This window comes from Indicator indicator, chromosome 10 (assembly GCF_027791375.1).
Source record: "Indicator indicator isolate 239-I01 chromosome 10, UM_Iind_1.1, whole genome shotgun sequence".
Lineage (NCBI taxonomy): Eukaryota > Metazoa > Chordata > Aves > Piciformes > Indicatoridae > Indicator > Indicator indicator.
The window spans coordinates 7099747-7243925 of record NC_072019.1 but is presented as its reverse complement, the minus strand read 5'-3'; the positions used below and the strand labels follow the sequence as shown (position 1 = coordinate 7243925).

General features: G+C 39.7%; 2 protein-coding genes across 2 annotated transcripts in view; one reads left to right on the top strand and one right to left on the bottom strand.

Annotated features, from left to right (window-relative positions):
* PIGK (phosphatidylinositol glycan anchor biosynthesis class K) overlaps positions 1–45804 on the top strand; it is a 66386-nt gene extending 20582 nt beyond the window's left edge. The window contains exons 10-11 of the mRNA XM_054384447.1: positions 21923–21998; positions 45688–45804. Of these exons, the coding sequence (XP_054240422.1) occupies positions 21923–21998; positions 45688–45804 (193 nt within the window). The remainder of the gene's footprint in view (positions 1–21922; positions 21999–45687) is intronic.
* Positions 45805–57754: 11950 nt separating this feature from the next.
* On the bottom strand, positions 57755–136059 carry ST6GALNAC5 (ST6 N-acetylgalactosaminide alpha-2,6-sialyltransferase 5). The gene is made up of 5 exons (XM_054384407.1): positions 135994–136059; positions 135126–135353; positions 71029–71438; positions 65328–65435; positions 57755–57986 (listed from the first exon to the last, which is right to left on the bottom strand). The coding sequence occupies exons 1-5, from the start codon at positions 136057–136059 to the stop codon at positions 57755–57757; spliced, it is 1044 nt and encodes a 347-aa protein (XP_054240382.1).
* Positions 136060–144179: the final 8120 nt, after the last annotated feature.

Sequence of the window (144179 nt, the reverse complement as noted above, 5' to 3'; positions counted from 1 at the left end):
GGTGAGACCCTTGAATGGGTTGTCCAGGGAGGTGGTTGAGGCCCCATCCCTGGAGGTGTTTAAGACCAGGCTGATTGAGGTTCTAGCCAGCCTGATCTAGTGTGAGGTGTCCCTGCCCATGGCAGGGGGGTTGGACCTAGATAATCCTTGTGGTCCCTTCCAACCCTGACTGATTCTCTGATTCTCTGATTAGCTATTTAGGGGTTGGATGTGTAGTGTCTTTTGAATCCCAGTAAACTTAATGCAGTTGGCTGCAGTTACTACTTAGAGGTTCCTGAAGCTGCAAGAGAATATAGTAACAACTCTGGATGGTCACTTTTCATAAAATGGTGACACCCCATCTCTGTTGTGCCAGCTGCTGTTAAAAAGTAAGAATACATTGGCTACAACTTCACATAATATTGAAGAAGAACTAAAAATCATAGAAACCTCTCAGTCATTTGCCTAGAGGTCAGATCTAACTTGGAACATAAAGTCAGGCAGTATCTCTTTCACAAAATAAACTGGAAGTTTCTACTGTGTGAGTATGTAGAGGCATATTGATGTTTTGTAATGGGGCACCAGAATTTACTACCACTGAAAGCAGTGTATTCTCATATCATAAATGGAATAAATGTATTTTCATAAATGGAATGAAAATATTTTCATTGCAGATTGAAGTTACTAAGATTTATGTTTCCTATGGATGTAGAAATGGTTCAAATCATTTGACTTCCAAAAAAATACCAATTCAAATCACCAGCATTGTTTACATAATTCCACTTTCATTTTGTACATATTGTACAGAATTAGTGAGAGCATAGCATTACCTAAATAGCATTTGGTGACTGACGGAAACGAAGATTTAGAAGTGAATTTGGAGAGGGAATTTGTCTCCCCTCAACCCTGCTGAGTGTTCAGGCATGAATAGTGCAATCCATTATTGCCCATGAGAAGGCAAGACCACAATGGATGCTAGGGTTTCCTTTCCTGTGAGGAAAGGAAGAAAAAATGTTGGGTATTGGTATTCACAGTTGCTTTAGCATATGCTCCTTTAATTGTATAATAGCTATTTTAAGTTTCTGTTCCTACTGGTTAAAAAAATTGTTGCTGAGATCTGGCTGATGTACAAATTTGGTCCAACACTAAGGGAATAGTTGATCAGAAATGGAAACAATTAACAACTTTGTGCCTTCTTCCTGTTGCTGGATTTTACAGTATTTTTTCCTGTGTAATTCTCTGTGTAATTGCTGTGTAAAAAATAGAAAAAAAGTCAATTCTGCAGGGACCAGATGCAGAGGAAAAAAAAGACTGAATAATATTCCCTATGTATTGGTACGTTTTTAGACGTTCTGATTGAAGGATAAGGAAAATCTGCAACTATTTCAGAATAATCTTCAACGGATTAGAATCTTTAAATTTTCACTCTCTGTTTCTTATCTAAATGCTTTAAAAAATGTTATTAGAGTATCGGTTTTGCAGTGATAAATGATAAATGACAGCCGTTGAATTCATACAGCATCAGATGGTGTGTGGAGGGCACTTTGTAGAAGTGGGCTCTCTCTTGTACTTACTCTGCAAAAAAGTTTAAATTCACATTGAACACCAGAAATCTGAGTGTCCCTAGTGAGTTAAGTATTACTGAAAGTAGTTTTGCTGCCCTGAGATGCATGTTCTTGAACCAAAGCTGGGCTCCTTTATTCTCCTTAGAAAAGCCCCACTGGCTATCAGAGGCAGCCACTAAAATGCATATCCTACATTACTTATCCTTACCATAGCTGGTCCTAGGTAGTTGTTAGCCTGTTTAACTTGTGCTCTGCAGGAACAGCAGAGCCTGCCTTGCTGGAAGGGAGATTAACTGCAAGGAGAGAACAGATGGGTCTTTCTGCTCCTCTCTGAAGGCACTGTATCATGAAAGGGGCAGAGTTAATCTATGGCTGGGAAGGGCTAGCCAGAGTGGCTGAAGGCATCCTGCTGGCCAGCAGGATTTACTTTTCAGTTTGCACAGACCCCATATGGGCTCTTAAAAGGACAGGAGGACTGGGGCTGCTTGATGCCAATATGTTTTCCCCATGGCTGCCTCCCTGGAACTGCAGTCCAGGGCAACGATTCTGCTGGCAGAAGCTTTCCTAAACTAGGGACAAATCTGGCTTGTACATTATACATCTGAATTTCCTCCTGAGCAGCACAGTGCTCTAAATCAGGGTAGGAATGGCTATATTTTCTATGCAATCTAAAGGATTACCTAAGTGTAAATTGTGTGAAAGAAGCAGATAAGAGTATTTTTTTTTTGGCCACAGTTTCACAGTATTCACAGGTGGGATAGTGCATATAATATTGTATGCAATAATTCAAATAAGATAAAAAATCAGAAAGGGTTACTTGTATTCCTGTATGATTTCTGCTCCTGTTACCTGCAAGTGAGACACATTGCCATAGGTGTGTTTTGGCTGCTCAGATACAGATTTCAGTAATATTTTTCTGTTTGAAATGGTAAGACAAATGTTACATCTCTATGTATTTAGCCATTTATGACTCCTTTTAGTTTGTGAGAATATAATGAGGGCTGTAGATACTGTAAGGTTTGTCTCAATTCAACTGTAACATAATATTTAAGCTTCATAGTTCCCTACTGACTATTTTTTTTTCTATTGGTTACTTAAGAGTCTGAACCATGACTTCCTGCTAGAATAAAATAGGAATGAAGACTTCTTGCTGTAGGTCTAAATTTTATCTGGGGAATTGGAGCAGAACAGCCACTAAGTGAAACTGCTCTAAATCTCAGCCATAAAGGACGTAACCTCAGTTTCTTCTGTAGCTGTCAAATAGAGTGCCCTAGTTCCTTTTTCTTTGTGTGTGGTTTCCCTCTGATGAAGTCCCTGTTAGTAAAAACTGTATTACAAAATATTCTGTGCTGACTTCTATCTTATTAGTTACTTAGTAGCTTTAAAAATGTCCCTATAAAAATATGTGGTGTATCTGTTAAAATGGATAAATCTGCACTCATCTGTAATGTTTTGAAACTGGAAACTGTGTATGCACACACAAAATGTAGTTAGATGGAAAATTGTCATTATAACAGAATATTTCTATGTGGCTTGGGAATCTGATGTCACTATTGAAAAAAATTAGACTCCATGTTAATCTGGGGGTTTATAAACTAGTTTAGGAAGGACAGGAGAAGGTATTATGCCAGCTGTGGCAGGGAGACTTTTCAAGCCACAGATTCAGAAGTGGCTTACACCAGTGTTTGCTTCATATATATTTTTTTTTAGTAATAATTTTTGTATTTTAAGGGTTTAAGGGTTACTAATGAGCAAACATGTAATAAGTACCTTGAAAACAGCTTCCTCAGTTGCCATTATTAGGGGTGCTTCTGGCAGCACTGGTGGCTGTTGAAAGGTTATGGAGGTGGGGGGGACAGGTTGAGGGAGGTTCTCCTCCCCCTCTACTCTGCCCTGGTGAGGCCACACCTGGAATATTACATCCAGTTTTGGGCTCCCCAGTTTAAGAGGGACAGGGATCTACTTGAGAGAGTCCAGTGGAGAGCTACCAGGATGATTGAGGGACTGGAGCACTGCCCTATGAGGAGAGGCTGAGAGACTTGGGGCTTTTTAGTCTGGAGAAGAGAAGACTGAGAGGGGATTTAATAAATGTTTATGAATATCTGAGGGCTGAGTGTCAATAGGGAGGGGAGAGGCTCTGCTCAGGTGCACCCCATGATAGGACAAGGGCTAAGGGATATAAACTACAGCACATGAGGAGGAACTTCTTCACTGTGAGGGTCACAGAGCACTGGAACAGGCTCCCCAGAGAGGCTGTGGAGTCTCCTTCTCTGGAGACTTTCAAGACCCATCTGTATGCATTCCTGTGCAACCTGTGCTGAATTCTATGGTCCTGCTCTGGCAGGGAGTTTGGACTTGGTCTTTGGAGGTCCCTTCCAATCCCTAACATCCTGTGATCCTGTGACATGCTTCCCATTTGGTGATGGAGTGTGGAGAAAACAACTGTACTGATGGTGTACAAGTTCTCCAAACAGAGGGCTTCCCTTGATGGTCACAATTCTAATTATATTGTATTATCAGGGCTATATGAAAATATAATTATTTGTTTAACGCCATGACAGAGTCAAGAGTAATTTGGTAATTATGTGCTGAATTATGGCTGTTCCTAAGTTCAGCTAATACTAAATATAAAACATTTAAAATTGCAGTGCAGTTCTTAGAAGATTATCATTATCACTGTATTGAATTTTGTGTGTGTATATATGTATATGTGAGTTTTATAAATGGTAATAATAGGTGCAAGAGATGCCTTAGAATAATAGTGATTAGTAGTGTGATTGTGGTAGTACATCAACCAAGAGGTACTTAGTTGAGTTTTTAGATAACCTAGAAAATTGTTTCTTACTGGTTCCTAACTGTTTCTTTCCCATTTCATATTACATCCAATGGATGTAATATGAAGGCCTTTACATGGCACATTGAAGGCAGGGGGGGAAGAGGAGGGAAGGGGGAAGCATGTTTTCCATGTCAGTGATTATATAAAATGCAGCTGTGGGACAGACCTAATCATTATGCAACTGTTGCATATATCTGGCTGTGAGCGTAAGAGAAAGCTATAGGAAGCTATGACTAATAGGGCTACCATTAGAAAAAATACCCCACCTATTGAGGAAGTCCCAGCATCTTTTAATGTGCCAAATGAGTATGCATCCTGCACATGGCAACAAACTGAAGTCTCAGTAAAGCTAGTCTAATGTAAAACAAAACAGGGATTAATTAATAATGCGTTTTGTGCCTACTCTGCTCATCTAGTAATCAGATTATTTTGCTAAATGTAATCAGAATTGTAAAAAAATTGCAGCTGTATAATCAAGCTAACATCACCAGATATGTGAAAAGAAACAAAATTGCTAAAGTGAAGTGAGGCAAACTGTAGATTTTTTTTTTCGTTCTCACTGTTAATTGTCCTTGTCAAATAAAATAGTAATTTTTAGATATGCTTTCTTTCAAACTAAATGGAGAGAGAGAAAAAAAATAGCAAAGGAGGGAATCAGGAAATCAATATAATCAGAAATACCAGTAATAGTCATCTATCCAACTTAATAATGTGTTTCTGGTTGTACAACCTGAAATTAAGGAAAATTTCCATACCCATAACATATGGCAAAAAGGTGAGTTACTGTTGGTAAGGCAAATGGATATTGAATGCAGCCCATACCCAAACTAATGCAAAATCATTCTCAGGGTTGAATTCTATGAAATAGTAATTTTCTTATTTGTAAAGCCTTTCTATTTTTTGGCTTGTATTAGTGATGCTGCTTAGGAGGATGACAGCATCAAAGGTGAATTAATTTTACCAGAGGTTGTTTCAGTAGCCTACTCTACTGCACTGGACCAAACTGTTTTTCACATGGCCCTGCTTGTATACATTAGAAGTTAAACTTAGGGGCTGTATTTGAGTAAAACTAGTCCAGGAATACTACTTTTGGACCTTATCTAGTGACTGGCTTGAGAGCAGCCCTGAAGAAAAGGACTTGGGGGTGCTGGTGGATGAGAAGCTCAACATGAGCCACCAGTGTGCACTTGCAGCCCAGAAAGCAAATCACATCCTGGGCTGCATCAAGAGAAGCATAGCCAGCAGGTCAAGGGAGGTGATTCTCCCCCTCTACTCTGCTCTGGTGAGACCCCACCTGGAGTACTGCATCCAGTTCTGGAGCCCCTATTAGAAGAAAGATCTGGATGTGCTGGAATGTGTCCAGAGAAGGGCCATGAGGATGATCAGAGGGCTGGAGCACCTCTCCTGTGAGGACAGACTGAAAGAGTTGGGGCTGTTCAGTCTGGAGAAGAGAAGGCTCTGAGGAGACCTTCATGTGGCCTTCCAGAATCTTAAGGGGACCTACAAGAAAGCTGGGGAGGGACTTTTTAGGATATCAGGTAGTGACAGGACTAGGGGGAATGGAACAAAATTAGAAATGGGTAGATTCAGATTGGATGTTGGGAAGAAATTCTTTACCATGAGGGTGGTGAGACACTGGAGCAGATTTCCCAGGGAGGGGGTGGAAGCCTCATCCCTGGAGGTTTTTAAGGCCAGGCTGGATGTGGCTCTGGACAACCTGATCTAGTGTGAGGTGTCCCTGCCCATGGCAGCGGGTTTGGAACTAGATAATCTTTGAGGTCCCTTCCAACGTTAACAATTCTGTGATTCTATGAAGTAGTTAATCTGTTTGTTTCTCCCTATGGATTTATGTTTTTAATGCTCATTCTGTGTATTGGAGGATTTTTTGTGTAATTGTTTGATCGTCTCAGTCTGACTGAATCCCTGCATTTGAGGAGTAGATTCCCTGCCTTTTATTTCTAAAAGTGATGAAGTGCTCATGAGAGTTACTTCCTATATGGAGCAGAAAAAGATTACATTGTCCCATAGAAAATATCAAGAGAGTATCTCCTTTTGTATTAATTCAAGGAAAATGAAAACTTGAAGAACTACATTGAAGAATTTAGCCCTAAACTTAAATGTTATTGGAAAAATAAATTTACAATAAAATCTTAGTGAAGAGTGATTGGAAATGGCTTGAGTGTTTGCACATACTTATCTGATTCTTGTCATATGCAGTTTGTTTCCTCTAAGTTATAGACCAATTTGATAACAGACTATGTGCAAATCTTAAGAAATGCTTTACTGGAGTGACCTGAAATATTTATTTTTGTGACAGAGAGATTTGAACCCACGCTAATCTGCAGTGGTACTGCAGAAAATAACTCAGTTCTTATTTTGTGTAGTTATGTCCTGCTTACTAGTCTGTGTAAAACAACAGTCATTAATTTTCTTGCAGGAAAAGTTGCCACACAAGGTCTTTTGTTCCTTAAGCATTTCTGGTTTTAAAAATTGCTTTGTCTTGCATTTACTGGTGTGTCAATTAGTACATTTCACCTGAATAAAACTCAGATTAGAAGAAAGAAATGTACTCAGAGATCTAAAAACCAAGCAGAACCCCCTCTAAACCCTCACTTCAATTGTTAGTTTTGAGAATTTAGCAAAACTTAACATTTTTCAAGTTACTACTGTGACACACTGCTATTCTCATCTGGTACAATATGCAGCACCTTAGTAAGGAACTATTGTTACAGAGCAGATAAGATTAAAAAAAAAAATCATTGGGTTTGATGAAAACCTGCATGAACAGTGGGGAAAAAAGCCAAAGTTACCATAGCAACCACCAGTGCTTTAGACAGAAGCTAAGTAAAAAAGAGGAGAAATGTAACAGAAAATATGAGGGCAATTTCATAAAGCTTAAAAAATAAAAATGGAATGTTAAAGCAAATATGATTAATACTTATCTTTTATCACTTGGAAATCCCTGATAAGCAGCAGATTGTCTTTAAAATAAAAATATGAGAATCACTGTTAATAAAAGTGTTTCTGTGTCTGTTAGACCCTATTATGGAGGTACTTTAATAGATTTGTGAAAAATGGGTGAAAGTTTTACAAGTTTTGGGGTGGTTTGGTTTTGGGTTTTTTTTTTGTCTTCAGATTTTTTTTTTTTAACTCCAGTCTTAACCCATGTGATGGAATGGCCTCTGAAAATGTCTTTCATGGTATAAATGTGACCAAAAATCTTCCTAATAAATATGGTCCCACAGTGGGAATACTGAGTTCTTTGTGGCATGGTACATTGTGTCAGCTGACTGTGTAGCAGTAAAGGAGTGGCAAAGGCAGCCAAATACCCAAATGCTTGGACATCAGGATTTCAAGAAAAAAAGCAGCTTTGGTAAGACTAGGGGTGTGAGTTGCCCATACATAACAGGTTTACATAAAACAACACATACAGGCAGTTGTCTTTGCCTTTGTGTCTGAATGTATGCTATCAGTGATTAATTTAAAGGCTGAGCTTTGATACTTTTTTTTTCCTTCCCTTTTTTGTCTTTTAAGTCTTAAATTTTAATCTTAGCCATCACAGAGTGAAAGGGCCCATGTTGGAACCTTAAGCAAATAAATAAACTATGATAAATGCACTTTAATGTTCTATCCTGAAAGAGTGCTAATCTAAAAGTTTGAGTACAAAAAGGGAAACAAAAAATACTTTATCCTTTCTTTAAAATATAGACTGGCTCATTTCTTGCCTTTTCTTTGAAAGACTGTGTTGGTGTCTGCTTGGCTGCAGCACAGTTATCTTCTGATATTGTTTGAGTGTGATTCTACTATGTAGTAGTAAATAGAACTTAACTGTCTTAGAGTACTGTAGCCCTGGGGCTTTGCATACATGTCAGTGCAGTTGTTGGTAGTGTCTGTTTCTTCTGGAAGAAAAGGCATTGTTTGTGAATAAACAGACTTTGGTTATTTTATAAACCAATATGAAAGGAAAATGTTTTCCTTTTGTCATGCAGAAGTTTATAAAAAGGGTAGAAAGTTTTGCATTATTCCCCAAGGTCTTCCTGTGAATCTAAATAAAACATTTGTGATGAGTTCTTTATTGTAAAGTGAAAACTATTTTTTTTTCTTCTCTGATACAGAGAATCAACCAGGTTGGAAAAGACCTGAGGGATCATGAAGTCCAACCTATTACCTAATACCTAACACCTCTTGACAACTAAACCATGGCTCCAAATGCCACATCCATTCTTTTTTTTGAACACCTCCAGGGACTCCACCACCTCCCTGTCCTATTCTATGAGTTATAAATGTAGGTCTGTTTTGAAGTGAGAACTGAAACTGATTAAGGTGAAATCATGGTAAATGTAAAAATGAAGGACAATGTGAATTCCTGTAAATGCTCAAGGTCTGTAATCTAGAAACTTAAGATTGGAGATCTAGAAGCATTTTGGCACTGATGTCTTCTTTATTTAGTTGTCCCATCTATGAAACAATCTATGGTACCTCTATTGCATGATTTTTGCTCTGGAGTAGATGCAGTAGACTTCATACTATAGTATATGAATTTTTCTGGAGGAATAACTATGAGGAAAAAAAAAATGTGTTCCGGGTCAGTTCAGTGTTTAAATACAGGCACTAAATGGCATATTTAATGATTTCTTGTCTGTTATCAGATTGGGGTTTGACCTGAGAAAAGAGCTTTTCCAGTGTGGCTGGACTTGACGTGGTTAAGTTCTATGCTGGGGCAATGCATTGTAAAGCAGCTATCTTAGATGCACAGACTGAATCAGAATCTGCTAGGAGAAAGGCAGCATAGGTTCTTATTCCTGCTGCAGCTGCACTTTATCACAGGTGGTTGCTACTCCCTGATGAGCCCTCTTTCCTGCAGACAGAGCCCTTTGTGCTGTGTTCCTACCTCTGCTCGGGGCTGATCCAAAAGCCTGGCAGGTATCTTCCAAGTCTCAGTATGTGGCCTAGTTATCACATAACACAATCTGTTAAGACACTTGAAAATATGTATTGTGTGCTCTAACAAGGTACTGTTGATATGTACTTGACCTTTAAAGGTCCTTTCCAACCCAAACTGTTCCATGATTTATGATTCTAAATTGGAAATTCATTACGTTGTGAAACACTTCTATGACATCTCAGTTAAGTTCCTGCAGAACGTAATACAAGCAAGGCAGGGATTTTTTTTTTGTGCTATGTTTTTATAGATGCAGCAAGTTTAGAAGTGTAGTGCTGTTAGTGGGTCGTGCAGGCTTGAAATGTTAAACATGTTGTGAGAAAATGTGGTCAGTCACTGATGTCCCAGGAAGGAAAAATCACTGAACTCTGGCTATTTTGGTAAATTAAAGCAAAGCCCACTAGGTGGTGCAAGCAAATAAATCAGCTTGCAAATATGTCTCTAGATAAGTACGTTTGGGGAAAGGGGGTCTTTCACTAAATTAAAATACAGTCTTTGTGGGTTTGTTTCTGATCATATGCAATAGTTATTAAAACTTAACTCTGTCGTAGAGTATTTTTCCACGTACAATAAAAAAGCGCATTCTAATTTTGACTTACACTTGTGTGTCTGCATTTCTTACAGTGCAGGCTGGTGTCGTGGTGCTGTATTTGTAGCTGGGGTGGTGGCTCTCAGAGGAAGTAGCAGAGGACTTCCATTATGTTTTGCTGTGCTATCAGAAGTGCCTGCTGTGAAATAATATTCTTCCTGGAGGCTTACTGAGGCATTTTCAGACTTACCTGCTTGGAAAATTCTGTCTCGCTTGTGCTTTATCCTCTGCCAGTTTCACTTTGGAGTTTACCTTTACAGCAGTGCTGTGCATATGCAATTAAAACTCTGTGTTTCTGAGAAAAACAGATTTCACACAGTAAGTTGCAACATCATACTGTCAATTTGCTGTCCGGATAGACGTAAGTATAGTTCCAGTAGAAAATAATTCTTGAAATATAATGCATGTAGTTGGTCTGGAAGAGCTAATGTAGCATGGCTAATAAATTGGTGATTCTATTATTTTTTGTTAAAAACACAACCAAAAAAAAGGAAAAAAAAAAACACCACCAAATGAGAAAACCACAAAATAAAATCTCATACCTGAAAACGCTCTTTCATTGTACTGCTGGAATTGATTATAGTATAACATTGTCAGTTTGTCCTGAATTCAGATTATATAATCTCTCAGTAGCCCATTTTATACCTGTCTTTCTCTTCTCCCCACTGAAAATACCTCTTGTACAGTGACTTAGTAAAGATGCACTGGGCAATAGTGTCTTTTTATAGACATAGCAAAAGTATTTGAATAACAAAACCCCTGTGTTCTTGAGATAAACAGAAATTCCTGGGGTTTTTCACTTACAGAGAGCCACCAGCACTGTCATTTTCGTGGTATAAATTACATTTTACCAGAGTTTGCACGGCTTCCTGGCGGGTCCCAGGCTGCCAGCTCTTCGGAGAGAGGTGATGGCACCGTGGCTGTGCCATGATACTAAGGAAATCCCTGCCTGTGCTAAAGGCCAACTGCTGCAGTGCAAATGTTGTTGGCTGCTTAGTAGTCAGCTTGAGATAGCAGGTGGTGTTCTTATTGCTGTCTTCCCCACTATATCTGTCTTCCAGGATTTTGTCTCAATGAATATAGTGCATCATAACTATGACATTACCACGTTTCTGTCCAGGACTCAGTAATAAGACAATAACTGCAGTCACTAAGCAACTCTCCAGTGGAGAGTTCAGTACTTTACAGTGCAGTATATTTACTGAAATGGCAATTTTTCATTTCAAAGTGACTTATCTATTCATTGATGGAGATGAGTGTGTTTGCCGCATTCATCCTTGTCTTGATAAATAATGTAGAAGCAGGTTTTCAGGTTTGTGTTTTGGGTTGTTGTGGTGGATGGGGGGTTTGTTTGTTTGTTTTGATTTTTTTGTGTTGTGGTGTTTTTTTTTAAGGAAATAAGGCAGGGAGACATTAAAGTATAAAAGGCCCATATGCACTAAATACCAGTTTACCAGCAGCCAGAAAAAATACATATGCTAGCCAAATAGTCACATACTCTGAGTTTTACCATAAGATTTTTTTAGAATGTGTAGCCTCTGTAGGGTAGACATGGAAAAATTCCTGCAGAGGTAATAGACTCAAACCACAGAAATAAAACTTGACTTTTGTTGCAGCAGTGCATAGGAGTCCGACTCATGAGGTGCAGGACAGAATGTAAACTCTTGACTAGACTTCTTATATTTGAGAGTGTGTAGCATGCAAAATTCTGTAGAAAGAAACCTTCTTTTAGCTATTGCTTGTCTTTGTGCTTCCCTCACTGGATTTTTTTTCATGAGCATTTTACTGTGGAATTGGAGTTGTTCCATTGCTTCTATAACTGATAGTTATTCTATAGGCAGGTGGTGAAAGAGAAATCTGACTTCATTATCTGTACTAAATGAACCAAGAAAATTTTAACTCCTGCCTTAGTTTCATAGTTGCCTTTTATGTGTATATAGATACACAGACATATTTATATATAGGATTGTGAAGGGCCTAAGCAGCACTGGGGATTTTGTCCTTTCATGCAAGGTATTGAGAGCCTGAAGTTCTAAAAGCTGGTGCCGGACTGGTGGTGTGATGTATTGTACTTTACACAGTCTTTTGCTGGTAGTGTGTACTGAAAATGTATACTTAACATTCAGAATTACTGATACAGCTTTCTGAAGATTGTGAGCATTTGCAGGTAATGACTTTTAAATAATGGAAGAATTTACCACTCAAATGAGGTAAAGACAGATTAGGCCAATAATGCTAGGGCTTTAGTCTTAGTCAAAAATTGCAAATTACTTTTATGTCATAGAATCAACCAGATTGGAAGAGACCTCCAAGATCATCTGGTCCAACCTATCACCCAGCCCTATCCAATCAACTAGACTATGGCACCAAGTGCCTCATACAGTCTTCTGTAGAACATCTCCAGGGATGGTGACTCCACCACCTCCCTGGGCAGCCCATTCCAATGGGCAATCACTCTCTCTGTGAAGAACTTCCTCCTAACATCCAGCCAATACCTTCCCTGGCACAACTTGAGACTGTGTCCTCTTGTTCTGCTGCTGGTTGCTGGGAGAAGAGACCAACCCCCTCCTGGCTACAACCTCCCTTCAGGTAGTTGTAGACAGCAATGAGGTCACCCCTGAGCCTCCTTTTCTCCAGGCTAAACAACCCCAGCTCCCTCAGCCTCTCCTCATAGGGCTTGTGTTCCAGGCCCCTCACCAGCTTCATCACCCTAAATGTCAACCCTTACATTAAAAAAAATAAGGCATGAACTATTCTCTGACAGTGGATATTTGGTTTTGTTTTGGAAAGTAAAATCGCATCAACTCATTGAATGCATTATGCACACTACTGCCTTAAGATGGTCTTGGAAGGTCGTGGTCACCTTAAATTTGGGTGTGTTGCGACTGAATGCTGAAAGTTTCATTTTAAAAGTTAAAGTCCTGTTTTCAAAAATAGCTACTTAATATTAGTCTTTGTTAGAATTTTTGTTAGGATTATAGTTCTGCTGACCCATGAACTATTCTTACTGTGGGCAAGCTCCAACACATGCAGGTTTTCTTGAAAAATGTACTTCTTAATATTATAGGAACTTGACATTTTATAGGAGTAGCTTTAGCTTTTATTATATTATAAAGATCGTTGTTTGCTTAAGCATTTACTATGTTGATGATTAAAACGTTGCAGAATTCATATCAACATAGGTATAGAAATAAACTGAACAGTCTGTAAAAAAACCAACTTCCTTTTATTAAGTAATTTTATCTTTACACTTCCAGTAAGATAAAGAAAACTCTATAGAGAATTTAAGATAACTGAGAAGGAATTTAAGATAACTGTGGAGGGACTTACCTGTAGCCCTGAGAGAGACTTCTGTTCCTGCTTTAGCCTTGTGCCTTGGAGATTATAGAGAGAAAAGGAGCTGATAGCTTGTGGCATGCTCTGAGCTACTGCATCTGTTCTTTCCCAGCAAGAGGAGGGTGAAATAATCAGAAATCTGGATTTGGCATGTGTCTGAGATGCTGGATTTTGTGTCAAGTATTTGGATTAGAAATCATCTTGGAACATAGCAAAAATTGGTCTTGTCCAGGATAATATTTGGCTTTGCAACCAGGAGTAACTTGCAAATCCAAATATGTCTTGCACAGGTATCCCTGACAGATGCTGGTACTACTACAGCATTGAATTTGAATGGAAAGAGACAGTGTGTGTCTGTCTCACAGGTCTCAGACCTAGTGGCTTGCCTGAAGGGGCAAGGAAATTCCCGAGTTTGTATTCCTGTTGGGAACTTGGCAAGTGGTGTGCTGTGCACTCGACCCAGGTAAAGTACGACTTGCTGCTGCTTTTCTTTCCTGGGAGCAGACCACTAAAACAATTCATGCTTGAAGGCTGTGAGGTTTGTCAAGTTACTGAACCTTAATACCAGGCACTATGGTTAATATGCAGTGGTCTGTGGTGAACGGGAGATGGTCCTAATACTGTGAAATTACTGATACCAGAAAAGCAAGCCATAAAATAGCAGTATGAAGAAAAAGGATGGCTGCCTTACAGGATCAAACATAACAGATTCATTGTTCAACATCAGCAGACTCAATAACCTGCAGTACCTTGGCCTTAGAGAACATAAGTTGACTAAGCGTTTGAAGTTGAGGTTTCATCTGCTATTAACAAGAACAAACAACAACAGAATCTCAACAAAGTGCACAAGTCATCCATAAATAATGAAAATCATGCTTCAGAAGATAAAACTGGTAAAAAGCTTAAGAGCTGCATACATTCTGTGCAGCTTTCTGTAAAGAGCCCTCTTTAATGTGCTCAGCAATATAATGTTACCTAGATACATGCATTGGCAGAAAATGCAAAGTATTCAGTGCTAGCTGATTGGAGTGCTTCTCAGTTCTGTCTGCCATGGCCACTCAGAGTTGTCTACAGAGAGGAATGAGAAAGCAGTTGGCTACCATTTGTGGTATAGCATTTTGCAGTTCTCAGTGTATCTTGGTTGTCATCTTTATGGAGATATCTTACTGGTCATGTTGCATCCAAAAAGATCAAATACAATGTCTTGTCTTCAGGGGAAACTTGATTGCAGAGTAAACAATCTCTCAATAGCCCAGAAGAGTAATTTTTATGATGAATTTTCTGTTCCCCCAGTGCATAGCACATTTCTTTCAAGAAAACCTGGGTCTATTATTGCTACTAATATATGGCCTTTCATACACTTGTGGAAAGAAATTTAGTTGGTGACATGTTCTACAAGTAAGGACTGGAAGCTGACAGGCTGATTAGCAGCCTTGGAGATTAGGAGATCTGGAGGTGTTGGGGGACACCCAAGTTAAATAGGAGTGAGCAGTGTCATCATCACTGGTAAGGCAAGCTGCCTACTTAGCTACATGAGGAGAAATGAGATTAGCAGATTGAGCAATAGTGTTATCAGTATTATTATTATTTCTGTTTGATGCTGGTGAAGCCTCACCTGAAATACTGTGTCTGGTTTTTGGCCGCCTGCTTCAAGAAAGATGCTGATAAAGTGGAGAAGGGTTGCCAGTATGGCCCAGAGCATGCAACCTGTGAGAGGTGGTTGAGAGATGTGAGCTTACTTCACTTGGAAAAGATGGGAGATGTAGTAGCAGGGTGCACCTGTTTGAAATGCAGTTAGGGTTAAGGTAAAATCTTTTTTATAACAAGGAACATTGCCTGTAGGTTGTGGCTTCAAAGGTTCAGATTGTAAATTAGGAGAAATTTCTGAAAAAAGGGTCAAGTAGCACTAAAGTTTTACATAGAGTGGTTGTGGAGGTTTTGAAGACTCAGTTAGACAAAGCCATGGCTGACCTGATCTGATGTTCTGAGGGTGAACTGGATGACATCCAAAAGACCCTTAGAAACAACATTTCTGTAATTCTGTGTGATTAATTGCAGTAAAGGAGCAAAAAGATAAAGGAGAAAGCTCGAAATAGGAGGAGGTAAAGTAGAAGGTCTGAGGATGGTGTTGGGCAGAGAACAGGCTTTGCTGCTGCTGCTGCTTTGACAGATTCTTGTAGTGAACTAAGCAGTCTCATGAGAAATTATTAGCTGGATGGTACATTACGTGACTCATGAACTGAAAAAACAGAAATATGTACCACAGGTGTAGAAATACTGGGAGTTAAAATGTGTGTTTTAGGGAGATTTTGAAAGTCTTTTCCTGAAAAGTGTAACAATGTAAACAGGCAGATAGGTTGTTTAATTTGAACATATGCAAGAAGGAATAGTGGTGTTAAAGAAATGTGAACTTTGCTGTAAAGACTAATTATGGCTACTACACAATGGAATTGCTAACCTGGCACGTTTCCATGTTTTATTTGTTTTAACAACATCTCGCTGATTTTTGACTTTCTGTGCACTGGCAGGTGGTGTTCAATTGGTCTATGTAAAGATTAGGCACTGCTGAATTAGCTTTCAGTTATGAAAAGAAAGAAGGAGCTTGCTTTATTCAGCTGAATGTATAATTCTGACATGTACTGGTAGTAGTATTTAAAGTGCTTCTGTGATGTTGTGGTGGGGAGGGATTTGCTTTTTTTCTTTGAGATTTCTGTGAAATTCAGTGATGGGTTTCCAAACTGCTAGTTATAGAGTGATAATAGCCTGGGTTGGTTTCTTTAACCGCTCTTTTAAACATTTCCCCACACAATTAGGAAGGACTAGATCCAAGCAGGAAATCTGAAGCCTCGGTTACTAGATACAGCATATACACACTTCAAATGAGATTGAACGTTTGCTCAGCTAGGTGAGTGGTGTTCTTTTTAGACTGGCTTGAACAAGAGGTAGAAGCTCCTCTGATACTGCTGGACTTGCTATATGGGTCAAGTTTGGGAAACTTGATGGAGACACTTGTGACCTTTTTTTCTTTTTTCCCCCTGCAAAATTCTGTCTGCTGTGAGAATGAATTAACATTAAGCAATGAGTACCTACTTTTAGCTGTGGACTGAAGTGGTGAATTGGTGATTTTTTCAATGATAGAGGAGAGACTTAGCTGGTCTTTTTATCTCCAATTTTTTATTAGCATTTTGTGCATGAGCAGCATCTTCTTGTTGAAGTTTAAATTAATTCAAAAGAGATTTGCCAATTTACCTAAAATGTGTAATATTTGAGATAACAAAACGAAGCCCTACAGGTCATGTGTTTTCCAGAAGCAGCAAAGTCAGTTCTGCTTACTTAAGCTAATATTCTAATTCCTTTCCTGTGTCTTGCTTAAGTATAAAAATAGGAGCAGGAAGAACAGAGAATCCCTTCAGCGACAAACATACTTTGACAAAAGTCACTGACTAGAAAAGAGCAGAGGGACAATATTGGTCAACTTCTGTATTTCTGTTAAAATACTCTACAGACTTCTGTTACCTCTTTTTGGGATCCTGAGATGGTTAAGAATATGTGACTTGACAGAGGTTAGTCACCTGAAATTCTTTTATCTAAGAAATTGTGTGTGAATTAGAGAAAGGCAGAGGAAAGAATTGTTACAGTCTAGTTTACCCAGTTTATGAAGCAACAGATTATAACCTGATGTGTCTGGCAGACTCTGGGATCATCAGGAGACTTGTTCATGATCAGATCCAACAGAAATCACTGTGCATTTGGAGACTTAAGGTGTTTCCTAAACTTCAGGAATAAATACTTACATCTAGGTTGGGTCAAAATATTTCACATTTATTTCAAAATAAATTAACCAATTACAGGAAGTATTTTGCATTTCTAAGCTATAGAGCAATATTCCTGTAGAGAGAGATTCCTGCAGAGAGGTATTTTTAATTCAGTGTGTGAAGCACACTGAAGTAAAATATTTTTTCTTTTCATTGCAAGTCAGTAGCTTCCTTCTTTAGATCATTATAAATCTGATTGTGTCTACCACTTTTTTTTTCATTGGATCAAAAATAATTTTTTTCCTTCAGTTGATTATTTCCCCCCCCCCCCCATCTCCATATTGTATTTCTGAATTTTGTGCAATCTTCTTTCTAATCCATCTTTGATAGTATGCCACCTGCTGTGTTAGGTTCTGCCAAGCATCACAAGGTAGAGGTCGCAGCATTCATGGACCAAAAAGTCTTGATGTGCTTGGCTGTACTTGTGAAATGCTTGCATATTTCTGCTGCAGGCATAGCTTTCTCCCCTCCTCATCTTTGAATACGCACTGATAGTTCACCCATTCAAAGACTTTCAGACTGCACAGCAATGAACTGCAAAAGATGCACATTAGCATTCTGCTAGACAGTCCTGCAAGGTCTCCCAAGGTAAGTTGCCAGCTGTCCAGCTTACCAAAGCTTAGTACTTTGGTAGTGAGTGTAGTTGTTTGCATTATTAAATATATCAAATTTTTGAAGGAGGACATCCACAATCACCTAAGCAAAGGTTGCAGCAACAAAACGTGCGCTGAATGCTTCCTTAAGTTGCCAAAAGGCTTGCTTTGACCCTTTAACTGCAGAAACTAAACTGATGCTGTGAGAATGTTGTGAGGAAGTTCCCTGGAACACTCTCTGGTGTTTGCTTCTCTTCTTCATGACTGTCCACGTGGTAGGCATGCTTATATGCCAATCTTACCTTCTGTTAAAAGGAAAAAGATTGATTAGCACACTTTTTGGGGAAGAACAGAGCTAATGGTCTCTTCACAAGCACTGGCATATTCCATGCACATAGCTGTTCTGATGTTTAAACATACTGTATTCTTACATGTGAAGTTAGGATTTAGCAGATAGATCAAGTAGTTGGCATTAATCCAAGGTCTAATTCTTAATCTTCTGTAGTATGGATATGGTAGATAAATTTCTCAATGGCCAATTTTTAAAACTACTCACTCAAACCCGACATAGCCCATTTCAGCCTCTCTATAATAGGAAGCCTAATAACTTTTCTGATGTGGTGCATAAAGCTCTGCTATTTTGTTTTCTTTTTATTGCCAGATGCAAGCATGTTCATGTATTTACAGTCAATAAAGCTATCAGTGCTGTACACAGGTTTAGATTAAGAATGTCAACCTTTCAGCTTGGAGTGTCTGATTTAGGCCACTGCTGTGTCATTTGCATCCTTTAGTCACATACTGTCTGCCTGATCAGTTGCAATATTTCTGCTTTTGAGCCACTTCTACAAGTTCTCCAGTCTGTTCCAGTAGGTTCAGTCGTAGTGTTCAGAAGTTGTGTGTCAAATAAACCACACTGCATTTAAGGACCAGTGTGTTTTGCACCTCTACAGCAAGTAAAAAAAGTCATCTCCAGCCCCCTTTTTCCATAATGCATTTTTGTCTCTGATTACCTCTTCATTTTCCAGTTCACACTCTGACTTTGCTTTTGTGTAGTTTCCAGGAGAGGTGGTTATATGTTAGGACTTATCATCAAGGAACAGTAGTTTCTGAGGTGCAATATTCCCTATGCATGGGTCATACGCATAAAGAATTTGCGAGTTGTGGAAACCATTAAATCTAGAGGAAGGAAGGAAGGAATAGGAAGGAAGGATTACCAGCATTAGTCCTATTTGCGTCTGTAATTAGGAAATGTTTATATTTGTCCAGAGATCCATGTTGTACAGCCTGTCCTGTTATCTAGACTCCTCACTCTCTTTCAGGGTCTTAACAGCCCCTTTCTGCCGTGGACAAACCAATTACTGATCAATGTAGCTCGGTTTTTCCCCTTATTTTTGTAATACTTGCATTAGATAAAATACATCTCTGCCCTAAAGCCACTGCAGCTATTCTGTGCATCAGATTGTGGGTTGGATTAGCACTTGGGGCAGAATGTGCCACCTCTTGATGCTAAGGATTTATTTTTCTGTAGCATACGTTGAGTCTCTCAGGATTTTTCCTGTAAGAGCGAGCATGCAAATGTAAATAACAAATAAGATTTTTCACTAAATATCTTGACACATTTTACTGGATTTAGATTCACTTTCCACAGTTTCTGTTTCATGCTTACTTTCCTTCATCTAAGAGCAGTCACAGTGGCAGTATAAAAATAACTTTTAAATTGAATTTTTCAAGATCCTCTTCTGCTATCTCGTAGTGCTTCCCACTTCTCTTCTGATTTAATGTTTCTTTCTAGTCTTCTCCCTGAAAATCAAGATCTCCTTATGCTTTGCATTACCAGCTGTCAGGCGTGATACTGTATATGCTGATATGCCACTGTGTTAGCTTGCTTTGGCACTGTTGGCAGCAGTCTGCTGTCATGCTCAACCAAGAGAGAAAGGACCATTTCTTACTGGGAAATTAATTCATGAGAAATTACTTTCGGTTTTGTATTGTAATTGTTTTCAAAATAAATTAAACATACAAAGAAATTTGTATGCCTTTAATTTTATGAAGGTTTAAGTGTCAAGATATAAATGAAATAGTGAGATCAACTAATTTTCTGAAATTACAGATTAGTTTTATTTTTAATTATTTGTTTTTTTCCCTGGCATAGAAGGTTTTGAGCAAAAGCGAATGCCATCCTAGGAAGTTATTTCTGGAAGAAGAGTAGTAACCAATTTACTTTTGTCCCTCTGTGAAAGTGAGAGGCAAGGTCATGATGACTGTAATGGAGGTGATCTTTGTCCTGACCTATTCACTTCCTAACCCCTGCAGAAGAGGAGGAAGTAGAACCTCCCTTTCTGTGTTGAGCTTTTTCTCCTCTCTAGTCATGACCTTCCTATACTTTAGACTTTCTAGAAGAGGATTGCCTTTTACAGGTAATTATGTTTAGAAGGCTCAGCATCAGTGAGCTACTAGTTTTAGGGCTAATGTAAAAAGAAATAGCAGTTATGCAGCAAATCTCTTTCTTTTTGGTACTAACTGCCCTGATTGTGCCTTTTCTTTGGTCCGCTTGCAAAGCTGACCAAGTCAACCAATGTAATTTTGTTAAGGACAGAATATGATGCTGCTTCCGTGCTTGTAAACTACACGGACTGATGTATTGTCTAGCAGTCATAAAATGTTTAATTTTATCATGGTCCATGATACTGTTATGGATCATGGCAGCTAGTGCTCTCCTGGACAGCGTTTGTGCGTGGTTCAGGGCATAACATGTGCCTAGGAGCAGTCAGATTTGGATGAAGACCCTGCTTTGGGGGAGAGAATTCAGCCATGTTATTGTGAGCTATGTCATGTTGCTTAATTTTACTGGCAGCAAGCTGTTTCTGTACTTACTAATAAAACTGTTTAAAGTATAGTTCTGTGCCCACTCTCAGGGGACTTTAAGCTCCAATAGCCGTTTCTAGCCCTTTCTCAGAACATACAAGTCTGGACTTCACTCCTGTTCTCAGAGCTTTAAGGATGGATGCTGTTTGATGGAAGCCTTTTGCATGCAGTGTTTTATCCTCTGCGCTGCTTACAGGATAGCAATTTCTTACTGCATCATCCAGTTCTCACATTCGTTAGAAGGAACCAGGCTTTGTGGTTAAGATAAAAGAAACAAAAAGAAATTGCCTTACACCTGTTATACAAGCGTTTAGGCCAGTAAACTCGTGCTTGGTCTGAAAAATGACAATGAGTATATGGAGCTTTCATAGTAATATAATCATCTTGAAAGGGATTTGTAGTGCTTAAAACTGTTAAGTAGTGAAAGTGGCTAACTGTCATACTGCTAGAATTCACGCTGAACATTTTGAAGCATACTTTTTGTCTGCATTAACTGCAGTGAAAGGCCTTGGTTTTGTGGGGATCTTCCTTCCTTCACTACTTGTCATTTTACTCAAATTCCTGTATTCTGAACTTCTCAGAGAGAAATGGCTGATGAAAACCTTGAATGGTACTTTGAAAGTGTAGCGCACACTGTGCAGTTCCAGTACATGAAAGAAGTATGGTTGAAGGGTTTAAAACATCCTTTCATATTCATATGCTATCATTCAAATATTATTTCAAGAGACTGCTCGTGGATTCTGAATTTTCAGTTGCAACTACAGTTTATTCAAAGTTTAAAGGGTTATGATGCATTTTCCTTGTGAAGTATTCTACTGGTTTTGTCCCCACTAGTTCGTGGCTTTTCTGAAATCAGTAGTACACATAACTGTGTTGGCAAATGCCCAAATGCTTGTGGTCTTGAACTTCTACCACATCCGATCACTTATGTGCACTTGCAGCAAAAATGGGAAATGATGAATAATCCTTCCTGCCTTTTGAGATGGTCATATTTGAATTATGTTGGCAGGACTGAGTGAAGAAGCTTCTATCACTAGCAGCCTTGAATCTGCTCTGTAAACACATAAGACTTTGTGTGGGAATTTTAATCCAGCTTTCACCAACACTTTATTCACCTAAAACAGAATTTAAAGGTTTCTGGTGCTAAATTTGTTTCATGTGCTTTGGTCAGGGAAAAAAGCCACAATATTACACACATTTCTGTTACTCTATGTGTATTCTTTCACTCAACTTCATAAGAAATACTCAATTTAAGTTTTAAAATACACTTGTTCATAATAGGGAAAAATCTCCCAGATACCACATTTTTTTTTAAGTGATGTGCCTGAAACTCTTAAATTTCAGTATTTTAACTTGGAAAACATTGTAAACTTTGATAAATGTGAACTTCATTTTTTCCCAGGCTTCCAAAAGATGAGTTGGCAACAGAACCACTAAAATATGCAGAACAACTTCCTGTGGCTCAAATAATACACCAGGTATGTCTATCTATTTGAAATACTTCTTTTGAGAATAAACAACATCTGTAATACTTAAACTGCTTTTCTGGGACACACATTATCAATGCACTCATGCTGGAAGTATGTGAAACCAACATACTCTTGTTCAGATGACAACTATTAAATTAGAAAAGTCTTATCATGATCATGGCAATGAAAAGATTCTTGCTGTATGACACAGTTAATGCTTCAGAGGTTGCTGTTAAAATTTTCGCGTCTACTGATTAAAAAAAAAAGGGAAAAAATCCATTAATTTCTTTGAATTTGCATCTTAACCTCAATAGCGTTCCCCTTCCTAAGAAAAAGCCAAAATAACATACATAAAACTTGTGGTATACTGTAAAACATGAGTTTTGAGACTAGGTGTCTCCCTTCTTCATGATGCTTGAAAGTCTAATATTTCCATGTCCTCCTTGTGCTGGGGGCTCCAGAGCTGAATGTAATACTCCAAGTGAGGTCTCCAAAGAGCAGGATAAAGGGGCAGAATCACCTCCCTTGAGCTGCTGGTCACACTTCTTTTTATGCAGCCCAGGATTCAGTTGGCTTTCTGGGCTGCCAGCGCACATTCGGGCTTTTCATCAGCCAGGACCCTCAAGTCCTCCTCACGACTGCTCTCTGTCCACTCTCTGCCCAGCCTGTATGTGTGCTTGGGATTGCCCTGACCCAGGTGTAGGACTTTGCACTTGGCTTTATTGAACTTCATGTCAAGGTCCCTCTGGATAGCATCCCTTCCCATCAGTGTGTCATCTGCACCACACACTTGGTGTCACCCACAAACTTGCTGAGGGTGCACTCAAGCCCACTGTCCATGTTGTTGACAAAGATGTTAAACAGTACCAACTCCTGAGGAGCATCACTTCTTACTTGTCTCCACTTAGACATCAAGTCACTGACCATCACTCTGTGAGCAGTCATCAAAACAGTTCCTTGATGGAATTCATTTGATGAGCAATCCACCTGTAAATTCTGTGTGTATCAATTTAGAGACCAGGATATCATGGGGCACAGTGTCAAACACTTTGCACAAGTCCAGGTAGACAACATCAGTTTTTCATCCCATGTCCATCAGTGCTGTGACCCTCTCATAGAAGTCCACTAAATTTATCAGGCACGACTTGCCCATGGTAAAGTTGTGTTGGCTGCCACCAATCACTTCGTTTTTCATATGTCTTAGCAGAGTTTCCAGGATGATCTGCTCCATGATCTTGCTGGGCAGAGAGGTGAGACTTGATTGGCCTGTAAAGGGCTTCCTTTTTTCCCCTGTTTGAAAATAGGGGTTATGTTTCCCCATTTCCAGTCAGTGGGAAGTTCACCAGATTTTCATGACTTTTGAGATGTGATGAGAAATGGCTTGACACAGAGAAATGGTGGAGTCCATTCACTGCCTTCAGATGAGATAATGGAAACTTGCAACCTCACGTTTGGGACTTGGGGTGGGTCAAGGTAGCCATAAGCCAGATGGACAATGTAAGACTGATTTCAGTCTGAGCTGGTTTTGAATGCTTAAAGATCAACAGGAGCAAATAAAAGTCCACTAAATGTCAAGGTTGCTTACAAAGTCCTAATATTATTATTATTATTGTAGGTCTTTTCAAATACCTTTGTCTATCAGTGTTGTTAAGCAGTTGAGTTGCACGCTGCAGGCAGTGCTGGTTTTACCTTCAAGGAAACATAAGCTTTATTTTAAAACTTTAAAGTGTACAGGTCTGTTCCGTGAGGTGTAAACACAAGGGATTTAAAAACTTTTGGCTGAAATCTGCACCTCCAGGAAGAATCTCTGATGTGTTCAGAACATGGAAGATTGGAAGTCAGGACCAGTTTGTATGTCAGGAACTCCCCAGTGTTGTCAGAGCTTCAAATGACCCAACAGCCTGCAAATGTCACATTTAAAATTCTATCTTCATGCCTGACTCTCAGCATAAATGAATTAAACAGCAGAGCAGGCAGCCAGTCAATATGTTCTTAACAGTGAGAGTGAGCAATGAAACAGTTTGGGGGTTGTTTGGAATCAGTAAATAGAAAGTGCACAGAATGGCTCACCTAGAGGAAAATCTCAAATAGGAAACAGAATTAACCTTTAAGATGGTTGACCAGACAAAATGTCATAGTAATATTTTTACAACATTAGGTGGGTAATAACCACAGGGGTTCATTTGGCTGTGGTGTTATACTGCAATAGAATATTGCACTGCAGAAAAGCAAAAATCTGGGGTTTTTTTTTGTACTCTTTATCTGTTTGCTGTAACAAATTTACCAGTAGTATAGAGCTGTGGTCCACAGAAGGCAGGAAGCAGACCCCACAGAACCACAGATATATTTGATGTAGAGAAACAGAATAAAAGGACCATTGTTCAGCTATTGTGTCAGGCAGTCTGGGCATTGTGCCCTGGTTTTGTATGATGGTGCTGCCCTTTTTGAGCCTCTGGGAGCTGTAATCAGCTGAGCACACTCTGCACCAGTGTCCTGGTGCATTAGCACTGCAAAGACTATGATGTATTGTTTCTGAGGGGCCTGGGACAATTGGGAAACATAGTGGAAATGCCGTGTTAAATTGATATGAACAAATATTTTTCTTACTTCTAGAAGAAAGAAATAAATTATAAGAAATAAAAAAAATGAGTAAAAATTTTGAATAGTATTTGTGGTGTCATGATTCTTTATCAAAATGGGTAATGACTGTTTTGGTATAGCCTTTGTAATTGGTTTTGCATCAAACATAGGATTTCTCTTGTGTTAACCAACGCTTTGTTTATCTCCAGGAAGAAATAAAGGCATCAGTGATTTCACATCAAATAAAAGGCATCAGTTTCACAATGGTAGACAGGTGTCCTAAAGCAGTATAACTCTACAAAGTACCTTTTAATTATAGTTAGTAGCCAACGTGGCTGCTAATTCTATCCAAATTTAACTGCAGATTTATTCTCCTGAACACTGCCAAAAGTCCACATGTTTTCCTTGTGCATTTACATGTGATTTCTAACATTCTCTCTAGTAGTTCAGCTCTGGTATTTAAAAAAAAAAAATTGCACTAATGAACAGAAATTACCTTTTGATTTCTATTCCGATTATTCCACCAGAAAATTCTTGGTGGTGCATTGTGGTACATCCTAAGCTATTTAGCAAAAGTAGACCCAGAATTTGATTTTGGGACTGATCTTAAACTTTATAGCACTTGTAATTTTTTATTATTATAGCAGTATAAAAAAGAAAAAATAACAGCCATATAAAGTTCACAATTCCAGTTCCCAGCAATGTGTTATTTTTATTTCATTAGACCATGGTTAATTAAAAAGACAAATATGAAGAAATGCAAATAAATAGAAGAATGAAAGCAAATGCCTGCATTTACGCCTTTAGCTTTTAGACACAAACCAAAATCAGACTTTTGTAAATGAAGTAGCTCTCTCCATTCTCAAAAACAAAAAGGAAAAAAACAGTATGCTTTTAACTGAAATAGAAAACCAGTAGTTTTTGCTAAATGAATGTACTCTTAAAATGGCAGAAGTTAAGCTTTCAGAGGTGCCCACATAAGGCAACCTGTTAATGAGATTCTTTGTGTACAGCTGTGCGTGCGGTGCTGCTACTTAGAGTAAATTTATAAATACTAAGCTTAAAAAAAAAAGAGGTGGAGGGAGAAAAAAGAGAGACCGCTTTGATTCTGCACTTGTCTTTAGTTGAAAGAGCTCTGGTGAAAGAACAGGGGATGCGGCATTTGAGAAGATTGTTTTTGTTTATCATAAAAGGTGCACATGGCTGACCTTCCAGCTCAGCAAGGCATTTTAATAAAGGTACCTAACTTCAGTGCCAGTGCTCATGCTCTGAATGTCACTATGTGTTAACATATTTTGCCTAACTGGGATTTAGGATATTGAAGAAACTTAAATTGTTACAGGTGTCTTGCTGATGGAAGAATGTTTTATTGATGAAAAGACCTGTTTCAGTGAATAAACACCTGATCTCCTGATGTTGGTATAATTGAGAACAAAATGAAACGGAAAATTCACACCACAGTCAACTTGTGCACTTATTTTTCAGGGAATTAGCTTCTAGCCCATAGCTACATTTGCAGTTTACTTAACATTTGACATGGCTTGCAGTTGCACATTTACTTAACAAGAAAGAGTTTCTAGGTGTTTTCTCATGTAGGGAATGCATGGGCGAATGTTAACATGTAATTTCTAATTAAGTTAGATTGATTGTTGGTTTTGGAGGTATGTGTTAAGGTTTTGGTTTTTTTGTAGAGCTTTTAACCAGTAGATTTCTGCCTCTCTGTAGCAGCCTCAGTGCAAAATGCCTTCTGTAATGTCAGGAAATGACTAAGAGGTCATGGTAACCCTGTTGAGTAAATACGTCTCTCTATTCCAGATTCTGCTTGAGCAACTTGTGCGAACCCTGTTAGCATTGATGACTTTAGACTCAGAGGACATGAGGGAGTTGCCACATTCAGTCTAGTTTGGTGGTATTGACTGCAGTCCACAATAAGGGAGCTTAAGTAAGAAATTTAAGAAAGAAGATGGGAAACTGTTCTCCAGACTTATAAATGCATGGGCTGATGACCATCAGAGATGACTGTAGAGTTGCAGTTCTGTATTAAGTTTTGCAAGAAGCTCTTTGTTTCTATAATTTCTATGCTTCTGTAATGAGTTTTCCCCCCAGTTTTGATTTGAAAATTAGTTTTTATTCCTTCTTGGGACCTCATTCTCACAGAGTAGAGAGGTGTTAGTTTGTTGCATTTGTTGATGTTACTTGTTTCACACTGATTTAATTGAGAGAGGTTTTCTTTAGTAGCATTTGGCAGAAATTGTTGAAACAGTATTAAGAAAATAGCACACAGTATGCTGTATAGACTTTTTTGAAGTAGTTTTGGATTATCTATAGCACAATTATTTTAGCTCTCAGACTTAAATTTGTTCACAAACATTAAATTCAAGTGTTTTTGTGTGGTTTACAATCTTCGTGAAATGCTTGATAGGAAAATCAACCCATCACATGCTGATACAGTCTTGAAGGCATAACTTTGAAATTCAGGGAGCTCACTGATGCCTTGCCCATTGCTTGTGGCTGCCCTCTGGCAGCTGATATATTTGAAGAGATCCTCTTGCACTCTGTCTACAGCTGTCCCGGTGGTGGAGTCTTGGTTCCTGTGTTTTACGAAAACCATTGGTGGTGTTTAGAAACTTGGTCAAGTATGTAAGGTGTTTAATATTACAGTAGTAGCCCAGATTTTTTTTTTAAATGCAGACAGTAGTTTTGGTTTATGGGTAATAATTTATTAAGTTTTAAAATACTTGAAGTGATACTTGCATTTTACTGTGTCTTTACAGGTTAAGAAGGTTGAAAGCAACTTGTGATACTTAGGATGTGTCAGGTTGGATGTGTAAAGTCTTAGACAAAGCTATTTATACATTCTCTGAAAATCCATTCCTGTAGCTGCATTTGAAAATAGCTTCAAAGCATGGCTTGCTGTTTAAAACTCTGGTCATGGTATTCAGTTAGATGTCAGAGATAAAATATGACCTTTCAACAAAGCACCCAAATTTTACTGCATCTGTTAGCACAGACACAGGTCTTTTCAGGAATGTGTTTTTTGGTCAGAACTGGATTTTTTCAGGATGATGCAAAAATTGGATTTTTCATATTACTCTCACTTCAGAATTCAGTTTTATTCCAGCAAAATACATTACATGGCTACCCAACAAAAATCCTTTTGTCATGTCACCATGCATTAGGACACTTGCCAGGTCAGGCTTTATTTTTGCAGTTCTGAGCAACTTACTGAAGACAATGTTTTCCTCTTATCACTGCCACTTATTGTGGCTGCTTTGGAGTACATGGAGAACAGCAGTCTGTTCTGGCACGGTTCATTTCTGTCTGTTCCAGACTAGAGATGAGAAAAGCTGTTCCTGATGCATGCCATGGAAATCTGTCAACATTCTTTTCCTCACCAGCTGACATAAAGTCCTTTCTTGGGCCGAGGCATTCTGACTATATTCATTTGCAGAGCTAAACCCAGGTGTGGTGCACACCTTTTGCTGAACCAGCCTTTCATCATCTAGGGCACCTGGGATGTTTGGGAGTTAGAAGAAGTTAAGCTGTTTTACTAAGTTTGTTTGTTTGTTTTCCCCAATTCCTTTTATGCATTAAACATATTTGCCTGCTTTTAATAACTCTTAATGGAATTGGTCTCAAGTGGACTGATTGTTATCCAGTAAATAAGAGTTTGCTTCTTCCCCTAAATTAAGTACTGTATGTGGATTGAGTTTCTCTTACTGTTGCATAGCCTAGAAATTATTTCAAATTTTTTTTTAAACTTCCTTTGAATTGAATGCTACCTAATAGAAAGCTGAAAAGGAGCAAAACAGGTTCTTTGTGAAAAGCTATTACTCCAGTTTTACCAACCACCAAACCAAATATGTCACAGAGTAGTAAAGATACTCCTGCCAACACTGCCTGCTGCTTGGTGCATATAGGTGTTTTGAGGTTCACTCCCTAGTATGTCTAATAATAAAACTGATTAAGTAAGAATGAGAGTAGCAGAGTCTTGCTGTGTGTATGAGTTGGGTAATGTATGCAATGTGTACATTTAAATCTAGAGAATGGGTTCTTAATGATTGTACTGGTTTTAGGGCTATGCCTTTAAAATTTTTCATAGATCTTGAGCAGAAGGCAGTAAGAATGTAAATAAATCACAATTGGGTGTAAAAAAGGAGACTAATGATTATTGTAAATGATTCTTGAGATATAGTTCTCAAAGCAAAGTTCAGTTCTGTTCTCTTCAGATGGGTGTTTTCTTCTTGCCTTCTACGCTGGGAGATAACAACCTTGCTGACCTTGGGCTGAGTACTAACACAAATCTTTGCTTCTTTTCTCTCTTCCTTTGTGCAAGGCAGGGGGAAGGAGGAGGGGAACCAGTTTTTCCTAGTCTCTTTTTGGGGCCAGGAGGTTTTTGTGCTGTTTCTGTTAATTGTAAATACCTGTAAATATTGTAAATACTGTATATTTTGTATATACTTATTGCATTCCATTGTAGATCGTAGTTTCACTTGTAAATACAGCCTCATTTGCTTCCAAACTGAGCTAGTCTGGTCAAGTTAATGTGGGAGGGAGATTTCAACCCACCACAATGATTTTGATAGTTTTTCATGATAAATTAAGAATAGAATAGTCCCCTGTTTCTGTGGCTCACCTCAAGAAATCAACACACATTTTTTTACTTGGTTTTACAGATCTTTTACTGGCAAAACATTAAACCAGAAACATTTTCAGGCATTTTTTTTCATCAAGTGAACTACTGCAGAGTCAATGATGGCATTCAGAACCTTCATATGCAAGCTGGTAGTCCACACAAACAATAAATTTTCTTACTCAAAATTAAGTAGCACATTAGCCTATGAATCTCAAAAGCAAAGCCATAGCATTTCTGAAATAGAGCATGTTTCTGAGTGTAGCATGAAGTATTTTTGTAACAGATTTGAACTGTATTTTTACAAATTTGTTGTTTGTGTTGTCAGTTCTTTCCACTCACAGAATACAGTGGTGTGCAGTTGGTGTAAATTACTGATGATCTGTTTTTACAGACAAGGCACAGCTGCTTTTTTGTTATGTTTTTCATCTGAGCATGGTGGAAACTCCATGGAAGCAGAGACCTAGTAAAGCAATCTCTTTTCTTCTTTCTGTTAAAGGACTGTTGTGGGTGATCACTCTCTGCTTATTCAGGTTCATTATTTTACTGTTTCTCAACCACAGGGAAGGTTCTATTTCTTTATTTTTTTAAGCTGAAATATTAGATGGAAGATCATCTCTTAGTCTTCAAGATACAATAAAAATAAGTATCTTTGAATTATTTTTCTTTCAAATGCTGTCTCTTGAATCTTAAAAGTTGGCAATAATTATGTGGAACTTAATTTCTGTAAGGACAGACTGAAATGTTCATGAATGGCAAGCTCTTCTATTGTCTGCACACAACACTGCTTAGCAGAGCTAGAAGAGAAGCATGAGGGCTTTTTGCTGCTGAGCAAACATCACAGGGGAACTGAATGCAGTATGAAATTCTTCCAATTTTAATTGAATACAATGGATTGAATAGCTAAAGGAATAAGTATGTTGCATGAGGAACCTAAACAGTCAGTTGTGGGTTCTGTTTTTTTAACCATTTCCTACTAGAAATACCACACTGAACATTTTCTGTAAGTCAAGAAGGGAAAAATTTGCCATGTCCTCTTCCACCTGCCCAGAGACATGGGATGCAGGATGGTTGCACACATGGTCTATGCATTCTTTCCTGTTTATGCTTTAAAATATGTAATTTTTGCCTCCTTTCTTGCCTTTTTTTTTTTTTAGGTGAAACAAAAATGTATGTCAAAAACAATAAAAGAATTTTTTTTTTTTTTTTTTTTACTAGTACACAGTTCTGTTCAGAACAGTTAGTTGAGCAGTTATCAAAACGTTCCATTTGATCTGCAGGTACATTATTAGTTTCTGGGAAACTGCAGGGTCCAGTCTTTGCTGTCATGTCTCGGAATGTGAATTTATCAGTTCTTCCCAGAAGTGGCACACAGCAAGTTGACAGTAGCCCCTGGACCATGCTCTGCCTCCAAAACAGTCACCTCTTTGGGGAGATGCAGTAGCAGAAATGAATGCAACTGAGGCAGTGTTTTTAAAATGACCATTTTAGGCTGCACAGATCCTGCAGTTTGGACGAAGAAGTATAGCACCATACTGTTCAGTTTTCTGAAATCGTGTCTCTTGTCTTTCTCTGACCTATGAAAACCCTTACATTTAAGGACAGGCATTGTATCTCCATCCTTCTTTGGCACAGGATGGGAGATCAGTTTGACAGGCAGCTTGGAGTAATTTAAGTAGGGGCTGCCCGCACACCACTCTCCCCCATTCCTGAATGCCCTATGCTCATCCAGCACAGCAGTGATCTGAAAAATGTGACTTAAGGAGAGGAAAAAAAAAAAAAAAGAAGGAAAGACAGCACTTCTCAGCCTGAATGGTTATGTGACTGTAGAATTTTTAAATCCAGCTAGAATAGGTAGTATCAGCCAAAACTAGTCAGAAAATCACAGAATCAACCAGGTTGGAAGAGACCTCCGCGATCATCAAGTCCAACCAATCACCCAACCCGAACTAATCAGCTAGACCATGGCACTAAATGCCTCATCCAGTCTTTTCTTAAACACCTCCAGGGATATTGACCCCACCACCTCCCTGGGCAGCCCATTCCAATGGGCAATCACTGTTTCTGTGAGAACAACTTTCTAAGATCAAGCCTAAAAATGTATGTACAATGTATGTACATTCCCTGAAAGTGTTTACACTTCTCAAGAGTAGGTGAGAGTGAGTGAAAATAATTGTTACTCTAGACAGTTGAAATAAATTTGGGGGCTTTGTGCATATGAGAGTGCTCAGTTTGCACTTGAGACTACTGGTAAAATAAGGCATTATATATGTATGTAGTGTCATCCATTTCATGGATTAAAAAAACATCAGTTTCATATTCACCAGCATATAGAATTGTCAGACGTACTATTAAAAAAAATACATTAAAAGATTCCCTGGCTCAGTATTAGCTGTAATTTTTGGAGGTGCTATGTTGGATTTGCAGCTTCCTCAAGAGGTCATTCCTGTAATAGTTTCTTTTTAATAAGCACTATCTAAGATGTAAAGTAAAGGAAGAGGGCAAGGAAGTGACTGTAAGATGTCAGGCTTTCTAGCGAGTGCTGTAGATCTTTGTGGTTTGCTCATCTGAACTTCAAATAGCTGCATTTGAAGGGTTGGTAGTAGCTATATGACCATGAACTCTAAAAATTGCTATATTTCTTATGTTCAAAAAAGAGATTTGTGCTTTTTTTCAGCTGCCTCAGCCATGTGTTTGAGGATCCTGTTAGCAAAAACCTTTCAATATGCACGATTCATCTTTCCATGTCTTTATTTTGCCTTTGGACCGATTGTGCCATGAGCTCCTTTTGGTGTGCTTTACAACCAGCTCATAACTGCGGTTTGTAAGACTGTGTTTACTGTTTCTGCTGTGCTGCAGCTATGCTCCGAGGTTTACAAAAAGAGACAGGTTCAAAAACACTTACAGCTTTAAAGTAAACTTCACATAGCATGTTGGCTAAAAGCAAAGATTAATGGGGAGAGATTCTGATTGTAGACAAAGGTCATAAAGGAGCGTTATTTTAATCTCTTCTGACTTTCTGCACGAAGTACATAGATACTTTGTATTCTCCCTTCTTGGTGTCTGTATTGAAATCAGGCAGGGTGAGTAGAAAAGAAGGAATGAGTAGTGGCTGGTAGATTTTTAATCAAAAGATTGTAATTATGGAGGGCATTATGGAGTATAAATGAGGACAATTTTGACATATTAGTACATATATATCATTACAGAAAGTATGCAGGACATTACAGCTGTTATTGATGAGGCAATATGTATGTGTCCCATGGGTCTCAATTGCTGACATCCTGTGAATTGTTGCAGAGTGCTATAGATAAAGTATCAATAGCTGTCTCACTTTGTTATGGGCAACTATTAGAGCTGCTGCTGTTGTCAGACACGTAAGGAGGTTATTTTAAAGTGAGTTCTGTGATTTGAGATTCTTTGCTGTCCTTTGTGGTCATAATAAGCTTGGCTAATGTCAGAGCTTTTTTTGCTAAAATTATCTCCAGCCATTTTTACTCCCAACACTGTAGTCTTCTATTAAGCATATAATTCACTTTTCCACCATTCTTTTCTTCCATGAGACTTTGTGTGATACAGTGGTCTGTGTTCATTTGCATTTGTCAGTTACAAGCCTGGATTCTGAGATGCTCTGAGTCTTTTTGGATTTGTCTGCACTGGGTCCCATTTATTTGCTGTTCCTTCAAATACTAAAAAAGCAAAAACTATTTAGGTCACTGTGGTGAGTGGTCTTCCAGTGGGGATAACTGAATAGGTTTTCAGTGTATAATAGTATGCAAATAATATACCTCTGCCTCACATGGGAATAGACTAAATATATGCAGAAGCTTTCTGTGACCTTAATAGGTTTGTAGGCATCATAATACACCATGTGCTGCTGTAGCATAGTATCTGATGTACAGATACTTCAACTGTGGTTCAGGGCAAAGAAATAAATGAAATAACTCTCTGAATTTAGTATGTGAGCAACACACCTTACAGTGTATGGAAGTGCATGCCAGCAATATAGCTGATTTACTTTTGTAACATAAGCAGTAGGTTTTCGTAATAGTCACCATTAATAAAACAGAAGATGCTTAATGTCTTTTACATAGAACAGGCTAATTCATTACACTGGTGGACTGTCTTCATGCAAGACGAAACTGAAAAACATACAGCAAAATGATAAATAAGTTACTCCATTATGACTATTTTTATGTTTATGATGTTTTGCATGTAAAAGTGCCTTTTAAAAAGTTTGCTTCTTTTTAGTTTGTTTATTACAGGTTCTAGAGCAGTTCAGGAAACAGATGCTACATTTTAAATAGCTTTGCTTTTGTGAAGCTTTCTGTGCAAGAGAATGTATTCTTCCTAAAACTTAATTTTACTTAAATTAACTTGTATTTCCACTGAGGGTGGCTTATATTAAGCACAAAGGGAGGCTTAGCAGTTTAGACTTCCATCAAATAAACTGCATAACTAAAAAGGGAAGATGCCAAGGCTCACACTCTCCTACTTGAAAGTATTGTGTTCTCTCTCATGGGAACTTGAGATTAGAGAAATTATAAAGGCTTTGCATAAAAACAGGGAGTTAGAATTAATTTTTGCTTAAGCGGGGAAGTATCAAAAGCCTATTATGGTAATTTTTCAATTTTGTCTTGACTGTTCACACATTTTAAAATAGTTACACAATTGAGTGGAGGCATAATTGATGTGTTGTGGTTTCTTTTTTTTTTTTTTTAAACTTGGGCCATCATAAAACATAAGGTGCACTTAGGCTTGGAAGAGGTAGGTGTGCTAATTAAGTAGATGAAAATTTTCATAGCATAGTGAGGAAAAATTGCCTAATGGATTGGAATAGTATTCTAAGAATGGTTCCCCTATTCTTAATTACATCTAAGTACCAAATATCAATATTACAGTAAGACAATTATGCCACAAAAACCTTAGGGAGCAAGCATAATTCATAGCAGTAGAATTTTGAGGTATCATGTTCATTATTATTATTGCAGTAAATAGTAGCAGCAAAAGTCTACATCACTAAAAAAATGTTACTTAATAACTTTATTCATTGTATTTTAATGTAAATTAAAAGCTGAAAATATGGAAAGAAGAGCTACTGCTACATTTATTTTGTTAATCTTTATTGAATTAAAAAATTATAAATCTTTTCTATATCATAACAGCCTATAAAGTACCAGGGTAGTAATTTAAAATTTATGCTTGACCTAAAGTATATTTTAGGACTTCCCTAATTAAGGGAAAACCGATTTAGCAAAACCTCTTAATGGGATATTAAAGCACTTTTTCTTTTAGTAGATCGAGTATTTAACAGAAGAAATACTGTTGCAAAGTTGATTTCATTTTGCTGTTCGGTAGGAGGAGCCTTTGGTGGCACAAGCTTTGCATGTGGAATGAGACATACTGGCAAATGTAAGCAATACTCCTAAGTGGTCATTGATTAGTAAGGCTTTTGTATTGGTATGCAGAGAATGGGCCTCTTTCCTAGCATTTCAGCTAATTGTTCTGCAGAAGCCTCTTCAGGCTATGGAAGAGCTGCCTTTGGCATCCCCAAATTATGCCCTACTGTTCAGAATGTTTCTGGCTTTGTCTGGAGCAGTAGAAACTGGTGAAAAGGCAGATCTGCTATATTACAGGGATGAGCCCTATTCTGCTTTATCACCTTTCCTGGTTTTGCTAAATGGCTTCTGTCATTTCTGTCACACTTTCTCTTAACATGTAGCTGGGAGTGATGTGATTCTTTCCCCCAAAGCTGTGAATGGGAGCTACCCCACTAAAAGTACAATAACATTGTGCAGTTTTTGTAAGCTTAAGTGTGGCTAGGAGGGTCAGCACCCATTCTGGCTCTTAAGTTAGTTCTTCAATTTACAGATTTGTGTGTGTGTTTTTGTGTCCCTGGAATAATAATTCCAAAGAGACAAGTGTATGTATGGATGTATGTGTGGAGTGGAAGGAAAGGAGGGGATGCATGTTAGATCCTTAGGCAAAGGGCAAAGTATTTCATAGTCTTTATTCCGTATTTTATTGCTTAATACTGATTGCACTGGGCTTAGAAACAACAACATTTGTGTGTGTCAGCATGTGTAGTTTGAGTGTAAGACGAAATTATCACAGTATCACAGTATGTTAGAGGTTGGAAGGGGCCTCAAGAGATCATCAGGTCCAATCCCCCTGCCAGAGCAGCATCACTTAGGGTAGTCTGCACAGGAATGCATCCAGGTGGGTTTTGAAAGTCTCCAGAGAAGGAAACTCCACAACCCCCCTGGGCAGCTTGTTCCAGTGCTCTGTCACCCTCACTGTAGAGAAGTTTCTCCTCATGTTGAGGTGAAATCTTCTATGTTCAAGTTTGAACCCATTGTTCCTTGTCTTATCACTGTGAACCACCGAAAAGAGCCTGGCCCCCTCCACTTGACACCCACCCCTCAGATATTTATAGACATTGATCAGATCCCCTCTCAATCTTTTCTTCTCAAGACAAAATTCTGGACTTTCTGTTACTGCCACTAAATTCATGCAGGACCTTTCTTTATAAAACAGATTACTGAAGTATGTTATAGCAGGTTCTCCAAGATGTAAGATTTAATTCTGTTTTTTGGTGTCAGTTCAGTGTTCTGGAACGTTTTCATTTCTCACATAAGTTTTCATTAATATTTTTGTTATTGTTTACACATGAAAGCTTCTCTGATAGACTGTTTATTTAAGTGGTATTTCAGAGAGTGGTAAAACAGCAGTAACAATTTAGCTAGTTTTTTCTTCTATTTTTCTTCCAAGCTTATGCAGTGTAAAAAGTAGCTGTTACTAACAAGCTCACATTGGTAAGGAAAAAATACCAATGCTATCAATTTTACCTTGATATATTTTCAGGGCTGTGATGGCAGGTACCTTTCTGAGCGTTTTTCCTCGGGTGAAAGCACAGTTAGCTCCAAATATATTCACGTATTTGTCCCACTTAACCATGTAATTGTAGTGTTATTGGTGTTATTGATATTCTTTTTGAAGGTTGTTAATTATACTTTGTTTATCCTTCAATAGCACACTGTGAGGAGTACGACAGTGTAACTCACAAGCTCTTGACAGGACTGATGAATGGCCAGAGACAGGGATATTGGCAGACTGTTCTCTAGTGCACTGTCTGGAATTGTTTTCCTAAATAATTCAGAGGGTTGAAATTTGATGAAATCATTTCCATTTGAAGAACGAATGGAAGAGGTCAATGAATGAAGACTCCAGTAATGGAGCAGTTGGTGCTGTTGGACAGACAAGACAGCATCCTGTATACTCATTCCTGTGCAGTTCTTTGCATGAGGTTGTGATTCAGCTTTGTGCAAGTGATTACCTCTGTAGTGATTGGTTTGGTGTGTAGCACCCTGCCGTAGCCAGCTGTCTCCTCCCCTCCTCTTCCTCTCCCCCACAGTGAGAGGCCCTGTACATTGACAGCTGTCTCCTCTGACTCAGTGTTCCTGGAGAAGCCTGGCTGCAGTGGTGGGAAATTACCGAGTGTCAGGGATTTTTCAGGGGGGGGAGTACTTAGCACAAAAGACCATCTACCAATACATGGCTGGCAAACAGATGAGTAGTACTTACAGGGGACTGATTCACAGCATGACATCATTATGGCAGTAACCTGTGTTTGTTTTAGATGGTAGGCAGGAAAGGTGCAACTGATTGGCCACTAGATAAGACCATCTGTGGTTTAATCTGTTGTAAAGACTTAACCCATTTGTAAAGATAGTGTACATTCCACCTGTGGTCATTGGGGTGGGTGTTGACTCACCTACACTCCTTCATTCTTCCAGAAAGATGGTCTTTTTTGAGCCTCATGTGGTGTTCAACAAATGACCCTAGCATCATGCAAGCGTCATGTGGGAACAGTGAATATTTATGATACCATAAATCTGCCATTCTTTCTTAATGGCACCTGCCCACAAAAACCTCTTGCAGGAATGGAACTGCTGGCTGGGACTCTTTGTTCTTCAATGTACCAAGCGTGACTTTCTGGTGTAGTTGCAGTTATGTGCAACCACTAAATAAGTGTCTGTATTACTGCTGTGTCTGTGTTTTATGATTTGGTTTTGCACATATATAGCAGGTAGAGTAGGCAGAAGCATTAACCTGATACTTCAGAATAATTCCTTTTTCCTTTTCCTTTATTTGCTGCTCACAGAGACAGTAGATGCAACATAAACTTGGGTAAGAATACTTGCATGGCATGAGTGTGAAATTACTGAATACAACAATGGACTTGGGTGGTGGTGGTGAGCAAGTGATCTGTCAGCAGCTGTAGTACACTGATTCTCACTGAAAATAAAGATTCTTTGCAGTAAAAACACAGACATGTTTTGATCTTGCTCATATAAATGTGCAGGCACCTTTTGCCTCAGCTCTGTTTCTTCCTCCATCCATTTTTCCATACCTGCCTCTTAATGTAGTGTTCTTTTTGAGTTCTGCAAGCTGGAGCTAGAAAATGTGGAGCTCTGCTGCACGCATGTATAATGTAACATACTGCTCAGGGCAAAGGAGAACTTCTAAGATTGTAGCTGTAGAGATTTGTAGAAGTGAGCAGTAAAAACTAAGTGAATAAGGACTATTTATTTGGATCCAGTTTCTTATAATGTAGCTGTTGAGGGATTTCATTAGATCTTGTACTCAATATGGCATATTGAGTATAAGATCTAATGTTGTCTAACATCTGTTGTTAATACAGCCTGTCACCTGGAAATAAATGAATAGATACTCATGGGATATGCAGGAAAAAAATGTCTGGTTAGAAGCATCACTGCTACTTTGAAAGGTATAGCATAATAATTTATGAATTTAATGTTTTCTCCATATAAAAGGAAACAACTTCATTTGAATTTGAATCATCAAAATTATGGAAGTTCTAAGGCATACAATTAATTTTAGGAGATTAAGAAAAAAAAAAAAACTTACCTCAGAGCACATTGATTTTCGAAGTATTTGAATGGATTCACATTGAGGTCCAGAGATATGCTGTGGGAAATCCAAGGTAGATTTCCAAGGAGGAAGTATTGTACTCCAAAGAAAGATTAGGCTGAGTGAGGTTGGTACTTGGAGTAATCATCACGGACCAAAACAGTCAGGAGCCCATAGGTGCACATACTGCCTTGTCTCCACAGAGCTGAGAGACTGGTTTTGGTTCTGCCCCCACTAGCAATGTGACGTATTGGAATGAGCAAGATCTGCACTGTGGAAGACTTTGAGATAATCTTTTCCCAGGGGAAAGTGAGCAGTACATGCTGTATGGAAAAATAGTGCTCTGATAATAGCTTGACTCTATTTACAGGATTTTATTGTGAATACAGAATACCTTTGTCTCTCTAGCAGCCTCCACACACCCTTTTCACCTCCTTTGTTCTTTGCAGCTGCTATATCTGTGTTTTACGTAGAGTTTCAGTAGCAGCAAGTTTAGAGGTCCTCTCCACTGAGGGCTGCCTTGTTAGTCTGCATTTTTCTTGTTTTCTGACCCCCTGCAGTGTTAGGACCTCAATAAATTTATTTTTCTGTTTGTGGTGTGGCACCTTTGATTTTGGTTTTGTTAATAATCTTCTGCTTGTTTAATTGATTATAAATGCATTAAAAAAAAAAAAAGATTCTTCTCAGAGTAGTGGTGGCCATGTTTTCAATACTGAGCCTACTTAAGCTGCTGGTCCTTCTGGTTTTGCACGCTTCAGTTGGCATGAAGCTTTGTGTTTGCAAATGTAATTCATTATCTTTTGTTGTGGAGTTACATGCCCTTTTGTGGAAAATCGTGACCATGGCTTAATATAAAAGTATGAATTTGATTAAAATATTAAAAAAATGTTTCCTTAATATACCTTAAATAGATGTAGTGGGTTGTTGTTCGCTGTTTTCTGAATACAACCCTAAAGCATGCAGGAGTTCCATAATGTAACTTGCTGGTGGCTGAGCATGTAAGAGCTCAGAAGAGGTAAGATCCCTGCTGTGCCAGTCTATGGAAGAAGGGTATGACTGGTTACAGCTGCCAGTACAGAGATGTGTTTGTTAGCTTTGAATGTAGCAAATCACACACGTTGGTTTGGAGGCCCCCTGGTACAATCCCTGTTGTGTTTGCCAGGTGGGCATCATTCATCTGGGTGCTGGCTTGTCTGGGAATTAAATTGCACTTGGTGCCAGGTTCTGGGAAAACCCCCTTTGATTAGTGGAAGAATATTTGTATTGTGTCACAGGTTGGAAGATTAATAGACCACAGAATCACAGAATCATTCAGGTTGGAAAAGACTGCTGGGATTATCAAGTCCATCTGTCAACCCTACTCTGCAAAGTTCACCCCTAAACCATATCCCCAAGCATCGCATCTAAACGACCTTTAAACACATCCAGGGTTGGTGACTCAACCACCTCCCTGGGCAGCCCATTCCAAACGATTGTTAATGCATTAAAAGCGCTTTAAAGTGCTATGTAATGCTGAGAGAAAATGCTGAAAGTAGAGAATAAGTCAAAGTTCATTTCTAAGCAGCCCTTACAAAGTACATATTTGAGAAGGAAATGAAAAGCTAAATCTCTCATAACAGTATTGCAGTTTATATTATGATGCTTATTCAGTTTTCAAGGCAAATATTTAAAACGTAATTGTTGGCATTGATATGTTGATTTAGTTTAACTGATGCTCTTTGTGGGTATCTTTTGTGAGGTTTTGTTGATGATGAGTGAACTTTCTTCATTGTTTTATTAATACTAGACATATCGTTAATTGTGGCACTGTGGTTAATAAATACAATCCGGGAGATTAGACACAAGTGCTTTAAATTGTTGTGCAGGTTAACAGGCAGCATCAGTGTTGGAGTTCTCCTATGACTTTAATCTTGCTGTAGACACAAAAGAGGATTAAACTGTTACAAGATGGCTGGAGTTACTTGATTTCCTCCCCCCCACCACAAGGACCCCAAATCCAAACTGTAACTGACAAATTAGAAGCACGTAGTGGCCACTAAAAGCTTTGAGGATGTACGTCAGGCTGTGATTTGCTTTTGTGTGCCTTCTCGTAAGAATTTAGAAGAATACCCAGTTTGAACAGTCAAACTGCAAGCAAACCTGAGTTGCTGTGGAGTGCCTCGAGGGAGCAGATAATGTTGGCACAGTGCACTGCACAGGATTTGGCTTTTCCAAAGAGTTCTCTTTCCCTTCAGTTAGAGACCAGTAGTTTTTCCTGAGATGAGAAGCAGGTGGGTTGTTTCAGGTTTGGATCTGGGGTTGGACTTGGATTTCAAAGACCTGTTTTGAAATTTAGATCTTTCTTTTTTTCAGATATCAATACTGGTCTGTAACGCAGACCCTAACATAACGTTAAGTATCATGAGAAACAAGAAAGGAAACCTTTACTATTGCAATGGAGAAATAGAACAGTTCATTTAAATGGAGACCTGACCAAGAAAAAAACATGGAAGTTTGCACCCCACAACAGACAAAATTCACCCAAATGATCTACTAATGATGGTGAGCACTGCACAGACAAAGCAGCAAGAATGCTTCACTTCCCTTCAAGTGCTTGTTGAGAGTAGTAGAGGTGGAGAACTCCACAGAAGCCTGTGGTCAGGGTTTTCCCCCTGCCACCATACGGTAGTTGCTGCTGTCTGCCAGGTAGCTCCAGAATCCTGGGTGATATTTTGTACCACGTGTGCTGCCATAAATAAGCTAAAACTGAGTCTAGGGCACTCTGCACTCGAGAGACAATTTGAGGGATTAATTGAAATACGATAGCTGCCACTTTAATAGACTTGTTGGAACACAGCACTTCTAATGTTTTGGGTTTGTGCAGTTACAAGTGGATATCTTGCACTCATGGTACAAACACACACCATCTGCCTCAGGTTGGGGACAACATCTCTCATAATAAGGATGATGTGCACATTATTTTTTAAGATTTTACCCACTTTCTTAAAGCTCTGTTTGGAATAAGATGTTGGAGGAGACTGAAGAATTTGCATATTCCTTTTCCATGAGGGAACTTCTATCCCTGACTGTATGCACTGTTACCATCCAAGTGTGGATTCTGAACTTAACTCAAAGCTTTCTGTGCCATTATTTTTATCCTTATTGATTACACTAATGCAAAGGGAGTTCTGTTGGGAAAGGACTTAGAAGGTTGGTTAGATTATATTTGTCATGTGAAGTGTCAATACATGGTGATTTAAATCTTACTTATTTTCTGATGCAACATTTTAAATGAAACCGTTCTTAATCTAAGTACCATTGCATCTTTAATACCTTTTTCTTTTTTTTTCTCCCCCCCATAAAATTCATTTAGATTAGAGTAACAAGTATTGTATGTTTTATGAAACACCTTCTCTGAAAGTCTTGGATACTTTCCATTCAGGTCCCTACAGACCCATCCAGTTTGAAAATACACTGTTTTATCCTCTCCTTAATTACAGTACTTGGAGCAACTCTCTGTTAACTGCTTTTAAGTTCCACAGGATAATGAATCTACCAGAACTAGAGAGCTACAACAGAAGACTGTTCACAGGAGGAAGCTTGCTGTTGCTTAGCTACCTATCTTTCTAATTCAGAATCTCCAGCAATTCAATAATGACTAGCCCTTAAGCTGCTGAATGTATTTGTTCATGACACATTATACAGTTTTATATGCTGCTGTTGTAGGGGAGAAAAGAGGGCATTTATAGTGGGGTCCTATTGTGGCACAAATGACAAAACCTAAACACGCCAGTGCCAGAGGCAGTGCTGGGTGTGTGCTTAGGTGGGGACCACAATAGTGAAAGGCAGAATAACTTGAGCCAAAAGAGCCCTCACCTCTGCTCCTCAGTTCAGTCTCAAATATGAGAAAGTTATGCATACTTTGTAAGTAAGACAACCAATCTGAAGTCTTTTAATAGTACATATTATAACTTTTAATAGTACATTACGTATCTCATACCAGTTTCGGCATAATAAGGATACATAATTAATTGCAAGTTAAAATACTGCAACACTTAAGGTTTGGGGTTTTGGGGTGTTTTTTTGGTCTATTTAGCATTTTTTTCACAAATTAGAAAATGCCTGACTTTCAAAAACTGCCCTTTATAGAAATTTTCTGGAATAATATCCTGAACTAGGCAAGGTTCATAGGATGAATACTGAAATACTGGGTTTGGGAATATGAGAAAAAGTTTATATTCCCTAATGCTTTCTGATCAATCCTAAAACTGATATAAAGGGACAGTTTATCTTGAGATTTTTTTTTTTTTATGGCCACAGAATTGGTATCAGCATAGAAAGAGTTTCTGCCTTTTCTAAACCTTATTCCAGTATGTGGATCTAGAGAAACTTTCATTTGCTATGAAAGAAATTCTTTCTTACTCTAATAGTTTATTCAGTCAGAGATTTCTATGACTTTTCCCTACCAGCCTGCACAGAACAGTAAAAGCAGCTTCTGCAGCAGTGCAGTCGAGGCTCATGTCTGTTGATGGAAGGGCTTCCTTCCTTGGCCCCTGACTTCATCAGGCAGCACTGCTGGGGTAGCTGTGACAGCTCAGAGTGATGTCACGCTTCCTTGCTGACATAGGTACGCTGCCAGTGCTTTTGATATTGACAGAACTGGGCCAAGGGGGCAGAATCATTGGGTCTGCTGCTACAATGGTGCTGGCTGAAAGCTCTCTGCCAGCCTGTGCAACAAGTACAATTTGCTGACATAATTTCTGGAAGCAGCAACTCCACCTTCCATGTAGATGGGTGTGATTCACAGGCACAAAATGCAGCTTTTCGTCAAGGAACTTCACTGTGCTGTGTGCTGATTAGCTGATGTGTCCATCTGGACAAAGAGGTGTTACTGAAGTATTCTACGTCGTATTTGGGTTTGTTATGATTTTAGGAGGATGAACTTGTCGCTTTGACAGCTAATTATATTTTTTAATTCAGTAACAAACTTTCCTGGGAGTCTATGATCAAGTTAATTTAGAGAAAATTGTCTATTTCAGCTCTTGCAGTTATACTGCGTGGGTTTAAACACGACTCTGTGTAATCCCATTTAGGTATTCATAAGGTTTTGATGGCTGTATGCCCCTAGTGGAAAATACTGGCATATTTCAATATAATTTTGTGCTCAATTAACCTCACTATTGACTTACAGATGTACAGCAGAGTTGCATCTCTTTGCCCTTCTATTGTGGTTTAATATTTATGTGTAAATTTCATTTTCTGGTTCTGTAAATCTTTCTTGTTAAGATAGTTTATTTATTACTAATTATGTAACTCTTGCACAGATAGCCTCCTATCTGTTGTTTGTCTTCATGTTTTAAAATCCTTTATGTTTTAACATGTGTCTTTAAACCAACTACGTGTATGCCCTCAATTTCCTGGTGTGGAGCCACTGCTGCACTGGCCTCCCATTTCCTTGTGGAATTCCATGGAGGCTTCAGTAGATGGCATGACAAAATGTAAAACCATACTCATAGATCACCTTATAAATATTTATTCATATAAATTCTTTAAAGAAATTAAATTGCATGTTCTATACAAAATAGGAGAGAGAGAGAGAGAGGCTTTTAGTGTCACCGACTGCAAATTGAAGTCATTTGTCTAGAAGGGGTCAGGTGCCACTTTGTGGTAAGGAATTTGTCTGAGATCCAAGGAGAGAAAGATTGATAGTACAAAGAGACTGATGAAAGAGGCGCTGCAATATGCATTTGAAGTTCCAGGTTAATTAGGAGGATTTAAACAAGAAAGTTCCTTTGTGTGGAGAAGTGCCGCGTGCTGGTACCTCCAGAAGCGAGGTGGCTTGGCAGCTTTTCTGAACGCGTGGAGTTGATTTTCCTGCGATATTTTGATGAAGATGTGTGGTTGTGAATAGCAGCGAGGTGGCAGATTACCAGCAGCAGTACACTGCAGCTGATGAGTGCTTCTCAGGGACCTGAGTGATTTGCATATATAGACACCATCTTCCCGCTCGTGTCTGTGGTTTCGTTGTCGGTGCAAATTCTGATGCTGGCTCTGATTCCTGTATCAGAGTCAAATCATTAATATTTCATAGCGCAGAGTTCTTCGGGTGTCTCAGGTGACGTGGCTGTTTGTTACGTGTTTTAATTGCAAGCACAGCATCTAAAGAAAATTCTTAAAGCTAAAATTCTGTAGCTGAGAAAATGGGAGCTGAGCAATCAACAAACGCTTTCTTGTTGATAGGAAAGCTGTTTGGAAAGAACAGACGCTGCAAACTGCTTTCTTACTGCATTAAAGTTCACCAGCCACCTGGTACTTTTAGTGGAGAATGACAAGTTTCTGTATGCAGATTTCCACAGAAATTGAAACAATGCCACCTTTTGTAATAGTTATTCACCTGGCAGGGAAAAAAAAATAAAATTTGACTTAAATGCAAGAAAACTGAAATGCTTTCTTTGCCTTTTGTGTCTCGTTCTGTACAAGAAACAAATAGTGCGAATCTTTCAGCAAGGCATAAATGAAGCTCAGCTAACACTTCAGTATTTATTATTGTAATAGTAAATCATCTCTGTCTGCCTAGATCTACAAAACATACCTGCTGAAGGCAAGAACCTTAGGCACAGGCATGAAGGACTGAGTTATAATACTAAATACTGCAATTATGAGACCTTTGCCATAACAAAAAAAAAAAAAAGCACACAGAGAGGTTCACCTTCTTAACCCCAGAGAAACATCTTGGAGCACATAGCAGCACTTAGATTCTACAATCCATTTCTCACTGAGTATGGAGTATCTGCATTTTTCTTTTTATGTAAGAGGAGGAAGAGGACAGACAAGTTTTATCTCGTCTTAACTGCTAAGTATGAGATAGAAAAGGCCTTAACAAATTGCAGTGTGTTGCTTTTTACTGAAGATAAAACATTGTTGAAGGGACTGGTATTTGAATTGCAGAATGTATTTCTACATTAAGGAAAGGCAGTTAGACTCAATGAGGCCCCTGGGAAATGTGATTGACATTAAAAACAATCCTATTTTGGTTTATGATATTCCTGTAATAATCTTAGCTTCTTCCGTGGTTAGATACCTGTTTATTCACATAAGTCTAAGTACAAAAGAGCTGTAGAAAACATTGTAGGTAGTGGAAAAACAATTTTGTCTTTTTTTTCTCTTTCACATTATCACTTGTAGGAACGTTTGGGTTTTTTGCTCATACTCACAACATTTTTCTCTTGTATTAACATGAGACCAGGGGTGAGAAATTCTGTCCAAATAAATGAGTTTGTGTCCCACACTGTTGATACATGCTCTCAAAGTGGTGTCTTGGGCACAGTTCTAGTGGCCTTTTTGTGGTACTTGACCTCCCTGCTTGAGCTGCAGCTCACCTCCCATCAGCTTTTCCACATCAAGATGCTTTTACTTTATGAAGAAATACAGCTTAGTGGTATTTTCTCTCCTGCAAGGATGTTTCTGTTGGTTTTGCTTTGTTTTGTTTGGCACTTGGTAAACACAGTGTCTGTTTATTGTGAAAACTGAGTAGGAATTTTTTGTTTTTCTTTCTTTTTTTTTTTTTTTCAGAAACCAAAACAAAAGGACTGGCATCCTCCTGGAGGATTTATTTTAGGACTCTGGGCATTGATCATCATGGTTTTCTTCAAAACATATGGAATCAAGCACATGAAACACATCTTCTGAATTTGAGTAAGCAAGGTGATGGCATTGGGTGCTACTTTGGATTCATTGGTGGCATATGAGTTCTCCAAACGTGTATTGTGGTTGTAGTGAGAACCAGTGTTGAGATCTTGCTTTTAAAGGTTCTTTGTAAGTCATCTCTTCTGCCCCCCTTTCTGAAAAGAATCCAACTTGGTTTTAATAATAGACTTGGGTTTCTTTGGTTTATTACTTTGTCTTGGTTTAAACATTGTAATTTTTTTTTCTGATCAGTTATTCTTTCGGTTTAAACTTTTAAAAAGGAGGGACAAACACAGTAAGAAAAGTCCTGAGATTGATTATGAATTGTAAATGGGCAAATTCTTTTCCCCATACTTCAAAGCAAATCTTAGAAGTAGCCAGACTATCACTGAAGAAGTAGATGTTGTGCAGAACGTTATTTAAGATGTCATTTTGTCAATAAAAACTTAAGCCACTTTGCAGACTTTGGCATGATATATTGAAAGCTTTCTTCAAAAAAATAAAAACACTCTAGAATATATTGATTTTTGTTTTTTTAATATATTTTTTCTTCCCTGTTAAACACAACCCTTAGATCAGTCCCTTCACCTTAAGCAGTTTTAAATCTAGGATTCTATGAGCTGGTGAAAGTGAAACAAAAATACATGATGACCTCACTGAATCTACTTCAACAAATAACCCTAAAAAAGTGAAATTACAGCTTCACCAGTGTCCATGGGGAACCCTTCTTAGGTGTTCTGCTTTGAGTCCATACAATATGGAGTTGGATACTTTGAAGATATTCAGTGCACTGGATTTTTGCACAGGAGAAAACAGACTCTGGTATGAGGATGAAAAATGTTATATATTGTAGTGTTGTATTCTGTAGTTTCTGAGCCCTTGGGAAATGACCTTTATCACCTAGGTTTTGTAAATTCTGTTTTGGCCTATTGTTTTCTTGGACATCTACTAATGAATATGTGCTGAAAGTTTTTGTTTGTATGGTATATTGATATTAGTGAAGAGAAGAGCAAATTTATGCATGTATAGAAACAATTCTTTTGGAACCTGTTCTCTAGCTTAATTATAATAAAGCTTCTGTGGTGCTTGCTTGGTGTAAATGCTATATATGTGTCTGTAAAAGTTATGAAGTTCTCTGTAATCCAAATGATAAAGCCAGTGTACCTTTCATAGAAGGTACATTGAGCATTTTCATATTGTACAGAACTTACTAATCTAAGTACATAAACATTTTTGTTGTCCTTGTTTCTTCTCTTTCAAATTGATTGTGGCATCATAGTCTTGGGTTGGGGTAGTGAACTTGTCAAAGACTGGGAGGGCTACAGAGGAGGCAGGCTTTGAGGAAGCTTCCAACTGTTTCTAGTGTCTGATGCCAGAGAAAAATAAAACAGCAGTGTATTATATCTCTTAAATATGAAAACATTTTTTTCCCTCCATATACATTCTAGGCTTGGAGAGGATAAAGGTAGGTAAACACTTGCCTGCTACACCTCTTTGTTGTGTTTTTTTTGGTGAACAGCAGGACTTGGAATTAATCTGTATTAATCTGTACAACACTGTCCTTATAGTTCTGTGATAGATACACCCCTTGCTATTTCTAATGCAACAATCAGCTAATCAGCTAGTGTACAGAAATACAGAGAGACACTATAGAAGATATGTACAGACATGGTATAGAAATGAATCCTTCAGAATTTCTTGGAGTATTTACTTAGCTTTCATTTTTTAATCAGGTATTACTCTTTTTCAATTGTAATGAATATTTTTAATCACATATTTATTGGCAAATTTTGTCACACTTTACGAACTGGCTAAAGAGAAGGTGATAAAGCTTAGTACCTTGCTTCAGCTGCAGTCACACAGAGTCCTCAGGCCATATTAAATTTTTCTTTTTCCCCCACTTTCAGTCACATTTTGCAGGAGGTGGTAGATAGAAACATCTTCACAACTCAGCTGTACCAAGTAGCAGATGATAGCAAAGATGCTGTCTTACCTGCTTGGGCAAAAGGAAGCAATTAGGTGGGTTATTAAAATGCAGTTTATGAATACAAGCATTCAGTAAGCATGCCTGTGAAGGTGATTAAATCAAAGTGAGAACAATTTGATTGGAATGCATCAAAATGCTTCAGGCATTTCTATATTTTTGAGTGATCAAAATGTGAAGTTGAGATAGATCATTCTGAGTTGTCATGAAGTTGCCTCTGCTATCCTTACAAGACAGTATTTTCTATACCATGATAACTTTTATTCCATGAATAGTTGTGGTCTGAAAGCAAGTATGGAAGTGTCAGTGTGTTCTGTGTATCATGGTACCACAGTATATCGAGGTTGGAAGGGACCTCAAGAGATCATTGGGTCCAACACCCCTGCCAGAGCATGTATGTACCTATTTATATGTATGTACCTATATGTACCTATTTATAGTTAGTAATCTTCTCATTTTCCCTGAGAGCCCTTCAAACTCACTTTGGGATCTGGGCCCTGGGAACCAGCCAGGTTGTTCTCACTCACACACCATTTCTGTTTTGCAGGCCAAACAATGTGCTAAAGCAGTGTAGATGCTTTCTCTGTTGTGCACAGATGATCTTTTTAATGGAATCCAGAAAACAAGCCAGACGACGGTTTCTTGATGTTTCTTTGCATAGAAACTTCTAGAGCGGAATTAAATGTCAGCATTTTGTAAGTCTGCATGGACAGGTTTGTGACCCAAGCATCCCTGTGCTTGTGAAATGTTGTATGTTCCTGTCTGTACCCTCTAAGATATAATTGACAGGTCTTGCAGTGGGTTTCATGGTTTAGAATACTCCTCGATGATCAAAATGTAAATCGTTTTATTTCTGTTTTTCAGCTCTTTCAAGCTCACATATTGCAATGCATTTTACTATTACTGAACTGAAGAAATGGTAAGTGAGCAGTAGGGTTATATTGGTACACACATTCTCTCATGTCTCAGCGCTTCATTTGATTTCTGCACTGTCTGTGGACCGTTGTGTACGTTTGAGAACACTGTTTTGTGTGACCATGCACAAACATTTACACAACTATGACTCTAAGCTACACTTCCATAACAGAGACAACATTTCCTACAAAAATTAATGGAGAAGGAAGCCTCAGCAGCGATGAAACAATTAGTGTTTCACTGGTCTATGCCAACTGAATCTTTTTTTTTTGTATTTGTGTGATTACCACCCTGAAATGCTGCTTCTTGGCATAAGCAAAGATCACAGACTGTTCAAAATATTCAAAAGTATCTATGCAAATACCATTAGTGATAGTGTGGCTCTTGTAGAGAGTGGGCTTGTTGGTGTTGGCTGGTTGTTTACCCCTTAAAAGCTGGTCTTCATTACTGGTTACAGAAAAGCAAATTTAATCTGGGTCTAAATCTATTGCTGAGTGTCTGCAAATTGAGGCTGTTTCCATCTCTTGTTTCAGCAGTTGGGGATTTCCATTCTCTGGTACTCTATCCACAAAGTGTACTGGAAGTAAATGGATCTTGTGGTCTAATGTGCCATCAGAGGGGCATCAAAGCAGGGCTGAGTTGCACAGAGTACTAAATCAGTGATTTGTGAAGGACAAAGACCAGACTCAGCTGTGAATTTATCACGGGTGGAGAGGATTTGCAAAGTGATAAGGACAGAGAGGTGTTGTACAATATTTCTGTAAGAGAGATTTGAAAGACTAACTGTTCCACTGAGGCAGACAAGCAACGTCTGCAGCCCTTTCATTCCTGACAGCATGCCATTCAGTGGTTTGGTTTTTTTTTTGGAAGCTTGAGAGCTTCTGATTTCTCTTTTCTGATGAATGCTTACAGAGAAGAAATAAAAAAGAAGATTCCATCCTGAAAACCTCCAAAAACAGAGCTAATTACCCCTTCAGTATAAATGGGGAAAAGATGTTGCCTGTTGCGAGTAAATAGTAATTTGTTGTGTTGTGAACGTGTTCTTCTGTGAACAAGAGCTTCTACAAGTTCAGGATTATTTGGCCTTGAAAAAATAGATGAGGTGGAAGGCAGTTCACAAAGGGGGGATGATGCATTTCATGGAGCCTGGCATTCAGAAAGAAACAACCTTTGTATATGGTACAATCTGGTGACAAAGATGGGCATGGGGGCACAGAAAACTCTGTCGTGTGTGTACAGACCTTCCAGCTCTGTCTGTGATGCAGAGTTCTGTGGGACCTGGTAGAATTTTACTGTGCTTCCAGACTAATTCACCTTTGGACTGAGGACATGAGTAAAGAATTTCACCCAAGAGACTAATCTATGCATAAAGTTATGAACTACAAAATAATAGCAGCACAGATAATGGCAGTGTCTTCTCAACCATTTAGCTCTATTCCCCAGGAATATGAAGATCAAAGTCAGGCTGGGGCCGACAGTGAAAACTTGTGGCTCAATAGCAATGGCTGTCCTGCAGAAGTTTCTTTTTGGTATTCTCCAAATCGTTCACTTGTGCCACAAAAACTCTTCTCAGTCGTCACTTCAACACTTCTGTACAACAATGAGCATAATAACTTTTGCACTTCTTAAGTGGTGAAAGGCAAATTGTGGCAAAAACCCCAACCAATGATGAAATGTGGTTCTTGTGGAAGCTCATATCCTCTGCTGTGTGCTATTTCTGCTTTCTGTGAACTTAAAAAAAAAAATAACATGCTGTAGGGAAATGCATTTCTTGTATAGACTGCATAATATACTCTGAAATCAGCATTTCATAGCACTAATTTCGCTTGCAAGTTCTTTAAAATTAGTTACTTTTTTCTCCCTTAATGAGGATTTCTGCCTGATTTAGTGTTTAAATTGATGGTGTTTAAGGTTCCAGTTCAAAGTTTATGAAGATGTGCATCAATTAACATTTCATTGTGCCACATTTTCTCCCCCATGCAAATTTTGATTTTTTTTTTTCTTTTAATATATATATGCACAAATATCTGAGCCAGTTTTGCTGCTCTGGCCAACAGGCTTAGTAGGGATACCAGTTGTCAGCAGAAGTTATTTTGGCAGCAGCACTTCCAGCAGTCCGTTGAATAAGCATGCGAAGCCAGCAACAGACTGCATCCATGGGGTAAGGACAGTGCTGGCAAAGCTCCAGCAAAGGCGCTGTTTCTCATGAAGTGTTTTCCTACTGCTGACCACTGCATAGCTTTGGTAACACATCTCTGTGGAGACCAGGCCACTGAGCTGTGGTTTGGTTAGGATATTCATGTCACACTGTACTAGTCCCTGTATCAGCGTTGACTAAATGTCTGTCTTTTCTTGCTTGCAAAGGAACTTCCTGCAATAATGCTATCATATAGTGTTTGGCAAGGTCCACTGGTTTTTGTGTGTGGTGGGCATTTTAAACTTAGGCTTTGTCCTTTCTTTATATCCAGTTCCAGTGTAACAGTACTTACTTGCTTTGTCAAATGCTTTGATGTTTACCAATGAAGAGCATCACTAAGTATTAGATACTAATGTCTGCTTTTTAATTTAGGTACTTATTCTGTTCAGGTTAAATTTGTAGCTCAAAATATTATGGCTCCAATTGTGATGATTTTTAGGGTTTCTTTACGTCCTTTGGTCTTTATAATGCAAGTGGAGTGGCAAATAGGGCCATCAGTGTACCACTGCAGTCTAGGTTTGTATTTTGTACTGCTCTGAAATGTACCCTTCTCTGCAAGAGTCCCTTTCTTTGCATTTTTTATTATTTTTTTTTCGGTGTGTGTATAGAAGGCTTTCTGCACTTTGTTGCTCATTTCTGTATCTGATCCTCTGCAGTATCATTTGCAATGGAGTAATGAGGAACAGCTTCTTAGTGCTTCATGTAATACTTGTCTACAGATGTATAGCCATATTAGAAAAAAAAAACTGTAGTGGGAAATGTTCCCATTTTGTCCAACACGAATGAACAGTCCCACTGAATACCAGTAACCTCTTTCAATTTTGTCTTTGTGTGCAGCTTGGTTACAGCAGGGATGCATCGAGGAGAAACATAGCCTCAAAGGTTGTAAATCTGTTCACTTCTTTTGCCTTTTTTCTTAAAACATAAATGCAGTCTAAGCTCTTGCCTTAAACTCAGCCACACCAAATGGTTTCCTTCAGAATTTCCTTCATTTTGCTATTAACAGACCCACATCGTGCTGTGTGTGGATGCTAATTAATAGGTTCTGATAGCCAAAGTCCTAAAGCCTTATACCTTGCTAAATATGCATTATTCCTTTTATCTTTCCTGTAGTTCACCAAGTATCTAGTGTCCAACTGATGTTATCTTGAATAGCTGTATGGATTGTGTAAGGAAGCTGGCAGATGTAAACATCACTAGGCATCTCCTAAAGGAGATAAATCTGTTCTGAGAAACCAAATTGGTAAGATGAGTTTCCTTGGCTATTAAAAAGGGTCCATCTAAGCTAAATCCTTTGGAACTGCTTTCAGTAAAATGAGGATGCAGTTGCTGTAGGCATATCTTGTTGCTGCCCAGCATGCTGTGAGTATGACAAGATGTAACTGGGATTTAGGGCACAAGTTGATGTTCACTGGATATGAATTTTTATTTTTTTTTTAAATGTCTGTATTTATTTAGATAGTTTAGCTCTTGTATCCTGTGTCTAGGAGTGGCCTATGGTATAGATGCCAAGGGAAGAGTACAAGAAAAGTAGAGAAAACACACTGTGACATTCTCCTGTGGAATTCTGTTTCTAATCTTAAGTTGTTGATTCTGTTTCTAATCTTAAATTGATTTTAGCCTTATTTCCTTTGCTCAGATGAGTTCTGTAGGTGTCTTATCCTATGGTACCATAGCTTCTTTGGGAGTCTTATTTTAAGAGACACCTTCCCCAACTAGTTGTGGAATCCCAAGTGGATTCATCACCTGTATCTTCTTGTCCATCCACTTGAAGAACTCTAGATTTGCAAGGAATGACTTCTCTTAGAAAAGCTGCATTACATTTTAGCCAGTGTTTCTTCTTTATGACTGCTAATTCTGTTGTCAGTTTTCCATCCATTTGTCTGAGCTGCAGAAGTTACTTGTCTTGTACTTTTCTGTCTTCTTTACAACTCCTGGCCAAAGTAATCCATGGAGAACAAGGACACTATTTGTTATCATCTGCTGAGTAGTTGATCATCTGGCTTGGTCTGGTGTTCAAGGACAGATAATACAAAGAAATGTCTCTCTCTTCTGCTGACAGTGCAGGTGTGTCCCTGTGACAGCTCTGTGCTCCCTTGCTGTCAGGGTGCAAGGCTGATTCTTGCTGGAAGCCCCCAAAGGGTGTCACAGAAGGCAAGGAGATGCTGATCACAACCTGTGCAGTTGTCATGTTCTAGAGTTAGCTGTGATAAAACTCACCACTTTTATTTCCACTGTGAAACTGAAACTCCATCCCCATGGTGGCCAAAGGGTATCATCTGACATTTCAGACTGTTGTAATTTTCAGTGTAGAAAGCATTTAACAATTCAGCAGTTTTAATGGTATTTACCATCAGCAGAGCCATTTTACAGCCGTGTTATAAAACACCTTTTGAGTTTTATACTTTTCTGCTTCAGTATGGGGAAATTTCTCACCACCTTAGACTCCTGCCCTTTCACATTCCCTAGGTGTTTTTTAAAGAAGATAGCCCTTATATTTTTCCCCTCTCCTTTTTTCTCCTTATAAAATCTTATCCTTGTGATATGCAAGATGTGCTTCTGCAGTAGGCAGCTGGAAACTCAAAGTGATGAGTGTTATCTGATGGCTCAGGACAGCTGAAGTACTGATACCTGTAAGGTTTCTGTACTTTCCTCTCTTTTACATTGCGCCTGTCTTATCACTACTCTTTCATTGTTTAACCATTTCTTTCCTTTTTTTTTTTAATTCCTTAACCATGTTTTTAATTGAACTAGAAATGGCCTCTCCTTGCATCAAATACAATAATTAACTTTCATTAGTCAGAGTTGATTGCTAGCATTTTTCAAAGTGTTTTTTTTTGTGGTATGTGACCAGTCTGTAGAATATTGAAGAGACTTGTGCAGGACAACTGTAGCTATGTAGCCACAACTTTCCACTCAGCCACAACTGTCAGCTCCAGCCTGACTTTGATCTTCATATTCCAGGGGAATATATCTAGACAGCACAAGCCATCCTTTAGTCCTTATTCTTCAGATTCCCTTCACCCCATTTCACAATGGTTTCTCTATGTATTTTTAGATTACTGTGTCCTTGCCTCCTTAAGAGTTGAGTAAAAATCAATTATTTTCCTATGAAGTCTGTCTGGCAAATACTGCAGGACATGACCCAGGTAAGCACCTCCTGCAGAATGTTACCACTTTATGCTATTGTTTATCTCTATGTATATATAAAATTGCCAGTGAATGTTCTCCTGGCTAGAGCATGGGGTAGCTGTCAGCACACCTGAGTCTCTAAAAATCTCATTGTAAAGCTGTACCTTGATCTGGGGAAGTTTCTTAGCCTCTGCTTGTCTTCAGTTTCCCTACCCAGAAACAAACAGTATTAATTTGTCATTCTGAGGTGCCTTGGATGGAATGTTTTCTCAAAGTACATCATGTTTGTGCTTTGTATTGTGATGCTATTAGCTGGGCACCTGGCAGCCATTGTGCCAAAATAACAGGAAGCTATGGCTGCATTTTTCTCGTCTTAGTTGCAGAGGTATTCTCTTTATCGTTCTCAATTCCAGTGGCACATACCACAGCCTAAGAGCTATGATTCTCCGGGGTGAAAAATAGCTACTCTGATGAAGCCAAGCATAAAAGCATAAGGTATGCAAGAAGTTTAGAACTAAAGGAACATAGATCTTAAAAATGCTGATGTCTGTAAACACTGTTTTGCAACAGTTTTTAAATATGTGAAATGATGCGTGCTGAAGATCATGAATTGATCAAATTACAGTGAAGAGTGCATGATGACAGCACAAACCAGAGAATGGCAGCAGTGCCTACTTACCTCTGGTCTGACAGCATTTTCTGTCATAAATCTGTTTGGGTTATAACTAAGCCATAAAACTTGAGTCAGGCTGAAATGCAGCGGCAGTTCGAAACCGGTGCTTTTACAGAGAAAAACACATCAGTAATTTGTAAATTAAAATTGCAGCACTTAAAAAATTATTTACATTTCTTTTGCACTCTTATAACTTGTGCTTTTTGGACTGGATTTATGTTCCATATAAATCTGTGTGATCAGTCTTATTTAAAAGCTTGCTGTCTCCATGGCATTATCAAGCTTCCTCTTGCAGTGAGTTTTATGCACACAGGTGTGACCTACTCTTAGGAAGCACTCCCTCATGCAGTTTGTAATTAGAAGGGGAGACTTGCTGAAACTTCACAGGAGGCTGGTGAGAATCAAGTGAGTTTTTGGGGATTGTTTTTAGGGACCAGATGTGTATAAGGGTAACGAGCATATAGATGTTATTAACAGAAACTGAAGAAGGAATATTTGCAGTCCTTAGCTTCACTATTGGAAGTTAAAGAGATTTAGGGTCAGCTTATCTCATGTCTCCTCTTCCCATTCTAAATGCTGCTTCTCATCTGCTTGGTGTGGGCCAGTCTTGCAGGCACGAAACAAGCACAATGGAGCCTGACAAGTTCTCATGTGTCTGATGAATACTAAAAGCAGGTCAATGTCATCTCTCTTAAGATGCTCTCCTTTTAACAATAACATAACGAAACATTTAGCATACACATCCTACAGCTCTCAATTCATGGAAAAACTAAGAGCTCTGTTTTAGAATGACAGTATCTTTTTATTATTATACCACTAACACTAATAAAATAACAAAAAGATGGTGGCATCAGAGGAGCTCCTGTGATCTGTACCATTTCTTGCAGTCACATTAGCAATGATCTATAAATAAATTTGGTAGAGCCCATCAATTTCAGCAATATATGCTCAAAGTAACACACCCCAGTACACATACTGAAAGGGATGTTCAAATCACCATTAGTTCAAAAGCCATTCTATTTTTTTCTCAAACGTGAAATCAAGTGGAAGGAATAAAACACAATCGGTGAAAGAGGGGAGTTAAAACACCAGCTGACAAGAGACAGGTTACAAGCAATTGGCAATAGTAGAGCTTTGCATTCACTTTGTATGCTGAGTGGTGTGTACCAGGAAGAACATGAAAAAAACCCTTTTAAGGCAAAATAGGTTCAAGTTCCTTGGTCTCTGATTGTGGGGAAGGCTGCAGCAAGGAGAGCAGATCTTGGAGGCCTGCTCTTGGATCACAGCAGTGTTAGAGGTGTAACACTGTTTTGCCCCTGACAGGACAGTTCACTTTGTCCCCCCAGAGAATCAAGGTAATGTTCAGGGCAGCTGCAGCTATTGCTATTGCAGCTCTTCATTTTTGGAAAGAGGAAGACCACAGGTTTTAAGTGGGTTTAAATGATAGTGAGTTTGGCCCCAGTTCTACGTATTGCCTCTGAAGTTCAGCTTCTTGGATTTAGATGTTTTACAGCAGTATGTTTGTTCTAGCTTTAGCATTTGTGTTACAGAGTCATAGAATGGTCTGGGATGGAAGGGACCTCTGAAGGTCATCTAGTCCAACCCCCTCTGCAATAAGCAAGGGCAACCTCGACTAGATCAGGTTGCCCAGAGCCCTGTTGAGCCTCAAATGAGGGACACCTTTTGTCAGCTGAGGTATAATGTTTCATGCAATTGTTACTCCTACTGATTACTCTGAAGAAATCAGAGATATAATATTTGTGAAGCAAAAGGAAAAATAATGTAACTGAAATCTTCTTTATTCACAAGCCAAATGTAACCCAGTAAGTCATACTGTGAGGTTCCATGTACAGCATTAGCATTGTCCATCCCCTCGGTTCACAGGAACTTGCCATGCACTTCATGAAGAAACTGCCAACTTTGCTCTTTTCAAGGGGACCCTTTTGTACTCACAGAGCTCTTTTAACATCCCAGCTTCCATGTGATCCAGGATCTCTGAGATGAATGATGATTTTGGAACAGTGGAAGGCAGAGATTTTTGTAATCTTTTTAGCTAGTATGGCTGACAGGGTAGTACCTGGTAGTCTGACTTCTTGATTTCAGAAATCTGGTCATGTTTGGAGCAGTTGTTGCCTGCTTTGTGGTCTGTTGGCTCAGGAGGGTTGCTGCTTCAGCCTCTCATAGGACTATGAGAAGCAAAACAGAACACAAGCCCTCCAGCCTTAGCCTGAACTCTTCACTGAAAAGCACGCTGCTATAAGCAGTGAATTTTTTGGATAAACTTTGCTGTTCTTCCTCCCACCCCTAATTAAAAAACAGCAGCTTGATAGCAGAGCAGCCAATGCACATTAATATCAAACAGAATTTTCACTACTGTTTTCATATTAGCATGAGATGTCAAAATGTAAAGTTAGCTAGTTCTGCACATGGGACCACTCTTGCTGTTAAAGGCTTTAGGCTGGAACAGAGCCCAAGATTTTTAAAAGAAATGCAACATTTCCAGATCAAATATTAATTACATGCTATACAGAATCGTATTTTTTCAAACAAATTTTATAAATAAAAAGCTAGGCCTTTCAAACCATCAGCAATATTAATTTTGAACCAGAAAGATTATGAAAGTTGACTGTGAGTTAGAAAAATACTGGCCTAGGTTGCATAAGAACCTCCATTAAATAAATACCGTTAAGTTTTCACTATGAAAATTCAGTGGCATTGTACTTTAAAAAACTGCAATGAATTAACCATCCATTAATGATACTCAAGTTGTTTGGTTTCTTTTTTTTTTTTTCCCCACAAACACATACACGCACAGGAAGTAGTCAGAATGCCAAAAAAAGGCTTATATACTAGATTTAATACACAGTCTGACAGAAAGTACTCTTGATATGCTCTGCTCCTTCATTGTAACTCCCTGACCGTTGTCGCAGTCATCAGCTGCAAATCCTGTTCCCCTTCTCTTCTTAGGCTGCCTGCCTGTCCCAGAAGGTCCAATATATCCAGAAGGCAGATACAGTGGGTGACTGTGAGCACAGTCTTGTGCATTCCTCCCTCAGACCACGGGTTTTCCCTCGGGGTGATTTGCAGTGAGTGGCTCTGGTTTCCAGTCTGGTTGGAAGAAGTGAATGTTGAATGTCCGTGCCCAGTTCTCGAACACTCGTTTCTCTGTGATGAAACGATGGTGGCTGCCCTTTCGGCCCCGCTCGTGGGAAATGTACATTGTGCATTCATCAGGTCCCAGAGGTTCATAATAATGGTAAGGTACTGAAAGATGATTAGGATCCCTGTGGAAGAAAGAAAACAGATGGAAGCCTGAGATGTTCTGTTTTTTAACTGATTGAAAAGATGCTATCTTTAAGCTGATGGGCTCAAATCCACTTTTTCTTCTACTTAAACTAAGTTTCTAGGTAGCTGTATTTTTCTTGCATATTTAATAAATCAGAACAGGGCAAAGGTGTTGCTCGGCTCTTTCTATTGCTCTCCTTTAATCCTCTCCTCCTGGTCCTGAGCAGTAGCTCAAAAACAAGGGGGAGTGCTGAAGGGTTGTGTTAGTGCTCTAAAATGTGAGGCCAACTGCTTAAAAGAGATTTACATCTAGACTGTGATTTGTAAAGAGCCTTGTAGAGGTATTTACTGAACTGGGGGAAGAAAGAGAAGGGGAAGATGGAGGGAAGGTGGTTATCTGTGTCACATCAGCCCAGCTGAATGTTCCCAGCATGGTGCATGAGGTTCTGAGTGCACGACTTCAATGAGTGTACTTGCATGCCGGGTCAGTGATACAGTCTACTGTTGCTGGGTTTATAATCAAACATCTGATGCACAAATTAGTTCTTTTTGATTTTTACAATGGCATTTTTTTGTGTTATCTAAGCTAAAAATTAAAACCGTTCGCCCACAGTATCCCTCTGACCTTGTGAGCCCATCAGCATTAACCAGCGGGAGAGGAGTACTCATGTGGTGACACACAGAATATGCCGAAGACCAAGTGGATGCTTAGGATAAAGTTCATTTGAGCAGTTCTAACCTCAATGTTTTGATGTTACATTCTGCAAAAGGCACATTTGCATTACAATGAGACAGAGCAATTAATTCTCCTTCTGTTTTATTCTCTCCATTGAACTGTACCCATTATGTTTTCACTTTGGGCACAGGCATTTTGGGCTGATGACCTTATGCAAGCCCCTGTCCTAGATTGGAAGAGAGACAGCTTCCCCAGACAGAATAACCAATTGTTAACCCAAACCTCCACAGTTACTGCCAGCAAACTGTTTCATAGTGGCAGGAAAGTTAATCCCAATGTCGCCATTAGTGAAGACTTGGAACTGCTCTGTGTTAAAGCCTGAGCTGAACAGGACGTTAGCACAGAGCAAGAAATCTCACAGAGATTCAGGGCTGTCAGCTCTAATGTAGAGTTGATTATTTTCATTTTGAAGAGCTAATATTTAAGCTCACTTTCAATTGAATGCATCCACAATCTGTCAGTGTTCTGTCCTGGTCATTATTTTTACTGTGGAATTCTGTCACCTACACAGTTCTCTAATTTTTCATATTTTACCATTATCCATATTGTATATGCAGTGGTAATGTATAATGCTGCTGCTGCTTTCCATTTATACCTTAGATTAATGTTTTAAGTCAATCAATCTGGCTTCCTGCTAACACAACATGATGATCAATCTTACAAGACCAGAATAACAATAAAATTACATTTCTAGAATAAGACAGATTCTAAATTTACTGTATGTATTCTCATCAGAATCCATAGGAGTGAAATCTTTCAATACCTCACGTACAGAAAGTGTATTTGTAACATTAAACACCCTTCATATAGAAATGTAATACCTTTTTTTTTAGTACAACTAGTAGATCTCAGTCTTCAATTAATTTTTCACATACATTTTTGATACATTGGACCTCTTATTATAATCTCTTAAATGAATCATTTATATGGTTACTGTAAATCTAACAGGACACATTTGCATGTGATTTATTTTTCCTTAGGAACAACTAGACAAATAGGCCTCTGCCTCTCATTTAGACTGCTCCTCCTTTCTTCACTGAAGCTGATTTTACTCTCATGTTCTCAAGGGTAAACCTATATTGCTCGCTGTAAATTTACTGCTCTTAAGTTAGGATTAGCAAAGTTAAAATTCTGTCTCCAACCAACTTGGAACAATTGCGGTCACAGTGGAAATAGGTTAACTGCTGAGGTGCCTAGTACTGCAAAATGAGCCTGCAAGGCTGCTCAGCCCAACATCTATGGGTAGATTTAGTTAAGTCCACTCTACTGCCCCACCTCACCCCCCTCCTTTTCTCAATAAGTTTGCAGAACATGCATGGGAAGTGCAGAAGATAGGAAGTTAATCACTCTATGTCACTGCCCTCTTCTTTGCTGTGTGCTGAAATTTGCCATGGTTGCCATGGTGCTAACTGGAATAGGGTTTCTCATGGAGGTGAAAATGAATGCTGGACACTTTGTTTTGTTTTCTGCATACTAACCACAGAGTATAGAGGTACAGAGGGTAGGGGGATCAGACAGAATGGGGAAGGAGAGGAGGCTTGATGGTGATGGTGCTTCTCCCTATGATATCTTAGTATTTAGTTGTGTTACACTCTGCTGTTGCCTCTTTGTAGCAACATTTTGAAGTCCATGCCTATTTTGTGCAACATTCCATCAGAAACAGTCCAGAAACACCTGCTGCATGGGGCAGAAGAATGCAGTTGAGACAACATGTTGAGTACAGGCATCCCCTGATGGGTGCTGTCAAGGTTTGTATGCAGGTCTGCTGGAAAAACTGGTGGTGAAGTCAATGCAATAATGAAAATGCTGGTGACTTAAGACCTCTCTCCAAGACTACTCTTGCAGCCAGTTAAGGCTTTGAGGATAAATTTCAAATGCATTTTGGATTAGGAACTAATCTAAAAGGCAGTTAAATACCTAGGACATTTTGTCTGAAGTCTTTCTGCTTTTGTGGGAGTTCTGGATCCCCCTAGACTGCATGCCAGTAAGGTATGGATTTGAACTCTGGCTTGAGTAACTACACCATAACCCAAATTAACTGTACTGTGTTATCTTCTAACTCTGCAATTAGCTTGTGTCACCAGCAAATGAAATGCATGAGTAATTTCTATAAGGAAATTGCTTGCCACCTCATTTATTAACATTAAAACAGATGCTGTTTTATCACTGACTGATACTGGACATTAATCAGTATTTTGTCAGACTTTGCATGCATATTAATATCACAGCTGGGAGGAATCTACCAAAGTTCCTCTGTCAAATAGACTGTTCTTCCTGCCTAACAGCCTGCCAGCACAGCAACTGTGTGTAAGTGCTTGTACCCAATGTCAGTCATCTACTGTTTGCCACTTCAGAGCACATTTTCCCACAGATGGTATCCGCCCACAGTGAAAGCTGAAAATACAGCAGTGTCTGAAAAGAAACAAGGCAGAAGAACAAGGTCATCCCCTATCACATGATGGTCAACCTCTGCCTTTAAAAATGAAGAGCCATTATAAATCAACCCACTAAAGCTGTATGTACTCACATGCTTTGTGAAAAAATTCATTATTTTGAAGGGTGACTAAAGTGTCATTAGTATCTTGAGTGATGGGCAAGGTGTTGTGCCAGCACTATGAGGATTTCTGATAATTTTTTTGCCCAGGATGCCATTTAATTGAGCTCTGCACTGGCCTTGCTTTCCAAACCACTTACACATTTTGTTATTAAGTTATTAAGATAACGAGGTGAGATTCAGGCATACGGACCACAGGACATGACTGTCTCCGATACAGTTTACAATGCTGTGAGCTCCCCTTCTAGCAAGCCTCTCATGAGCCCCAGAAATATAACTAGCACCAACTCCTCCTTTGCATTTAAAGAAATAGGAAATGAGAGAGGAAGGCAAGCAAACACTAGATTTAAAAGCTGTACCCAATGGAATACATTAAAGGATTTCAAATGCCAATTTTCAAGCAAATTATCACAGATGGGAAATGGCCTAGCAGTTAAACGAGGATTCTTACAGGAAAATGATCTGGCTCCCTGGCTGGAGCAAAAATTATTAGTTAAAGTAAGGCTCAGAATTAAGCTTTCAGTTTCTGCAAGTTCTAGAAGGCCTATGAAGAGGTAGGAGGTTGCAGTGGGCTCCCTTCACTGAGTTTTCCTTGTTTATGCACACGTTTGGGGTGGTATCCCTGGGTACTCATATTCAGAGATATCAGCAGGGAACCAACCTCTCACTGCTGCAGATACTTCAAGGACTTGGATTTACTACAAACTGCATTAAGGCTTGTCTGTGCCCTTCCCACCAAAGCTGCTGAGCAGCCACAAAGTAGAGCAGCAGCACTGCAGGGCCTTTAGGAATTGTGGTGCTATGTGTGCCACAATCTAGCTGCAGATGTAGAGAGATGAGGAAAATGCTTGATGTCCCAGTTCAGGAGTGAGTCCTGTGCATACAGCAGGCTGCAAAGGGAGCTCATAGAGGAAAATGCTTCCCATCTGGGGCACTTGTTTGCTTCACCCAGGGCTAGGCACTGGGGAAAAAAAAATACAGCGAGACAGTTTGTGGTTCTTGTGATGAAAGAGCGAGGTGCACATGTTCTCCAAAATCTTTGCACTGTGCATGGAAGCACAAGCTTTCATCTTACTCTAGAATGTGCAAGTCAGATGTCTTTAACAGCATGAGAGAAGTATCAAAGCTGTTAACCCTTACTACAGTACAAATCTGTAGCCAAGGGATTCAACATTACATATAGCTTTGCTTTTAAGTACTAGAAATTTATTAATAATCAGGTTACCAATTCCAATTCACCTATAAAAAAAAAAAAATCAATGTCCAGTGAAAGTAAATAGAAATTAATCTAAACCACATTGCTGCAATTAATGACAGATCTTTTAGCCTGTACTCCAGAGTCCTTCACTGGACTATATTTCCTGCATGGGTGTGAAGCAATTTTGTTAATGATCTTAAGCTAATAATTTGTAGCAGAATCAACAGTGTGATATTTGTAATACCTTTGAGAAGTCCTTCATGTTACAGATGTGATACTAATTCAGTTCCACAGCAGTGATCACCCATAGTCATTACTTACTTCACTAATTAATACTTAAAAAAATAATGGATATCTGCTGAAGTTGTAAATTTGGTGTTATTAACTGTGAACACAAGTAAGAGTGTTATTTTATCTTTTTTAAATCTTAATGATACTTTAGTTGCATACCTGGAACCACCTTGCACACACATGAGCCAGGTATTTTAAATGGTAGATTGTATTTTTTTCTGTCTGAAAACTAGGAAACATGGCTTAAAATTACAGAATATTTCTTTCTTCCTGCTATTTTATTTTGTTGTCTTAGTTCTTTGAAAGGAAGCACTGTTTAACTTCTTAATGAGTGGCTGAAGAACAAACTAAGAAGGTTAATTGTATTTATGGCAAGAGGTTCCTTTCATAGATCTTCATGGATCGCTTCTTCCAAGCATGGCAAGTACAGTTTTCCCCTCCATCATCTAGGGAATAAATGTGAAGTAAAGACACTTCATAATCTTTTGATTAGGACATGACCTTTTCCCTTTTTATGACTAGGTGAGCATACCTTTATGTCAAGATTTTTTTATGCAGGCTGTAAGCATTATTACATCTATCAATGGCAGGATTGATTGCAGCTTTTCCTGCATTATAATTTAGTATCTTATCCACTTGATTTCAGTGTATCCATTCTATGAAAGCCTTTTATATGATCTCAGTGACAATTTTATCCTCTCTTAAAAACAGTGGGTTTTAAAAAACAAATTATGTATCTAAACTAATCTGCCTGAAAAGTTAGGACTGAGCACTGCTGTGCAGTGAACTGCTGCCTTTGCATTTTTAGATCATCTGTTTAAGAATTATCTCCATGTGCCACTGCACATCTGGGCAACCTGATCTGGTTGAGGATGCCCCTGCTTACTGCAGAGGCAGCTGGACTAGATGACCTTTGGAGGTCCCTTCCAACCCAGACCATTCTATGATTCTATGAATACAGGCACTTCTGGAGTAAAGGCAGATCAGCCACTTACAGAAGCTGAGGAAGTATGTCTTGGCCAACTGAAATGACAGAAAAGCTGAAATGCTGTGCTCTGGAAGGTATTTATGTTTCTAGAATATCTGTTCGAGTTTGTTATTTTCTTTGGATAATTCATGAAGAAGTCTGGCAGTACATCACAGCATTTATCATCAGTGGTTTGATAATTTGTAGACATTCTCACAAAGTAGAGTTTAATGTTGACAATTTGTATTGTAATTCCTTCAGGGACTCCGACTGCATGGCCAGGACAAAAGCAGATTCCTGAATGCTTTTTTTCAGTACTCAAAAGAAAGTCAAAGCCAGTCCTGTTCTTTGATAGATGAGCTAAACTGTCACTGCAGCCTTGCTCCCCTTGCCTCTGAAAAGCATCTTGAATTAGTCAATCAACCCTATTGCAGTGAGATTACTGAATTTGCAACAGAAAATTAAAGCAAATACTTTTTATGAAAGGGATCCGTGAACAGATGATGCAACGTTGCCCTGAGGCCATTGTTCCAATCTGCAAGTAGCAGTTCTGGGCACTGCTGGGTGCCCAGTGGGATCAGGACTGGGTGTGGGCACATCACCACATCCTTCTGAAAGGCCAGAATGCAAGGCCTAGTAATGGATCAACTGGTGATACTTGTGTTAGCATAGAGATTGCTGATGTAAAATTTATATTAATTTATACTGAGTCAGTACTTCCCATCATGTGGCTAATATGATTTTGGTCCAGTACCAGAAGTCCTGGAAACTCCTTCCCTGTTATCACTGATCCATAGTGGGAAACCTTAACCAGCACCTTGGTTCCAGAGTCTTGAGTATGGCTGGAGGCACAACAGAGTAATAAAATGTACCTGAGCTGTTACATCACAAAACAGTGTTAAGGGGTCACATAGCTAGCTTCCACTGATGGAATTCCTGTGTTGCTTCTGCCACCACCAGCCCCACAGAGTGGGGGGGCCTGCATAACCAAAATAGGTCATTACAGGAGCAATCACCTACTCTGTGGGTCCAAAGTCTGGGGGTTTTTTTGTGGTTTTTTTTTGGGGTGTTTTGTTGGTTTGTTGGTTTTTTTTTTTGTTTTGTTTTGGTTTTTTTTTGGTGGAAGTTAGTTTACTGCGAGACCGAGATTCATGTGACAGAGGTACAACAATATTAAGTTGCTTAAAAAGTTCAACTGAGAAACCAGTGACTGTGAGTTCTCCATTCCTCTATTAACTAGATGAAAATGTCAAAAACAAATAAAAAAAAGTTTTCCAGTAATCTCTTTTTTCCAGATTAATTTCATGCCAATTATTGCATTACTTTTAGCTGATAAATATTCAGAGACTAAAAGAAACCAACAAAGATGGATTAATTCTCCCACACTACAAACAAAATTTTTAAATATTTTATAGAACATAATTAAATGCTGTTTGTTGTGTTCAGAATCAGATCTCGGGTCATGTTAATTAATTGCTTTAAGAGGACTGAAGACATGTTGCAGAGAAAAAAAAAGAAAAAAATTAGAAGATTCAGGTATTTATCTGTAACATTCAACCTTGTTGGCTAATAATGGTTCCAAAGTAAATCCTACCTGCAGAAATCCGGTGGCACCATGCCATAAACATTTATCCTGTCACAGAGCTCTAATGCGATAGTCATTGTGAACCAGCCCGTGCTAAGCCAAGTGTTGGATATCTTCCTGAAAGCAAAAAACATAATTAAGTTTCTAGGCTGAAAAAAATAATTCTTGAGATATCTGAAGCAATTTCTGTTTTTTTTTTTTTTTTTTTTCATTCTCGTGAAAGGTTATGAAAATTGGGACAACCAAGACTACTTTGCTCATTCATCTTTTAATAATTTTGCTAGTGTCTTCTGTCAGTGGATTAATCTAAGTAGAAACTGTGCTTGCTGTAATTAATTTTGGGCACTGCAATGTTAATATTTACCTGACCTTTTGGTAAGTTTACTTTAAGTGACTGGAACTTCATGCCTTGATATTTATATTCTTCTGCTAGAAATCTATACACATCTGTAATCACTTAATGGAGCTTACACACAAAGTGCTCAGGAAGATGCATCATGGGGGATGAAGCGCCTCCCTCCCCCAGCATACAGAAGAGCCTCAAGTGCTTGGTTTCTGGAAGCTCCCAGTCACTGTGACTACTGGCAGGAAACTCTTATTTAGCTGCAGTTAGACCTGTTTCTTAGCCATCCTGGAAAACCTTCATCCTAGATGCTCCCCCTCTGCTTACCCCAAGTCCCATCCCTGCCTGGTGGGATCTTTGAATATGAACAATAGTGCTGCAAGGGATTTCTCTAGGGCAGCTCCTTCTCTGCAGGCTGGGATGCATCTCTGAAAGGAACACAACTGGTTCCAGCATTATTTATGCAAAATAGGAGTTATCTCCACGTAAATGCTCACAGGTGTAAGAGATTACCTGAAGGGGGCCTACAGGAAGGATGGGGAGAGACTGTTTATAAAGGCCTGCAGTGACAGGACAAGGGGCAACAGCTTCAAACTAGAGAAGGGCAGATTTAGATTGGATATCAGGAAGAAGTTCTTCACTGTGAGGGTGGTAGAACAACTGGAACAGGTTGCCCAGGTTGAGGCTCCTTCCCTGCAGATATTGAAGGTGAGGCTTGACGAGGCCCTGGGCAGACTGGTCTAGTTGGGGATGTCCCTGCTGACTGTGGGGAGGTCAGACTAGATGACTTTTGGAGGTCCCTTCTAGCCTGGACCATTCTATGATTCTATGGTTTACAAGCTGTACTTAAATTTTGCTGCAAAATGGCAACAAGTAACATTTCCTCTTCCTCCCATTTGCTTGCCATTGCTGTAATGGTTACTGGGTTAATGGGTGCTGTAATGGTTACTGGTTGACTGGCACATACACAGGAAATCCCAGTCCTGTGCCAAGTTCCTGCACTGTCCATGTGCGGGAGGAGAGCTGGCAGTCTTGGAACAGGAGGGTCAGTGAAATGCCAGTGAGGAGCATGTCTTATAGTATCATAAAGGCATGTTTAGGGGCAGTTCTAAACAACCACATCAGGCACCTCTCTTAGAAACGGAGGCACATAATGGTGGGTGTTTGTTCCACAGCAAACAAGTTCATTCAAAGGCCTCCTTTCAAATGCTGTTAAAGAAGGAGATGGCAGTTCTCCCTAATGGCTCCTCACTCAGCTAGGAAAGTCCTGCAGGAACAAGTCCAAGTTTGTGTCATCTGTGACCCGAAAAGACCTCAGATTCCTGATGACAGCCTGTCACAGTGGTTGGCTGGCTTTTCAACTCTTACTCGCTTGGATGGCTGTGCCAAGTTGTACAAATATGGAACCTACATTAACCCCATTCCACTACACACACCTACATCTGCCTGATACCTGTGAAATTTGGTGACACACTCCCCCACCCTCTAACCCGCTCCCAAAAAAAAAAAAAAAAAAAAAAGAGGGGAAAAAAAAAAACCCCACACAGATAGGTTCTCAGCGGTCGCCTGGGAATCCCAGGTCCTGATCTGGGATTTCCAAGGCCATCTTTTACAGTTTACCCAGTGACAGCAGAATGAGGATAGTCCTGGAAGCCATAGCAGATACTGCAAGCAAGTGGCAGCAATCACTAATAGGTAATTCAGCAGGCAAGAGCCCACCATGCAGCTTCCCAAGCTAATGGTGACCAAGAGATGGTTCCAAGTAGGTCATCTATAGTGCAGTAGGAGGGAGATGTTTTGAGTACTGTCAGACTGAGGGATGCCTTTTAGCAAAGTTTCCTTTTTCCTCAGTGAATTAAACTACTGCAAACAAAAAAGAAAGTGGTTGTATCAGTGCTGGCTGTTTAAAAGGCATTTCTAAACATAAAGGAATTATTTAACCAAAAATGCCTGAAGGATGTTGGGAAGCCTGGGTAATTTGTTCTGTCCTTTGTAGGTCAGCTGGTAACATGAACTCCTGAAACATTTGTTTTCACTGCTCCTGACATACAGACTTGCAGGCTAATCTAGCATTTGAAGAATAACATGATTCAAGCATCTCATTAGTTTCAATTACAGGGCCTTATTTATTCTCTGAATTTACACTTAAGCTTTGTGGGGGGTGAGTGCAATTTGTCACAATGTAATAGCTGGGTCATAAGCTCAGCAGACACCTTCAGGCACTGCAACAATAATACAAAATGGTAAATAATATTTTTTTAAATTCAAAATTATTAGGAAAGGGAAAAGCCTGAAAAATCTACTTCCCTGCCAATTGAGAGTTTCTGACCCTAGGAATTGCTTGGTAATTCAGGAACATGGTCAGGCTAAGAGTAATTTGGAGCTTGCATAAAGCTACTGTTTTAGGTGCCTAACATTTTACTTTCCAAAACTGAGGGAGTAATTATACCTAGACTGAAGGGGTCGAGCTTTACATAGGTCAGGCAACCAAGCTAGGCTGGCTGCTGGATTGGTCTTCTTTTTGCTTGCACACACTTATGCTGTAATTTGGTGTTTTCAATAATAGGAGAAAACTGAATTTAAATAAACTAGTTTAAAAGCTACACAACGAACTAAATATTAAAAAACTTACTTCAAGTACCACTTTGGTGTCTTCAAATAGCATGTCTGTAGGACAGCAATACAGAAACAGGGCTACAGTGTCTTGCCTTTTCATAAAAGATCTGAGCAAAAGTCTCACAAAAAAATACTGGGTTTATACCTAATCAGCTGTAATGAAAGACTATGAAGAACTGTCATGTGCTTATTAGGGAAAATTATCAGATATTCTTTTATATGATGAACTAACACTCTGTGCTGATAATTCTGTAGTGCACACTAAATTACAATTAAAGGCCTTTTTGCTCCACCAAAATCTCATTTATAATCTCTATGGAAATACTCTTCCTGCAGTTATTTCATTTATGTTTCTTTTATCTAATTACTATAATATTGGTTCTGAATCATATTTTCTTAATGTACCCTTATTCAATTATAAAGTTATTCTCAAGTACAGTTACTTTATAATACCAAGTATATGGCTGCGCACCCTTTGTCATTCACTGGAATATTTAACTGGCAGTGTTTTCTGAAGGTTTCCCTTCATTTCAAAATCAGGTGGGGTTTTTTTTGAACAGCACAGCACAGTACATCCAATTACCTTTTTTTTTTTTTTCTCCCTTTTCATTATTTTTAAGTCAAAAATGAATGGTTTGATTATCGCAGCCTTCTGTCTATCTCTCCTTTGTTTTTTTTTTGCAGGCACTAATGTCAAGAGCTCAGCAGACACCTCCCAGGAAACAGCAACATTCTGGGCTGTACAATGTTCTGCACCTGCCCCCACAGCTACATAAATTTTTTCCCCTTACAAATTCCTTCCTACTCGTGTTTCTTTTCATCTTCTCTCTCTTTTTCTGTGCTGCCTATTCATTTATTTTCATCTCCCATTTTAATCTTCTTAGTCCTTCAACTATGCCGTATGTGCCCTCTAAAGGAGCAGTTCATAACACAGCAGAGCCTGCAATTTCCTAAAAGCAACAGGATCTGTTCATGAGGCTGAATTTGCCAGCATCCAAGTGCCCTTGATTCACCCTGGGAGTTCAGGGTGCCCATGACTGAGTCCACTCTAAACTTGTTATAATGTCATTAATGTCTCAAATGTCTTGAGAATATTTCAGGAGCCAGGACTGAGCCTGATGTCTGTGCAGAAAAGAAAAAAAGCTTTCATCACATGCACAGCTATGGGCCTCTTACTCCTGATGGGTGATGCAGAACCAGAAAGAGCAGCTTGCCTGAAACTGCACAGGCAAGTGTCAGGAAAGGGATGGGACTTGGCTCCTCACAGCAGAACTGGCCAGACTGAAGCAGAGGAGGTAAACTGTTCCTCACACCTGGGCACTGTGTGGGGTCTCACACTGACAGAACAATCCCAGAGAGGAGGTGGACAGGGTGTGTTCCTGGTGTACCAGGTCTGACCCTTAGGGTGATGGTGGCCCATGCTACAGTGCAACTACAGCTTTGCTGACTTTCATGCCTTTGTAAGTACTGGGCATACAGATAATCATTTGCACTTTTCTTGAAGGCTCTGAATGCTTAATTCACCTTCTTCTCACTTTGCTCTACTCTGGGTAGACAAACCTGGAAAAGACCAAAACACAGTGGAACTGACAGGGTATCTCCCTTTGTTATCCTTTCTCTGGCAGAGGGTCACTAGCACCAACTTGAAAATGAATAGAAAAGGACCTTTAATGGTAAGACACTGACCACATCAGGCTGTGTTCTAGTATTAGTGTGAGTCAGTCAGGAACTCAGATGAGTAATTTGATCCGCTGTAATTGAACGGAGCTCTGCAAGCAAATGCTGTAGAGTAAAACAAGGCAGCAAAGATGCAGTTGTCACCAGCTAAGAGGATAACAGCAGTTTCCTCTAACACTGGTTCTGCTTTTGTTGTGCAGCCCAGAAAACCAAGCCCGTGCTCCTGAGTCCTCCCTATCCACAACAGGAGTGAGCCTAGCTCCAAGCTTTGGTATGTGTGTATAGTTATTTGTGAAGCTAGGAAATCTCACCATGAGTTACTGCACAATAAACCTACCTCTTCATTTGTACCTAAGTGGAGACTGTTCCATTTTTACAGCAGCATATTTAGCAAGTAAAAAATAGAGGAGTTCGTTAAAAATAAATGTATTTCTTGCTAGGAAGTCTTGGGTTTAAATGCCCAATCTGAAACATTATATGTGAAAATTCTCAAGTCTTGGCAGTGGGTCACTTACTAAAAATTTGATTTGAAGATCAGCCTATGAGTCATAAACAGTCTCATAAAGATGTAACTATCATAATAACTTTCCTTTTCCCAGTTGGAAATACGAGATTAACTGTTCTGAAGCACCTAATGTATGACTAATGTTTATTTGTTTTACAAGGAGCTTTACAGCTGCAATGTTCCTAGAATGTTTAAATTCAATAAAGAGCTATTATAATTCACTGAATGGTGGCATTTCCTCTATAAGAAAGCATAACTTATCCATTCTGATTTTTCAAAACCAGTAAAAATACTTCCAGGTGTATCACCCCAAAGTGAAATTTAAACAGTTTGTGCCTCCTTGGCTGTACAAACAGTATATCCAGATTCTGGTATTGATGAGGCAATATTCCATACAAATTATTTTGATGCTTATTTTTCACCTGTTATTTGGCATGTCATACCATATTACAGCTCATGAGGCAGAGGACTTAATGGGTGTGATGGTCCCTCTGAGCAGATCTGAAATTGCTATATATTAACTACATTATTCTACTACTGTATGATATCCCCCAAACGTAGGTTCTCACCTGTCTTTCCCAGTTTCCCGTTTAAAAAGGTCATCAAACTGAAGCATCTTGTGGCGGGAAATCATATACGCTTTTAATTGAGGCAGTATCTGGTTCATCAGCTGCAGATTATTATACACCAAGCCTTTACCATCTCTCCTCATGTAGCTGCTGGGACCCCAGAAGATGAACACAGCCCCATGGCTCGTATTTAAGAGTTCGTTGCGGTTCCGCAAAATCCTCTGAATGCTGGAGTGTGCGATGACTCGAAGGCTTGTTCTGTTTCCAACATCCTTCCCATAACCTCGAGTAGGGGCATCGTTCATTCGTATTACACACTCTGTCTCGTCAATTCTGTCACCTTGTTTACTTCCCAGCAGGTGTCCGGAGCTGGTTACCAAGGCGCAACTCTTGCAGTGCATTTTTAATGGCTGCAAAGACACAGACGCTTCAAAATTAGCTGCAGACAGCTTCCCATTTGCTACATGGTAACTATAATTTTTACATGGACATCCTATGTTTTACAGCAAAAGTTTCAGAGGATTTTATGTAAATCTCTCCCAGCAGTCTTCTCAAATATCTAGGGACACATTAGCAGTACATTTTGTAGATGGAGAAAATGTGGTATAGGTGTGCAAGCCCTTAAAGTTCCTCTGTGAAGTTAAGTCCACTGTTTACCCTCTCTTTTCCACTGCTGCTTCACATACAGTAATCACAGCAGTTTCTGTGCTTAGGAGTGCACGTCTACTATCTACCTGGAGATATTCAAGGTGAGGCTCGACAAGGCCCTGGGCAGCCTGGTCTACTTGGGCATGTCCCTGCTGACTGCGGGGAGGTCAGACTGGATGACCTTTGGAGGTCCCTTCTGGCCTGGACCATTCACAGAATCACAGAATCAACCAGGTCAGAAAAGACCTCAGAGATCATCAAGTCCAACCGATTACCTAATACCTAACACCTCCTGACAACTAAACCATGGCTCCAAGTGCTACATCCAATCTTTTTGTGAACACCTCCAGGGACAGTGACTCCACCACCTCCCTGGGCAGCACATTCCACTGGCCAATTACTCCTTCTGTGAAGAACTTTCTCCTCACCTCCAGTCTAAACTTCCCCTGGTGCAGCTTTGAGACTGTGTCCTCTTGTTCTGCCACTGGCTGCCTGGGAGATTCTATGATTCTACTTGCTATAAATTCCTTTTTCACACCCCCCCTGGAAATAATCAATCATAGATCCTCATAAACAAGGTTGTGAATTGCTTTTCAACATTGTGGTCAGGACATTTTGCTAAGGGAAAAGTTCTACCTTTGTCCAATCTTTCCTCACTACTTCCAAGTTGGTGTCATAACCACTGCAGTGCTCTCATACCTCCTTTGTGGTTCACTAGTCAGAGGTGTTCATTAATGTCTATGTGTACTTTACATGACAGTGAGTTAGTGCACTGAACTTTTTCTAGCTTGTCAGGTCATGTTTAAAAGTTACACTGTGAAATCGAACAGGAGGTGCCTGTTCAGCAAGTGGCTGGCCTAATGGAATCAGGAGAATAAAATAAGCTTTCATGAAAATGAAAGTGCATGATAAATCATATTACATTGCTGAAGTCTGCCACCAGCACACAGATCAGTAAGGGGAATATGTATCTGCTGTTCAGCATGGGAAATAAAGAGGAGCCAAGGGTTAACAGTATTCCTGAAGTCCTACTTTCTAACAAGCATGCAGTAAACTGAGAGGTAAAGGCTGTCTGAAGACATGCCTTGGTGACCCTCCATGAAACAGTATCTTGAAGCATTTAAAACCTGTCACATCAGATTACAGAATATGTATCTTATTGTTTCTTTTCAGACAAAAAGGCAAACAGACTGAACACTGGCTGCTCAGGGGGTCTGAGGTTCCTTGGGAAGGTCATTTTGGTTCATGATCATTTTAATCTACATCTTTAGTCCATCAGAATTTTCATCATTCATTTTCATTCACTTATTTCATAGTTAATTTCATCTTTTATTTCTTTCGTTTCATAAAGAATGGCATTCTGATACCTTCCTGGGGAGTAACTCGTTTAATTTCAGAGGCTCCAAATCAGACACACCACACAGAGAGCAATTGTCTCCTGCACTGTGGCATTGGCCTGATCTGTAGCATACTGAGGAGGTGACAGTATCTGTTGGCTCTGATGGCACCTTGAGATCAAACTCTGTGGCTCTCCTTGGCAGTTTGTTGTTCATGCCATTACAAACACAGCTACCATGCCTCCAGGTATAAACCTGGTGGGGTTACTGGCATTGAGAAGTTATACTTAGTATCAGCCACAACAATACAGGAATCAAATGACTACATTAGTCTGCAGTGAGGCACAGTTTAAAATACTAAAGCTGAAAAGAAAACAATCTGGCTTTGAGTAATCACAATCCCCTGCTTTAAAATACTTTGGCCCCTAGTATTTGAGGGGAGTGTTTTACTTAAGTAACTTGTATTTAATTCTGATGGTAATATGGCTGCAGTTTGAGCTTTTTTTCTTTTTCTATGAGAAAAGCTAATGAATGATGAGGTCCTTTTTGATTAAAGACAAAAACCCTGAACTACACAATTTGTGTAATGATACAACCACCAGTAAGCTTTGTATCTCCATCTTCCCCAAACAACAAAGTCTCTTTTCTTTCACATAGATGGATTGTAATGCAGAGCTAACAATATGGATAGAAATGTTCATGCCTTCATGAGCCAAGGTTCCTAATGCAGTATTTACATTCATTTTCCTTTAAGCTTTCATCTGCCACTTTGATGAATTACCTAGCAAAAGGCTCTAAGGTGAACTAGCTGCTCCCCCATCATGCTTGGGAAAGCAAGATGAAGTGCTAATGAGGTTAAAGGAAATGTAGTCAGCACCAATGTTAACTCACATGGGTTTGAATATCCACATAGCAAGACATTTTCACCTAAACAATCTCTGCTGGTTTCTGGCCTACTGAGCTACAGCTTGTTTCTTTTAAAAGTCTGCCAGAGGATCCATCAATTATTAGGAAACAAGAGTGGCCATCAGTGGAGCTGTGGAAACTTGGGGATGTGGGGTTAAGGGAGGGGATGATGTCAACATTTGATCATAGACATTGACACCCCCAAAGCATCTGTCCCAGATCTTGTTTGAAAACTGTTCCTTCTAGGAAAAATGTCTTTAGACTATAACATTCAGGTGTTGCCTAGCTGCTCCTTGAATGATGCATGGGGGCTCAGCCACGCAGCTGCTCCGGGCAAGTAATTTTCACTCACCTCACTCAGATCCTTTCAGCTGAAGTCTACAAAACTCGAACCTAAAAAATCATTAGAGGAATTCACAGCCAACAGCCACAACATTCTCATACCAGCTGTTTATAATGCTTTGACAATGTTGAAAGCAAGGGTGAAAAAAGCTATTGGCTGTAATGTCATTTCACTGGGAGGCAGTGGTTGCACCAGAAATGTCATCTACTTAAGCAATAATAATGGAAGCAAAAGGCAGTTCTTTGGGATTGATGACCAGCTGGGAAAAGTTGATGGCCTGAGAATAATCAGGGGCCATTAACCCAGAAGAACATTAAGTCCACAGAAAGCATTTTGTTACAGTAATTATTACAGTGGTATTTGGGGGGAAAGAAAAAAAAAACGCAAACCAAAGAAACCTAAACCCATGACATAGGAGTTACATTTTAGGTAGGTGATGCAACCTTTACTTCATAAGCCTTGTTTCAAAATGCCCAGAGAGGGTCAGAAGGAGGTTGAGGTTTATGGCAGCTGTATTAATTACTTTGAAATGCAAGGTATCATGGATATAAAAGCTGCTGACATTTAATTGTACCCACTGTCAACAAGCAGCCACAGTTTCAGGTGTACCTGAGCAACATGCACAGCACCTTGCGCAATGTGGCAGAGCATGTGGCTACTTACACAACACAAGTCAGTCATATCAGTACTAAGGGCACTTAGGGAACATGCCAAGTATAGCCAAATAAGTTGTCCTAATTAACTCTCAGTTCCAGTCACCTAAACACCCATATGGGGAGGGGGAGAATAGAGGTTACATGGCAGCAAGCTCACAGTGCTAGAACCCCAGAAGATGGCAAAAACATAAGGTGCTTTTCTGGGATAGACAAACTATCCTATGGGAATGAAGAAGCAGGTGAATCTTGCTAGGTTCTGATAAACCAGGTTCTGGCACTGGCCAGCCTGATCTAGTGTGAGGTGTCCCTGCCCATGGGAGGGGGGTTGGAACTAGATGATCCTTGTGGTCCCTTCCAACCCTGACTGATTCTATGATTCTAACCTCTCCCTACAGTGACAGCACCTCGGTAGCCATAACTGGAGTGTAGCCTTCCACTGCTAAAAGTGTGGCTGGAAAGCTGGCAGAAAGGGACCTGGGGATTCTAATTGACAAGCAACTGAGTATGAGCAAGCAGTGTGCCCAGGTGGCCAAGAAAGCCAATGGCATCCTGGCCTGTTTAGAAATGCTGTCTCCAGCAGGAGCAGGGAGGTGATTGTCCCCTTGTACTCGGCTCTGGTGAGGCCACACCTTGAGTATTGTGTTCAGTTTTGGGCACCTCAACACAAGAGACATGCAGGTGCTGGAGCCAGTGCAGAGGAGGGCAAGGAAGCTGGTGAAGGGCCTGGAGAATAAATCTGATGAAGAGTGACTGAAGGAGCTGCGGCTGTTTAGTTTGAAAAAGAGGAGCCTGAGGGGAGGACCTCACTGCTCTCTACAACTACCTGAAAGAATGTAGAGAGGCTGATGCTGGTCTCTTCTCACAGGTAATCAGTGATAGAACAAGAGCAAATGGCCTCAAGCTCCGACTGGGTAGGTTTAGGCTGGACATTAGGAAAATCTTTTCACAGAAAAAGTGATCAGGCATTGGAATGTGCTGCCTAGGGAGGTGGTTGAGTCACCAACCCTGCATGTGTTTAAAAGTGGTTTGGAGGTGGTGCTTAGGGATGTTAGGGTGTTGAGGGGTGAACTTTGTAGAGTAGGGTTATCCAGTTGGACTTGATGATCCTGAGGGGTGAACTTTGTAGAGTAGGGTTATCAGTTGGACTTGGTGATCCTGAGGGTCTTTTCCAACCTGAATGTTTCTGTGATTTCTGTATCATGGACCAAAGTGACTCCTGGCAACTTTCACTTCCATCATAGTGAATTACAGCCCAGTAAGTGCTGTGGATTTGCTTAACACTAACTAACAAACAAAACCAAAAAGCAATGCTGCAGTTGCTTCTGTACTTTCTAATTTGAGGCAATCTGCTCTGTTATTGACTTTAAAATCTATTTTGTCCAAAGACAGAAAAATGTTATTTTCAAACACTTCATTGCTTGAATTAAAAAAAAAAAAAATCAATTGAAAAATGTTATTCCTGATTTAAAATATGTTGCTTTTAGATATAATAATTTTCTTTGTGATGAAATTAAATGATTTTTTTTTTAATTGGCTTATGGAAGTCTTTGGATTTTAAAGCCAAGATTTAAAAAAACAAGACAATTCCCTCAAGGAACACTGGAAAATGTATAATGAGTACTTAATGACCTATTTTCAAGACTCCTGGGTTCAGCTCACACCATTATCAGTAGCATAAAAATTTCCCTTCTATAAATGATGACCCAGACAACAAAATAAACCCCAAACAAAACAAAACCAGAAAACAAACCAACCAACCAAAACCCAATAAAACTAACCCCCCCCCAAAAAACCCAGTTCAGCAGAAGATAAGCACCTGTCAGCTCACGAACAGCAGCATTCCTTGTAGGTATTTCTGGAAATATTACAGATTACTTCTATGTGTGTTGTGAGGGACCAAGAACTGTTAAATGATATCCAAATTCCTCTTGGATGAATGACCTTTAACAGAGCAAAGCATTTGAGACTGAAAGTGAAAATACCAATAAAGTTCTTGACAGCTATGACTTCCTCTTGCATTGCAACACCTCTACAGCATTTTGTTAGCCAGCACTAGCATGCTTGTCTTCTGTCTGAACTGGAATGCAAAACTGTAAGGCTTCCTCACTCTATATTAACTACCTGAACCTTATTACTGAACTAACAACCTCCTCTGCAAGAACTCCCAAACTGACTTATAAAATAAAAGCAGTGGCAAAAATAAGAAGACTGATGTACAGGAAAGCAAAACTGTTTCTGTTTTCAACTGAATTAATTCAGTACAGGGCTATATTAATGGTTGAAAAAACACACATAAACACTACAAGAGACATTCCTACTGGTTCAGGAGAATGTGAGCTTATTGCAGGGCACTCTAGCCTTCTTTTTTTGTTACGAAGCAAATAAAGCAAATAATTCTACTGGTAGGAGGTTCATGTCTCCCCTATCCTACTGCCCGTTGCACTTAGCCTCAGCACAACAGCTAGCTTGAGGCACCATAGCTACCTCTTATTTGCTTTTTATGTTTCTTGCCTTGTGCACAGAACTTAATCAGTATTTCATACATGCTGTTAATGAACCCTGTGTTCACCCCATGTTCAATGTAATTTATTACTTATGGCTTGTTCCTGTTTGCTGGGTCATCAGCCACTGCCAACAACACTGAGTAATTAATGCATTTTTCAGTAATACAGTATTTTGTCCGGGCAGCTTTAGTTCCAACCTTTTCTTGTAGGTTTGAGCAGTTTTGTGGTTTCTCACAAGCTGCTGGCTCAGGACCACTGCTCCAACTAGATTAGCTGCTCCTTCCCAGTTCTCCTCTCCCAGAGGCTTAGAGGATGATTACCCTGTCACAATGGGTGACCCCAACCTCTGCAGGATCTCCAGGCGTTCCCAGCCCACTGATGGCACATCACAAATGGCTGCTCCAGCTCTCATAATCCCCTGCCACTCATCACTGCTCCACTTCTCTTCCCATCGTGTCCCTCCCTCATGAACAAGCTATACGTATTGTTTCTATCGCTGTGCTTCCTTCCTTCATACAATTTTAAGGCCAAATATACTTTAGAATCACTTTAAAGTAGAACAGAAACCCTGAAACTTCACATTTGTGAAGTGGCTTCTGTAAGTCAATGCAACAAGCTGTGGGACTCAAGCTGTCTTATTAGTGAAGTACAGCTGTGCCTTTCAGAAGTGATTTCCACAATGCAAGAACTCTGGGAGGCATGATCCTGAGATAATAATGCAAGTTTGCTGATAATTTTTGCTTTGTAATATATTGATGTCAGAACAGTACTTTCATAGTAATATGAAAAGAACCAAAAATGAAAAAAAAAAAAAAACCACAAAAACCACCAAGCCCCACACACAAAAACCCCCAGACAAGCACAAAGAGTTTGCTTGATATTTTTCCAAGTCCTATCTACCTGAAACACTATGAAATGATGGCCTCTGAACAATAAAAATCACTCAGATGCCTATTGGGATATTTTAGGTAACGTTTCTGTGTATAAAAAGCTGGACCTCCCCACCTCACACTGAAACACTTAAGTGTGTGGAGAGTTTTGAACTCAGTTTGCTGTGGTACGTGCTCCTTTTCAAGTGTCTGGGAGTTTTGATTTTGTGGTGCCAAGTTCTGATCTAAGAGATGGTTTTGCTTTGACCATGACATTTTCACACACATGTTCAGATAAGGAGTGTAGTTTAATTTCTATACTCAGCTCAGACCTTCCCTTCAAGTTTCACGAATTTGCATTCCTTACCCCTTATGCTGGCAAGAGGAAATACATTTAAAACTTTTGTTGAACTGGACTTTTGGAATGCTGGGGAATCTGCCCTGAAAACAAACCACATAATCGACTGAACTAAAAGCGCCAACTGCCTTCAAAACTGTATCCCAGTGACCGCACAAGTAAACAGAAAAGGTCAAGAGGTACCACTTGGCCAACATTGTCAATCCTTATGCAGATCCAAATAACAAGGGATTTGCAGCAAAACTTTGCAATTCAAAAAAGGTCTGGCAAGTCTGTTCATAAAGATAAACACATGCCTGTTTAAAAAGATAAAAGATAAAACAAATGAATTTCTTATTACTTCTCTTTGTTTCTTGGGCTGTGGAGCTTGAATATGCAAATGTTATGTATTAGCATCTTCATTTCCCATTGATTCTTTGGAGTTAATTATATAGCTGGACTCTGCCTTCAGATATTTGATAAACAGAAACAGTAAACAGCCTAACTTCAGCAAATTCATTCATCACACTAGCAAACAAACTGCTGTAGGTTTTATTCCTGCAAGGAATATTTTTGCTTTCCACGGTTCAATACTGATAGCATCTGCGAAACCTGTAGTAAAAATATAATTATTTTGTTTTCCAAAGGTCCTCAGACATACCTAATTCAATTTTAAAATGTGAGGCTATATTATGAAAAGAAAAACAGAAAAACAAATGCACTCCATAAAGCTTTCACTGGGATAATTTTCTTAGAGAAAGTACAGTTAAGCGCATTAGTCAATGAAGAGTCCTCTGCTTGTGTGAAGTGTTTTCCAGCACATTAACTCTTTTTCAGGGACTGCCTGCTAGTCAAAGCTTCCATTAGATTAATTAAAATATGGCTCCTCTCACTGGAAAGAGCAGACATGGGTTCGGTTACAGGATATTGACTCACCTATAGAAACTGAGCCCTTTCTAGTTACATAAAATACAAGCAGAAGCAGCACAGGAGACTGAACAAGAAGATAAAACTTCTCGTATAGGGAGCGTGTTTCTTATTCGGAAGCATGATTACTAGGTGCTGATGTTTCCCCCTAAGCCACCTGAAGTGAATATAAGGTGCAACCTCGCAAACTGTCAGCACATATAAAGCTAAGATTTAGCATAGCTTCCATCCTGCATCCTGTAAATGTGTCCCATGAGGAAGATTAGTATCAATCATAGGCTTATTGGAGAGGGAGATAGGATACAGTGATAACCTGAAGCTATCAACTAGAGTAATGGTCTAAGAAGAAAAAGCAATCAGAGAAAGAAAAGAGTATCTTCAATGAAAGACAGAACTGGAAAATTGGGCAGGAATGTATCATGTTGATGAACATGAGCTGCTATACAAGAGAGAGAATCATATGAACAATATACAGGCTCTAAAGAAATGGTTATTGCCTAATGTTTATCTTAAAAGGAGTGCAAATAGACATCCATATTACATCAAACTGCTTTACTTCTGTTCTGCAGCTTAAGTACTTGCACTAAAATGCAATAAAGCCAGAAGTGTGGTGTCTTAACTATGCAAATTGTTATCACCCTGTCAGAAAAAAATGAGAATTATCTCAATGGTTTATAGAAAAGGTATTGGACAGTTTGGATTTTTTGCTTCAGAAAGTTTTCACATCAGGTTCTCTCATGTGCTTTAGTATGTTTTGGCAACTCTTTCCACTTTAAATGATTCGTAGAAATATGCTCTCAGTGCATCTCTCACGGCTGTGCAGGATTTTTTTTTTTTTAATTCAAGTTTTATAGGGTCACTTTTTAGATCTAATCCAGGTTTAAAGCTAAGCATCAGTGATCCTTGAAGTCTGTCCCTCAATTTTCAAATTCAAGGATTCTCTTCTTTCTGTGACACTAGCTGACACATCCAAATGCATCTAAACTCTCACTATGACTGTTATTGCTACAAGGCAAAAATGTGATAGCAATTACAAGGACACAGGCAAGCCATTCCAATGGCATCCAGTTTTAACACAACTTCAACACAGCACAGAGTCCCTAGAACAGGACAAACGAAATTTAAGACCAAATATCTAATTAGAAAGTTACTCTCCCCACAGAGAATTTTCTCTGAAACGTATTTTGCCTTCTATTTCTCTTACCTTTTTGAAGAAGACTGAAATAAGAAATAAGACTCCTCATTCCCTTGAAAAATCTTTGTTCAGAAAACAAAGGTCTTTATTTCAAAGAAATGACAAAAATGTTCAGCCTCATGGTGTCTTCTAAGGCCTTTTGAGCTTTATGTGGCTAGCTCTAAGTAATCTTCATTAGCTTATTCTATAGTAACCCACACTGCTCTCTGTGCTGTCCATCTGAGTTAACAGCACATGAGACATTAGAGAATTAAAGCAGATTATTAACTTTTCCCCCCCCCAGGAGATACAGGATCTGAGGTCAAAAGGTTTTTCTGCATCTGAGTGCAAAACGTTTTTATGAGGATGTATCAGGTTCAACAACACAGAAAGCTGTACCACCTCTGCAGCAGGAGATGGATGCAGGTAGCCTCCATAGTCACCAGTACATCAACAGTGAGGGAAGATGCTGGAAACAGGCACTCGCAACAAAAATGGATAATAGCTACAGGATGCAAAAAGTTACAGGGAATTTCTCCCATGCACCCACATAGAGAAGAAAAAACCTGTTTTGGACTAAAACCAGATGAAAACATCTCAAAGACAGACGTTTAAAACTCTGTATCTACATCTGCAACTATGTATTGCTATAATGTTAATTGGTTTTGGACTGCAACTCTGAAAAATAATCCTCTGAATTCAGGGGTCAGCTCCTTGAGTTTTGAGGTTCTAACCATGTCCCTCCCATTGTTTACTATTACCACCTTCCCAATCAGGAAACAGAAATAAACAAATAAACATGTTTATTCAATCATGATGTTCATATTAAGTCTATTTGTCAGTGTGCAGATTAAGATGAAATGAAACACTTGGTGGAGGCAAACATTTAGCACCTACCGCTGTGGGCAGACAATCAAGTCCAACTCTGTTGGCCAACATGGCTCTGTTTCTCTAAAGAGATGCTCTTTGATTCATATGAGAGCATCAAAACTATCTTCTGAATAAGTTAGGGGTAAACAAGTTCTGGTGGAAAGGATGAGGTGAACTGGAATCTCTGGGGGAGCCTGAGGCAAAGGCTGTCTGGAGAGAAAGGAAGCTCTCTCTTTGAGGAATGTACCCTGAGCTGCAGGGCAAAATGAGAAGAGGGAGTCCTTGAAAAACTGAGCTAGGAAAGAGCTGATAAGAAGTCAGTTAATTACAGGGAGAGAGGGTGGCTGACCTTGCAAGAAGTAGAGTGAAGTCTGTCTATGTATTTCACAGGCATTTATAACTGTGCCATCTCTTGTGGCTGTGGCACATAAATGCTTTCATTTCTGTTCCACCACCAACTGATTGGAGTGAAGTATGATTCCCAGGCACTCGGCTACACTCTTCAGTAATATTCCTTGCTTAAGGACGGAGCTTATCTATAACTGGGGAAATGATGTAACTTAAATCCACAGCTACCCAATGTATTTTGTCAAAGAACTTGAAGTGTAGAGGGGCATGCCACAGGGAGGAGGCAAGAGGTAGATTCGAAAACAGGTATCACAGAAATCATGAAAAAATGGAATCATGTCTTAGTGAGGAACAGCACAGATGGAACCTTCCTGTGAAGAGGTGAAATGCAAAGTCCCTGGGGACTTGTGGGTGTATTATACACTTTATCTGCTTTTTATTTTACATTACTAGTCCTGAATTACACTCCTTGGATGTGATGTGTGTGTCATTTGAAGTGCATTTTACCTGGTAGTGACATTAAACAATTCCTGCTTGCTCACTTCTTCCTGGGTTGAGGGGGGAGGAGGGGGAAGTATATGTCACTGGATCACTCCTGGGGTCCATTTTACAGTGGGAACAGGAGCTAGAGAGAAGTAAAAACAAGGTGGCAGGGGTTGGGGAAAGATAGATGGATGGCATTGCTTTCTTTAGTGGCATTGAATGTGCAAAAAATCCAGCCCAAAATGCTACTGTATGATGTGTAATGGTGTTGGTGGTCATGGAAGAATAAAGAGGGGAAGATGGCAGCATGACCAAGTGCTAGGCTTCAGAGGTTTTTCAAAATATCTCCTAATCTTCCATTGTTTTGAATCACCATTACCAAACACCTGGACACCCAACTGCTACCTGTCAGCAGGAAATTCTGCATTCTGCATTGATTTTCAGGTCTCTACCATTTTGCAGCTCAGGATTTTTGTTTCATGTGAGTGAACATCTTTTCTTCAGAGTAATAGGAATACTCTAAAGCATTTTTTCTGCACTGGACATACAGGTCATGTTTCCAGCTTTACTGCCCCAAATAGTGCCCACTCCCTAAATAGCGTTTTTGACAAATCTAGACCTCTCTAGAGCCAGAATTTCAACTCTCAGGTGAGATGGCAGGGTATTTTCTTATAGGGGAGAAACATTGAACCACCAATGGTTTTTGGTATGGAAATTTTTTGGCAAAGAATATTCTAAGAGGAAGGCCAGCTATTCATCAGGTGTAACTGCTTCACTCCACTGAACAAAAAAGTGACCAGGTGGTTCATCTAGTCTCTACTGCATGGCCTCTGGGTTGCCCTCAGGGGCTGCTTCATCCTGCAGCAGAACAGGCCAAGAGACTGCCTGCAGCTGGCCAAACCCTACTGTCTCACTGGCAGGGCAAGGTGATAGCAGCAGCCTTATTGCTGCCCACACGTATCAGGTGGTTCTCGGGAGCTGCCTGATGTTTCGCACTCTTAACACAGCCTCAGAGCCCAGCAGCTGCGTCCACCTTACTGCATGTGCTCCATGCAGGTTTAACATCTGACCCCTGCAGCATCCCCAGCAGGCTCTGTGCAGTGTCCCTGCACCTGTGCTGTCCTCTCTGATTCCCCACCATGACCCCACAAGGCCACCTGCAGCTACAGTGGCTTCCATGCTGATCTCACAGGGCTGGCATCCTGTGACAAATACCTGCGTCAGACAGGGCAGGGCAGAAGGGACACAATATGGGAGAGGCAAACACGGTGACAATCTGCCAGGAGAGCATAATCCTGAGTCAATGTGTCTGGTTGCAGGCACAGTGAGACCAGAAGTGTCCAAACGTCTGGCAAGGGAGAGCCCTTGGGGACAGCTGCCACACTGACATCCAAACCCCAATGTGACTGAAGTGAGAATGTCACCCTGAGCACGCCAGCATCTGCACCAGGTCAGGCCTGCTTATTTCCCAGATTTGCACATCTGAGGAGAAAACAACACATCCTCCCAGGAGAACACATTGCTCCTGGTAGCACATTTCAGCTGGCAGGAGCCTCCATTCTGGAAATCCACATTTGAAGAAACAAGCAGCCCAACTCCACTCCATGTGTCAGCGTTAATTACAGTGGGTGTGTGGTTCAACTCTTGCCCTTTGTATCATGTGCTCTGCTTCCCACAGTACAAAAAGAAACAGCAACAGGGCAGGATTTCTACCTCTCAAAAATAATCACAGTACAGCCCTGCTATTAAAATTAAACAGAAATTAATTACATTTTATATAAGGGGTGAGGTTCTGAAGGCTTAGTTGGTTTCCTTTTTAATTACTGTGTAACACTGAACACAGCAAAAATCTTTTTAACATGCTAAATGTGCTGGGGGTTTTGTTTGCTTTAACAGACTGCAAAGGATGCTACATTTGCATTTAATTTAAAAAAAGTTATTAAAATAGGGGACTTTGGTTCAATATGTATTTGTTTAGCACGTGGATGGTTTCACATCAGAAATTTTTTTTTCAATCAATACTGAGCAACAGACATCTGGAAAAGCAAAATAAAAAGAACAGATCAATGCATTTTCAAAAGAAAGCTTGTTAATGTGAAAACATTTGATCCTGTCAGACCTAACCTATTTTTAAATATTCACCATTTCCAAAGGAATCAATCCTTATCCTAAAAGCTAAGTAGCATATTATCTTTTTGACAGAAAGAAAATAGCACAACCCCAAAACCTGGAATGCATAAAACCCCCTCATGCCAATTATGAGCTACCCTCTAGCCAACAGTGTGATGTGTAGAAACAACTCCTGTGGGCAGTGGCATCATTCCTTCCAGCTATGTTTGTAGAGGCATGGCTGGCTGTGTGAATGTGGGGTGCGTTTGCTGAACCAGACAGACCATTTAGGAAAAAGGAATTCTAATTTCCAGTGCCTGAGCAGCCTTTATAGAGAAATCAGGCAAAGACTTTGGCAGATGCAGAAAAAAGAAGTGCAGCATCCACTTCACTTGAAATTCAAACAAGGAAACAATGAGCAAGCTGGGTTTTGTGCTTTCAGAGTTAGGCAGCAGCTAAGCAAAAATCTTTTTAAATTGCAATGTTACATTTGGGTTTAAGAGCAGAGTTAGTTAAGTCCTGCAAAGCAGTTCATGGGATCTTGCTCTGTGTTCCTCTATTATACAGAACTCCTAGAGAACATCTTCTTCATAGCCACATGCCTGATTCATCACTCTATGGAAGGCTACAATAAATCTGTCATGGACGCCTACTAATTGCTAGTAAATCACCAAAGTTGGAAGTGTCACAAGCATATCCAAAAAGAGTAAAAGTGAAGAGCTGAACATTCAGAGAGCTCTGGGATGAAATTCTGTCACTTTACAGATGAACCTGTAATCTATGTGAAAATAAATGATGTATAATGATTACTAAATTTGAAATCAAATCTTCACATGGGGACAATTCAATAAGGTTAAGTGATTATAGGACTATGCAGCAGCATCGATTATGGAGCCAGAAATAGTCTCATGTCCCTCAGAGGCTACAAAAACTCTGCATCGTTTTATTCACCAACATCAGAGGACATTCACTTTCATCAAATAGTCTGGGGGTCCTCATATGGAAGAAGAAAAGAAAGAAAAAATGGAAGGCATGAGCCCAAAAATGACTGGCAATGATCCTAACTTATCATCTGAACCACCATTTGCTCTGCCAATTGATGGGAAATGAAGTGTGATCAATTCTAGTCCATTGTACATCATTCCCATTGACTGACCTGCCAAATCCTTGATTGACTAATTAGTTACAATATCAGTATCTGCCATTTTGCACAATGCTCACAAGAAAAAGCCCTAAAGTTTCCATAAAATGGGTAATTGCCACTTAATCTGTAACTTTACATTTTCTTGCACATGTATGGCCAAGCCTTGATACTGCCAAAATATGGAATAGGAACATAATGGTACAGAAGAAGTAGTAAAATCCAGAAGCATGAAATCTAGAGGTCAGTGCAACCCTTGAAGTAATACAATTTACAATTTAATCTTACAGATTGATAATAATCCATATCAGAAAGGATTAAATCTGTGTGGCTCATTTACAATAGTTCACTTTAAGTTGCAACCTGTCTATTTTCCATTCTCAGTATCAGAGGAAACAGTGCTAGGTGGTGACTGACAGCAACGTGAACATTTTAAAAGCAGCTACTGTTTAAGGGCATGATCACCATCCTGCGATTCTTAGATGAAGATTTAATCTACTTTTGATGCAGCAGAGCTCTGCAGACTAAGCAATCTGCTGTTAGGGCACATGAAAAGGTGGGGGGTTTCTTTACTCCTGTCACCCAGTCCCACACTGGGTACACAACAAGCTGGTTCACAGCCATAAATCAGACGAGGCGAGGCACTGCCCGGCATTATGCTTTACATTACAGCCTCAAGTCTCAGCTGCTAGCAAACAGGGTCACTACATTTACTTTTCTACCTCAGACACAAATGGTGTTAACTGCAAATACAAATCAGTTATTCAGTGCAAAAATGACACAAGACTTGTAAATTGGGCCCTGTCTAAGTACCTTGGCATTTCACCATTTAGTTGTTCCGAAGCATCCAGATGCCATGGCAATACCTAAAAGACACCACTTCACTGCAGACCATTCTGCTGCGGTGTTGGGTACACTCACCACCTTTCCCCTAATTCTTGTACCTATTCTTCTCTTATCTGCCAATTCAGATCAAAACCAGGAAGGGAAATGTACAAACTGAAAATGCAAATGCATCATCTACCATGCAGGAAAGCGCCAGCAGCTTACAAAGCAGAAGAAACAGAGAAACCATGTGAAAAAAAATATCCAACTCCACATCATGAATGACAAATTTCTTCCCACACTACGTTGCAATAAATCCTAGCCTTTGTGAGCACAGGAATAGGAAAGCTGTTTCCCAGAGCTAATACAGACACTTCTTACTTAGTGCTCACTTTAGTACACATAAATGGAAGACATTTTGGCTTTGCCAGGTAGTGACACCTCACCTGCCCTGGTGAGACCACACCTGGAATACTGTGTCCAGTTTTGGGCTCCCCAGTTCAAGTGAGACAGAGAACTGCTGGAGAGCATCCAACAGAGAGCCACGAGGATGATTAGGGGACTTGAGCATCTCCCCTATGAAGAGAGACTGAGATCCCTGGGGCTGTTTAGTCTGGAGAAGAGAAGACTGAGAGGGGATCTGATCAATGTCTATAAATATCTGAGGGGTGGGTGTCAAGTGGAGGGGGCGAGGCTCTTTTCAGTTGTCCACAGTGATAAGACAAGGAACAATGGGTTCAAACTTGAACATAGAAGATTTCACCTCAACATGAGGAGAAACTTCTTTACGTGAGGGTTACAGAGCTCCCCAGGGGGTTGTGGAGTCTCCTTTTCTGGAGACTTTCAAAACCCACCTGGATGCATTCGTGTATGGACTACCCTAAGTGATCCTGCTCTGGCAGGAGGGTTGGACCTGATGATCTCTCGAGGTCCCTTCCAACCTCTGATATACTTGTGATAATCCAAAGATTCATCTTTCCTTCTGCGCTGACAGCAGGTTAAAAGCGTAATGCTTGGTATCTATAAAAAGACTTCCTCTGGACATTACACCAACTCTATCCTATTTTTCAACTGGTAAAAAAAAATACTACACCAGTGGGATCCTAGCGCTTGCTGGCTGATGTTTTTTTTCAATCCCTGTGCTCGACAGATGTGTGCAATACCTGAGACAGGCTGCTGCTGTAGCGCAGTAGTTTGCATTAACACTTTGAAGTGAACGTTTCTTAAGAGAGGAAATCTGCATTACAGAGCCAACACTTCTATCACAAACAAACTATATATTCAAGTTCAATATACATCTTTTTATGTCAAACTTTTTTGTGCAACTCTCTATGGGCTTTTCAAATTAGGGAAGTAACACAAGCTGGACCAATGGACACACTGAATTGTTTAAAACTATTTTCCTACTACTTGCCCAAACATACTTAGCTGTAGATGTAAAGTCTCTTTTAGGCAATTTAAAAGTTAATTCAGTATTTTAAAATTATTTCCCCCTGACATTAACACTTCAACAGCTGGAGGAAGCAATGCTCTTCACACAAGGAACAGGGTGCAACAGAAGCAAAGAAACAATCCTATGGATATCAGTTCCTCAGAAGCAACATAATGCAAGCCACATTTCCTCCTGAGTATATGCTATGCAAGCTCTGTGCAGTGTGCTGCTAACTCTTACTATGGAAATATGAACTACATCTATATTCAGATGAATGCAGTCTGAAGCAATCTGGTTCTCTGCATTTTGCACGTTGAAACAGCTTTCTCTCATAAGTTCTGAGTGAGTTCTCACATTTGAAGACCAGTTTTCCACCATTATTTTGCAGTATTTCACAATGTGTTTGTTCCCCTGAGTAAAAGACTGAAATGACCAACTCAAGCCCACAGACAGACAAAACATTAACACACCATCTTCATCACAAATAACTGAGTTTTTCCTGGGTTACCCATGGCAGTTTGGGCCTTGGTAACTAGTTGGTCAGCCTCTTCTTTTCAAGGACAAAAAAACCTCATCTGTGGTTTTCTACAGGGCTTAGCTCTAGTGAGTATTAATTAAACACTGTATCACTGCAGAAAAATGCCTCCTTTCTCCCTGCTAGCAAGACTAGTAGCAGGGGGCACACAAAATATAAAATAAAATATTCTACCCTTTGCAGATTAGCCCAAAGCACAAACAAGTACTAGAATTCTCTTTGTTCTTCTTACCCAGAGCAAATGCTACATCAAGTTCAAGAAAGACAGCTGCATCTTGAGCAAACTGGCTCCAGGAATCAATCAGCTTATCTAATCTGAGAAGAGGTAGGATGTCTAGACTTTTACATTTGTGGAAATGGTTCCTAGGCATTCAGTAATAAGGAGGACATGATGAGCTGGCAAGACTTTATTTTCCTCTGAGATTGGAAAATTCTGATTCTGCTTGGCATTAAATGTAAATTATTTACAGTGTAAAGATTTGGTAGATACCATGCAGTCTACTGCATGTGGGTGTACATAATTCTCATATATCATAACCATGCACTCTATATGCATTGATAAAATTAATAGAACTGCAGGCAGAATATTCCTATCTTGAATAATTTTCCACACATTAATCACTCATCTTAATACCATGTCTTTTCTTATCCGATTATTTTATTAATAATCAGAGTACTGTGTCCAGTTCTGGAGCTCCTATTAGAAGAAATATCAGGACGTGCTGGAGCATGTCCAGAGAAGGGCCACGAGGATGATCAGAGGGCTGGAGCACCTCTCCTATGAGGAGAGACTGAAAGAGTCAGGGCTGTTCAGTCTGGAGAAGAGAAGGCTCTGAGAAGACCTTCTTGTGGCCTTCCAGTATCTGAAGGGGGCTACAGGAAAGCTGGGGAGGGACTTTTTAGGGTGTCAGAGAATGATAGGACTAGGGGGAATGGGAAAAAAAATAGAAATGGGTAGATTCAGATTGGATGTGAGGAAGAAGTTTTTCACCATGAGGGTGGTGAGACACTGGAACAGGTTGCCCAGGGAGGTGGTAGAAGCCTCAGCCCTGGAGGCTGGATGTGGCTGTGAGCAACCTGATCTAGTGTGAGGTGTCCCTGCTCATGGCAGGGGGGTTGGAACTAGAAGATCCCTGAGGTCCCTTCCAACCCTAACAATTCTATGATTAATTGGTAGGAGTTTTAATTCAGCTAAAGCTTACTGAATGAAGGAAAACTTGCAGTTGTTTAGCAGGTCTGTTAAAAAAAAAAAGGATAAAGAAGCCCCAGTACTTCCTAAGATGCCAACATGCTCCAAAATAGCATTTGCTAAATGAATTTTCACAAGCAGCGATTTCTATTTGCTAAAGCAGTAAATACAGCCTTGCAATATCTGAAAGAATTAAACATTTTCTGTGAAAATTAGCCACATAGCATCACAGGAGGTTCCCCTTTATCCAGCATCAGTTAAATTTCTCCATCTTGTAAGGAGATTAAATTCCCCCTTTACAACTCTGTTTCCAGCTGTCTAACAGACTTCAGCAAGCTTTCAAAGGCAAGCTGGCATCACAGAATTCTCTCTAATCCAGGCTGCTTCCTTTACACCAAGTTTCTCCATTCACTGTTTCTTCAGTGTTTTTTGCCTTTATTTCATGGTTGCTCACTCCCCAGGATACCTTTATTTTCTAGGCTAAAATCTCCTTGGTGTGATACAACAGAAATGAAGCCTATATGATAAGTTAAGAATGAATTTGAAGCATCCTTGAAATTCATTTTGAAGGACAAAGGGAGCACATAAAAAAGTGGAGGATGTGAATGTGAAGTTTAGAACATTATAGGGATCAAGGGGGCAGGCTATAGATTTTAATCTTTCTTCAGTTTCTTTGGTATTTACTATCACCATAGGGTTACCAAAGACTTCATAGGGACAAACTGTAGCCTATGGGCAGTACATAAAATGTGTTTTCTCTATGTATTTGTCACTTGTTTAAAAAAAGATATAGCTGTTACTTTAACAAAGCATATTTTGGTAACTTCAGTATATATTAGTTCAAGGTCTATGTTCTGGGTTTGGTTCTGTTCCCCTCAGGAACACAGTGATGGTTTCTTATGACTTAAACCTGCAAAATTAACAACATTTCTGTACCTTAGTAGACAACCTTCCTTCTAGCAACCCCAGAAAGCTTTTCTTGACTCAGACATCATCAATAGAGGATGAATTACTGCATATAGTAGTCTTAGGCTGATGATCTGTTTATTCCTCTTGCCATATTACGAATTGCTACAATTTTAATATATAATTCATGATATTGCCTGCATTTCTTAAATCTCCAGCTCCCAGAGTAATGGAATTAGAAGAGAACAAGTTTCTCAGAGTAGGTGAGAAACTGGAAAGTATGAACCCCTAAAAGCAAAGGCAAAATTAAATTCCAAATATAGTATTAGTATATGTAGGTCACAATTTTTAAACCAATGTATTAGTTGGACACAATTTCTGATTGTTTTGACTTGGATTGTCCAGAGACATAATATCTAGGGAACATGTGAAGAATGGCCATAGGTTGTTACTTCAGATTGATCACTTCAGTATCTCCAAAGGAGACCCTGCTGCTTAATCTGTATGTACTCTCTCCTAGGACAAGTAGTCCTAACTGGTACGTGTTGTATGATATTCTATTTTTAACCCTGTTAAGTGTCAGGATTCCCACCCAGGGTTTACAGAAGAGTCCTACAGGTGCTCTGCCTCCAACTATGCAACCCCAGCATTTCCTCTGCTGCCATCAAATATATCCCGCTCCCCAAAATCAGTTCTGCAGCAAAACCTGAGCATTTCTTGTATACATAAAGCTTCTGCAGGGTAATGTGCCTTCAGCATCACAGCAACTTCCACCTGCTTGACCACCCTGGCTCCATCCCTGTACTCCAGGACATGCCACATGTTTCAACAGGTCTGTTCCTGCTCCTTCCCTCTCAAAACTGGAGCCTCTATTTGCTTTACTCTTCTCACTTTAGCAAAACAATCTATTGTGCTGCTTCACCTCTGTTTCATCTGAAATGCCACTAAGGAGTCCCCTGCCACATGTGCTGGTAAAACCAGTAAGGCTATTTGGACCACTATTGTCCTCTCTGCTCTTGCCTTCCTCTGAATAATAAAAAAAACCATCCTGTGACTCTTCAACTCATTCCTGCAGTCAAAATCTCTGCTCACCCTGGGAGAGCTAATTTGTTGCATTTAAGTTTGTCCAGTTCCTGGCACTGACACAACTCTGAGTGACAAAGTAAAAGAAAAGAATTCTTTTTAACAGATTTTGAGTGAGATTGTAACTGTCTCATTGAAATGCCCAGCAAAATCCTTCATGCCAAATGAGAGATGTAACAAGCTGCCTTAAAAATTGATCCCTAAAGAATGAGTCACCTTCTTAGTAAGTAAGACTTGGCATGAGCAATTTGCATCACAAAGACACCACTACCTTCTGGCATCTTTTTCAGTGAAAAAGCCAAGGAATGAACAGATAGATGCAGATGAGAGTTTCCTACTCCTAGGGTAGGCTTTAGCTGCAGAGATGGTCTGAACTACTGCTGCCTACCACTTTCCTACCCACACAGGAAAGCTTATGATCTGTCTCAAAGGACTCTTTCAGCTTGTGTTAAGTGAGGCTTGAGCCACGACGTTGGCTCTCTTCAGGCTGGCAAGCTACCTACTTACATGCAATGCAGGAGCACATCAAACATACAGGTTATTATTTCCCAAGCACTACTAGACAGTTCAGCTTGGACAAGATGCTGCTGCTCTCTGGCATGAGCCCTAAATTTTCTCCAGTGAACTAGGAGAAGCTGAACATGAGCGGACAATGTGTGCTTGCAGCCCAGAAGGCCCATCACATCCTGGGCTGCATCAAAAGATACATTGCCAGCAGATCCAGAGAGGTGATTCTGCCACTTTACTCTGCTCTGGTGAGACCTCACTTAGAGTACTGCATCCAGGTCTGTAGCCCTCAATATGGGAAGGACACGGACCTGACGGAGCAGGTCCAGAGGAGGGACACAAAAGTGATCAGGGGGTTGAAGCACCTCTGCTACAAGGACAGGCTGAGGGAGCTGGGATTGTTCAGCCTGGAGGAGAGAAGGCTCTAGGGAGACTTAATAGTGACCTTCCAGTACCTGAAGGGGGCCTAAAAGAATCATAGAATCAAGAAGGCTGGAAGAGACCTCAAAGGTCATCGAGTCCAACCTGTCACCCTACACCTCATGACTATCTAAACCATGGCACCAAGTGCCACATCCAATCCCCTCTTGAACACCTCCAGGGATGGTGACTCCACCACCTCCCTGGGCAGCCCATTCCAATGGCCAACCACTCTCTCTGTGAAGAACTTTCTCCTCACCTCCAGCCTAAACCTCCCCTGGTGCAGCTTGAGACTGTGTCCTCTTGTTCTGGTGCTGGTTACCTGGGAGAAGAGACCAACCCCCTCCTGGCTACAACCTCCCTTCAGGTAGTTGTAGACAGCAATGAGGTTTCCCCTGAGCCTCCTCTTCTCCAGGCTAAACAGTCCCAGCTCCCTCAGCCTCTCCTCATAGGGCTTGTGCTCAAGGCCTCTCCCCAGCCTCGTTGCCCTTCTCTGGACATGCTCCAGCAATTCAACATCTTTCCTAAACTGAGGGGCCCAGAACTGGACACAGTACTCAAGGTGTGGCCTAACCAGTGCTGTGTACAGGGCACAATGACCTCCCTGCTCCTGCTGGCCACACTATGCCTGATGCAGGCCAGGATGCCATTGGCTCTCCTGGCCACCTGGGCACACTGCTGGCTCGTGTTCAGCTGCTGTCAACCAGTACCCCCAGGTCCCTTTCCACCTGGCTGCTCTCCAGCCACTCCGACCCCAGCCTGTAGCTCTGCATGGGGTTGTTGTGGCCAAAGTGCAGCACCCGGCACTTGGATTTGTTGAATGCCATCCTGCTGGACTCTGCCCATCTATCCAGCCTGTCAAGGTCCCTCTGCAGAGCCCTCCTACCTTCTAACAGATCAACACCTGCTCCCAGCTTGGTGTCATCTGCAAATTTACTGAAGAAGGATGGAGAGAGACTGTTTACAAAGGCCTGTGGGGATAGGATGAAGTGCAATGGCTTCAAACTAGAGAAGATCAGATTTAGATTGGATGTTAGGAACAGATTCTTCACTATGAGGGTGGTGGAACACTGGAATAGGTTGCCTAGAAAGGTGGTCGGGGCCCCATCCCTGGAGATATTAAAAGTGCGGCTCAGCAGGGCTCTGGGCAGCCTGATCTAGTTGAGGATGCCCCTGCTTGCTGCAGAGGGGTTTGGACTAGATGACCTTTAGAGGTCCTTTCCAACTCAGACCATTCTATGATGATTCTATGATCAAGAGTTGCTGGAGCAAATATATGCCATTGACAGGACATCATGGCTTTCATCCATTGAACTTCATTTTTCTATAAAAGAGCATCTTCTAAAAAGCTCTTCCTTGCTTAGCAGTAAATACGTAATATTACAATTTATCACAAACAATCCCATTATTACACTGAGACTAACTCCATTTAAACCTAAAGGGTTCCAAGCAATCCCCATATCTAGATATGTCAATACACTCAGCCTCTTAAGCAGCAAGAGAAGTCCACCATGGGAACAAGAGGGCATTTATCAAAAGTATGCAAATAAACTTGACTAACAAAAAGTAACAGTTTAAAACCAAAAAGACAAATACTCCTTGTATTTATCTGTATTAAGCACAACTTTGCCCCATTTCCTTTGTTTTGTAGAAGACAAACTGTAAAAGTGTGCTTCTTTCAGCCAATAATCCTGCTGAATCTCACCTTTTACCCCAGTCTCTTCATGAAATTTGTTCCAGCTGCTGAGTGTGACAGGTATGCAGCAATAGAGGTTTGGTGATGAGCATCTGTGACAGTATTTAAGTTGACCTAGTTTTCCAGGCAGTTCATATAACTTAGAGGAAAAGAATCCGTATCAATGAACAGTACAGGAATGCTATTATTGCATTATTGTCTCTACTGACCCCTCCCAAAGAGAAAGAGAGACACTCTTGCTCTGTATTCAGCCTTTCACATTGTTAGGTGATTTTTATTCTAGAGGCACATTATTGTTACAGCAAAAGAAGCATACTATGCCAAAAAGGCAGTCCTAACAGAGACACAGTCACATGGTAGAGAAGTGCTTTGCAAGAGTGAAGTTGTATCACTCCCTCACAAGCAAGCCAAAGTCTATCAGATTTATGGGTACGCATGCTTTTGCATTACAGTTTCTTCCAAAACAACTGTGCCAGTCCATGACCACACCTTTTCTCCTCTCTCAACACCTACAGGGCTCCTTAGCATAGATCTGGTGGTCAATTTCTTCCCTTCACCATCAACAGTAGCACAAAATTAGTTGTATTATCCACATTCTAAAGAAGCCAATAAACTTTGCTGCCATTTTGATAAGGCAATCCCTGCCAAAGCTCCAAAGATTCCTATTTCTTTTTGGCAGATGAACACCTACACCTTGTCCTCCCACTGACCAACTACAAAATCAGACCGACCAGTAACACTGTGAAAGTTTACTTTGTTCACTTCTCTGCTTATTTGTCGCATATGCAGGCACAGCTTTGCTTGCTTACTATTAAATAGGAATTTCATCTTACTATCGGAAGTCCTGCATCTTGAGTAGAATCAGAGAACCAGTCAGGGTTGGAAGGGACCACAAGGATCATCTTAGGTCCAACCCCCCTGCCATGGGCAGGGACACCTCACACTAGATCAGGTTGCTCAGAGCCTCATCCAGCCTGGCCTTAAACACCTCCAGGGATGGGACCTCAACCACCTCCCTGGGCAACCTGTTCCAGGGTCTCACCACTCTCATGGTGAAGAACTTCTTCCTTATGTCCAGTCAGAATCTCCCCACTTCCAGCTTTGTTCCATTCCCCCTAGTCCTGTCACTACCTGATATCCTAAAAAGTCCCTCCCCAGCTTTCTTGTAGACCTCCTTCAGATACTGGAAGGCCACAAACAGGTCATCTCGGAGCCTTCTCTTCTCCAGATTGAACAGCCCCAACTCTGCTCATAGGAGAGGTACTTTATACAAGCAGAGTACTTTATACAAGCAAGAATACTGGCAGTTTACTGCTCTTGAGCCAAATAATCTCCAGTCAAACCCAGAAAAGCAAATATGAAACCCCTTCCTCCTCTCTTCCACATGAAATTCACTTAATAAAAAGGCCATCTTGTTTTTCTCCCATGTATCTCTTAGCAGCTGGGATCCAAATGTTCAGTTAGGTTCTTTCTCTTTTTTGTATCACAAAGATTAATTAGGATTCTGCACTCTCTGTCAGTTGGCAAGTTGGCTTATACGGAGTAAGGCAGAGAAAAGAATTCAAAGTTCAATACTCCTTTCCATCACTTAATGCAGAAACCAGTCAAAGACAAAGAAAATCTAATGTGAATAATGAGAAGAAATGGTGAACAGAGGCTGTGCAACATGCTTGCCTGAGGGCTAAAGAAGCTAGTCATGCTCTGAGGACTTCCACAAGTTCTATGCAAAATGGTCATGAGATAACACGCAGTGAGAGAAGCTGAGGTTGAACCAAGATTTCCCTGGCATTCAATTCACACTCCTGCTTGTGCAGTTCTTTGTTGTAGAGGCACAGCTCCAACAGAAAGTACAAAGTACTCTGACCCCACACATTAATTGTAGTTTAGAGATTAGGGTTGTATCCTTAGAGATAGAACTGTAAATCACCTCCAACCAAGGAAGACACAAAGGTTTTGTCTTCTGCATTCTAGATAAGCATTCTAATCACCAGGCTACTCTTCAGGGCAAAGCAGAGGACCTTCTTGCTTAAGTGAGGATTAGTTGTTCAGTGCAAAGGTACTCAGATCAGAGATCAAGGCTGAGAACATGCAGAAGAACTTATTTGAGGATCAGCATTTAGGACAGCATGAAGGAAGGTGTTTCTTCAGAGCCATGATAAGCATGAAGATAGAGTATTTAGGACCTAACCCCTCATTGTTTTGTATTATCTCTTGGTTTGTATTTTTTTTTGCCAGATAATCATACACTGTCACAAATATACATTAATGGATATATATTTACTAAATCTTGCATAAACCCAAAGATTTGGCATTTCATGTGCACACATCATTATGCCTCCAGGCCTTAGACAGTATCTGTTGAAACACTTAGGCCCTTCAAATATATCATTGTGTTTTTCACATTTGATTCACAAACATTTTTGAGTGTAACACAAACTCCTTTTCAATAATCAGGAAATGTTATTCCTTGCAACACAGGGCCAGTGTGAGGCATGCCTGTGGTTATGTAACATGTTTTTCTGTTTTTTCCATGTATCTTTATCTCCATCACTGATTTTGTAAATTCAAATAAATCTCAGCGTGTAGGCTCTGTGAGAATATGAAGCACTGTATTCCCTTCACATTTACAGGGAAGCACAGATAACTGCACTGTTTCTGTTAACCACAGATTTGAAGGTGTTCTTGAGAGAGTAGTGGTCACCTTATTAATTCAAACAGCATCTGAGAGGCATCGAAACTGTAGCAATAGTTTATCTGCTAACATGAATCATAAACTTTTTTTTCAGCACATTTGAACTGAGATTGTACTGCCCTAAACACAGATACATAAATATAGTTATCTGACATAATGTAATTTCAGAGCAAAATCACATCAGTGAATTGACTTTAATAACAGGTTCTATATGAAAATCTCACATTCTTGGCTGATTACTTGGAAAGCACAGCAGTAACAGCCCTGCCCAAGGAAAAAATATCTAACCTATAGAAAATAAGATGAATAACCTTACTGGACAGATGGACTCTGAGATTTTAATTCTGTTTCAATTCCTGTTTAGCAGAAGCTCATTAAACTCCTACATCATAAGTTTGACCTAGAAAAGTAAATAAGTACTCTGCTATTCCCTTTAGAGCCCTGAGTTACTAATAAGGAATTATAAATCTCCAGTCACTTTGTCAAGCAGCCAAATACATCCCAAATGAAACACAACCGCAAAGTTCATAAAAATGAGGCTGATTGAAATACAAGACTAAAAATGTGATTTTGTTTTATAGACCATGAATTAATACCACACTGTTCCAGCTTTTGTGAACGACAAAGAGGGACAAGCAGGAATGCAGAGAATACAGCTACCTTCACCCACCTAAGCCAACTCTTCCACTGGCCCTTGTTTGTCTCTTCCTCGAAAATGTCAAGTTACTGCACTTACGCATCACTATCCATCATAGATGCTCAAGGTTTTTATAAAGACATATACTTAGTTCAGATGTGGAGAGACTTGGGAGCAAATAATCATAAACATGCACATGTGCCTCAGCCAAAGTCACTACGCAAGCCAGTGACGACGGATTTGGTAACGTGACCATAGTACTCTGGCTCAACTTTCATCTCTAAACCCCACAGCTATCATGGGCACTGCTCCAACAAAAGGACAAATATACACTTTACTAGAAATTTATGAATAATGGCACTGAAGATGTTTTCTGAAAGAAAGCCACAGTACTATACCTACGTGGGTTTTTTTTTTTTCACCCTGTGGTGAAAACCGGGCTCTGCTAGAAAACTTGACTGATGAAAGTCCTCTTGGGCTTCAGCAGGTCTAAGGCTTTCCATGCCTTTCCATTCCTCCTAAACGTTCCTTGAAAATTTGCTGTCGATTTGTTGATTCATTTATTGGATGACCTCAGTTATACTATCCAGGCTATGTTAAATACAGTAGCTTGAATTGTCATTACCTACAGCGATTAAGCCTATAATTAGATCCCCTTCAATGTCTTCTTGACTTGCAAATGCATCCCTCTAACCTTCCCTGATGCTGTTTCACCATTTGACCCTGGCATACCTCTGGTTGCTCTCTTGGTGCAAAAGCTCCAAAGTCCTGTTTGAGGTCATCTGGGCAAAAAGCTGAATGCTAGTGTTAATAATATAGTGAAAATTATTTCTAATCCAGTTTCCTCTGCCTAACTGCAAAACACCTAAGGCTCATTTACAAACCATCCTACTGCACTCTGTCCCACTGCTTTGGCAGCGGTCCATGAGAACACAGCTTTGCCTGTTCTGAATACTGCTGAAACTTCAAGATATGCAACTGTACATGTAAACAGTGGTTTGGGTAGGAATTTGTGAGCTCAGCCCTCCACTTTGTGAGACTCACTTGGTTTGCCATGAGGAAAGTATCCTAAGGAAGATGGCCATGTCTTATTCACAAGAGTCATGTCCTGGCCATGACTAAACCTTCCCAAGTCAGATATTGTCCAGTTGGTTGCTGCCTTCTGATGACAGAACGGTCTGTATGTTCTGCACATAGTCTGGAAAGCTGTTTGGGACTCTGTGGTATGAAAATAATTTAAGTTACAACATGGCTTCACAATTTGAATTGTACCTGCTGTATTTGTCATGCTGATTTCTAATTCTCTATCCACCTCTAAAGCTGAGACATCACCATTAATTACATAGCTGGAACACTGTACCTGTATAAAAATGTGAATGAAACTGCTAAATTAAGATTGCCTCCAAGAAACTGTTGCTTAGTCTCATTAGCAATACAAAAGTGTAGTAATTGAAATGCATGCAAGAAGCTGTTTATTCAACTGCCCAAGAATCCTGACAGTTACTAAAGGCAATCTTAATCTACACAAAGAGAGGGTTAATTTTAGGTATGCAAATAATTTGTTTTCTTGTGTTTCAAGCTAGGAAGTACCTAGTGTTCCATTTAAATAGGTGATGAGAAGACAAGAGATCTTCTGGAAGATCATAATACAATGAGACATGCATTGTACAAGAAGTATTAAGAAAATCAGGTGCTAAAATACAATGTACTAGGAAAGTGGGAATTAAAATCTTGTACACTGGGCCCAATTTACATGTATTTTAGCATCCCACCAGGAAAATAAGCATGTTTTGTAACTACTGACACCTTCACATCAAATTCAGAGATCAAGTCACCGGGGGAGTTTGCCAACCACATACAGTGTTTCAATGACAGCACATCACAGTCTTCCCAGCTCTGACAGAACAAGACAGATATGGCTTTAGGTTGTGGGAGAGCCAATGTTTTACTGTTATATGGTTAAAACCAGCTAAAAATCCACCAACTAGTCTGTAAACTGAGAAGTAATGCTAGCAACTGGGCAGGCTGTGGGAGAGCCGATGTTTTACCGTTATATGGCTAAAACCAGCTAAAAATCCACCAACTAGGCTGTAAACTGAGAAGTAATGCTAGCAACTGGGCAGGCTGTGGGAGAGCCGATGTTTTACCGTTATATGGCTAAAACCAGCTAAAAATCCACCAACTAGGCTGTAAACTGAGAAGTAATGCTAGCAACTGGGCAGTCTGTGTCTTCACTTCAGGCAATTTAATATCTCCTATCTTTTCCTTTTCTCTCTGTTCCATAAAATAACCAATAAATCCTTCTTTTCTTTAATCTAAGCTTAATTGGGTTTTTGGCTGTTATCTGGGAAAATTACTTTTTCGCATTCCTGAGGGAAATGGAACAGTGTCCTCAGGAGAGCTGAACACAACAGTCAGCCCACTGGTCAAGGGCAGGGGAAAATCTGTTATCTCCTTTCAAGGAATTGCTTCAGAGGGGTCAGCCATATCATTATGAACAGAGAAAGGGCTAAATGACTTGAGGATACAATGAAACATCAGGGACTTAGATACACGTAATAGACTACTGGCAGTGAGTGGCAGGATTATACCAAACATGCCAGGAATATGATGGGGTATCTTCAGAAATGTTTGAAAGCAGTGTGTTCACTGAAATACAGTGCACATGCAGAAGTCCCATCATTTTAAAAGTATAATTAAAGCTGTATAATTGTCTTAATATGAATGCAGACTTGGAGGTATAATGGTGTTGTTCCATGATAAGCTAGTCTTGCAAAACAAGAATAAAAGGCATTTCTGGGATAAGGCACCTTGATACTATATATCTATGCCCACAGCAGAAGGCAACTATTTCCATTAGGGATGTGAAGGTAATAGAATAAAAACTGCACATAGAGCAGTCCCAACAAGAGAAAGCACATTTTAACAGAAATGGGGAAAACGGAGTTCTTGATTAAAAAAAAAAAAAAAGAAGCAGCAGCAGCGCATAGAAAGCAGTTATCTTTTGTTTGTACATCAAAGGCTCACCATTATCAACACAAAGGAAACTTCTCATTGATGCCCTCCCTGGGGTCTGCACATACAGACTTTCCACTAATAGTTCTCTGCATTGTGTAACTATAGAAGATGGAAATTAGACCCACAGTTATGAGGTGCTTTCAATGGAGTTATCACTTTGCAAGCCTGAGCTTAGTATTTTTACTATTTTTGCTGCTTTGTATCACTGTGCCATTTGGAATATTTATTCAGAGCATTTGTGTTCCAAATATTTCCATTGTCAGAAGACAATTTAATGTATAGACAGAGCAGGAAACTGTCTGCTTCCTGACAGGGCTGATAAGAACCAAAATGTTTACAACATACAACTGTGTGAGAAGCAAAGCAACAGGCCTCTGCAGGACAGGTGCTCAGACAGGAATATCTACTACTAAAATCTGAAATGTCTCACACTGACAGAACCATCTGACCTACTAACCAGAAACGTGCCTTTGAAATACCAAAGTAACTCATGAGTACAACCAAAACTATTTTAATGTAAAAATCACACAGAATCACAGAATTAACCAGGTTGGAAAAGACCTTCGAGATCATCAAGTCCACCATCCAATCAACTAAACCATGGCACTAAGTGCCTCATCCAGATGTTTTTAAACACTTCCAGGGATCATGACTCCATCACCTCCCTGGGCAGCCCATTCCAATGGCAAGTCTCTCTTTCTGTGAAGAATTTTTTTCCTAACATCCAGCCTAAACCTCCCCTGGCGCAGCTTGAGACTGTGTCCTCTCCTTCTGTCACTGGTTGCCTTGGAGACAACCCCCACCTGGCTACAACCTCCCTCCAGGTAGTTGTACAGAGCAGTAAGGTCTCCCCTGAGCCTCCTCTTCTCCAGGCTAAACAACCCCAGCTCCCTCAGCTGCTCCTCACAGGGCTTGTTGCCCTTCTCTGGATACATTCAAGCAACTCAACATCTTTCTTGAAATGAGGGGCCCAGAATGACATCTTCCCCTGTGGGCCCATACACTGTGGCCAGATACAGTCTGGACACCAACTTAGTCTAAACTTCTTGCTGTGACACCAACATACATGTATTTTTTCCCCTCACAGCAGAAACAGTATGCTTCCAACCAGTACGTGAAGTGCTAGGACAAACATACATGCAGCCTCACTCTGCCTGGATTTCTTCAACAGCTCTACAAAGTGTGGAAACTTATATTAATCTTTGTGTTGTCCCTAGCACTGAGCACTGTTATCTCCAGGTGCATTCTTAGGCAATGCCTCTGGCAACCTCAGCTTGCACCCACAGCCTACAAAACCATGGTCCAGTATTGAGTTGCCCTCCCTGGGGCAACTGTACAAGTAATTTGCAAAAAGATCACAATATCCATAATTCTACTACTGCTACTTTGTAGAGAGGGCTTGGGAAGAAATAAATAGCCCTGAAATAAACTCTGCTTTATGAATTATTCTGATGCAAATTTATACTTTAAACCATTATTCTTGTGCTGGAGGAAAGGAATATAAACAACTAAGAATATATTTTTATGTTTGGATATACAGGGGCCATTATGAAAATCTGATTAACTGTAACAAGCCTCCAAACAAATACTGATTTAAAGAGTAAAGTGAGAACCACAGTAGTGATGAACAGCTAGCTAACCAATACATTCACCCAAGACTGAGTCACAGTCAAAAGAAGTTAATTTCCATTATCCCCATTTTAGCCTATATACACTTGAATCTATTTAAAATGAATGAGAATTTTCATCAAACTACTTTTGAAGAACTGGCCCTGTGGATTTCTTAGGGTATTATCATCAGAGTCAACACATGCACATAGGAAAGAAATTAGCTTAGTCACACAATCCATCAGATGAGGTTTGCAGCACCCTCCTCACGTAAGAAAATAATCTCATATTAAAATTTTGAACGTTTTCAAACTATTTTAAACACTAATATTGTTCTGGGCAGCCTCATGCCATCCTACTGAAATGGCTAATATGCTGATATCACTGTAAGATCAGAGTTATAAATCCACAAAATACTGAATTATACTAAAACTACTAGGCACCAGCAGCACCATGCTACTGTGGCATCTGTGTGCCAGTGAGGTCCAGCAGCCCCCTAGAATGTAGGAGCAGTGGGAGACGGCAGGACACAGCTTTACCATTCCAGTTAGGAAGTAGGACAGCTGGGGTCAGCCCCATCCCTGGGCATCAGGCACCTCCCTGAGGCCAAGTCAGTTTGTCAGCCCATGTGCTGGGTGCAGACTGGCAGGGCTTGTCTGGGGCACAGCTGGAGGCTGGCACTCCTACCAATGCTGGTGCTGCTGGGGCAGGGTCTGATGGCCTCAGACTGGGTTGAAACGGGGCTCCTGGGCCCACAGGATCAGTGGGTAGAGCTGTTCACATCCCTCAAAACAAAAGTAGAGCTGCTATGCAACTCATGCAAGGGACCTGTAGATTTTGAAGCCACCACAGACAAGATGACAGCTGTGCAGGGAAATGGTCGTATCACAAAGGAAAGGCTGGGAAGGAAGGTCCCAGCATCTGTTTGCACTGCTGTAACCAGTCCACAGCAATGGTAGTTTTAGATTCAATGGTCTAAAGTTAGACATTGGAAAAAGGATAGATAGGTCAAACAGGATTGAGAGTATTTGTAAGACTTACAGGTACCAGGCAAAATATTTAGATGGCATTGCTCAGCACTCCTAGATGCAATGATTCTATGACAGCATGGCTAGATCAAGCCACACTAACCAAGTGACATAATCTACAATTTTACCAGTCTAAGGCATGTCAGGGTGAAACACCAGGCTGTGACCTTTCCCCAACATGTATCATTCTGATGAGTAGTACAAAATGCCAAATTATAAACTGGTGTCATTACAAGAGTTGAGATAGTTTCATTTAAGTGCCTTAAATGTAATATACCAAGTTCAACACCAAAAACAGTTAACTACACTAGGTGATCCTGCTCTGGCAGGGGGTTGGACTAGATGATCTTTTGAGGTCCCCTCCAAACCCCTAGCATTCTGTGATTCTGTGAACTAGTATCCATTTAGGGCAGCTTGTGTCCATCCAACCAATACACAGTCAATTGCAAACAACCTTTGTGTAACTACAAAAACAACTTGTGACCAGTCTTTAAAAAAGTCACTAAGAAAATAACTTTGGAGAATCTTGGGGTTTTCCCATCTCTTCCTAATGCAGCTTTAAATTAACATGTTCAATAAAGCAAGCAATGTTTCAGCTCTAATAGCCTGAAACAGTCTTGACCCTAATTTTGTCTTAGCTGTAGATAATTACTAATGCAGAGTGCCAAAGACATTCCCAAATTTCACTGAATTATGATTAAACACATCTGGGTTCAAATCACTTAATGTAACCCTACACAGCTATACAAATCAGTTTATTTTGTAGCACTCTTCCTCGCTTGCAGACGAAGGTCACAAACCTTGACCGTACCTTCAAGCAAATCCACAGACATCAGGGCCAATCCCATAATCTGATACATGTGAGTAATCACATCGATTGGTTTGTACAAATCCTTCTCAAACAGGAAAGTGCACGCTTGTTTCCCTGAACCATGTTAAGTGCATTTATTACAGGCATAAGGCATGGAGTATCCCATTCCAAGCAGGGTACCGTACGTGTCATACACCAAGTAGGTGCTGCTGCCTTTTGTGGAGGTGTGTCACATGAGCTGTCAATAGAGTCTGTCAAGCAGCACCTTAAAATTCAGTTGTATCTCAGTGGATGACTGGTTAATTTTACAGAGTCTAGACAGAAAGTCTGGAAATTAACATGCATAAATTTGAATCAATCAGTTTTGTGTGTTTAACAGTCACTGCACTACTGGTATCCATGGAAAATGACCAGAGCTGTCTAGAATGTCAGTAAGAAACCCCACCAGAGGTGGTCCACAAATGCTGAGGTATCTACACAATCACAACTTTACCATGTTTGAAAGGATATACAATCTCTCTGAATAGGATGGTCAGTATCAGTGGAAAATCTCAATGATTTAGCCTTTGTATACACAGCACGGTGTTATGTGTCACATGAGCAAAGAAAGACTGGCTAGATTTTCACTAATCAGTTTGGAGAGTGCCAAAGGCTCACTGATTGTTTCATCAACTTAGGTTTATTCCAAGTATAGCTCATCAGATTACAAGTCTGAAAGATGCTGAAGTACTTCAACAGTGTTACAACAGCAAACCAAAATGAGGCTGAATCTTCCTTTCAAAATGCATTCTACCAAATATTAAGCTTTCTCCTTCAAAATATACTTCAAAAATTAACTGTCTCATACCAAAATTCTTCAATAGTCAGATGCCACAACTTAACTGCAAACTCAAAAATATCCTACTTTCACTGTGTGTCTGCAGTGATACTTCTTCAGACATCGGAGTAACAAGAAAAATGTGGCCTTTGGTATTTTTAATGGATCAGAACCAACACAAGGGCACAAAGTGGCTGGTGTGAGAAAGCAAGAGGCACAGACATTAATTGAACAATGTACCTGATATATGAGGTAATCTCCACAGTGGATGTTTCACATGCATCAGATCTGTTGGTTTGGTATCAGCGCTCTAAAGAAATATTTCAACCTTCCTCTGCTGCCTAATAAGTAGTTAATAATCTTAATCTCATTTAGTCTATTTTTAAACACTGTAAAACATTTTGCTCTGGTTTATTTACCACACATTCAGCCTACCCAGGAGTGACACACAGAGGCATATCTCCTCACACTTGTACTGAACGTTCTCTACTAACAGACAGATCACTTTGGATCATAGGAATTTAGACCCTTCAAAAGATTTTGCAGTCCTGTAGGAACCTTCCACTGCAGGAGCATTTGTAAGCAGCACAGAAATTTGTAGGTAACTCAGTTACCTATTTTATCCTCTGATGCTTCAACTTTGTTCTTGACTTTTTTTCTGGTGTTGGATAGTTACATTAAGTATTTAAATAACTGTACCAATATGAGATAAACAGTACCTATAACACTTCTAGCACCTGAAAAAACTTTTCATAGTTCAAGATGCAAGTGTACTCTAACAGACACCTGACTGTTACTTTATGCTTCACCTTGCAACTTCTTGCCTTATTTACTGTCTTTCATTTTACTTAATCCTCAAATTCTTTAGGTCTGGCAATGGATCTGTTTATTACATGTTTGTAGTGTTCCTGGCACATTCAGGTTTGATTCCCTACCTGTGACTGAAGATAAACACAACAATAACAGGAAAGGTTTTCTACAGGAGTTTCTTAGGGACACAACTCACCTAGAACACTTCAGTGCTTATTTTTTTTTTTATTCTCTGACAACATAGATTTGTACATTCCACTCACAGCAAAATACTGCATCTAAGAAAGGACAGTTCAACACAGCCTCACCTACACAGCCAAATGTATTAAGTAGAATTTAACCACCCTTAAAAACCCCCATTAATCTATTCTTTGTAAGGATTTGTGGAGTGTATGCTGACTTCCACAGAGTAACAATGGATCTCTCTGGTAGTACCAAACAGATACTGTCCTTCATTTTGATCTTTCACAAACAGACTCAGACCACAAATGCACAAAAATCTATGCATTTTCGTATTGTAACAGGAAAACATTAATCTGACAGCTGAGGAGAGGGAGCCCTTTTTATGCCAAGGGCTTCAGTTCTGGATACAACAGCACTAATGTCACTTGAATGGATTACATCATGTTGACAGTAACTAAACAAAAGCTACCCACACACAGATGTAAGCAGTCACATACTCCTAAAGCTCCTGATAACCTCATGAGAGGCTGTCACTCCCTGAGCCCGCTGACAGTATTTACATGTGCCAGGGGAAGCTGATTCTATTTTGGAATCCGACTAGGATAAGCAGGAGTTCAGCGCCCATCACCAGAGCCTTCACTAGCACAACAGTTAAGCGTGTGCTTAAATCTTGAATTATTCTCACTGAAGTAACAGACAAAATCACATGCTTAAGTACCTCACTGAAACACAGCTGTAATCATGGTCTGTTCCCTCCTGCTACTAGCTTTCAATGTCGCTACATAAAGATTCTTCAAACTGTGTGGACATTGCTGGACTAAGGCTTAGAGCAGCAGCTGAGAGGAAGGGGCCTCAATAGCAGTCCCTGAATAGTTTCTCAGCATCACTGGTGTTAGTAGTCACAAGATGCTCTGTCCCACAGGTGAGATACCCTTAAGTATTCAGATAGTCAATGTGGTGATGCTCTAAAATACAGTTGCACACATTATTTGATTAAACATTATGCCTCCCCACGGGCCTGCGAAGCAATAGAAAGCCAAAGTGAGTTAGGCAATAAACAGACATAAAAACCAACTCTTAAGTCTCATTTTCTAAAATCTCCTATACTGAACAGCAACAACAACAAAAAGGAATAGAATCTTCACCTTAGTAAATAATTCATGAGAAACACAATCTTTGGAATTTGAACACATTATTAAATGCTGCCATCATTAAACATTTATAAAGTTTGAAAAATATGGTACAGTTGAAAGTACCTGATTTGTTAGTTACAGAGAAATGTGACTTGCCCTGATTCTTCACTGAACCCCTGACATGTTACAACACACAGCACCCATGCTGGAACTTATATTACTACACCTGATGTTTGTTCATAACAGAACGTTACAGACTATAAAGAAAGTTTTGGGGGTTTGGAGGTTTGTTTTAAAAATCTGAAGTTGCACAGTAAAGGCATTAACTGACAGAGAAGGAAAATTGCTTCAAGGGAACTAGATGAATTACAGCCTGAAACATTTACAGGGGTAGGTAAATATTTCCCTTACATATTTAACGGTCAAACTTACAGCCTTGTAACAGCACTGCGAAATGCAATGAATGATTTGGCAGGATAATTACAAGTTTTTAACAGCACATCCTTACCTCTCAAACTAACAGCCCATCACAAGCATTACTAACTAATTCTTCAGGAGGAAAAACAAAATATTGATGGTGGTCATAATCTGAACACAGATTCTCTTCACAGAAAACCTTTTAAAATACTTCAGGTTTTGAACATTGTTTGGTTTTGGTTAGGTTTGTTTTTTGTTGTTGTTGTTTCCTTGGTTTTGTTTGGGTTTTGATAGTTGTTTTGAATTTTTGTTTGTTGGTTGGTTGGTTTGGGCTATTTGGATATATTTTCTTTTTTAAAAAAAAAAAAAATCCCCTAAGCTTCCTGAAAAGTGCTTTTTCCCTCAAAAAATTAGGTCCACTTGTTTTTACTAAAATTCAGGTTTTCATTTTTTAAATGCAACATAGTTAAAAAAAATCATAAAGTTTTTTTTTCTAGTAGGCTTTCCCTAAATAAAAATAAAGACATCCTGATATCAAAGCACGTTTTCCTTAAGGCTGGTCCCTTTATATACAGCATAGAATGGCAAAAGAAACTCACCCTCTCATTAATATTATAATATGGCTCACTGGTAAGCACATAAAGTAGATGAACTATATGCAACATGTTCAGATCCATTCAGTTAAAAACAACTGAACAACACACTCTTACCATGCAAATTATTTGATATTAAATCAATAATTAAAATAAATTTAATTTCCCTTGGGATTCCTTTTCATCTTAAAACAAAATAAGTATATAGATCCTATTTTGTTTTCGTGTTTATGCTTCCTTTGATCTTCAAAACCCAGGGAAATATATTCCATATTAAAGTAATTTTGTATGCTCAATATCATTAATTCCTCCATATACCAGTTACCAAACCAGTTACCAGCCTCACTGCAGGACAGTATATAGCAATGCTTATAAGGACTTTCTCTCTCCCATAAGTTATTTGTGAATGTCCATTAAAAAAAGTAAAGGTGCAAATAGTTAGAATAACATATTGAGCACCAGGAATGTTACAGAGCATCATTAGGCTTTTAGAAGACATGCAGTCAACCACATAGGAAAAAAGATGTACACAGCTGTCAGAACAAATCTACAGCTGTATTCAAACAGACAAGCTATCACTAAAAACACCTGACACACAATAACAAAGAATATTTACAGCTGCAAACTAACTGTATAGGATAGCTTTTATTTAGTAACTAATATATGGATTTTGGTGCCCACTATCAAATTTCACTTCACTTTCATTACAGTGTAGTTCAAGGAGGTAATTAACCATAAATTTGTTCAATGTCTAAATTCAGATCACCTTTTTTTTATGATTAAAGCTATTTGTGACAAAAGAAATGCACCTGCAGAAGTACCATTTAAAGACAGACCTGTGTAAGTAAGGATGACTGAGAAACTCTGCACAGCTCCAGGCTGGATGCCTGACTGGATTTATTCAAAAAGGCACTATTTTTTGAGCTCTGATTATCAAGAAATTTGACAGTGGTGATGGAGGATCTATGGTCCTCCAAACCTCCATCTGTTTCTGAACAAGTTAGCTGTCTGCAGTAGTTTGACTATGGACATGATGTCTAGCATTAGCTAGAGTTACGTGGCTCAAACCTAATTCCTGTTTAAAGACATAGAAGTCTGAGGTGGAATCAAGCTGAGGTATTGATTCTTATTACATGTAATAGGCAAAATAAGCATCAGAAGCCCTGATTAGTACCATAAGCCTCCAAGACGTACTTAGTGCAAAGATACAGCTGAAGTCTGGGAAAACTGAAAGGCAGAAGTAAAACAAGACATGCAACAGGATTAACTAGCAAGCAGGAAGGAGAAAGTAGAAAGCAAAGAAGGGTTAAAGGCAAGAAAATGTGGAATTTCGTAACTGGAAAGAATAAATCTACATTTGTGGAGTAGTAAAAAGCCTTAAAGAGAGTTCTAGAAAATAAAATAATGACATAGGACAATTTTTAAAGAAAATGCCTTCAGTAAGTGGGGATGCAACTCATGCTCCCTCAAACACATCTCATAATGTAATTGGTATTCAGAGAAGATGAGGAAAAATAACACTCATGAGCTTTCTTCCTAACATCAAAACCTGGTTAAGGAAGGAAGGTGGTCAAAAGCATGTTCCACCTGCCAGCCAACCAGATAATACAGTGCTGATGCTTATGGGAGGTGGACTGGGTCACACGAACCCCACACAGGACAGCTCCATGGTGAACTACAAGCACAACAGTCCATGGCACGATGATAAGCACAAAGGACTCCTCAAAAGGGGCTGACCTGCTGCAACCTACTTTCAACCTATGGCTACAGGGAAGAAAAATTCACTCTCAATCTTCTACATAACCAAAACCATCAGTGGGTAAATGAGCTATTAGAGCTAAGAAAACTACACTTGTTGATTAAAATGTGCTTGGATTATATTCTGCTCATCAAACCCATTCATAAACCCTATGAGGAGAGGCTGAGGGAGCTGGGGTTGTTTAGCCTGGAGAAGAGGAGGCTCAGACTCATTGCTGTCTACAACTACCTGAAAGGAGGCTGCAGCCAGGTGGGGGTCAGTCTCTTCTCCCAGGTAACCACAGCAGAACAAGGGGACACAGTCTCAAGTTGTGCCAGGGGAGGTATTGGCTGGATATAAGGAGGAAGTTCTTCACAGAGAGAGTGACTGCCCATTGGAATAGGCTGCCCAGGGAGGTGATGGAGTCACCATCCCTGGAGATGTTCTACAGAAGACTGGGTGAGGCACTAGGTGCCATGGTCTAGTTGATTGGATAGGGCTGGGTGGTGGGTTGGACTGGATGATCTTGGAGGTCTCTTCCAACCTGGTTGAATCTATGATTCTATAAAACTAGACCCTGTATCACACTTCTACACAGGGTGATAAAAATATCAAGAACTAAGTTAGTGCAAGGGCATGTCATCTCTTCAGAGACTCACTTGCATAACAATGAAATCTCGCAGAGAATCCGTAAGACTATGGAAAAGGACTTTTCTTACACCCAAAGTGGAAGACTTAACTCACAGAGGAAAGAAGGGGAACTGTGTTAGTTCCAATTACATGCAGACAGTAGGAATCGTTTGACCAATACTGTAGAAGTGTTTGAAAGACTGAATGATACTAGACTGTGTTCAGAGAAACTGAGATTTAAACTGAAATCCTGGAAAAAATAATGAAAAGATCTTAAAGTTTTATTCCATAAGGAAGGAAGGAGAACCACAAAGCTTCAAACACTTTCTGGTTTCAAAAAGCCAGAGCTAATTCAAGTATAGGATGAGAAACAGGCAATACACTTTGCATTTAACCAATTCACTTAAAAGCTATGAGTAGATGGTACATGTACAAGTCAAGTTTCTAATTCAGGAACCCCTACACTAGAGCATTAACACACAAGTTCCTCCGTATTTTAGGTTTTCTCCTATTTCAGGAGCCACAATAGTTTACAGTGTGAAAATTACAATAATGTATTATATTATCACGTACAATGTGTATACCCCCATACAGCTCTCTAACGAAAATCCATTCAACCACAGGTATCAGTCTGTCATATCTAAAACTCAAGGTAGACAAATTCAGCCTACCAGCTCCTACTACAGCATCCTCTGGTTTTAAGCCTGTGAGTCTGCAGTACAAGCTCTGATGTTTGTCACATATTACTAAATAAAATTCTGATACAACTATTAGAACAGCTCAACATCTGAATTTATGTATATAAACTGGCAGGAATATGGCTTTCAATAGTACATAATTTGAAGTTCTTGGGAAATTAATCCAAAGGAAATGTCTCCCCTAGCTTCCCCAAGAAAAAAGACAGCCTGTTGCAAAGTAAAGAATCATAGAATCACAGAATTGTTAGGGTTGGAAGGGACCTCAAGGATCATCTAGGTCCAATCCCCATGCCATGGGCAGGGACACCTCACTCTAGATCAGGTTGCTCAGAGCCACATCCAGCCTGGCCTTAAAAACCTCCAGGGATGAGGCTTCTACCACCTCCCTGGGCAATTTTATGTTTTTTTTTTAAGTCAAAACCAAATAGAATAGAAAACTGTCCCACAATATGTTTCAGTATTCATTACTATTCCTTAAGATGCCCCACAGAAGTCACTGATGAATTTGGTATTGACTCCAGGACATCAGAATCCAATGCAAGACATTTTCATTTAATAAATTCTAACCAAGCAGAAGATGAAAGAGCTGTCTACATTCTTGGAATGCCTAATGTGCTCACCACATCAGGCTCCCTGACATTCAGGATGAAAATCAAGATAACCCTAAGGAAGAACTTAGCTGTTAACATTCCCGAAGTCACAACCATTACTGAAGGATATGTTACTGAAGGATACGTTTGAGGAGATAGTTTGGAAAATATTTCAGAGGACCACCTCACAAGAGGCAGATCGAGGGGCCAGAATATGAAGCCAGAGTATGGTGCCATATGCATTCCTATCAAAAGAGGTGAATAACTAAGGTACCTACAGGCCAACAGTTTTTCAGAGTGGCAAGATAAAAGCTTTGCAAAAGGGCAAGGATAAAGAGCAGGTTTAAGACTGTAACTCTCCAAGCAATGATAGTTCTCTATAACCTGATGGACATGTTAAATAAACATCTGTCCTTCTGGGGAGGATTGTACAGCCAATACCTGTTTAAAATTCAAGGTGAAGGGACTATAAACCTAGAATTACTGGTTGTCCTTCCTCTCATTTCTTAATATGCTTCATCTTCTACCATAAATCTCTTTGAAGACCTATATATATGAGGTCTTCACACTGGCTGCCTTGGGCCTCTAAAGACTTGCTTCACTACCTACAGAACATCTGAGCTCTTCACCACTCTAAGTGAGTAGATCAAACCTATGTTAATACATACGTGCAACCTTCTCATCATGACCACTCTCTAAATGCATATATATATGATAGGATACAATGAGAGACAGGAAGGGATGGAAAAACACAATATGACATGATATATCTATCAGTAATGCTGCTGGAGCTGTTATTCCATTCTGAGTGCTAAAAATCACATGGTAAGTGAGTGCAGCACACACAAAAAATACATTTTTGGCAACAAACCCTTAGCAGCTCTAAATAACCAAAATATTACAGCAAATGAGTGTGGTGAATAGTCATCTATCCATTTCTCACTGATTTCAATGGGATTCAATGTACCCTATCTGATAAATTATACTGTGCAGCAGTAAAACACATGCAACATTACATGAATAATAACGAGCATTTCCCCCTTTTTAACTTATAATTCTATAAATAGTACTTTGTATTTTATATTGATTTTAGAGCATCTACAATACATTATGTCTCATTAGAATCAATGATGAGTGAAAATACAATTACTGAAAATAATTTGAACTAAGATAAATATGATTGACCTTATAGCCTTTTTTCGTGTTTTCAACAAAACAGGCTGAGAAGTAAAAAGAAAAAGTTGAGATGACATTTACATTTAAGAGTAGCACAAAGGAGTAAGGAACTTGTGACATCCAGAAGCATGGATGGACTTACAAACCAGACAGTAAAATTGCTCAGGAAAATGAAGAGCAGCATATCTAACACTTATTTTCTTACCACTTGCTTCTTGTGTGTCCCCTATCAAACTTAATTTTCTGTCTAAATCAAACACCGAAAACTTTGGCACTTTTCTTCAAAAAAAAAAAAAAAGGAATTTCGATTCTATAGCATATGCTTAATCTTCTGGAAAACAGCATTAAGACAAGCACAGGCAATTATATCAGAATATGAAATAAATTTACAGATTTAACAGACTTTTGCAAAAACCATATTGACAAACTCATCAGTCAAATTTAAATGCTTGAATAAAACAATAATGCTCCTTACTACACGTGTCCACACAGAGCTGATAGATTCTGTAGTTGCTAAGAGTAGCAACGTACACCTGAAAATAACCATAAACACTGTAGCTAAAAACAAAAACGGAGCTGCCAAATCCTCTCACTGAGGGTGGGAAGATAAACAGCATAAAGAAAGGCAAATTACAAATAGTGAAAAATGTCAACGCACCATTTTGCAGACCTATCACAAACCTGCTAATGCAAAATACTAAGCTTCCTCAAGCAGGACACAGGCATTATTAACTTCAGAACTTCTGTTGTCTTCCAAAATGTTAATATTGAACTAGTCTAAGTGTGTTGTTACCTCAGAAGAAACATTTCCCTTCCAATTTCTACAAACTCAATCATGTCTCTTCTACTTCTTGCCTTTTTAAAGCACCCAAGTGCTATGGGGTGGTTCTTTCAAACTAATGAGATTAGAGACTTAACATTATCACTATCTACCAGTAAAAGGGAAAATGTGTCTCACTGGACTTTGGAGCAGAAGCTTTCAGTATTATGTATCTTAATCGTATATTTAATTTGAATGCACAGCAATGGACTGTTCTGAGATGCAATGAAATGAGGAAATAACACACAGGAAAAAGATCTTTTAAAAAAAAGTCACACTGAAATGATTATATAAAGAACAATTGGCAGTTTTGACTGTTCTGGCAGTACCAACTGGATTTAGTCTTTACTGAAAAAAAGACCAAGGAGATAGTTTTGAGCCAGACTTGAGAACCAATGTTCCCCTATGTTCCACTTTAGCACTAGCATCCCAGAAAAAATTGAGGTAAACACAGCTAGGATATAACTAAAAGCTGATTTATGTTGTCATCATTGAGCTTCAAAGCACAAACATTTTCTCTTTTCAAATTGAATCCACCATGTATCACACATTCACTATGGAAGACTTACATATCCCATCTGTATCCCATCCCATATCCCAACACTCCATTTCCCACCCATATCCTCACTTTTACTGAAAATAAGAAAACTAACCATTCTGAAACATAAATCTGAACTGGCACAGCTGAGCTATTTAAAAAGCTGTAATAATCTTCCCAAATGCTTTATCAGTGAGAAAATACCAAATCTGGTGTCCCCTTCCTCCTATCTTCAAAACTGGTGATTTCACTTACCGCAGTGGATTAAATGGCAAAGGCAGCAAAGAACACCTGCCACTTTTGCAGTTAGATATGCTACACAGGGTAAAAAAAAATTAACACCATTGAATCATTCCACAAAAAGGCCATTAGAATTGCACACAAAATACAGACAGCTGGTTGTGTGGTATAGTTCCCCAGGGATGTCTCACCTGGATTCAGCACACAACACTTAACTCAAGTGACTCTGTACAGCAAATCTTTAAGGCAAAAGTGAAAGCATCTGCAGTGGGTTGACCCTGACCAAAACCACTCCATCACTCCCTTCCTCAGATGGAGGGGAGAAAGAATGTAAGGAAAGGCTTATGGGTGGAGATAAGGAGAGAGAGATCACTCACTAATTACCATCATGGGCAAAACAGACTCGATTGGGGAAATTAGTTTAATTTATTACCGACCAAATTAGAGCAGGATAATGAGAAATAAAATTAAATCTTAGAACACCTTTCCCCCACCTCTTCCTTCTTCCTGTACGTAACTTTACTTATTATTTCTGCCTCCTACCCCCAAGCACCACAGTGGGAGGACTCCTCATACTCATTCCCTGCTCCAGCATGGGGTCCGTCCTACAGAAGCGAGTCCTCCACAAACTTCTCCCATGCAAATCCTTCCCATGGGCTAGAGTTCATCACAAACTGCTCCAGCATGGCTCTGTTCCAAAGAGTGTAGTCCTTCAGGAACAGACTGCTCAAGCATGCAGGGTCACAGGTTCTGCCAGGAGTCTGCTCCAGCATGGGCTTCCCATGGGGTCACAGCCTCCTTTGGGCATCCACCTGTTCTGGCATGGAGTCCTCCATGGGCTGCACATGAATTATCTGCTCCACTGTCAACCTCCATGGCCTGCAGAGGGACAGCCAACCTCACCACAGTCTTCACAGCAGCATGCAGGGAAATCTCTGCTCTAGCACCTGGAGGACCTCTTCCCCCTCCATTTTCACTGACCTTAAGCGTTCACAGAGCTGTTTCTCTCACATATTCTTTCTCCAGCAGGAGTTTGTTGCACAGGGTTTTTTCACTCTTCTTAAATATTTTATCATAGAGGTGCTACCACTGTCACTGGTGACTTGCCTATAGCCAGCAGCGGGTCCATTCTGGAACCAGCTGGCTCTCAGACACATGCAAAGCTTCTAGCAGCTTCTCATAAATACCACTTCCGAAGCCCTCCCTACTACCAAAACGTTGCCATATAAACCAAATACAACATCTGATTTCACTCTCTATCCCATTTCATGGCTATAAATCAGCCTCCTTAATGAAGAATTTCCTGCCTTTCATCACACAAGCACAGCAGACATGAAGCAGGTCCAGCCAAGGGTGGATACAGATATGAATTGAGTGTTATTTTGGCTAGCCAGGCTGTACCTCTGGATAACCTGTTAGGATCCTCCTGGTCTGTCACTGACCAAGAAATAGAAAATCCCCAAGCAAACAATGCAGGCTGCCTCCCACTCTAAGAAGGCAGCCCTGTGGATGACTTTGAACCATAGGCTGTCTAGTTTATAGCGAAATTATCACTTTGAATTTCATCTTTAAAAGGAGAGTCATAACACTGACCCATTCTTTACCCTTTGGGCTCAAAGCACTTTAGACAAGTGCTAGGTATATATAGAATGGGTCTGTCTCCTTGCCCTGTGTTTGAAAGCACCTGGCACTTCAGGGCCTGCTCTGCAAGAAGGCTTAAAGGAATAATGTTAACATAAATAAACACTGTATTTGTAAACTGTGTCCTGCTTGCACTGCCCTTGGAGCCAATTAGTCCATTGCCAGGAGCTACCACCAAGGTCTGTTTGTAACATTCTACTTCTTCTGTGGCCTTGAATAAACAATTTCTCACATACTGTCACACTATTTTCATTTCTGTATTAAGAAAGCAAATGAACTGTCAAACATCACTCGCTAAAGGCAAATTACAATTTGCCTTCTTTAAATGCTGCTTTCAATACAAAGCATTAGGTAAGCACCATTTCATGGGTGGTATGTCCTGTAGAAAACATCACTCCTACAAGAATACATCTGCAGGGTGTGTTTAGAAAAATGCTGCACCGATTTGCTTAGCACAGAAAAATGCACTCCTTGGTGTTCTTGAATTTGTGGTCAGATGAGGGTGCTGAGAGCATTTGCTTTATATCTTCACTGTTTCTCAACAGCCTCTGTAGGAATTGAGTGTTTAAAGATAGGAGCTAGGGCAAAGGTTAGGAAACATGGAGCTTTTACCATCTAAACATACTGATAATGCCTTCTACAAAGCTATCAACCATACACCTTCCTGGAAAGACTGTAACATCTTAGGATCTAGAGCCTTAACTTTCTTGGGAGGGGGCATCCTCTCTGAAACCTGGGGCACATCCAGACACAGAGAGATTCACCTTGAAATTCTGAGGTTTTCGTATCATTCAAACTAAGACTAGTTAGCCTGGTTCTATTTTATACTAAGCCCATTTCACATTTTTAAAATACAATATAGGTCTGTTCAAGAGGGTAGACATTGAGAAGTGTCCAAGAATGGCTTCACACCATTCTTTCCCCTCAGCCTTTATTATATATTATAGGCTACAGAAAGTGGTACAGGATTCAGCTAGACTACCGTAACAAAGGATAATTCCAAAAGAAGAGAATAAATTTAGAGAGCTGCTCTAACACTCACCAGGGACCAAGAGTGATACAGTTCCAGAAATATTTTGATGTTTGTATTTTTCTTTCAGTCTCAACTAAACCAGAAGCCAGTTGAAGTGTAGTAATATATACAAATAGGGTTTATATCTAAAATAGTAAACCTCTCAAGGAAGAATAAAAAAGTTTGAGTCGTTGTGTTTTTGCATTCCTAAAGAGTTTCTGTGTCTTCATTTTCAAATTGCATGACACGTCCTTCCATCTCATCAGACAAATGGGGTTTTTTTGCTTGCTTGTTTTCCTAGACTTCTTAATATATAAAAAAAGACTCTTCTCCATTTTCTCATATTTAGAATAACATATTTAAAAGGCATTCAGGAGTTTCATCAACACCTAAGCAGCAGCAAAAACTAACACTTCTATTTTATCGCTCTTAGCTCCCTGATTACGAAGTTCGATTAACTAAAAGACAGCACCAGTTCACAAAGATAATCAAGAAGAAAGGTCAGTGGTTTATGAAAGGAAGTTCTGGCCTTTCAGGGCACCACTGGGACTTGAGTTCAATGCTAGTTCAAGAATGAAAAGACAGATTCAACGTCCCTCAATAGTACAGTCCTGCCACCACTCATAACACCATACATACTTTCTCAGATCTGAGGATGACCACTGCAACACCAACCCTCAAATGGGAATTCTTTTCAGATGGTCATTGCACAGACAGTACCAGAATAGCGTGTGGCAATAAGCACTGCCAAAGTCTGTACTTCATTACTACCTAGACCTGTTGATAGAAAACCAAGTGTCACTTTCTATGACTGTCACTCTTTCACACAAAGAAATCCATCAATGTTTTAAAATAACGCAATTGTTTCCTCAAACCCAGTTCTGCATTAACACTACGGCTCCAATTTCTTCTGCAGTATTCCAAGTTCTTGTGCTCCTTAACAATGAGAGCCATATACAATGACTTTTAGAGGCATTCAGTGTAGGAAGCATTTGGCACCTAACAGTTATTAGCCCTAGACTGCAGCCTCCCACTCTTTCCCCTAATCTGGATGAATCTGACAGTGAGGGCCTGGCCCTGCATGTTACTTGCCCCTTCTGTCTTCAAATTTTATTGATCTATAGATTTCAACAGGTCAAAGCAGACTGAGGAAACAGTCTATACATCAACATGAGAAGTGCTTTATTAGGTGATCAGCAGCTGATGCCTACTATCTTGCAGGCCTGTGCCCACCACACTGGCAGCCTCTGCTAATAACAATTGATTGGGCTGCCAACCCCAGGTACTAATCCTGCTTCCACTGATTTCAAGGGGAGAATTCCACAGAGCTTTAGCAGAAGCAAGATTGGGCTCTCTGAATAAAAATACTTCATTCACAGCTTTTTTCTGACCTTGTGCACCCCTTCCCAGCTCTGCAAAGCAGCATGTGGGAATGGCCTTGCTCAGCCAATACTATGCTTTTGTTCTCCCAAAAAATACAAAGAGAGGGAAAGTTACCAGAATGTCTTTCAATGTAAGATGGTTAGGAGATGCACAACAAGTGATGGGATTATAAATTTTAAAAGGTGTTCTTGGAGGCTGCCTTTCCTGACAGAGTCTCAGTAACACGTGATGGATTATTTGTCAGGGTTCACTATTTGTGAGTCACGTATCGAGCTTAAGCTACAGCACTGTGGCAGGACTATGTCTATTTCAGTGTCTAATCAGAATGGTTGGCTTTGTACAGCTTCATTCTGGCAACTGTGCAGTGCAGCTTTTACTGCAGTTTTATTATCCATGCTAACTGGATTCACTACTTGCACTTTTCCAGCTTCCCTAATGTAAATGAGACAAACAGAATTGTCTCATCTTTATTTTCACCCTTCAAAAGGGAAGAGAAAAATCCTAATCCATAGTAAGCAAAGAAAACTGAGGTCATTTAGACTTCAGGTGCATAATGTTAAGTCTGAAAGACCTTTGGTTTTTTTCAAAGATGATACTACATAAATCCTGTATTTCTTTACCCAGATGCTCATATCTCACTACTGCCATACAGAAAATAATTGAAATTTTTTCTATCTGTATTCTTGCATTTATAATTTTTACACCTTAGACTTTGCAATTTTAGGCAAAGAAAACCAAGAGCTATCCAACCACCAAGTATACAGTGGATGCCCTTACAGTCGACAGAATTTTGTCTACTACATCAAATACAGTCACACCACAGGTGATTTTGTCACAACTCAATGTCCAAGGAAACTCTGGAACAGCATTCATAGAGAAGCTGAGGAGTGAGCTGGCAAGCTAATGACTATTTCTACCTTCGATTTTAAAGATGATCTTTCTGAGTATATGGCATGATTCTTTCTACTCTTCCTGAACTGTTCCTGTTTCACAGGACTGTGAAAGATTCCACATTCCAAAACTATCAGTCAGGTATTTCATGGCAGCATGACATTTATATTCAGATATATCTTAAATTATCTTATTTGTTGGTCTTCTCCTACAGGCTGGAAGGGATTTTCTTTTTCTTTGCACTAAACTATTAATTGAATATGCAAAGACAAATCTGAGATGTGCTATCATAATTCTTTGCTCCATCAAAGAAATTCCATGTATTTGATTTTTAAACAGAACATATTTTTAACAAAATGTCATATAATAGATAGCAAATGCATAATACAATATAAGATACGTGCCAAATATTTTTAAGGCATAAGAAATTAAGGAACTTTGCAAGCAGCTGGTGCCAGTATGATGAAGACACTCTTTTCCTTAAGGACCCAAGGGTATCTATTTAACTCTTCAGTGCCTGTATTTGCACACCCCATTAAAGTTTAGCAGAGCCCCGAATACTGTGCAGACCTGCTGCACACATCAAATACCATGCTTAAAGAGTTAACTTGCCCTAAGACACCAGAGTTGATGCAAAATGGATGTGGTTAAACACGCTCTGAAAATCAGGTCATTTATTTAAGTGACTATGGACTAATGCAGAGTGAGATCTCAGTGTCTCAGAAAAAGTGGATGACATTTTGACAGAATGTGAAAGCCAAAACCAGAAGTATGGTCTTCAAAAGCCTTATTCAGCCACTATCTAAACTTACACTTAAGGACTGCTCTTTCTCTGTGTCTGACTATGATCTGACAAGGGCTAAAACTGGCAGCCTCACAGGACATTGCCACTATGTTGAAGTTGAGGGAGTGACACAATTCACTAAAAAAAGATTAGAAAGCTCTCTGAAAGCTACAAATTTATGCTGTAATCTCCAATTTATGTGCTTCCTTCTGGAGCAGGAACTCAAATGCTTTACACACCATTACCATGGAAGATACCCCACTCAAGACCATAAATTTAATCCTCTTTTATTTTTTATCTGGACTAAACCATCCTCCACCATGAGTGCATAACTCTCCCGACCCACTGTATATAACTTCAGTGTTATATAGAACAAAGCCTCAAATTTCTCTCCCAAGCCATGAATGAAAAATCAGCTATCTCAAGTGATTTCTTGTGCACCTATCCCAAGGTTGAGTCCCCTCAGTTTTCAACACTTTAGCACTTTCCAAACTGCTACCTTAAATTCCTTGCTGGGCATTTAAGGTCAAAACTATACTTTGAACTTCTTTGTTTCACTATGCCCTTATGTCATAAGGAATTAATACTCCTGTACTTTAAGTCAGGAGTCTCCATTGAATACTTCTATGGCACTTGGAGACCCTCAGAAGCAAGGTGAAGTTAAAAGGTACTACTGTTTAATGAGTTGAAGGAAAAAAACCTCTTCTTTCAGAAAATGGGAAAGTTCTGTGTGAAATATAAAAACAGCCACTTGAAACGGTATTTGAAGGAGAATGCAAAAGACAACTGTTACTTGTTGACTGTTTCATTTCCTATTATTTAAAAAAATATAGCCTGATTAGAAAAGTACCATTCAGGCATCTACCAAACTCAAAAGCTTTTTTGAAGCAGTGTATTTTACCTACTGCTCCAATTTGCAACCCATATCACTTCATTGGACAATTATATTACCACTTGGAATGAATATTTGCACAAATTGCACTAGCTGGCTATTATCAGCTAATTATTTAAAATTTCTTCTTCTCAAGTTTTAGATGGGACAACATCAATTATACAGTACAGAACATCCAGAGAGAAACGTTAAAATTTGCTACTTATAGCACAATACTGTGGTTCCTTGCTACCAGTTTTATACTCTGTTGAGGCTGAAATATTAGCTTTAACCTTTCACAATGAATTTAATTTTGTCTCCCAGCTTCACCATTCCTTTCATAGTTTTATCTCATCTTAGCTTGTCTAAATATGATGTAACGATAGCACATTTCTTCTTTTGTGACTTAATGTTGTAATTTGAAAGGAAAATGTAAGAGTAATTACTGATGTAATAAAACATGAACATACTGTAGACAAGTCTACAGAATTTTAATTAGAAAATGCAGTTTCACAAAATCCCCCGTCCTCCTTTCAATGAGCTGTCACCCACTGCACATCTTATTTTCAGGAATTTGATATTTTGAACATTTTCTGTCAACTTTGGCTCTGTATTTCAAGAGTATAAACATAAAGCTAATTTATGATGTGGCTAAGTAAAAGGTTGAAATTAAATCTGCTTATAGAAATATGTATATCTAACACAGCTTCTCTTTTTTTTTTTTTTGATTGCTGTGTGCAAAAATATGAAGGCGTAAATATTAGGCAAGTTGATTTGTTTTAATTTCTTTGCACTTAGACTTAGCCTCAGTCTAAAGAAGGATCTAACCAGACTCTGACAGTTAACCAGTCCTGCCATACCAAAGGCTCAACAAAAGAGCTTAACTTAATCCTTAAGGCAGTATAAGATGTCTTATGTGTATTACTGCATAGCAGCACTACTTTAATAAACACAGTGTAATGTAATTTTCAGTAGTTTTACTGATGTAAAGTACGGGATATGAAACATAACAAAATAAAATTGACAGATCTATTTGTTTTCCAAGGGAAACAGAAAGGAACTAGAAAACTTACTGGTCTTTTTAAAGATTACTTTGACTTTGAATTTCCAAGTCTTGGTGCTTTGTATACATACTAGTATACAAAACAGCAATTCCAATAAAATAAAGACAATGAGATACAACCTCATCATTAATGATCAAGAGGCAGTGGGACTACAATTTCAGCTAACATGGCTTACACACTGCTCTGTTACAGCTGATCTCAGTCACAAGGTTTTCCTGTGCTTCCTGTGAGCAATGCACTCAATTCTTAAAAGTGTTGAGAACTTAAACTAACTGTTGGTCTTTGGACTTACTATGACACGGCTGAGATCACCTCTTGTACCTGCAAGTGAAATTAATCTTCTTTTTTATTCGCTATAGACCATGAAAATTAACCATCATATCTGAAAGTTCAAATGTTAGGACATTAATTGTCATGTTAAAGTGATTTTTTTCACATTATGCACTACAAATAGGACATGTCATATTCATAACATGGTGAAAAATATCCCTAGGAAGTGGCATAATTATAAAAAAATAATTTCTGAGAAACTTTAATAAAGCTGATGCCTCTTATCATCAATCAATTTATTCTGTATGTCTGACAGCACTGATATAAGCTTAATGGCTTTGTCTGTTTTTAGCATAAACTCTATTGCTAAGATGTTCCTAATGCAGTCCTTTCATTGTATTCCATATCAATATGAAACCTCAAAAACAGGTTTTCAGAACCTGTGAACTGTCTCAAACCTAGATTTGATCTTAAAAAATGTGCTATCACAGGTTATATATATGCATGTTGCTCTTCCATCCTGACAGCAGCCAGAGCTCTGACAGAAAGACTGAGAGGCTGCTGCACCTTTTACTGAAGCCCAGGATGCTGCACATTCAGTGTCATACAGGAGAGTAGAAATGTGATCCCTACACTTAGAGGTGGGTAACAAGCTGCCGGAAGTTTCAAAACAGCACAGCTGGGAGTGAAAGGTGATTCTAAAGCCTCATTTCACTTTCTAAGCTAGAATATCCAAAGGCATAATTAAAGGTACCCTGAAAGCTGTGCTATACTGCACAAATTGCTGCAGATCAAAAGGGATCACTGTGCTGGAAGAAATCAAGACACATTAATACCAGAGATACCCTCCTGGCTCTGATATCCCTCCTCCACATCTACCAGCTGCACAAAGTACTTCATTTATGCCTTAAAACCATCAGGAATACACCAACACTACACTTGAGGAAGAATATTCAGCATATCTATAACTAGGTTCATTGCTTCTTTGCACTGCTACTTAGATATAAAGGAGATACAGCAACAATAAAGATTTTAGCTCGAGCTCTGACACCACTTTTTAAAAAAAAAAGAGCTTTTGGCTATTCACAAAAATTAAAAGATAAATGAAAATTAAATCTATTAATATGATAATTAGATATGGAAAGAGTAGCATTAAGGCTCAGCAGTCTACAGTTAATGAAGATATTACTAAATATCCTTACCAGCAAAAATTCTTTGTTGACCAAAATTAAGACACAGCCACTAACATTTCCACACAAATACACATGGTAAGAGTATCAGAAAACACTAATGAAAACATGTTATATTACAAATGAAATAACCTGTGTGCATAGTGATAGCCATGTTCCAAGCAAAAACCCTCTTAGCTTCATTCTCAGATGAGTTTTCCTAAAACAAAGCAATTAAAATATTTCCTTTCATGACCATGTGCCCAGTGAAAACAGCAGATTTGTCATAAATGGGGATTTAGAGGACTATATCATTCTCTGGAACTTAATTTAGGGTCTCATTTAAAACTTTGAATATCTGATCCACAACATCATCTATCACATTAAGCTTCTGTATGAAAGAGAAATGCTGAAAAATAGCCTGTTGTGGTTGTTGAGTATTAATTATGTGGCAATCCAATGACCAAAATTTAAGTAGCAAGTACTGTGAGGTACATAAGTAAGACTGAACACTGAGAACTGTGCAATTGTACAGTAAACCTGAAGGTAATAGATATATTCTCCAATCACATCAGATGGGAAATACTTGAGGGTGTGACAGAGGCCTGAAAATGCCTTTGGAGCAGGGTTAAGAAATCATTAGGGTATGGACTAAGAGGGGTTTTTTTTTGCAGGGAAATGCAAGCAAATGTCAACCACGCTCCATATAACCAACCATGAGCAAACTCTGCCCATGCATTGAGATTGGTGTAAGCTACATAACCACACTAGTTATGAGGCTGATCCTGCACCCAAGATAATAAACCATGCTTCTCAGTCAAGCTTATTAGTTCTGGCTTAGCAACATGCTAACTGCAGCTACTCAGCTGCCAAAGCAGAGCCGGTGCCTCTCCAACCAGCTCAAAAGGAAAGCAGAGCACACTCTCGCCTGCTGGCAAAATCCCATCTAGACATATGCTTAGACACCATGTCAGCTGGCACTCAGCACGAGGGGGAAACCCTTACTGAAGTGCTGGTTATTAGGTACAGTTCCATTCACATCCAAGGTAGTTCTCACAGATAATGCGAGCAATATTATAACAAACTCTCTCAGGCTCATAAATTACTACTAAAAACAGAAAGAAATCTGGTGCCAGTATCACCCAAGGCATACAAAAGCAGATGTACAAAAATAAATAGCTGTGACTTTGGCGTAGTTTTTTAATTTGTAAGATACATTTTGGATAGCCAGCAATCGTACCAATAATCACCACTTTATGGAATGCAAGCATTAAGAAAGCACTTGTATAAATAAAACACAAAGTGTCTTGTTATGTTTTGCTTTTAAAAAAGAAGAGTTCACCTACAGTTATCCAGGCACAGGCAGATGAGCTGAGAAAGGCCAGGCAATATTAACTCTGCATCACTCTGGCAGCTGCAGTCAGACCACTGGCTGCATTTTGAGGTTTTATGTTCCTATTTTAGAGTCAGCCAATATGCTGAGATGTGTAAAACTAACCCTTTTACTGTAGCATTAGGAACAAAATGCACAGCAACAAAATCTAGAAGCATATTTCTCATTATTCTAATCTCCAAGGATGAAATTTAGCCAAGTGTCTGAGGAACTGACCCAAAGATGCCACACCAGAAGTCAGAACAGAGCAGGGAATGGACAACACTTGCTGTACAACACCACCTACTCTCTGTGAGCCTCTGTGATCTGCATAAAGACTGAGGATAAGGTTGGGAGAGCACTGCTTCCTCTATGCACTTGGACAAAATCTTTCTCCTAAGACCCACAGGTCAAGTCTTAGAAATCATCATGTTTTCTAAACATACCTTTGCTCCAGACACATGTGCCGTTTATGTGAATACAAGGTGTACATAGTTTGGATGGCTATAGTTAACAGCTAGTATTTAAAATTTATTTCCAGCCCCAGCACTGCACTCGAGAACTACCCAGATACATTTTGGGCATGTCTGTACCACCATTCCCTAGGTACTCTGTGCAGCTTCAGCCTATTCTGACCCTGAATGGCCCAGAAAGCCCAGTGCAGAGCCAGCCCAGCTCCAGAAGAAATGTACCTGCCAAAGGGCAGGATTTATTTGCTCAGATACAGTGTGACTATTCTGCTTTCAAACTCAGGCTAACAAGCTTGTCTCCAACTACACTAGGTAGACTTACTGACCCAGCCTCCCCTAGCTTTGGGATCTCCATATCACACCTTATTAGCCCATAATCACGTGCTGTCCTTCTGTCAGTTGCCTCGATTATGTGCTTCTTCAGATGCTTATGTTTCACACAAGTCACAAGGGTGAATTTCATTGAAACAGAATAAAAACGCCTATCCACAGAAAATGCAGTGCAGGAAAGAAACTTTTGAAGGTAACTCATGTCACTATCTACAAAACTCAGCCTAGTGTCTCAGAGTGGGAGAAGAGGTTTTAACTTCATGCAGGCAAACTGGATGATGAATGCAGTCTCCAGAAGCCTATTTCTCAGTGAGCCATTTCTTAAGCGTTAACAAAAGTCCCTTTACCCTTCCTGTGCAAAAAGCTTGATACAGATGTACAAACGTGTGCTGCTGAATTTTTCTTTTCCTTAGAGATAACTCCTGGGCTGATGCTTTGCTGAGTATTATTACATCTACTTCTAATGACCTGCTACAGCTGAGGGCAAGTTATATTCTAATTTAATATTGTCCAACAGTAAAAAAAAAAAAAAAAATAAATTGCAGAATGTTTTGTTTCTGCAACATTAATATCACACCAATACCTGAGAATGCTAATAACATACTAAAAATCAAACTGTAATGTTTGCTAAACAAAAATGCATATTCCAAATGTACTGTTTACTGAGAAACTTTCTCCTCCTCTTTTCCAGTTTTTTTCTTACTAAGACATCTGTTCTAATGGAAACTTGTCAACAGCTGCAATGAATTCTTAACCACAAAGTACACATTTATATATTCTTCTTCTGTGCTACTTTCACCTGTCCAGATTATTAAATCTGATCTGTGCTGCCTGTATACCATATAAACTCACTGATGTTCCCTCATCTTGGACAATGTACATTTTTGCACTAGTTCACTTTGCCATTGTGAAAAAACACTCTAGTAATCGATTAAATTTATCAGTTTGACCTCTCCGTGTTTCCTGTCTTAATCTGAAGTTTTCCTACAAAGTTCTAATGAGAATCCAATATTTATTATTGCACTTAATATACACATTGTGCTTCTCCTACATTGTATGTTTCTCTGAATGCAGTCCAGACACTATTACTAGATTTGCCTAACCTCAATTCAGATGTGGTATATTATCTATAGGAATGTACATATGTTTCTCAGAGTCCAACTCCTGTCTTTCATGGAATACATTGAGGGAGCACCTCAGACCTCCACTTCTCCTCCATTTGTCTGTTACAAACAGACTCTTTGAAGACAGATTTCAGACTTGTCCTCACTTGCCATGTGACTCTTACTCCTAACTGCATTTGGAAACTTTCAGAATAACAATGGAGAAAAATAATAGCAATTTTGGAACTGAAAATATTTGGTTTTCTGGCTGATAGCAAACGTCAGTAATTAAACTGGTCTTAACACTAAGCTTTCACTATTAAAGATTGATGACTAATAGAGATTGCTTAGGGATGAGGTGAAACGGTGAGGTGAAACACCACAATGATTCACCTCACCTTCAAAGTAGCTTTTGTGCTGTCACATCTGCTTATATCAGCACCAAATGACTGCTGATTTCATCATAATTGGCCTAATTAGAAGTTCAATTAATACACTGAGTTCTTCTATCAATGCCACCTCAGCACTGAGGATGTGCATATGGAGCGTTACTGAGCAATACAGGTTAAACTAATAAGGAAAGGTCACCAGGAAAAAGGAACTACCTGCAGTCTATTGTTCTGAGGATATCACATAGTTAGGATGACACTCAATATCCACTTATGCCCCAGGACAGGCAGAAAGGGAGAACTTAAGAAACTCTATTGAGAGATATCCATCAGCTGTGAACAAAAATTACATTTCCTGCCATTGAAAATCTCATTTAGTTCAGTCTCGCTTCCACTAAGGATTAAAATCCTTCCAAAGAACACTTTGTCTTCACAGGAAGATGAAAATAGCCTAAAATGCTCACAGTGAAAGACTGTGTGGAAAAAAAAAAAAGTGCACAATACAGTAACTTTAAATCGTCATCAAATATAATATACTTCAGTATATACTAGAAATATAAATGTGGTCATTGAAATTAAGGTTGAAAATGAAAAGACCCAAAAAAAAAAAAAAAAAAAAGGAGGATTCTGCATGAGAGACAGGCAAATCTCACTACCAGAAAAAGTGTCACCAATTCCCTTGTCTGGAAGTATTTTGCATATCCACTGAATGAAGAATAATTCCCTTGCCTGGAAGTACTTTGCATATCCACTGAATGAAGAATTTTGCATATTCACATGAGAAGATAGGGAAGCAGACAAGGGAAACAAGACCCACTTATATTATATATATATATTATAATATGACACACAGGAAATTCATAGAACAGAAAAAAAGCATTATTCACTTTTAACAACTCAAGACAAAGGCTATAACCAAGAATCAATCAGAAAACAGAAGTGCAAAATAAATAAAAACATCTTCAACATCTTCAATTTTTCTTCTACAAAGAAAAAAAAAATAAATACAAAGACCTTCATCTTAAGTCAGTTGTAAAACCAAGATATCTTATTATGACCAATTTCATGGTACCAGATACTGCTGTGAGATGTGGCTTTTCTCTAAACGTGAGAAAATTAGAACACAATTCTGCATTAACTCTCTTGACCTGACCATCTACCTAGTGTTCATGTTTGCACTAAAATCAATCACCAAGATTTTGCAATACAGTCTCAGAAATAATGTTTTTGCTTCAGTTGCTATGAAAGAATAAAGCTACATCACAAAATGTCACAAATCACATGGGAGAAGATCTGCACCAAGTATAAACTCCAATACTTTCTCTTGTTTTCAGTGTAACAACGATGATTTCCTTTCCTTTATCTTTTCAATAACCAAGAAATAATCAGGACACAGCTCGTTTGTGACTGGGTAGGTTTTTATGCATCATGTTACATGAATGAACATGATAACATCACGCATCAACAAGGATAAGTGCAGAATCCTTCATCTGGGAAGGAATAATAAACTGCACCAGTACAGGTTAGGAGGCGATCTGATAGGAAGCAGTCCTGGGGAGAAGGACCTGGGAGACAAGAAGTTATCCATGGGACAGCAATGTGCCCTTGCGGCCAAGAGGGCCAATGCTATCCTGGGATGCATTCAGAGGAGTGTGTCCAGCAGATTGAGGGAGGTTCTCCTCCCCCTCTGCTCTGCTCTGGTGAGACCACACCTGGAATATTATATCCAGTTTTGGGCTCCCCGGTTCAAGAGGGACAGGGATCTACTCGAGAGAGAGTCCAATGGAGAGCTACTAGGATGATTGAGGGGCTGAAGCACTGCCCTACCAGAGGCTGAGAAACCTGGGGCTGTTTAGTCTGGACAAGAGAAGACTGAGAGGGGATTTAATAATTGTTTATAAATATTTGAGGGCTGGGTGTCAAGAGGGAGGGGACAGGCTCTGGTCAGTTGCACCCCATGACTGGACAAGGGATAATGGATATAAACTACAGCACAAGAGGGTCCACCTCAACACCAGGAGGACACTGTGAGGGTCACAGAGCACTGGAACAGGCTCCCCAGAGAGGTTGTGGAGCCTCCTTCTCTGGAGACTTTCAACACCCATGTGGATGCATTCCTGTGTGACCTGTGCTGGATTCTATGGTCCTGCTCTGGCGGGGGGGTTGGACTGGATGATCTTTGGAGGTCTCTTCCAACCCCTAACGTCTTGCGATCGTGTGTGATCTTGTGATTGGATACATACCAAACATCTTTTAATTTTCAGGAAGTATTTAATAATACCTGCACTCTTTTTAACCAAATCTTTAGAGCAACAGGTCCTGAACTCTGCCTGGAGTCCTATGTCTACTAGTTAGGTTTCATCTTTACAAGCACTTATCTTAGAAAGAATTACGCTATGGTGATAACTGTAAAATAATTCTTGTTTTTATTATCCTGACAGCTGACATTTGTGTTCTTTCTCAAGCAGACACTGGATTCAGAGTCCTATTAACAATTTGTCCAACTACAGAATATGGCCTTTTTCATAAAATAAATGCATAAACTGCAGAAATAACTGATACCTATAATGTAAACATTTGAAAATATTTCAAGATGTTCTAAGTAGGAACAGTCCCAGTCTAGGACTGTTCTTTGCAGAGGTGCCAAGCAACCTGGAAAACAGGAAAATATACCTATCACTGATGTGTGCTCTGTATTGCACACCAGGTATTATCACCTAGCGTACACAAAAACTGCTAAAGATTTTAGACAAGGGTCACCAAAATGAACAAATGCAACAATTATGATTTGTTATCCTGAAAAAGCACAGTACTGCAGTAGCTCAAAAGCAAGAAAATATAAAGCATAAGACAATCATCATTTAAACGTTGGGTAAATCTGGTACAACTATTGTGTCTGCTCTGTGTGTTGGATATTCAGTTATATTCTCTGACTGTCACAGGTTTTGGGGGTTTTGGTGAGTTTTTTGTTTTGTTTTGGGGTTTTTTGTTTGTTGGTTTGGGGTTTGTTGCCCTTTTTTTTTTTTTTACTGTCAACTTTATGAGGGTTTTAATGAACCTACAGCGTAAAAGGTAACTACAGTACCTCAAAATTTAAAAAGTGCCAAGAAACCAGCAAAACATTCAGACCTGTGAGACTTCCCACAGCTGGAAGTGTCCCCAACAAGGTTATTCCAGAATAAAGTCTCCCCCTTGTGGATCTCTCAAACACAAAAGCTCCATCAAATGCTTAATCACACAATTAGAGTCCCTGCTCCTTCCTTTTACAGGAGAGAATTTTGGAACCTCTACTGAAACCATGGGACAAGGCTTACTACAACTCAGTAAGCTTGATCCCACCTCAGACAAGAGAAGCAACTTGGTAAGATACCTTATGATACTGTGACAAATTAATTTGGAGGACACTAAAATCCTCTAAATTGATTTCTTTCCATCTCCACATAAGTTAGTTATGAAAGTTGGTTTAGTGGTTTAGGGCCCCCCTCCCCAAATATCTGGTCCAAAACTGTCAATGGTTTAACTACTTAGATAAAAGTTCAAATTCCAAACTCTGTCTAATATTTATTATCCCCTACTGAAGTTCACCAAGTTTACTCTCCCAGAAAAAAACAGTTTCATCCTAGAACAACTTACTGTATCTCAGAGATTAGGAGCTATAGCACTATTTGCAGAATGACTCTTCCTCAAACACTTAATTAACTACACTATTCTCAGATATGCATTAATTTAAAGGGATCACAAAGATTTCTTTGCATAGAATTTACATTATCATAAATAAAGAAATCACTGTGATCACTTGAATTACCATGTTGATCTCAGTGCTCTCAAGGCATTTAAACATGGTTCTAATAAATCATACATTTTGCCTGCAAAATTGCTTTTTGGTATTTTTTAAAAATTTTGTAAGAAACAAAATCCTTGATGGCTTGAAATATTATTCAATTACATATATGACAAACTCATATTTTATTTGTAATACCAACTGTTGAGTCAATACTGGGTAAAAAAGCTTTTTTACTATCCAGAGACATGTTCTCACATCCATTTCAGAATAGTAATATAATGGTTAAATATTTATTTCTTGCAAGTTCTGGAATACTATTAGATTTTCTACTTTCATTAGAAGTCTCTTATTTGTATGCAGTAATTGCTTTAAAAATATTAGCATTGTAATTTCTTGCTGGCACTATGATAACTCAACAGAAAGTCTTATCCCCATGCCTCCCCATGGAAGAGCATAATTCTGCTTCCCTTGATGCCAGTGTGAAAACCTCTTTAATTTCAGGATTACACTCAAAGAATTCATGAAAGATGTTATCCTGACAGCCTGTGACTCCTGTCGTTTCCAGTTGCAGAACAGATGCGATAGCTGAGCAGTGCTACACTCTGCCAATATGCCTCTGTAGGAAGCAACAGCTCCTTGAAGCAGAAAGGTAGCTGATACTTCATTTCAGTCCCTGACCTCTCAATAGCAACTATCAGCAAACCATGTTTGTGTCCCAAATGTGGGAGTTTTTAGGATATAAGCACCTCACTATTGGGAATAAAACCCACTATCATTAATTCATTTCAAACAATGACTGTCAACTGCTGCTGCTCTGGGACATGCAGAGGTGAAATGCCAAGAACCACTCTCCAAATCCACTCTCTTTGTGAATTTTCTGGGTTTAAGTGTTCTGTTCAACAAAAACGAAGTTTGTACTGCTAAACTGCACAAGGTTGCTAAAGCTAAGAACATCAGTTTTGAGCTCTGCTGCTTGATTCAGGGAAAAATGGGCTTGCAGCAACCACGAGGGCAAAGCACTAAGAACAAAACACCACAAATCTGACCAAGTGACAAGAGATTCCTGCAGAAATTGTCTTCAACCCAGTAAAAAGAATATTGTGTATTTTAGCTGTATTCTCAGAGACTGCCTACTTATCTAGACAGAATGGATGAGGAACTATGATTCTTACTAAAAGTAAAACAAAAAAGAGGAAAGTAATCAGTAATTACAATATTGCAAGCTATATTTCAAAATCATTGGTACTTTACTAAGTACCTTGATTTTCTGGCAAACAGGCTTCATGCATGACCATCCAGCACTACTGAACGAGTTCTGCTGCAAGTAGAGTGACAGACGTTTGCAATAAAAGGTATTTCAGTGTGGACAAGTGTTGTATTTTATCCCTGAAGAGAAATGTCTATGCTACTGTGTAACATGTAACCATAGAACAGCTCCTGTACATCCAATATTTATATTGTAATTATAGATTAATAATTCCAGTCCTTCATATAGAGTCCATAAATATGTCCACGCTTACTGTCATTAAATGCACCAAAATGGGTACAACACCACAAACATGAAACTAGGTTTTCCTTTTAAAGAAAGCCATGGGATGCATTAACAAAGGCTTTCTAAAGGTAACAACATGTTTCAGCTCCTAGATCTGAATGATCTAGACATTTAGTCTAGTGCTGACTGCCATTCATGAATGGACACACACCAAGGATGAATTCTGTGTAACAGTCATGCAGCTTCATGTCAGTCATCCTGGCAGATGGTCCCAAGATTCTACATGGGAAATTAAGGAAGTTGGATTGTGAAAAATCTGCTACCCTTTGTCATTTCACATTGTCACCTCTGTGCCATCAAAATAACATGTAGCATTGCTGAAGTCATCTGCCCCTTACCCTTCCAAGCCTCTTGTCCTCATACAACAGCTACTTTCCATCTCTTTATGGACCTTCCTGTCTCTTCAAACATCATGTCATTCTATCAGGTACAGAATTCTATCTTGCTCTCTTCTTAAAAATCTCCTAATGTTTCTTAAATCTTCCCGATTGTTTCATTTTCTCTTGCTTTGGGCTGGATCTTTATGCTGCTTGCTCTTCAACTTATCTTCTTTGCAGTCTCCCACCAAAGAATATATTCTCTGAAAAATTTTCACAAAAAATTTTCACAAATTTCTCTATTCTCGCACTCTCTCTATTCTCATCATCAATCCTGAATCCTTCTTCTTCCAAACCATCAATGCTTCAGCTCTTTTGCATTCTCTTTTATTTTTTTTTTGGTTCTGCAGGAAACCTATATATTCTGGGATTGTAAATCCATGGGTCTGTTAAATTACTGAAATAAATACACTATTAAGAGTCAAAGCCCTTGTCTTCCCCATCATCTCCTTACATGTTTACTGTCCTCACTGCTCTGCATACCACAGTAGCACAGCTCTCTGCATGATCTCATGTGCATTCCAGTAAAACAAAGCAAGCTGGGAACGCGGCAGGGGCTGCACACTCTTCTTTTTGACCCACAGAAGGTATTTGAGGAAGTTATTAAACCTTCTAGAGATTATTACTATGAGGTATGAGCTATCTGATATGAAATTCAGAAATGGACTGTCTGTGGGGTTTGGACCATATTACAACACATTAAAAAGCCAGAGCTTTCTCCAAAACACAGGGCAACATTAAAATTACCCTGGAAAATAATAAACGTAGAAGAGATTTAAAGTATGTTCTATTAATGATAAGTGTTTAGGAGTCAGGAGAAACCAATGTACAGAGTCACCAGTGTCAGAGGGTTACTAACATATACAACCCAAAAAACTCAGAGATGTCTTTTCAGTTATTACTGCTTACAAAAATCGTATGCATATACACCTGCACCTCATCACTACAGTCATGCTCAAGAAGAACAAAAGAATTACAAGAGAACACCTTGCATGGTAGGAAGCCCCATGGCCAAGCTTACTTTGTCTATATAGACACTATGTTTGAGAATTTCCAAAAAAAACCACATGTATGAAAGCAAATAAAGCCCACAAGGGACCATCAGGAGCTGTTTTTCTTTGTTAAGAGCCCTACAGATAACTCTTGCATAGAGAGTGAAGCCAGAAGGAACAATAAAAATCTCTGTATATCAAGGTCACTAGTCTTCACATGGTACCTCTAAACTGAGTCCAGTAACTTGACAACATATCTTTCAGAAGAATGTCAGTCTGGATGTGAGAATATGACAAAGTTAAGAATCCCCTCTTCCCTTGCTTATTTTTTATAGTAAATTTTTACTGCAAGAAGTGTGTCTACCAAACATTATCTGGGGGTTTGGCAGAGGTCCTTGGAGTTTCCAGGTAAATGCAACAAACTGAACACTGCACAAGAAGTAGAGGAATCTGCCTTATGAGAAAATTACTGAAGCAGAGTATCTCTTCAGCATGGATGTACCACCTTGCTCACTTTATGTCATTATATCTGTCTTGTAGGTTATCAAAGCTTACTCTGCCTATCCCTGGTAAACAGGTACTAGTCTGACAATCCACCGATGCAATTCTTGTGTCAAGGGGAGGGACATCATTTTGTTCACCATTAAAGATGTGCCCCAAATGTCCAGAATAGAGACCATGGTTGACAACTTCTGCTTCCCAGGAGGAGGAGGATAAAAAGGTCATCCATGCAGGAGATACACTTCCCTTCGGTTTCCCCACACATAAAGAGCTGAGAATAAACACCTACCTATTGACTCTCCATTCCAGTAACTAAACTTCATTCTTTAACCCTTCCAGATACTGTTATACATTTGCACTGTACCGCTATCATCCATCCCCTGAAACAAAATGCTTCACCCTCTATATTCTACTGAGCAAGGGAGAAAGTAACACTTCACAAAGGCAGGACACTCCTCAGGCAGGGCACCGGGTCCTGACCCCATTAACCCACGCACTCGGGGCCAGCAGCGACGGCATCCCAAGCCTGCAGAAAACAGCCCAAGCAACGAGGCAGCTAGGACACTGCGATCTCGCCGAGGGGGACCAGTCAGACCACGGAGGGTATGGAGAGCGGTGCAAGTACCTGTTCAGCTGTCCCTTGGGAAGACAGGGCAGCGCAGTGACCCCGGCTGGCCCGAGGCCCGGCTGAGACGGGCGGCCCCGCGGCCCGAGGCTCACCTTGTGCTCCAGGACGCTGATGTAGCCCTCCAGGAGACCAGCCCCGACGGGGATCGCCGGGTGGTCCTGGCCGCGTCCCGGCGGGCGGCTGGGCACCGCCGCCACCTGCTGCTGCTGCTGCCGCCGCCGCGGCTCCGGGTGGCCCCCGCCGCCGCCAATGCCGCCGTACATGAGCAACAAGCTGGTGCACATGGTGGTGAGAGCCAGGCAGACGGCCAGCCCGTGGCGCTGCGGGGGGCAGAGAGAGGCGGCTCAGCGCCAGGGGCAATGGGCTCCCCCCGCCGCGGGGCCCAGTGGGGCGCACCGCTCCCCGCCGCCGCACTCCTGGCGCCCGCGAGTTTCACGGCACCGGAGACACGGCAAAAGTGCGAGAAGTGGGGAACCCCCTCCTTCGTCCTCCGGCCCCCTTGCCAGCTCGCTACCCTGCCTTCCTGCCTCCCTGTCCCCCAGACCTCCTGCTTGCCCCTTCTCCCCTCTGTGTGCCCCGCTCCCCCGCGCCTCTCAGTCCCCAGCAGCCGTCCCCCCTCGGGCACCTCATCCGTGCATTTTAACGAGTGTTGGAGATTGTAGCGCTGACCCCTCGCGCAGCTACCTCCAGCCTCGTCCTTTAAGCAAATCGGTTTTCTATACGCTCCTGAAAACGCACACACACACGAAACCCCCAAACCACGAGCAACACGAATAAAAGAAAGCAGGCGGAAAGTTCTTCGCTGCTGCTGGCGGGGCTTTGCTCGGCTTCGCGCGATCCCGAATTGCCACGGGGCTGCAGCCCGGGAAACGCTAGCGCGTGTGCACGGTGCCCGGGGCAGCCCCGCTCCTCTCCTCCCCGCCGCCGCGCCGGGATGAGCAGTGCCAACAATGCGCTTACCATCAGGGTCTTCATTTTGTGCGCCTCTCGGCCGCCAGTCCTCCCGCTCTCCGCTAGGCTCGGCATGGCGGGGAAGCCGCAGACATGGCTCGGCCAGGGAAGCGCCGCCGTGGCGGGGATTAGGGGAGAATTACACCCGGCCGGACTCTCGGAGGCTGCCAGAGCCGGGTCCTCGACTGCCCCGCCTGCCTCCGCCTCCGCCCCCGCCTCCTCCCGCCGGCGCAGCGGCGGCTTCAGGGCAGGTGGAAGTTAACTTCTGCCTACCCCTGTATCGCGCTGCTCCGCTAGCGCGGCGCAGGCGGAGATCGGCGCGACGTTCATCGCGGTCCTGGCGGGCAGGGGGCGGGCGGTGCTCCCCCGGCCAGCGGTGGGCGCCGGGCGAACGGGCAGGGGGTCCCTCCCTCCCTCGGCCCAGGCTTCTGCCCTGCCTACAGCAGCGGGGCACGACCCTCACGTTACGTTATTTGTTGTATCTCTCCCTGGCGGAAAATTCGTCATTCTCCCGCCGCTAGCTGGGTTTCCTGAAGCTGGCAACGAGCGTTCAGGCAATACTTCACATTCACGTTGGTGAAAAAGTCGACGCCCTCAACTCCTTGTGCGGCGCTAACACCCTCCCAGACAATCTTTCCCAAGCCCTAAAAACTAATTTCAAAACCTTTTGACTTAAGCTTTCTTCGTTTTTTAGAGTAAATCTCACAGGCTTTTTGGTTTCTGAGGAGTGACGCTTTCCCACTCTCGTAAGCACCCTTCTGCAGTTTTTATCATTATTTCTTCCTTTGTGTTAATTTGGTACAGTTCAGTTGTGAAAACTTTAGCAAAGGACCTCAAATCACATAGATTTCTTGCTCTGGGAATTCCACGTTTATAAATGTGCCCTTTCAAAACTAGCCCTTATAAGGATGATTTCTTACAAAGTTATTAAACTGACAGCATAGCATTAAAAAAAATTCTATCTGCTAATCATAAAGATATTTCTCTTGAAACTACTAATGGAAATAATAGTTCTAATGTACAGTTCATATCTAACCTATAGCTATATAGCATTGAAGATTACAATAAAGAGAAAACTATCTGCAGACTAACTCAACCGTGGTCACAATAGCAGCTTTCTCAAGGCTGGAACTGTCATTGCAATCCATTTTTTATCTTTACTAATTGATCGGAGGACTAACAGCGAAACAAGTGCCATCCCTAGCACTGGCACAGCATGCAGCATTTAGTGCCTTTTAAGAAAGTTAGCAGAAACAAGGATGTATGGTACATCAGCGGACAGCGCAGCAAACAGTCTTTATGATTTTAGAGAAGAATGCCATAGTGCACGGTGCTGGCCATTTATTCAGTTTGGGAGTTTGGTTTCAATAGTAGCAGTTGTTAAGACAAAAGAAGCAATATAAGAAGAATCTTATCAGGTCTTGGTAATTCTTTATTATGTGGTTGCACTTGACACTCAAATTAGTGAAACAAAGGGCCAACTTGAGGAACCATTGAAAGCAAATTATCTGTGGCTCTCCAAGGCTTGCTGCAAGAGACTACAAAAGGCAGCTCATGCATTTTGCAGTGCTGTTTCTCAACTATCAGCAAGCAGGTTGCTGGTGACTGACCTTTCTAAGCCTTTCTAATATATTTTGCCATGCCAAGTCAAAGCATCATCTTTATGATTTAGGCTCATGCCTCTGTGTTAGACATCTGTTACAGAGTATGTCTGACCAAATTCATTAAATTTATGGGTTTTGGTAGAATAGACTGATCTAAAAATCTACTGATAAAGGAGACAAACTAAATTTTCTAATTTAATGCTTGGCTTGAATAATGTCCAGCTTTCTGCTCCTCAAATATTTAATTAGATTGCCATGATGGTCATAGATGGTACTCTTGGCAGTCAAATGCTCACTGAAATAAATACAGTAGTGTAATGTAAATCCTACGGAGGTTTTTATGTGTAAGCATGGGAACTTTAGAAATCATCTGGAAAACAGCCCAGCTATTCAATTTAATTTTAAATTCCTATGAATTAATAGTTGTAGCTCTCTGGATATTTATTTTTTAAAACTACTGAAATCTGCATAGATGTAGATATGCATCTGTATACCCAATAGTTACACTTGCAAAGAGGATAAGAGCATAGGCTGAACTCTAAGCATTTAATCAACTTGGAAACAAGTCAACACAGAGAATATCTTAAAGTCCATCTGATTTCCTGCTTCAACCAATTTGTTTTCAATTTGCAAGAGATACCAAACTGTCCATGCATTTCTATTCCTCCTCAAAGTTAGGGGCAAAGACAGATTAAAACATCAACAACTGCATTCTCCAGCCCAGGAGAAAAAGTGGCAGAGCCTAGTTAGATTTTACAATAAAGTCTGACTTAGGAGAGCTTTCCATCTGCATGGAAGGGACTAAGTTGTCCTCTCTTCCCCTCTTGTACCCTTCTCACTTTCACCTTTTTGATAGCTGCAGGCTGACAAAACAGTGACATGAAATAAAAATCTGCTTGTGGCAGCTTTAGGAGGACCTAAGATGAAAATGACAAAAATCAAAATCCTTGTAGAATAAGAAAGTCATGTAAGAAGTAGTGATGCAAAGAGATAGAAACTTCTCCAAACTGACAATGGACATGGAGCAACAGAGCTCTTTTACTGATTCCTGAGTAAAACTGCTTGAACAGCAACTTTCCCTGAGCTGTCTGGATGATTGAAATAACAATTTTTTAATAATGCTATTTAACCCAGGTTGTCTTTCAGATATTTCCTCATATAGATATGAAGCACTCTTTTACAATATGGCTGATCTCTCCTGAGGACCCTATAGAGAAGACATAGCATAATTGACACCTTTAATGTGATGAACAATTAGACTTTCTACATTATGGTTGGTCTGGAGTATTCAAGAGGAGGAGCCTCTTCATCTCTGACAGTGCTTCTCAGCAACTGGTAGCCAAAATATTCAGTGCAAGTTAGGATGAGGGCAACAGTCAGTATTTCTGCTGATGACCCAGGTGTTGTTTACCAGGATGTTTTCCCTGAACACACTGGCTACTACCTGTGTGACTTTAGCAAATCCTGCTCTGGACTTTGCTGTCCCTCTCTCCTTTTCAATGTAACTGGAGGTAAGGTGCTTGCAGATGCAGGCAGTGCACAGAATGCTTCTTAACTGGAAGCTGCAGGTACTCTTCAGCCCTGTCACCTTCTCAGAATGAAAGCCCAGACAGTCTTTAATGCTTAATTGTTTTGTGACTCATTGATAGCAGTGTGGCTTCCTTTGTGGGAAAAAAAAGTAGACTATTTTAGAGAGCAAATTTTAAATTGGGCACAGATCTAAGAGAGTTTATATACTACTTTTCACAAAAGAGTGAGAGGAAAAGAAATCTGGTGTGATATTAGTAGTTAAACTCCAGGTGAGTTCTACATTTTAGTCTGCAGGAATGCTGAAAACACTTGCATTCCTGTATGTATGAAGACATTTGTCAGTAAAATATTAGTGATAGAAGTGTTTAAAAGATTGAAGGAAAGAGTTTATTTGTATCAGGACCACTTTGATATTCTCATGCCTTTGAACTGAAGAATCTGAGATTCTATATGTGGCTAAACATTAAAAGATATTTGTTAAAAATATATTTTTTTTTTTATTACTCCTTTTAAAGTGGCATCATTTTGTCATTTCCATTGTATTCTGTGGTCTGTGAAGCCTTGGATCTGTCTCCTCAAGAGTGAAATCCTGACCCCACTGAAATTAACTCTGATACATCTCTTATACTTCTGCTTGCTGTAGCAAGGAGCTCACCAGCAAGTTTAAAGCTCCCACTTCTAGCTCTACAGCCTTGTGAGGTATGAGCTTAAACCATGATCACTAGTGCAGAACAGAATATGGTTTGTCCTGGGCTTCTAGCCAGTGACATTTGGGAGGATGGCTGGGAGTGACACTTTTCAGGGAGGAGAAGTAAGCAGTTTTTGACTGACTAGCTAGAAAAATGAGACTAAAGGTGCTAAAGAGGTTGGAATATGCTGAAAACGTGTGTGAATTAATGGACAGCAGGGCAGTCAAAGGTATATAGGAAATGAAATACATCACACTGATATCACTTCCCCATGTTGTTTTATTATTTATGTATATATGAAATTTTAACCTCTTTTTTCCTGAGAGAAAGGGCTGCACTTTTGCATCACAAACACAGCCAAGGGAAAGCATTTCAGCAGCCAGCAGAGTAATGAACTTACACTATGGATTTTTTCAGACTGCCCAGTGATTCATGAAATGCTTTTCAAAACTGGAAATATGCATTGAGGATTGGTCAAAAAAGGTAGAAACAATATGATAGATCAGTCAATACTGTCTCTCTTTTATGAAAGCAGGCTGCCTTTGAACTTTTGACAGAAGCAGACAGTGATAGATGCATAAAAAAATGAAATATTGCATGGAAATAGAAGTGCAAATGAAAACAGAAGGGGGAAATAGTGAGATAAGATCTGCTGAATCTGCTGGTTTTTTTCTTTTCTATTTCTTCATTTTCTCCTCAGCCTAGGAAGTATAAATAAAGGTATTTGATATTTCAGAAACAATCTCAGCTGAATGGACTCAACTACTGCAAGATCACATGTGAAAATCTGTGCTTTATTCTAATAATTTTGAAGGGGGTAGAAGTTAAGCAAGACACATTCTGCAATACACAGCATACTCAAAATTCCACATCTAAAGTCAGAAACTTCGAAGGTTAAGAAATTATCACAGGAACCTGCAGGTGGAGGGTAATTGGTACCACCTGTGGAAGCCAACAGGCATGACCAGAAAGTGTTCTTCATGGTGTTTTGTTCTACCATTCATCACCAAAACAAAAGAAGGAAGACCTACATAATCTCTATAAACATGGCACAGATTTAGCATATGGGCTAAAGAAACTGAGGACAGAATTACTACAATTTGTAAGAGATTGTATGCATGTGAATACTCTGTGGCTACTTTTGCTATACTGTAAGAGCTCTCAACAGGATCCTGAATCGCTCAGCTTTCAGTGTACAGATGTCTGTTCCTTTGCAGAGAAAAAAAATTTACACCATCAGCAAGCCAAAGGATTAAATGGAACAGAATTTCTAAACTTAAAATATAAATAAAAAAAAATTAATCAAATACCAGAAATGAAGCATTAGAGGAAAAAAGGAAACAAAGAAAGATAAGTGCTTATTATGGATTGGTTTGCAGTTCTTTATGTATTATTAGAGAGTCGATAGAAAACTCTCCTGCTATTACTAACACAAACATCACTTATGATGACAGGCTGAACAACAACTATGGCAGCAAGGGGATCCATTACCATCAAACTGAAAAGGTACGGTCACAAAATCAAGTAAAGCCCTCCAGTAGACAAGACATATATATCTATCTTATTTTTGTAATAGCTACTGTTCTTATTTAGGGGTTTATAGAAACCATCTTTACTATTCATAAAGTGTATCCCTATATAAGCATATATGCAAATTTAGAGCAATAAATCAGTTATTGTACAGTGTGAGAATAGTTGCCAGTGACTCCTATCATAGATAGCAATTTCATGCTTCTGTCCAGTGTGCTTCTGAAATCACATAGTGGCCACCTCTGTTATGTAAGAATGTCTTCCATTTACCCAGCGTACTCCAGACACAGTTACCTGAATGAAGTACTGGGGATTTGAGCTTCCTACTGAGAGGTCCTGGGTACTTGTTTCCCAGGGAAGTCACCAGGAATTGAGGGGGCATCTCTGCATTCAAGTGAGCTGCCTGTTCAAGATAGTATTAGTACTAGCAATTTCTGAATTCAGCTGGGGATACGTTTCTGCTAGGAAGTATCAGCGATCATGGGGAGCTCAGGGTGCAGTCATTTTAAAGGTATGAAGACTGTGACCTCATTTACATAGCTTGATTAATTAATTGCAATTGAACATGAAATCTGGACCTACAAGAGAGTACAGAATAGCTATATAATTATTTCTTATGTCCCAATCTGCTGCTGCAAACCATGATAGACAAGTCTTCTAGCCAGGATGAATAAGCATTGTAGGACCTAGCCTGAAACTGGGGGAGTTTTCTTCACTGCAGTGGATACCTAACTGAATGCTTCGAACCAGCTGCTAAAACAGATGAATTGTCTTCCTTTGCAATGTGCTGTGTCCTGGTTTAAACATTTCTGCCATATTATTGATATTTGTCACTCCTAAACAAATACAGAAAACAAGTCGTCTTTGTTTCATGCAGGATAGATATTTTGGGTCTACTGGCATCCTCAAATCATGGATTAGAACAAATCCATGATTATATGCACTCATTTTTCTTTCTTACACTTCAGGGCAGAGGACCAAGTTCAGCTCAGCTGCAGAGCTGGATCCAACATTTCTGCAGCAGCTGTACCCTCCTTTCTTTGAACTGCTATTAATATTTGTTATCATATTCCCTAGCCTTTGTCACCACCACCTGCCTCATGTTTTTCATTCAAGTAGCAGAACTTTAAAAACATCCTACACTTTTCCCAGTCAAGGTAAATATTTTATTCAAGGTGATGAACATGTATATATTACCTCCCACAAGCTACAGCACCAAGAAACATACTGACTTGAGTTTTGCTGCAGTACATCTACTGCCTTCTGATTATTTCCTCGGTGATAACTGAATTTAGCCTATTGTTTTCCTGAATTTCTCCAGAGGCCAAGGCATTCTAATCAAAGAATCATATTTGTCTAATTGCTTTATTTTTCTTCTCTTTTTGTTTATAATTTATTTCATTTTAAAAAGGAGTATTTTGATACCGTCTTTCTCTACAATAGCTTTTGTTCATATGGTAAATATCTAATTTTATTTGTTACCAAAAGCCCCACATATTCTGTGAGTTTTATTCAATTTTTCTTGTGATCATTACTTGAAATGTGAAGCTAAGCTCTGTAGGGCATGTGCTGTTTCTGTCCCAAGTTCAAATAAATGAGGCCTTAGGCCATTTATGGTTTAGACCATAAATTCAGATGTCAAAGGAACAGGTGGTAACGTGACACAAGCTGTTCTTGCTCATTGTATGAGTTTCCTCCACTCGGTGTCCTACTGCTCCATCTCTGTCACAACGTCGAATCGCTCTCCAGCAATGGTTACTCCATTTTGGTGGGTTCAGTTTCTGTCCATTGATAAATGAGAGCTTCTCTGCTTCTAAGCAGTAGCAGTGCAGAAAATGTGGAGCTTGGAATCTGAAAGCATGTCTATACTGGCACATTAACTCAGACACAGAACTGCAGTACTGTCACTAAAGCCTTCTGGGATAAAGCTGGCTTACATCACCCAGCTTGGAACATGTGCAGCAGAGCTCAGATCCATCTGCACATCAGCTACAACTCAAAAGCAGTCTGCTAAGTTGAAGCACTGTGGGTTACGGTTCAAGAACTGGCAAATAGTAAAGAAGAACAAAAGCTTACCAGCAAAGTGAAACAATGGGCATGGTACACTAGCATAAAATAACATAGGAGTTACTCAGTGCTTGTTCAGTCACTGATGTTGAGATTTCTTTTTGTATATAGAATCATAGAATTGTCAGGGTTGGAAGGGACCTCAAGGATCATCTAGTTCCAACCCTCTGCCATGGGCAGGGATACCTCACACTAGATCAAGTTGCCCAAAGCCACATCCAGCCTGGCCTTAAAAACCTCCAATCTGAATCTACCCATTTCTATTTTTTCCGTTGCCCCTAGTCCTATCATTACCTGACACCCTAAAAAATATATATAATACGATACCCTGCTGGTAAGCAAGTGTGAATAGTGTTGGGACTTTTTTCCTAAGTGAGGAGAGAAAGAATTATCTGCCAGTCTTGTTTGTATAGTTGGCTCAGTTATTTAAATGAAAGAAACCATTGACTTTGTCAGTTTCTTTAGGGTTCTCAACATTTTTTATCCTAATCACTATTCATCTTAAAGCATTGTTTACACAGTAACTAGTCCTCACAAAATACATATGGTTTCAATTCAGAAGCTAAGGTAAGGTAAGAAGGTAAGGAATGCTGTTCACTCAACTCCAGCTCTAAATATTTGGTACCTTAGGTATTGAAAGTTTGAAGACTCTTTTAGAAATCTGAACCTTCATAGCTTCTCAAAACCAAGAGTCCTCTTACTTCTCAGCATCACCTGAAGATTCCTGTGATAGCAGCATCTCCCATCTGAGCCCATAGTTAAGATTCAAACAGAA

Coding starts and splice junctions, on each gene's coding strand:
- ST6GALNAC5 (XM_054384407.1), bottom strand. CDS start 136,059: ATGCCGAGCCTAGCGGAGAGCGGGAGGACTGGCGGCCGAGAGGCGCAC. Junction 71,439..135,125: donor TCAGCGTCCTGGAGCACAAG/GTGAGCCTCGGG, acceptor GTGTCTTTGCAG/CCATTAAAAATGCACTGCAA. Junction 65,436..71,028: donor CGGGAAACTGGGAAAGACAG/GTGAGAACCTAC, acceptor TTTTGCTTTCAG/GAAGATATCCAACACTTGGC.